This window comes from Poecilia reticulata, chromosome 22 (assembly GCF_904066995.2).
Source record: "Poecilia reticulata chromosome 22, P_reticulata-male-v2, whole genome shotgun sequence".
NCBI classification, from domain to species: domain Eukaryota; kingdom Metazoa; phylum Chordata; class Actinopteri; order Cyprinodontiformes; family Poeciliidae; genus Poecilia; species Poecilia reticulata.
Genome location: NC_088851.1, coordinates 5,341,479 through 5,450,352, shown reverse-complemented (window position 1 = coordinate 5,450,352; position 108,874 = coordinate 5,341,479). Strand labels below are relative to the sequence as shown.

Below are 108,874 nucleotides of genomic sequence, written 5' to 3'. Positions count from 1 at the left end.
CTTGAATTAGATTGAGATGCAGTGTAATAATGGTCTGTTTGTGCTTGGAAAATCTTCGTAAATTAAATTAAAATAATTCTGCATAGAAACGAAAATACAATTCCTCCACCGCAACCTAGGAATCACTGCCAGATATAGAAAAAAACTAATTAAACCTAGTAACTAAAACTAGTTTAATAACTAAACGCAGGTTTAGTCTCCAGGTGACCAGGTTGCTTTGGATAAATGACTTTTTGTTCACTTTTATTTATTTTTTGTCTAATATTAAAATCTCTGATTACCTGAAAGATTTGAGTGGGATAAAAGCAGAAGACAGAATAATAAGGCTACTTGAAATATTGAAAGTAAGTACCATATAATCGCCTTAAAAGAAGTCATTTTCGAAGTGATTTATTTATTTTTCTTTCTTTTTCAAAATTACCTTTGGCCAAAAAAAATAAAATAAAAAATTAGGAAGGTGACAATATGTCAAAATATTGCATAAAATATTGTCTGCGTTTATATATTTTTTTGCTTAAATGGCCAACACCGAGTTTTGGTGTTGAACATGTCACCGGGCTCCTCTTCTCCTCTGTGGCCGGCCGTGTCAGGCATCAACTCGGACGCAGCAGGACGGATCCGTCCGGTCAGACAACCATAGATGGATGTAGCTCTTCAGGGACGCGGAGCTGAAGCGAAGCCGGATTTTTGACACAAGCTGGTAAGACTCAGCAAGCAGCTGTCACTCTGAGTGTTGACGCGTAGATGTAAAATATCTAAACAAAACAATAATTTATACATGATAATAAAATAATGCTACAAGTGGAGTTAAACAGGTTTTATTTCAGCGAGTCAGCCGGTGCATGCTAACAGCTTCTGCTGCTAGCAGCTGCTCAGGGAGTGCCTCACTGACAGCTGACAGCAGCGATGAACGCTGATAAAACTACGCGGTTTTATGTCAATTTTAATATGTAAATATGCAAATATTTTAATTGTTATTGCTAGTTAAAAAGGTAAAAACACGTAACGACTCAATAGGTTTTTGAATTTAACGCGTCTGTAAACAGGCATCTGAATAATTCAGCGTAATTTCCCTTTAATTTCATTTATTCGATTTAATAGCAAATCCAACCAGTTTCCTGGTTCAGTACTGTTAATATTGAGTTTGAACATGTTGTCAATAGGCTGCCACACCCATGGTTGGATTTAATCAGAAATAACAGCGACTATTGAATCTACTTCACATTATTTATTTATATTTTGCTGTTTAACTCCTCACTTGCATAGAGCCACTCAAAAATCACCAGTTTGATGTAAGACACGGTCAGTTTTCACCCAAATACACTAGATGGCATTAAGTCACTCCAAATCTGCACTCCAAATCAAAAAGAACTAAAGTTTATACTCTGGCAGTATTACCAACAGATGACCTACTTTTCTTGTTTAACTTGTATTCTAATGAATACAATATAAATGACTTGTAACACAAATTCAAATTTAATAAATCAAGCACTTGGACAAAATACCTGTGAGATAACCTTGATAAATTACCTGTAAAAGGAGGTAAAAAGCAAAATGAATGATTGAAAATGAATGAGATTGTAAAAAGAGAGTATTAAAAATCAGCTTTTTTGAGATTACATTTCTAACATTAGCTGTTTTTAAAGAAATGGCTTTTTTTTCTATTTAAATTCTGGTCCAAACTAACTGCAGTAAAACTGTTGAATTATCCTCAAAATAAATAAAAATTATGAATATCTTTATTTGGAAGAAGAAGAAGTAAGTCCCACTTACAGGTTTCAATAGAGAGTGTAAACATGTTGGACTGGTCAGATCAGTCTAATATTTTTGTCCTCCATGCAAAAAATACTAACCCGACATGATACCCCGAAACATGGTGGCAGCAGCATCATCCTGTGGGGATGCTTCTCACCGGCTACAATAGAGTGCATGAGATGAGCATTGCACTATACTAGAAAAAGATGCATTGGCCAAATTCTTCTTACAATATAGCGGTATTTGCTATAGATCCATATTTTCCTCACTTCCTTACTTCCGACACTCTCTTGTAACTGTTCACATTTTGGTCATTTGGGCATCTACATCAGCTTGAAAAAGTATTCACACCCCTCGAACATTTGCGTATTTTATCACATTACAACCGCAAACATTTTAATGTGAAAGACCAACACAAAGTGTTAAAAACATTTGTGAAGTAGAAAGAAAATTTTACACCACACTTTTCAGTTTATTTGTTAAAAAACATGTATAATCTTCCCACTTCACAATTGTATGCCACTCTGTGTTGGTCTCATTAAAATTCCAGTGATTTATATGTATTTATGTTTGTGGTTGTAATGTGACAAAATGTGGAAAATTTCAAGGGGTGTGAATACTTTAACAGGCCACTGTATTTACTCAAAAACAGTCTGAAAATATTACATGTAAAGTGCACATTTCTGACACTTTGATCACAATGACAAACAAACATTACATTGCATCCTTTGCACACATCAATAAGGCAGTAACATTACTTTTTACAATAATGTAGTTTAAGTAGCCCAGTCAAAGTTCAAGCCAAAATCCAATTGAGAATCATCGGTAAGGTTTGAACGTTTGTCACTGATGTTCAGATATTTTGCAAAAAAGATCTTTTTCAAAGTGAAGTCCATCGTTGTCATCAGTCTTGAGCGCACACACGTCGTCATAGCGACAAAATCAACCAGCAGTCTGTTTAAAGCTATTGCTGCTGCTGTTCTTTTTTTTCTTATTTTCGTAAAATATAAATTGTTTCACACATACAAATTTCCTGTTATTCAGATAAGGCTCATTATTCTAGTTTTCTTCATTTTTACCTTGACAGTTGCCACTCATGTGTTTCCGGCCAGCAGACGGACTGGTCATAATGTTTCTCCTTAAAGTCACCTCTGTTCCTGCTCGTCAGGCTTGGTGGAGGTGAGACGTGGGGTTTTGCAGAGCTGTCTTTTTTTCTCTCTCTCTGCCCTCATCTCCCATAAGGAGGCAGATCTTTGCCTTAAGCTGTCCACCGGCCGTCTCCTGCTGTGGGAGATGAGGATGCGTCCTCCTCTCCGCTTCCTGCTGAGCCGTAGTGTCCCCCCTCCCCACCCCTATATTTTGGTTCTGCCTTTTGCCAATTTGCATAAAAGGGGTGCAAAGAGACTGCAGGGGTTTGCTTGGTGTCCCTCAATGTCCCGTTGACGTAGAATCCAGCACTTTTTTTTTTCTTCCCCTATGGTTCTCAGTGGCTAACACTTAGCGGTTAGCTTACAGCATTCGCTTCCACAGCAAAAAAGATGACAACAAAGCACACAGAGGGCAGTTGAGTTTAAAAAAAAAAAAAAAGCTCCTGCCTCTGGGTTTGCTTATAAAAGGGAGTTAATCCTGGCTCTGTGATGGGCCACAATATCACCAGGCTTGTTCTGAATGAAATCTGCTTGCAGCGAGCAACGATACAAAGCATCACCTGGGTGCTCAATGCACACTGAAACAGAATCAGATCAAGATAAACTGGTTTACAAGCTCAGTAATGCCTGTTGCCAGTAGTTAAAACTCTGTATTTTCAGGCTAGTTATTGATTTTTTTTAATGTAATTTTTTTGTTGCTTATGCTAGCAAAGAAAGGAAATAGAATTTTAGCAGTGGTTTGTTGAAGACTGCAATGCAGGGAGAACAGAGATATGATGCACTTTTTTTTTTCCTGCATTGAGGATTTATTTTTGTTGGACAGCCATAACTTTGCTAAATGTCCTAGTAGGAAGTGCTCAACTGATCTGTTTTATGCTAGCATGAGTGAATGTCTCTATTTTTTACTACGATTGCGATTACTCTAAAAATTATATATATATAAAAAACAACTACCGTATATATTACTTATTTTTTAGGTAACTGTGATACAGAATTCATAGCACCACAAACAAATGTTGCTCTAAAAATTGCTCCTATTTGAAATAAGCTTCTTCAGTGCGCCACGTATTGAAATAACTATGATTTATATAACAAACAGCATAAAGAGACTTCATTGAATCATATTTTGAAATAACTGATATTTATTGATGCAGGTGGAGAAAATAGTAAAAAATACATTATACTCTGTTTTTTACATTAACTGGAATTAACTGAGAAAATGAGCTCGGCGTTTGCTAATTGCTGCTGCTGCTAGTCTGCAGGAGTGGAGCCATTTTTATTTCATTTTCTTATATCAGGAGGTGTTTATTCACCTTTGAATGGTTGTTATGGGAGATTCAATGATTTCTCAACATACTTGACTGAATCAAAGCAACATTCCCAGTGTGTTTTTTGGTTAGGGAATAACATTATTACACAATGTAAAGTAAAAAAGAAAAAGAAAAGTCAATTTTGAAAATGACTCAATATTTAAGTTCTTTTTACAAGAGTTTAAGGGTGTAGTTTAATTCTGATTAGATTAAATACTCTGTTTACTAATCCAGTTACTCTTAAATAGTTACACTGGATTTTATTTAATATAATAAGATTAGAGGGGGCTGAAAATAAATTCACACCACACTTTTCAAATTTTGTTTACAAAAACCCCAAGAAACAGGCAATTAAAAAAAAAAATCAATTTCCTTGTAAGATCAAAACAAAAAAACACACATGGTTTAAGGTCGTAAACTGACAAAATTATGAATATAAATCATTTTATTTCTAGTTTTTTTTTAACGTTAAACAGCAGGCTTTAGGACCCAGCGACGGTGTCGGGGCCTACCCCCCCCCTCCCTCCTGCAGAAGCCAGTGCAGACACTGACACAGTGCAGTGCAAGCCGCTCAGCTGACGCGTTCACAGCCGAACCAAGCGTGGCTGCTTGGAGTTCTTTTTCTCTTCTCTTTTTTTTTTTTCTGCCCCCATTTTCTTGGCTCGGCCATTTAAATCATCTAAGGGCTGGATCGGCTCGGAAACTTCCTGCTTCCTGGGATGCGGTGAGGGAAGGTGGGATCCTTGCAAGAAGACAGAACAGAAAATAGAGAGAGATGCTCCAGCAGCATCTCTGAATCTGAATCCCCCTCCTCTTTCTCTCTCTCCCCACTACTACCACCACCTCCCGTCTAGCCGATGCTCTCCTTAATTTAATATCCCAGTCCTTCAGTGAAGACAGGCAGTTTTTTTGGGGGGTGACGCTCAGCGACCGGTAAACATGTCACAGACCAGAAGGAGCACATACACCCGGGTGAGTGCGTGGCCGAATATTGAAGTTGTCTGTTTTCACTGTGTCATCTCCTGCTTTCAGCAGATCGGGGGGCTTCTAATCCGTTTCAGCCGTGCCGCTCTCCTCTCCAGCATCAGTTGTCGCCTCTTTGTTTGGCTCAGACGCCCCTCCGGGGTTCAACATTGTTGCTTTTGTTATGACTCAACTCTCTGTCGGTATATGACATAGGCATTTATTTGGGTTAAAAGATTAAAAAAATTTTTTTTATCAGTTCAGATTTTAAAAAACCCCCAACAAAACCACAAAATCCAAGATTCCTGGGAGACTTCCTGTCGGTCATCCGTCTCTGAGTCAGGCTGGCTTCCCTGTCACAAGGAGGGATGACATCAGTGCTTCAACTCAGAAATTTCCTTAAAAAAAAACAAAGAAAAAAGTCAGCTATCTTTACATCCTTCAGATCGGAAAGCAGAGTAGATATCAGGGGTGTCCCGATACAACTTTTTCACTTCCGATATGATACAAATATAAAACTGATGCGACATCAGCGCAAATCAAACAAACATTTGTTACTTATTTTGTAGTGTGGAGTGTTAGAAAATGTTGGGTCCAGTGATATATTGATTTTTTCATGCATATTTGAGAAATTCTTGAATCTCCATGGCAACCAATCAACTGTGCAAAACGCCTGGGTGGACCTAGCTCCGTCTCTGAGATGCAGCTCCTCGTCAGAGCTTCCACCTCACAGAGCAGCCCTGCCCCTGGACTCCGCCTCTCAGCTCCTTCAGACTAGCCAGCAACAATTAGCAAACACCTGGTGGAGCTGAGCATCTGCTGAGCTCATTATAGGAGCTACTTCTCAGTCCAGCACTGGTAAAAACATTTTCAAAGGGTTAATAGAGGAGCGATGCTGCTCCAGAAAGAGCAGGCATTTTTTTAAAGAGACAGAGGCGCAATTTCAAGGCATTAAATTAGGAAGTAAAATTTCTTAAACATCATGTTTGATGTATACAGCATTTCTTATTATTTCAAAGTAACAGAGTTAGTTGATTATGCTATAAATCGATACTTTGAGCCTGGAAAATGTGTAATACTCCCTCTTTAACCAGTGGGTGTGCATGCGGGATGGTAGCGACAGAAATGCAAGATCAAATTAAATCCTGGAGCAGACTAAATCCTGGATCGGAGTGCTTCCATCTGAAATATTTAATGGAGGCCGATATAATCCAATACTCGTTTTTTGACTGATATCTGATATCCATATGGGATAAGGGTAAGCCCTAGTAGACATTAGGTCTTTTTTGTTTTAAATAGTTTTTTCTAAAATAAATAAATTCTGTGTATTGTAATAAAATGGACATTGCAGACGATTCATTTAGAAGTTTTGTTTTTCTAATTTTGTTTGAGGCTTGCTCCCAGTGGGAGGTTGCATTGTAAGAGTATAGTGACACTAAATAATTCAACAGTGCCTGTTCAGGTGCTCTTCCTCCAACACGTGGCTGTCGGGTCGAAACTATAGAACTACTTATTACTGACTGTCGACTTAAATTAACATTTTTTAAGCACAAATATCCTCAAGGTATTCCGTATGAACCTTCAAAAATGGCGCCTTGTGTATCATTTTTCATTCTTTATTGTTAAGAACCGAAACTTTCTGATGTAGTTTCACTGTAACTATTAGTCAGATCTCCAAGTTCTTAACTGTGATCTGGAGGCTTTTTTATGGGATATAACCAGTTAAAATATGCATTTGTATGCTGATTTTAAATTATTTACTAGCTTATGGTTTAGTAATGCTTGCTTTTATGTAAGCAGTTGATGCAGTGCATATCTGAGATTATAGGGCTGCATCGCATCGGGAAAAATGGAATTGCAGTGCTGACTCTAAACTTGCTTTTTCGTCATCCCTACTGCTACCCTAAACTTAAAGCTCGACAAATTTTTTTAGCCTTTTGATGGGTTAAAATAGTTTGACAAATACTTTTCTAGCTACCTGCTCTTTGTGGTTCTAGTTACAGTGAATAGGCCTATTACCATAAATCAATCGATCGCAAATATAAATTAAAAGGAATAATTTCCACTTGCATCATTTATCCTTTTTCTTTTTTTCTCTCTGTTTCTACCAAAATCTGGACGATAAAAGTCTTCAGTCTGGTGCTTTGATCCCAACTGGCCATTTTTTTAAAGGACAATTTTATTTACAGAGACTTCATAATTAATTTTATTTGTTGTTTCTGTTGTTTTGTTTATTTAGTTTGGATATTTCAAAATGTCTTCCCGTTTCAGTGTTAAATCGTCATGAGAAGTTTATTGATATTTGAGAATGCGTTCTTGCATTATTTTGCCATTACCGCAGTATTACCTAATATTGTTGTTTTGAGAGCGTATGTATTGTTTATTTCAATAACTTCTGGGACCATTTATCATCCAGAAGTTTGTTTCCATCTGAGGCATTAAAGTGATTTGGACTGGACAAATTAGTCTTGTTTTTTTGACTGACCTTTATGCTGCTGCTGTTTGTTATGAGTTGCTTCATATGTAGGTTTTCTAGCTGGTTTAACCTTTAAATCAAACGGGCTACACGGACGGTGTGTGTTTACAGTAAGCTCAAGGAGAGGCCGGTCATGTTCCTTTGGAGAGTAATAAAATCTTCTTCTGTGTGTGCCGTTCTGCTGACTCACCATCAGTTCTTGGACATTGCACTGTTAATTGGGTTTTGCAGCATTATTACGTTATAAAATTAGTGAAAGCAAAGATAGGTTTGGTTCAATGTGTGTTTTCCTCTCCATGTACAAGCTCTGCATTAAGAAGTGCCAGAATGATTTTTCATTTCCTTAAAAAAGAAAAAGCAGGATCAGGACAAGAATGTTGTTTGACTTTTTTTTTCACCCAGACATCTGCGGGGGTTAAAGTAAAAGTATAAAAGTTTTCTATTGATGCACAATATATCGGTATCAGTATATTGGTATTGATTCGATATTTATTTGCTTGTGTGACAATAATGGTAGTTAAGCACCGGATTGTGACGTGTTTAACTGAAGCAGAGGAGAAGTGGTGAATTTTTCACTTTGTCAACATTGTAGAGGAATATGTAAATATTGGCTATAACAGCAATATTAATATCGTTATTGGCCCAAATTTTCACATCAGTTTTGTTTATTTATTTACTTTTTTCTGTCTCTCCTCTCAGATTTGGTCAAACCTAACCCTATACCGCATGTATCAACAGTGGTCACTTGTACAGAAATGTGTAAACATTTAGAATTTGTAGATATCTTAAAAAATAGTTGTATGTTATTACTGGACACTTGCTCAAACCTCAAGCGGTATAGTTTTAGCTTCACTTGGTTCAAATTCACTAAAGGAATTCTATGATATAACAATTTTGTCAGAAGGGTTTTTTTATTTAAAAAAAGGAATAAAATGTCTCTTTATTAGCATATTTTATTGCATTTCTAATATTATATAAAACATTTTTTAAAGTTGCTTAATGAAAAATCTGCAGAATGTGCAAAGTTTTTTTTTTTTTTACAATAGTCTGAGAAATGAATTGATTGCTCGTTAGTTGCAGCCCTGGTTTACTTTATATTTGAATGAACTGTAAGTGCATTTCTTATTGTATTTTTAATACCAGCTTTTATCTGCTGTTTCTGCTGCAGCACATGATCTATTTTTGGTGTTCTAAAAAAAAAAAATCAAAGCAGAATCACTCCATTTTCAAAGGCTTTTATAAAAATTTTTTTACACTTATTCATAATCAGGGATGTAAATTTGACAGCCCAGCCTAAAATGACAAGAGAAAACAGCTGGAAGTAACAGAAATAGATTATATTCAGGACCAATGTGAACAGAAAGCTGAAAAGTAAAAAAAAAAACCTGAAAGAGTAATTTGTGAACTCTATGGAGCATAAAAGGACGTAAGTTGTTTTCAGTCACCATCCGTGTTGCGTTTAGGTGAGCTAACCATGGTACTTGTCCCCTGTCCCACCCAGACCACCAGCAGCGGCAGCAGCAGGATGAGCTCGGACGGGGGCGGGCGGCCCGTCAAGGTGGGCTCCTTGGTGGAGGTGATTGGCAAGGGGCAGCGCGGCACGGTGGCCTACATCGGGAACACGCTGTTCGCCTCCGGGAAGTGGGTGGGCGTCATCCTGGACGAACCCAAGGGCAAGAACGATGGCACGGTGCAGGGCAAGCGCTACTTCACTTGCCAGGAGAACTACGGCATTTTCGTCAGGCAGTCACAGGTAATGCAGAAAAACAAAACCACTTTTCGAAGCATCTTTGTGTGGAGTTGAAAATATATGGAAGATGTGCCGCAGAAATTCACCGGTGACCCGGAGCAGGGCTGTTCCTTCCCACCTACAGCTCCTATGTTTGGATGGTTTATGTTTAGTTTCAGGCCCTTACTGTGGGTGGGAACATTTCCCTCTGCAGTAAGACCCTGTTTTCCATTGCTGCAGGTTTGTTTTTATTTGAGTTTGTGGCATATTTTATCTCAAAAGTTTATGTAAAAGGCTCAAATATATACATACACCTCCACTGATATGTGGGGTATTTCAGTGGAGGTATTTTCTGAAATGTAACAGAAAAAACACACACATTAATAAAGTCCTGTCATAACCCTTGCTTTATATTCAACCACTCTACTTGTCAAAATTGCTAAATAATATTTAAATAAGCCGTTTTTTGCATTTTGACACCATGTTTAACCACCACTGATATTTTTAATAGGTTTAAAGCTAAAGCCACTCCAGAATGTGAATGCTTGTCTCTTTTTCCCATTTTAAAACTTGTTTTTGTTTTTACAATCATTGTCCTATAGGAATACCCAGCTATGTCCAGGTTTTAACCAAAATAACCAAACTATTAGAGTAGGGCTGGGCGATAAGGCTGAAAAACGTATAAAACATATCAGTCTGTATCAATAATTATTAATGAGTACTTTGATTTAAATATCTGAAATACAGCCAGACTGGTGGCATGACTGCTCCTCCTTTTTCCACAGTTTTCACTCAATGCCGTTACTTTTTATTTTTGAGGAAAGGTGGTGAAACCTGAAACTGCTTCTGCTGCGCAAGTTACTCAACAAGTTGTTGCTAGGCAACCAAAGAGCGAGTGAGTTAGTCAACGCTGCCCACCTAGCTTAGCTGGCCATGAGACGTTGAGCGGCTAAAGCCTTTCCTCTGCCTACATCTCCCAGAATGCTGTGCGGTTCTGGATCAGAGTTCATCGAAATTTTCAACATTCAATTTATTGATGTTGATCACATCTCCATCGCCAACATCCTTATCTTCTGCTTTCTTTCGAAGCTAAAGTAGCTGAAACTTCAATGCCTGAAATGTAATCAAACTTCTGCCCAACATAAAGTGGTTTAAATGTAACGCCACAGTCCAGGCAGCTCGGCTGTTTGACACATTCAGGGCTTCTTCTTCCCCTTGAACACAAGTTTATCGGTATGCGTGGCTCAGCATGTTTTACATGTGTCTTCCTGTCATCACACAATAATCCAAGGCTGTGATTAAAAAATGCAGATGTGTTTGGTTTGTCTTTATCTCCATCTGACTTTCCAATGTGTTTTCAGAGCCCATCCTGTAGTTAACAGTTGAGCGAAATATTTTAAAGGCCTTTCATTAATTATAAAAAGTCTTCTGTTGTTTTATATCGGTGAAACATGAGGTTGATGAGGGTGTTGGATCCGTCCGCCTCGTTGTAAAGCAGGCTGGTGGTGGAAGTCTGTGAGATTTTGTTTTTTTTTACAGACATGACTGACTGCTTCCTGCTCTCTGACTCTCTATTTCAGATCCAGCTGGTTGACGACGGCGCCGACACCTCTCCGGAGACCCCCGAGCCAACCACCGGCAGGGTCCCCAAACGAGGTGAGCGCTTGCATGTGTGAACCAAGTCGAACACGTTCGCAGAATTTGCTTTTAGTGTTTCCAGAGACTGGTCGGTAAGGTGGCCGACAGATGCATATGGCAAATATGCGCTTAAATGTGACAGTGCTTGATACTCCAAAAACACAAGCTCAAAAAAATAAATAAATACAGCAGAAAAAACATGCAAAGGAAAAATGCTACAATAACAGAAAATAGAAAACCCCATGCCCAACAATCAACAGAAAAAGAAATTCAAAAGAAAGATGCTGCAACTGCAGGCAAATTCTGCAACAACAGGAAATGGAAGCAAAAGAGAAAAAATTACTAATACTTAACGTAACTAAAATGTTATTTCTGTTTCATCTTTCACACACATATAGATTACAAAGTGCTTCACAAAGTCAAAACAATTAAAGCTAAAAACAAAAAACATTAAGCAAAATAGCAAAAACAGCAACAAGCATAAAACGCTGCAAACTCATGCCGCCACACAGGTGTCCTCCAGGCCACTAGGGGGAGTCTGGAGTAGGTAATTTTAGCTACGTCAATACACTGCTGTTCTGTAATATTGTAAAATAATGCGCATTGGAAACAGACATGAACAATAATGCACCTTTTCATCCTCTAATAACATCCCGTCTTCACAGAAGGTCTGGTCACTTATTTTGGTGGCCGACTCCCCCTAGTGGTCTGGAGCTTTTTGTGGGTCGAGTTTGCAGCATTGTTGCTGTTGTTTTTGCTGTTTGCTGCATTTTGCCTTTTACTTTCATTTCCTTTTGATGCAATTTTTTTCTGTGATTGCACACTTTTTTGTTTGCAGCATTTTACTGTTGCATTTGATCTTTTTTGTGTGTTTGTGCTTTTTGTTTTGTTTACACTTACAGGCCACCATGGGTTAGGTATGAAGAAAAAAACGGCACATGACACAGTACTTGTTCTTGAGTGTTTTATATCTTCAAAATGATCAGAAAAAAACAAATTATGGCTTTCTAATATACTTTATAAAACTAATCTTAATAAATAGAAGTATGAAAACGGCTTTCTGCGATGTAAAAACAATGTCTCTAAAGTGTTTAACAGATCCATTGCTAAAGCTTAAAAAAAGGGAAAACATCAGTATACGGGACGTTTAATAGAAGTGTTTCATCTGGAGATGACAGTGCAGTGTAATGTGGTCACAATCTGTTTAAAAGATAACATTTTGTATTGACTTTATAGTCTTTATGACAGGATGTCTCTAAACTTTACAACTTGTAAAGCAGAGTTGTATGATAACGATAGTTGAGTATGTGTCTTTGTTTCTTGGTTTTATCTCTGCAGAAATCCTGGAGTCGTCCAAGTCTGCCAAACTGGTAGGTCAAATGTCATCCACACTGGTTTAAGTTGTGTCCAGTAGAAAACACACTAAAAGTGACTGTGTGTTTCTGTTTACTATAAAAGAAATTCATTTTCAGCATGCTTCAGCACTGATCTGATAACTGCCAGTTTAACCTGTTAAATGATGCTTCGCATTCATGCAGAAACTTAAAAACTTAAAAAAAAAAAAAGAAATCTGAAACCAGTAATGCAGTTTAGCTTCTTTGATGCAGAATCCAGAGTCTAATGTTTGGTCCAGCAGGGGGCGGTATTTCCTTTCAATTAAATCACATCTGATGCTGAATGGGATGTAGATTAGCATGTTTTTAGTGTATGATTTATTCACATGTAGTTTATGTGACATTTTCAGCTCAAACTGTTTTACTGCTTACCTCAGTCTATCAGAAATCTGATGAAAGTTCCCTGAAAAGAGGTGAAACTTTCACAGCTTTGAGATCTCATCTTTAAGTAATAGCTGAAGTAACGCTACAAAAACATTTGTGGTATTTACCACACTTTATTTGCTGTTTTTACTGTGCCTTGCAAAAACTTTTATACTCCATTTTGTCATTTTAAAACCTCAAACTGCGGCTTCTTTTATCAGGATTTCAAATGACAGGCTGACACAAAGCAGCACATGACTGAAGGAGAAGAAAAGTTAGGCAGAGTTTTTCAATTTTCAGTTTCCTACTGCTAACTACCATTCAGTGGAAACAATGTCCTTCAGCAGTCACATATGTGCAAATGGAGCAAAAAGAGTTTAAATGCTCAAGCAAAGCGATAAAAAGATTTTTTTTGTCACAAGAAATGCAGTGGACACGGTAAACATGAGGCACAGGATGCTCTGGTCTATGGAAGCCCATCTCTGCCATGAAAGATAAACAACAGTCCAATTACAAGTTTTAAATTCATAATTTTCAGTTTTAAAGTCATAAATTATGACTTGAATTTAAAGTCGTAACTTTGAGTTTTTGAATCATAATTATGAGATTTAGTCATAATTGAGTTTTAAAGTAATAATTATGAGTTGCAAAGTCATAATTACGGGTTTTAAAGTAATAATTTTGATAAAAGTCTAGTTCCACTGGAAGATTATTTTGCTGAAAACAAGACATTTTCCACATGTTATAAGTAAAACAATACTTTTTTTTACTAAAATTAAGGAATTTTTGACTCAAAACAAGCTTCTATATCTTGCTTAAAAATAACTTCTAAGTTTGTTTTGTCTTATTTCAAGTGAAGTAAGATATTTGCACTATAAACTATTCCAAAAATACTTGGTAACATTTAGTTTGTTTTTGCAGTGTAAAAAGTCTTGTTGTTCCACTTTGCTTTCATCCTCTACTCTGTGTTGGTCTGTCACATAAAATCCAAAAAAAACACATCAAAGTTTGTGATTATGATGAAATGCGATAAAGTTTAATAAATGTTAATACTTTTGTAGGACGCTACATGTGCAACTAATGAGAAAATTAACCAACTAAACGACTTGTAAATCTGTCTACGGTTCTCTGAAGATGACCAAAAATCACCCGAGTTCCCGTCAACCCCTGCATGCTGTTGTCTTTCTCTTGACCTTTAACCTTCAACATCCCCCAATCCCCACTCCTTCCTCTCCCTCCTTGGACAACGCAGCGAGGACTGAAGCCCAAAAAGGTGCAGCATGTTTCCCTAAACTCGGTACTGTTGCAGTGTTCTGGTGATGATAATGGCCGCTGTTGCCGTGGTAGCCGTGGCTCTGAATGGCCTTGCCGCTGCATCATTCCCATGATTCCTCGCAGCTCACCGCTCCGCCGCCCCTGCTGTTCGTAGAGAGGTGCTCTGCTCTCTCTGCGTTTGTATGAGAGAGTCTGTCTTCACCTGAACCGTTCACGCAACCTCACCGGCTCACTCTGCATTCGTTCTGCTCCGTCCGCCACGTTTGCTCCGTCTCTGCACTCTGTGCCTGTCTGCTTCTTGTGCATATTTACTTGTGATGAAAGAAAAATAAAGGAGACTTTATTTTTGATAGACACTTTTAATATTTTCAGACCTTGTAGTATAGGTTTGATTTTAAATTTGTACAGTTTTCATATAGTATTTTTGCATATTTTCATTCATAGTGAATCAAAAACGTTTTGCTAAGCTCAGTTTTTTGCGTATGATCTGTAAATTGGAAGATATTACTACACTAGAAAATCTACTTTCTTTAAAAAAAAATATCTTAAGATAATAATAAATAAAATTATTATCAAGTTAAGTTCAATGTACTGTATTCATATCCTTTAATCTTCCTCACATTTTGTCACATTACAACCACAAGCATTAATTTTCAATTCTTGGCTCAAATTTCTGATTAAATTTAGGTCTGAAGTTTGGCTGGACTTTGACTAGGCCACTCTCGTGAATCTTTTTCAGGTTTTTTTTTATCTTTGTGCTGTGTCTTCTAAAAGAAAAGCACCCCCACAGCATGATGCTGCCATCACCATGTTTCACAGCGGGGATGTCGTGTTCGGGATTTCATAGAGGGCTGAAAAAAAAAATTATTTGGAGAGAAATCAGTTTGATTTGATTGGATGTTTATGATGTGGAATGTTTATGAATTTAATCATGACATGTACAAAATGTCATTTAAAAAAATAAGATCAAAGCTTTTTTCTATTAATTGTTAAAGGAGCTTAAAATAAATTTTTTTTAGCTTTACATCGTGTTATGATGTTAATCCCTCACGAAAACATACCTGGAGTGTTGCTTTGATTCTTTAATGCATGTTTGAGAAAACCTTAAATCTCCATGGCAACCATTCAGCTTTGCAAAACGCCTGGTTGAACCTAGCTCTGCCTTCGAGGACGAAGCTTCTCCTCAGGGCTCCAGTTTACAAGCATCTGCTTCACAGAGCAGCGCTTTCCCTTGAGTCCCCCACCCTGCTAATTGGTCCTTGCTAGTCTGAAGGTGCAAACACTTGGTGGAGCTGCGCATCTTCTGAGCTCATGATACCAGTTCAATGCTGGGAAAAACGTATTTAAAGGATTAATAGAGGGGCCATGTTGTGATGACTTCCTGAAGGCAGAGTTTCAGGAAGTTAAATTAATTCAAGGCGTTAAATTATGAAGTATAATTTAAGTCATATTTCATATATACAATATTTTTTACAACAACTGAAGTTAACATATTTACTTAATAAAGCTATAAAGTGTTTTTAAATGCCTAGAAGACACATAACTCTGCCCCTTTAAAAACATCTGACTACATGGTGGGATTTTTATTATTTCATTATTTTGTTTCATTCATGCAGTCCACAGATTTTTTTTAAATGAGTATTACTGTAGCATCGGGAGCTTGGAGGTAGTTTCAGAATCCTCTCTGAGTTCTTATGTATCAGTGGTATTATTTGTTTCTTTGTAGAAAAAGAAACAGACTTAAAATCAATGGTAGCAAATTTCCTGAACCAGAAACAATTCAGTTCTGCATCGTTGCTCAGTCTTTTAGAAAGTGGATAGTTCAGTGGATGTTGGTGCTGCAAGAGACTAATTAGAGACGTTTGCTGCATATGTGAACAAATTGTCCTGCAGGAGGCGGAAAGCGGAAAGTCACCGATCAGCTTTTCTTTGACCTCCATCAGGATATGTATAACTTCAATAAAATGAGGGATCCAGAAATAACGGGCTGGAAATATTTACTTTAACATACTTTGCAGTTTTAAAAGTCTGATTACATCCTTTATTTGTATTTTTTTTCTGGACTCACTGTGAGATCCACTGTGGCTCGTTAACCGTCGTCCTCTGACTCCTACGCACAGATGCGCCTTCATCGTAGCGAACGGAAAATGTCAGAGTGTGACCCAGGTGAAATGAGACGCCCTCCTGCCTGCAGAGACCTGCGGAGCATAGATTTCCTGTCGGCCTGCTGAATTCGATCATTTCCAGCATCCAGCTGGCTGAACTTTATCATCGCCCAACGACAAACCTCCACTGTTCAATCTGAGGAAAGCTGACATTTCAGAAACATACAAGGCAGTGCTGGACGTATGCATCCTTTTTACAGATGAGGGAAGAAGACGTGTATCTTGTGGACATACACACCCCATACCAGCTGAGGGTGTTTGGTAAAGTGTTGCTAATGCTTCCATGGTGGTAATTGTATACCCTTTCTGTCTTGCACCAAGTGACCTTAGGGCAATATAGCTTTTCTTTCCTGGGGTGGCAGGAACCTGATACATCTGCATCTGAGCTCATCGTTCCTTTCTGCCCTCCAGCCTCTCACTCCATCACTCTGAGAGCATCTCTTGAATCGCAGAGTGGAGAGAAAGCAAATGGCTTACAGAGAAAGACGTTAAATATTTAAACCGAACAGATTTCCCTCGACTGCTCTGTTATGATACACAGAGTTTTTTTTTTCTACGACAGTGCTTTAGGTTCAAAGCTTGCAGCTAATCAGAGTATCAGCCCCAAATTAATCCTCTTACTGCTCTCCAACTTCCTGCTGAGATGTTGGCAGAGAGGAGGAGATTAGTGGAGCTGAGGGAGATATTATGGTAGTTACTCAACTCGTTTTTGGCTGTTAAGGATTCAAATGACCATTTAGATTGTTGATACTACACTGCACCTCGTTTTTCCACAATTGTTGCACGTTCTGGGGTGAAAGTAGGGCTAATAGGTACAAGTGACCTGCCCTTAGATCAAATTAGGGATGCACAATGTCAGAAAAATATACAAATTCAATACTATGCAATACTACCACAAAAATGTATATCAATTGTGGCTGTTAGGACAGTTTGGCCTAATTTCAACTGAGCGGTACAGTATTTAGTCGATGCGCTGCAGTCCCTTCTCCATGGGGGGGGCCATTAAACAGATTTTTCCCAGACAACCTCAGCCAGATTAGCCTCCATTTGCTGGTTCTTCATGGTTCCAACCCAGTTTTCGGAAACAGAGGTGGTACAGAGGTGGTACAAACCAGACATGAGTGTAAGTGATTTGAGACCAGACTGGATTCATTAATTGGCCCATGGAATACGCGACAAGACTGTAGTATCTGGGGATCTGAAAATTGATAATTCCATAATCTAACCTTGAGGTCAAAACCTTTCAGCAATTGCAGATGGGGCAACCTGCAATAAACATTAACACAGAGACATTGTGGAGAAACTGGCTGCCCACGGGTACACGCATAAAATTACATCATCAGAGTGTCAACCGCAGCTCCTGTGTGCTCACGGTCCGTTTATGTTCCTACCCATACTCACACCCACAAAGGGAGGAACTCACCACCAACGTAGATGCACCCAACTTGGCTAGAACCAAACCACACATTAACCGGCTAGAGTGAGACAATGGAGAAGATGCTTACTTTATAACCTGGTGTATTCATGAAAGTGTTTCCACTATCAGTTGGACTCTTACTGGCCAGGCGGAGTAAAACCCAAATGTCTAATAACATACTAGTGCAACAACAAACGTGACATACTAATATATGTCGTGCTTGTCCCAAGCATAAAATTTTTTTCTATGCCTCCATCCAGGGATTGTGTTGTGACACCAGTAGCTCCACCCTAACTGTACCGTACCGATATCCTGTGGAGCTACAGCTGAAGGAGGGCCAGGAACGGTGTGGAGCGGGTTGGTTGTATGAGCCGCTTTTACAGTGGAAGCAGACAAAATAACGTGCCTAACCACACTGGCCCATTCTGTACCACTCAATGGAAACAAGGCTTTATAGTCCATCCAACTGACCAAACGTGTTATGCAGATCATCACTGCACGACACTTAACATACAATATCCTTCCAAATCTTGTCCTTTGTAGTTGCAGTTCGGCACACACTGATGCTGTGATGAAAACTGCGATTGGACATGCTGTCCAAGTCTAGATCAAAGTATATTCATGTGGTGGAATGGCCGAAAGTCCAGACTTGAGTCTGATCCTGAATACAGTTACACACCACCCTGTCCATTACTCCAATTAGAATAATGCTCGTAATGTTTTAGGTAAATGAGTTATAAAAATCAACAATGACGACATTGTGTGGAAACCAACAGGCTCCTAACTGCCTGTAACAAGCTAAATGCCACCAAACCGTCTGAAGGTAAAAGTAAGGAAGGTTTTTTTTTTTTTTTTAAAGGTTAGAGAAAAGTCCTGTCTGGATTTAGAGGCAGACAGAAGTGAAAAGATGGTGCTCACATTCAAGGCTTCACATTGCAACACCCAGTTAGTGCGGAAAGTGAACACCTTTAGGTGGATAGACCTTTTTTCCTTTTTTATTTTACCACCTGTCAAGACTCTGTTACCAGCAACAGGTTGACTTTTTTGGCCTTTTTAAAAATATGATGTTCAAATATATCATCTAAGGAAGATTCAGAAATGTCTTGTGAATAATAATCAGGAGTGACTCCATGCAGCCCATCAGGTGTAACCCCCCCCCACCCCCCCAGCAATCCCCTGTGGTTTTTGTGAACCTTATTTTAATAATCCCATTGGAGGGCCTACCAGTGTTGCTAGGAGACGAGAGGTTTGCATCAGCATTGCTGCTCATTTTTACCACCCCTTACCCCCCCACCTCCACACTTCCATTCACGGCGCCGCCCTCCTCTGTCTCTCAGCCTCTGTCTGTCCCCAGTTGCTGCCTCACCCATCCCTCCCTCCCTCCTTGTCTGTCTCTGGTCGGGGTGGTGATGAGTGGGTGAGCAGCGAGGAGGCAGGGAGGGCACAAAGTGATGTAATGCAGGCGCGCGGCATCGGTCCGGGCTGACAAATCACAATCCGGGAGGGGTGAGGAAGGGGGAGAGAGAGGAGACGGGGCAGGTTAAGGGAGGCAGAAGCATCTCTTGTGTAGCCGGGGCGACAGCGGCGGTGAGAGCACGGAGGAGGCATCAACCAAGGGCTCCGGCTAACGGATTATGAGAGAAACCGAGAAAGAGGACATAAAGGAGGACAACAGCGGGGAGGAAGGGACGGACCAAGGCGGGGAGAGAGGGGGGGGGCCTGGGAATAAAATCGTCACGGCCGTTTGCTCCACTGCAGCTTCCCAGCCTGAGCCGCTGCCTGTCCTGATTGTTCGGCTTCCAGCCTGTCTGTCCTGAACTCTTTTTCTCCGTAGATCTTTACCTGTTTTACCTCCTTCCTCTGTGCGTGATTCTTGGTGACTGTCTCTTGTGTGTGTGTGTGCATTTTCTCCTCCTACAAATATGATGAGACAGACTCCTGCAACCCGGAAGGTACAGAACTTCCTATAATCCTCTTTTTTTTTTTCTGTAGAGATGTCGCCGTTGCTGTCATTGTTGCCGTCATGCTATTATTTTATGAAGATCATGCTTTGAAGTTTTTTCCCTTTTTTTCAGTGACATTGGAGAGTCTTCCTGCTGTGTTCTTATTGTGTAGTACATGGCAGAGTTTTTTTTGTGTTCAAGCATGTGTCTACATCTTTAAAATTATTGTGTTACATTTAGCCTGCAATGAAAACTTTTTATTTTATTCTTTTTCCATCTTATTCAGCAGCTCCGCTTTGCACACGACGTGTTTTTAAATCATATTTCTGTGCTTGTCCTGATAATGTAGTGGTGGCTTTGGATTGGTAGCTCTCACTGGGTATTGGCTGCAGCTGTTTACATTACTCAGGCTCAGTTCATCTGAACGATCCCGCTCTAATCCAATAAGGAGCGATAAAGAGCCGAAGCGATAATGATGCCGAAAGCTATAAGCAGAGTTGGGGGTGGGTTTGTGGAAGGCAAAAAAAAGGCAGAGTTTTTTTTGTGTTCAAGCATGTGTCTACATCTTTAAAATTATTGTGTTACATTTAGCCTGCAATGAAAACTTTTTATTTTATTCTTTTTCCATCTTATTCAGCAGCTCCGCTTTGCACACGACGTGTTTTTAAATCATATTTCTGTGCTTGTCCTGATAATGTAGTGGTGGCTTTGGATTGGTAGCTCTCACTGGGTATTGGCTGCAGCTGTTTACATTACTCAGGCTCAGTTCATCTGAACGATCCCGCTCTAATCCAATAAGGAGCGATAAAGAGCCGAAGCGATAATGATGCCGAAAGCTATAAGCAGAGTTGGGGGTGGGTTTGTGGAAGGCAAAAAAAAGAAAAAAAAAAGATGGAAAGTAAAAAGTAGAAGATAAAAACGGAGGAACTTCATAATGTCTGTGCATGTGCTTTTGTTATATTAAAAGAGGAGAAATGTACCAAGGCTTCCCTCAGGAAACTTGCTAAGCCCGGTGGTTAGATGCCAGGGTCATTCATCCAGCGGCCCGTTGTGTGTTTGAGTTAAAAAATGTTTAAGGTTGACAGGAAATTTGAAAATATCACTTGATAATAATGTATTAAAAGATTGGAAGACTAATACCTGAACACCAACTATAAAGCCTTAAAACATAACATTTTTTAAAAAAGACTTAAATAAATAATTAATACTTAGCCTAGTGGGGGCACAAGTAAAGCCTGGTGGCCCGCCAGGCTTATAAAGCACTCTGTGGAAAACCCTGTGTACGTAAGAAAAATGTAGATTGCAATAATAATTTTAGACTTACAGTATCATAAAAGTATTTGCAACCATTTTTCTGCTTGTGTTGCATTTGAATGTTTCAGACCATGAAACACATTAGGCAGATAATTTGAGCAAATATAAGAGGCAGTTTTTAAATGATAATTTCATGTATTATTAATATTAGAAGGAAAAGACTCTGTACAAACCAACATATGTAATAGGACTGGGAAATAAATCAATATTTATATATATATGTGTGTGTATATTGCAAAAGAATCATGATCAATATCAATAGATAATACGTCTGATAGAATATTCCGAATATTCCCTGAACTCCGATCCAGAACTGCACAGCATTCTGGGAGACGTAGGCAGAGGAAAGGCTTTAGCTGCTCAACCTCTCACAGCTAGCTAAGCAAGGTTGGTGGCATCAGCTATTCACTCACTCTTTGGTTACCTAGCAACAACCTGTTGAGTAACTTGCGCAGCAGCAGTTTCAGGTTTTGCCAACGTGCTTCATAACTTCTTGAAAATAAATTAAAAAATCAACGGCATGGAGTGAAAACTGGATAAAACGGTTTGGCAGTATTTCAGGTATTAAAACAAAAAACGAATCAATACTTATTTATATCGACAATTATTGATATGAAACACTTGGATCGTAAAAAGTTTTTCAGCCATATTGTCCAGACCTACTATCAACCATGCACTATGTAATAAATATTTTCTTCTGTTGTTAAATCATGAGTTAACAGTGATTTTCCAAAATCAAGAAAAAAAAGTTTAGTACCAGTCTGACAACATGAAGTAGGCTGAGAGATCTCAAGAAGCAACATATTAGATATAAGTTGAAAACAGGTGAAAAACAGACTTTTGTCACCTATTATTAGTCTGGTAAGATTACAAAAGACCTTGTAATGGGTTTGGGAACCTAGCAAGCCATAGCCATTATCCACAAACAGTAGAGAAAGATGCCGGCCTATCAAATTACTCCAAAAACACATCAATGACTCATCTGGAGGTCAGAAAGCGCTCATGAATCCACCGTAAGAAATCAACTGGTCAAACATATATGATAGCGTTTCAAGACTTAAGAACTGTAATTCTGGGAAAAGATTCTTTAGACTGATCAGCAAACATCTCTGAAAGGTGAACATTTTGTTAGATCAGGCGGTAGACGTAGTGGTTGCTAACTTGCTGTAACTGATGGAACCAGAATTCCTGATCCATCAGCTCAACGTCTTAGGATCAAACATACTCCAAAGTGGCTATATCACAGCAATTCAGCAGAGAAGAGCAGGCTGAAATTCCCCTGCAGTGATTTAAGACCCATTGCTGGTAAAATATTCACTATTGTTTGCTGGACGTTCTGTGTTTCAGGAAGCTTTTTTGGTTGAAAAGTTTGCTGCGGGCATTCTTCAGATCTCTCTGCGTTCCCCATCGGCCCGTCTCGTGTGGTGTCTCAATCTCGACAAGTGATGTATCGGGATAACAAGCTATTATCTTAGCACGTCTGCATTGTGTACGCAGCACAAAAGATCCAGGCTCAGATGAGATGGATGGAGACACAAAGTGAGCATTGATGTCGACGTGGCTGTACCAGTCACAGTGCGTTGTTGTTCCCGTGGTTTTGGTCATGTGGGTGGAAGACATGAGGTACAACAGACCAGCTAACAGCTGTTATTAAAAAAATAGTCAATAAGATGCATGGGAATAGATTTTACTATCAGAGAAGTAGAGAATATTCTTCTACAGATCAGTCATATCGCTATCATCCACCCTTTTTTCCTTTTTTTTCTGTGATTTCCCAATTACAATGAATTTTGCCTTAAATCTCTAACCCTGGCTGTTTGTTTCCTCCCTTCTTCCCTTCCCTCCTTCTCCTGCCGTTTGACCTTCCGCTGCTTCCTTTACTTTCTCCTCCCTGTGCTTCTCAGACCACGGCCAGAAGGCCCAAGGTGAGCTCAAGTCTTCAACACCGTCAGGCCTCCAGATCCTCTCGGGTGCCATTATTTATGTGGCTGATTGTTGGTTTTACTTCATGCAGCACTGTGTACTTTATGGACATTATTTCTAACCCATTTTACAGATTCAAATAAAAGTAGTTTATTTACATTTTTGCATAATAATAACATAAAGAACGCAATTTAAAATTTTAACATAATTAGTTTTCAGTTGCAGAATTACATTTAAGGCATTAGATTTGTGTTAAATTTAGTAGGTATACATATGGCCTCTTTGGAAACAGCCTTTAACAGTTTCTATGGTTAGCACAGTTAGCATAGCTATGAAAGCAGTCTCCATCCGTGTTCCCTAGAAAACAAGACACATTGTCTCTAGCGTTTTTCTTTTGAATTATCACGGCAACTGTCACAAAACAAAGTTGAAATGATTACAGCGTTCACATTTTAAACAGAAATTAGTATGGTATATTAGCAGTTAGCATGGTTAGCACAGATAGCTTTACTAAAACAGTAGTCTCTGTATGTGTTCGCTGGAAATATAGAAATTTGTTTTTCGCATTTTTGCCTTGAATTGTTTGGTTAGCCGCTGTAAAACAGTCAAAATGAATACAACGCTTACATTTTAAACTGAGTTAGTGTCATTTATTAGCAGTTAGCATGGTTAGCATTACTAAAACAGCAGTTTCTGTTTGTGTTACTTGTAAATAAATTTGTTTCTAGCATTTTTGTCTTGAATTATCAGTGTGGTTGCTGCGAAACAGTCAAAATTATTACAGTGTTCACATATAAAACTGAAATTATCACCGTTATTAGCAGTTAGCATGGTTAGCACAGTTAGCATTACTAAAGCCAAGAGGTTTCCATCGTTTCCACCGGATAAAACTATAAGATTGAAAGCTCAGAAATAAAAAACAGAGCAATTTTACTGCGGACCTTCCAGCCTTCCTGTTATCTGGTGAAAATCTCACTCTCTCTTTTTTTCTCGTGCTCTGTTACAATTACAAGAAGCAATTGTACAGTTTCTTGCTTCTTACATTTCTCTGCTTCTTCTGACTTTATTTTTAACACCTCACTAACACCGAGTCAACATCCGCACCAAAGAGTGTTGGTACCACGACCTGAGTGTGTGTAGCATGCATTCACTGATCAGTCAAGCTAAAAACATATCGGCTGATTCCGATCACAAACTTGGTGCATCTTTAGTTTAATAAGCATGTTGATGCTAACAATTGTTTATAAAGATGAATCAGTGTTCAGTAATATGTTTATGCTTCAGTTATTTCCTGGTTCTGATCATATTTTGTGCATTAATACATGAATACTGACCAGGTCTCTTAATGCCAACGTAAATGATTAAAACCAGGATGATAAAAGCAGTCAAGCCTTCAGAGACCTACAACACTAGAATTCTTTGTAGCAGGTTCATCTAGATGTACTGATGTTTGTTTTTTTCAGTCATCTCTGTTTTATTTATTCATGTGTGTTGTTTACGTATCGTCCTCTGTTCCCCCAGCAACCCAGCCGACCTGCGGGCGGCGGAGGGAAGGGGGCCGCGTCTGGCTCGGCGTCAGCGTCGGCCGGCGAGATGAGCAGCAGCGAGCCCAGCACGCCGGCGCAGACCCCTCTGGCTGCACCGGTCATCCCGACCCTCCACTCTCCTGGAAACCCGCCGGCCCCCATGCCCAGTAAGGTCAGGATCAGCGTCCTGAAACGTTGCTTACAAAGTAGCAAATCATGCAGAGATTTAAAAAGTCATTGTTAAAAGCTTCCGTGCTGAGAGAGAGGAAAAATGACGACCAGCACATGTGACATCTTCTTGCGTTTGGCCCTTTAACTTCCATGTTTTTTAACTCAACTGTCAGTTTGTGTTTGTAATCCTACAGAAACGCTTTAGGATGAAGTTACTTAGATTAGAAGACTCTCGTTTCTGGGAATACATTCTTAATGCTACCAAAATTAAGGGATTTAGGGATTCATGCATGAAGGAATGAAAAGGTGGAAAAAGTAGAGAGGCCTGTTCTCTTCATAAAAACACAAGATTTAATTTAATTAATTGCACATTAATGTGTCGGTTCAGTTTTTTTTAATGGAAATAAAGAATATTCATAAGAACTATTTTGTGTCACACTTAAATGTTTCATATCGTTATACTAAATAGTATCACAAAAAAAGGTTGCTTGAGCAAATACACAATGCAACTTCAAGAAATGACTTTCCACTTTACCTCTTCCCAAAGAGTGGAAGGGGGAAAAAAAAGAACATCTGTTAAAAAAAATCACACAAAAAAGAAAACAGGAGGGTTTTATGATAAAAACAAAAGTTAGAGTAAAAACAAATAATGAAATGAATACAGAAAAAGATAGACAAAATGAAATAAAATGTGACAAAAGCATAAAACATTAAATAAAAACAGAATGAGAAAAATCCAAAATTAGTCAAACAATAAGATTGTAAATAATGTGGAGAATTAAATAATAATTGAAAATAATAAAAACACTAATTTATGTCACACTGTGTGATCAAATAAGTTGGAAATTGTTTTGATCCAATATTTGGCACCTTTTTCTCTATCAAACTATTTAACTATTTATTAATTTCTACATTCATTGTCAACTTTGGCAGGATCAAAATAATAAGTGTGGACAAAAAAAATTCTCCACTGGTTTGTAAGAGGCTCATTGGCATTTATCGTAAATGACTGATGACAATTGTTACTGCCATTTTTTTTGTTTGCAAATGAAATCTTCAATTGAAATCTACTTTTTGTAATTTTTTTATCTGAAATAAATGTAGTTTAATAATTTTAGTAATCATTGATTAACTTCTAACGGTACAGTTGAATCATACAATTCATTTCCTGCACAGTTAAGAAAAAAATGTCCTTTAAGATCATGAAACAACCCCACCATGAGGGGTAACCTGTGTTATTTGTGTCTCACCCCCTCAGGAGGAAGTCGTCATGGAAACAGAGGTGCAGATATCTGGGTTGTTTCTGCACTTGACACTGAACTGTTGTTTTTCTGTCACTAACATTTTAACAAGCTGTCAAAGGTGTGATGGCTTCATATTGAGTGTGCGGCCTTCACAGGGGTGTGTGTCTCTGCATCCTGTGTATCCTCCAAGCGCACATTAAATGATTAATAAGGCATGTGTGCATGCACCATGTCTCCAGAGATATTTTTTTTGCTTCTAACAGAGGCTCAATCAAAGAAAGATCACAAAAGCGACTAGTGTTTCTAATCCGTCCGCGTCCGTGCTGCAGGAGGAGGAGGCCCTGCGCGCTCAGGTGAAGGACCTGGACGAGAAGCTGGAGACGCTGAAGATGAAACGAACGGAGGACAAAGCCAAGCTGAAGGAGCTGGAGAAGCACAAGATCCAGCTGGAGCAGCTGCAGGAGTGGAAGACCAAGATGCAGGAGCAGCAGGCGGAGCTGCAGAAACAACTCAAAGAGGCAAAAAGGGTAAGGAGGCACGTATGGAGGGCCTGGCAGCTGCTGCTGCAGGCCGACTGAATGGTTCCCTCTACATGCAATGCTACGGTGAAATACAGCTCTGGAAGAAATTAAGAGAGAGGTTGTTCCACCAAATATTGATTTCTGAACTCTTGCTGAGCTAAAACATTTAGTATTGTTACTAAATTAATAGATTAGAAGAATCTCATTTCGCATTATTTGAGGTCTGAAAGCACTGCATCTTTTCATTATTTTGACAATTTCTCATTTTCTGCAATTAAATACAAAATGTTTGTTTGGCATTTCGGACATGTTGACAGGAGTTCATAGAATAAAATAACAATGTTCATTTTACTCAAACATAAACCTATAAAAATGTAAAATCAGAGAATGGATCATTTTAAGTGATCTCTTAATTTTTTCCAGAGATGTATAGTCACTTTCCTAAAATATTGACCAGAGTCATTTTTTGCAATTTTTTGTAGAAGAAAATCAACACCTCTTGAGGAAACCCAGGCCTGAATATCTAAGCCAATAAAACGGTCTAAATACACCACAGGTGTCAAACTCAAGGCCCGGGGGCCAAATCTGGCCCGCCGCAGCTTTTTATGTGGCCCTCTGGACTCCAAATTACATCAATAAGTCCTTCCAGTTTTTCACAAATCTGCAAAAATCACACAAAATCAACAAATTTCCAAATTTTTCCTGATTTTACTGCTAATTTTCGCAAAATTGGTCAAAAACGTTGAATCCGTAACCAATACAACGAGTGATAAAGTCACATTTGACATCATACATTAGCGTAAATATTGTAAAAAAATAATGATTACAAATATTTCTTAATATTCACCACACAATCTGTCATTTTGATTGCAAAAATAAACACTAAAATAATCACAAATCCCAGAGGAAGAGCTATTTATTGATATTTTAACAGTTTTATTGGTTTTATCAATAGATTCTGGTGCAACCGGCCCTTTAAGGACATTCAGATTTTTGATTCGGCCCAAAATAAAAATGAGTTTGACACCACTGAAATACACGGTTCAATGTATTTATGTATATATTGTATTATTTCCATTTGTAGGAGGCTAAGGAAGCCATGGAGGCGAAGGAGCGCTACATGGAGGAGATGTCGGACACGGCTGATGCCATCGAGATGGCCACTCTGGACAAGGAGATGGCTGAGGAGCGAGCAGAGTCCTTACAGCTGGAGGTCGACTCCCTGAAGGAGAGAGTGGAGGAGCTCACCATGGACCTGGAGATCCTGAAGCACGAGATTGAGGAAAAAGGTACGGATCATGTCGCCATAGTGACACAATACGTTTCTTTAAGTCGTGTTTAAGCTGAACGCAGACATGTGGCCCAAATTCATGAAGTCATACTTTTCTTTAAAGGAACTGGGATTTATTTTTCTTGTTTTCTTCTGTCTTTGTAAGCAAATTAAATAAAAGTTAAACCAATAAAGGTGGTGAGGAAAGGACAGTGAAAAATTGCCGAACATTTATAAAGCAGTCCGAAGCAGAACAAACTTTATTAGACATGCTGCTAAACAGCACAAACTTTAGTGACTATTAATGAGATTTTGTGTGATAATCCACCTTAAATTACTTCATAGTTAATCAGTGAAAGAAAGATGATGCCTGATCTTTAAAATCTTTTGTAAAAATCTGAAAAGTGTGGTGTGCATTTGTATTCAGTGCCCCTGAGTCAGTGCCACCTGCAGTAACAGCTTGAAACGTCTGGAGGTCTCTCTACTTTGCTGCTCTTAAAAAATTCTTAAGAGTCTTGACCTTTTGTTGGTAAGACTAGATTTTATTTAGGGGTCACGGAGTAAAGTGTGGCTGAATACAAATACATAGTACAATTTCCAGATTTTTACTTGTAATCTTTTTCATTTCACTTCTCAATAATGTGCTACTTTTGTTTTTTTATTTTTTTATTACTTAAAAGCCCAATCAAACGCATTGAACTTTGTAGTTTAATGTGACAGAATGTTTAAAATGTTTCAAGACACCAGATAGTCACAGTCATTGCTAGCTTTGTTTTGGTGTCTGCCTCAGGTTCGGACGGCGCCGCCTCCAGTTATCACGTGAAGCAGCTGGAAGAACAGAACAGCAGGTTAAAGGAAGCTCTGGTCAGGTGAGCGTCTCTCCACCGGAAAACAAAAACCGGGTTTTAATTATTCACAAAAACAGAGTTTATTCTTCCCATTTTACTCTGCAAAAATCCTCCCGTGTTCCTGCTCTGCGTCAGGATGCGTGACCTGTCCGCGTCGGAGAAGCAAGAACATGTGAAGCTGCAGAAGCAGATGGAGAAGAAAAACACGGAGCTCGACTCTCACAGAGGCCAGAAGGAAAAGCTGCAGGAGGAGATGACGGCGGCGGAAAAGACGATAGACGAGCTGAAAGAACAGGTTCGAGAAACTCATTAGGTGCCGAAGGTGGGCGCTGTGTGATTGGTCCAGTTAGTGAGAGCAAATACGTGCTGTCCTTCAGGTGGATGCAGCTTTGGGGGCGGAGGAGATGGTGGAGACTCTGACGGAGAGAAACCTGGATCTAGAGGAGAAAGTCCGGGAGCTGAGAGAGACGGTCACAGACCTGGTGAGGAAACAGCAGCAGCTCAGAGGAAGACCCACTCACTTTCAGGAACAAACGCTGTACTGTTCACGCCGGCTTTCGTGTCAGATTTATGGCACGGAGTTCAAAGCAAATTAAAGTGCTGCTGTTTCCTGATGTATTTAATCTTTAATATGAAATGAGTCAGCAGAAAAACTCATCAATATGCAGAAAGGGTCCCACAGAGTTTAAGTAGCACTCCAGTTGTCCTAGCAGCTATCGCCCGGTCAGAATCAGTGGAGAAGTGAAAGAAACACTCTGGTCCTGACAACTCTGATCATCGGGGTTTTTTTATTATTATTATTGATCACGATGTCTTGTGTAAAAAAATTTTTTATCTTCTGTTGAGAAAAACTTTATGATGCGTGATGTTAAGCAGCATCCTTCCAAATATTCTCATATTTAGAAGGATTGTTGCTCGTAAGTCGCACAATAAAGTTTTCCTCTTTTTTTTACGTTTGAAGTTAAATAAATAAAATCATTGTAGTTTATGAATATCCAAATCTTAAGATTCAAGTATGCCCATCTGTGTAAACAGCAAGATTTTTTTCTTGTAGAAATGCACCGATCAGAATTTGTGGCCAAATATTCTTTTGATTTTATCTCTATGCTTCCTCAGATTTCATATTTGAAAATAGCTAGCTAAGTCTCCTCTCTATCGTACCAACTTCCACAACAAGAGCGTTTTTCTTATCTATCTTGGTAATTGTCTTTGCGCCGCAGGAAGCTATAAATGAGATGAACGATGAGCTGCAGGAGAACGCCAGAGAAACGGAGCTGGAGCTCAGGGAGATGTTGGACTTGGGAGCGGCCAGAGTCCGTGAGGCTGAGAAACGAGTCGAGGCGGCACAGGAAACCGTGGCGGATTACCAGCAGACCATCAAGAAGTACCGAGAGCTGACCGCTCACCTGCAGGTGCACATACACATCTGATCGTGTATGTGCACCTGCACATACACGATCAGCACCTGGTGTTTTCTGAAGTGTATCCGGCTCACTCTTTTGTCACACGCCTTGTATGCACTGAGTATCTGGGATTTGTTGCAGGAGGTGAACAGAGAGCTGACCAGCCAGCAGGAGGCCTCAGCGGAGCTGCAGCAGCAGCCGCCAGCAGAGATGTTTGACTTCAAGATTAAGTTTGCGGAGACAAAAGCTTACGCCAAGGTCAGTTCATTTGGTACGAGCAAGAGGAGGCTACCGGCGACTCCACTTCATACCCGTTCACGTAAAGTGTGGTTGTTCTTTCAGGCCATCGAGATGGAGCTGAGGAAGATGGAGGTGGCTCAGGCCAACAGACACGTGTCTCTGCTGACCTCCTTTATGCCTGAATCCTTCCTTCGACATGGGGGAGACCATGACTGCATCCTGGTCCTGCTGCTCATCCCCAGACTCATTCACAAGGTAGACTGCTCATTGTCAGAGTGCAGCTGAGGCACTTTAGGTAGAGACACATCAAGAACACAGTAGGGACTTCATCACAAATGTTGGAGTGCAAAAGATCTCCAATGGTTTTAAAGGTGTATGAAACGTCTGTTGTGAGATTGTGGTGTTTCTTTGCATGAGTGACAAAGTACGAGCTTTCAGCATATGGCATAGAGAGCCGCCGTAGGGGCCATTATGTATTCAACGCTACACTTATACACGAGAGTATAGGCTACACCTTCCTCAGAAGGGTCTTTAGAGACCCTCTGAGGAAAGTCTGATTTCCTTAGAAAATGGGACAAAGCTTCCTGCCAAAGCTACACCCTAATCTTTCCCACATCATGGTCTCACTGCTGCAAGTTGCCTAACTCATTGCAATGTTTTTGGCTCCATGGCAGCTACAGTATATGCCTGCAACCAGTATGTCTCACAGCAGCTGAGACAAACGCCATGTTCTTACTCCTTGGACATAGAAATTGGTCTGTGTTGAATTTGCCAGGTAACAGGGCTCCCAGCTGGAGAGTGTGCCCACAACTCCAAATTGCATATAAACATTTGCATTCTGGAAGCTGAGGGAAGTTGCTGCTTAGTCAGTCTGGAGCTCAAATGCAAAATATATTTGCCACGCTGTCTCAAGAGAATTGAAACAAGTACTGTCCAGCAAAGTCTTGGACACCCAGGAGAGGGATCTCTAAGCCTGTCAATCTGAATCCAGTGTGTAGGAAGGAGGAACCATATATGTGTGTGTGCTGAAACCATCTCTGTTTGTCCATCTTCAGGCTGAGCTGATCAGCAAACAAGCGCAGGAGAAGTTTGACCTGAATGAAAACTGTGTGGAGCGAGTCGGCCTGAAGGGCGGCGTCGGTGAGCAGCTGAGCTTCGCAGGCGGTCTTGTCTACTCTCTCAGCCTGCTGCAAGCCACTCTCCACAAATACGAGCAGTAAGTTTCACTGCAGAGACGCAGATAGGAGTTTAAAATGGAGCTCACAGTCGGTCCCTCCATCAAACACAGTGAACACCTTTACATTCTTGTTCCCATTATGCTTTTTACGTAACCCTTTGAAATACTGTACATCTGCTGCAACAACCTTCTCCTTGGGTCTGTTTGCCAGAGCTTTGTCTCAGTGCAGCGTAGAGATCTACAAGAAGGTGGGCTCTTTGTACCCAGAGATGAGTGTTCATGAGCGCTCTTTGGATTTCCTCATTGACCTGCTGCACAAAGACCAGCTGGACGAGACGGTCAACGTGGAGCCGCTCACCAAGGCCATAAAATACTATCAGGTGTGCAGCATTATGTTCCACATTGCTAAAAAAGTGTCTCCTTTACCCAATAAGACATTGCAATGCGTCTTTTTCTCATTTTTTTAATATTACTATGTTGACAGGAATATTTGTTTAATATTTTTCATTCATTAGCACTTGTACAGCATCCATCTGGCAGATCAAAGTGAGGACTGCACTATGCAGCTGGCTGATCACATCAGAGTGAGTAAAAACACGACTAATCTGTCAACAGAAACAACTAAAACCACATCCCTCCCTCCCTGTTTTATTATTGCTACACGTTTCCTTTATTTCCTGGAACAGCACTAGAAGTCTGTTAAGGTTTAGGTTAGGATGTTCATCCAATGGCTTGCTCTCATGTGCAGTTCACCCAGAGTGCCTTGGACTGCATGGCAGTGGAGGTGGGCCGCCTGCGGGCGTTCCTGCACACGGGTCAGGAGAAGGCTGACCTGGCTGTGCTGCTGAAGGATTTGGAGACTTCCTGTAGCGACATCAGGCAGTTCTGTAAGAAGATTCGCCGCAGAATGCCAGGAACAGATGCACCCGGCATCCCTGCCGCACTTAACTTCGGACCACAGGTAACCATGGGAACCACGAGTTTTAAACTGCTACTCTGGTCGCCGTCACCGTGTCGGGCACATCAACTCCTAACTTATCAACTTCTTCCATAGTGCAGAGATATTGAGAAGTCATGTTAGGAATGATCAAAAGGCACTAAAATATAAACATCCCCCAGCTGTAATCCAGGATTTCAGGGGCTCATGGCTCTATTTAGATAGAAGCAAGCAGATCGGATAAGATACAGAGGTTTTCAAATTGCTGTTCTCTTTTGACCGATTCTGCCCTGCAGGTGTCCGACACGCTCTCAGACTGCAGAAAACACCTGACCTGGGTGGTGGCGGTGCTGCAGGAAGTGGCTGCTGCTGGAGCTCAGATGATGTCTCCTCTCGGCGAACAGGACGGGCTGGCGGCAGTCAAACTGGAGGATGTGGCGTTCAAGGCTGCAGAACAGGTGACACACCAGTTCCTCTTGTTTTTTCTGGGAGCAAATTGAGCAAACCCACTCAAAGGAAATAACTAGAAGTTGAACTGCAAGCTGTTACAAAAGGACTCAAAGCCCTTTTTGGCAAGTCCAACCCAATTTCACACCATCCTAGTAAATGCTGGCTCTCCCCCAGAGCGAGAAAGACACATACATAATTGTGCTGCAATATTTTTAGCCTCACAACTCCATCAGGGTTTCCCCTAGAAAACTTGCTAAACCCAGTGGTTGAGTGCCAGGTCAGTCATCCAGCGTCCCGCAGTGTTTTTGAGTTAAAAAATGTTTAAAGTTGACAGGAAATTTGAAAATATCACTTGATAATTATGTGTTATTGAAAGATTGGAAGATTAATATCTGAACAATAACTATACAGTCTTAAAAAACGCAAACATTTTAAAACAGACTAAAAAAACATAGCAATGCTAAGCCTGGTGGGGCACAAATAAAGCCTGGTGGCCCACCAGGCTTAAAATACACTGGGGGAAACCCTGACCATAATTATTAGGAAATGCCCAAGACCAATAAGGGTAGATAAAAAGAAAGTACTTGAGAATGTTGTTTTAACTTAGAGGCGTCACATTGCTTTGTAAAGCCTTTTATAAAGAATTATGAACTTATTTCATTCTAAAATCATAATGATTGTCCTGAACTATGTGTCAAAATGTGATTTAATTCAAACTTTACATGTGGATTTGTGTCCAATTAGTCCAAAAAGATCCGAAATCTCAGCGTAAATTCAGAACTTCTGAAAAACTTGAGTGAAAGTCTATCATCTACAGTGTATCAGATATTTTGGTTCATTTTACTTCTTATTTGAAAGGCAGGTTATGTTTTTCATTGATTCATCCAAAAGGCATCCCAAATTCATCCATTCATCTCAGAGCTTAAATGGCACATAAAGAGTTTGTGAATCTATAGATGTCAGAACTATCATAAAACAAGAAGACCCTTATTGGTAAAACTCTTCAAATCTGGTTTTATTATAAGTTCCTACATGCCTTCATTTCTTATAAAGGTTAGTTGTTCTCTGTATAAATACAAGATGTCGCCGGGTTTAATGGCCGACTTGTTGGAAGGAGTTGTATTCTGATGGTGGGTTTAAACCTTATCTTTGCAGATCTATGGATCTCAGGGCGCCAACCCCTACGAGTGTCTGCGACAGTCCTGTAGCATTGTCATAGCAACCATGAATAAAATGGCTACTGCCATGCAGGAGGGGGAGTATGACTCAGACAAGCCCCAAAGCAAGGTAACTGTGAAGGATTTTCTTGGTGTGAAGCTATTGTGCAGATGTGTCTCCGTTGTGAAAACGCCTCAAAGCGGATTGGAAGGGTTTTTATGCGGTGCGTGTTTTCTGAACGCGGAATACTAGTTTTATTTCTGTCTGCCCGTCATCCCACAGAACCCTCCACCGGTGGATCTGCGAGCTGGAGCTCTTCGAGCCGAAATCACAGACGCCGAAGGTCTGGGCCTGAAGCTGGAGGACAGAGAAACGGTCATCAAAGAGCTGAAGAAGTCTCTAAAGATCAAGGTGGAGAAACGTGGCTAAATGTGTTCAACGTCTAATGAAAACATTTATCATGAGCACAAATGGTTTATTGTTCGGGAAGATCGTTCAACTTATAATAATAATAATAATAATACATTTTATTTCAAAGGCGCCTTTCTGGCACTCAAGGACACCGTACAATAATAAAAAAACTGTGACAGAAACAAATAAAATGTAACAAGTAAAAGTAGATAAAAATAAATAAAACAAAACAATGTATCTATATAAAAACTATGTAAAATCAGGCAAACCAATTGTGTCATGTGGAAAAGGCAGATCTAAAAAGGTGTGTTTTGAGTTCGGTTTTAAAATTTGATAATGACTTTATGTTTCTAAGGTATGGTGGTAATGAGTTCCATAGTTGGGGAGCAGAGCGACTGAAAGCTCTGCTCCCCATGGTGGTGAGACGGGCAGAGGGGACAGTGAAATGGATTGAGGAGGATGATCTGAGGGAGCGAGAGGGAATGGCAATATGAATAAGATTTGAAAGATATGGTGGGGAGAGATTGTAAAGGGCCTTGAAAGTGTACAGAAGAATTTTGTAATCTATGCGGAACTTGGTGGGCAGCCAATGGAGTCTTTGCAGGACAGGAGTGATGTGGTGCATGGATGGGGTTTTGGTAATGATACGGGCAGCTGAATTCTGGACCAGTTGGAGCTTATGAAGAGATTTCTGGGTGAGACCAAACAGAAGGGAGTTGCAGTAGTCCAGGCGTGATGTCACAAGACAGTGAACAAGGATGGCAGTGGAATGGGGAGTAAGGGAGGGCGGAGGCGGTTGATGTTGCGTAGGTGAAAATAAGCCGAGCGGGTTATGTTATTAATATGAGACTGGAAAGACAGGTGCTGTCAAGGATGACACCCAGACTCTTTACCTGAGGGGAGGGAGAAACGGGACAGTTATCAATTACAAGACTGAAGCTTTTGATTTTGGCCAGAGTAGATTTGGTACCAATGAGAAGAACCTCTGTTTTATCACTGTTAAGCTGAAGCAGATTTGAGGAGAACCAGGATTTTATTTCAGTCAAGCAGTCAGTAAGCGAAGATGGTGGGAGGTTGGAGGCGGGCTTACTGGAAACATAGAGATGGGTGTCATCCGCATAACAGTGGAATCAATGCATACTTGCGGAAAATATTGCCAAGGGGAAGGAGATAAATAATGAAGAGAGGGGCCCTAAGACAGATCCCTGTGGAACTCCTGATGTGACAGAGGAAGGCTGGGAAGAGAAGGTTTTGATCCGAATGAACTGAGTGCGGCCAGAGAGATATGATTTAAACCAGTTTAGAGGAGTCTGAGTGATGCCAATAGAGGAAAGTCTGTTGAGTAGGGTGGTATGGCAGATAGTGTCAAACGCTGCACTCAAATCAAGTAGGATGAGAATGGACAGCAAGCCGGAGTCAGCTGCCATAAGGAGGTCATTGGTGATTTTAATGAGAGCTGTTTCTGTACTATGGAGGGGACGAAAACCAGACTGAAACAGTTCATACAGGTTATTGTTGGATAAATAAGTGTGAAGTTGGGATGCTACTACCTTCTCAAGAATTTTGGAGATGAAAGGCAAGTTGGAGATAGGACGGAAATTATTCAGATTATAGTGATCAGCACCAGGTTTTTTTAAGATAGGGGTTATGGCAGCATTTTAAATGAAGCAGGAACTGTTCCAGTGGAGAGAGAGGAGTGAATAATGGCAGAGATAAGAGGGAGTATGGATGGGGCACAGGCTTTAACCAGGACTGTGGAAGGGGGTCAAGCAGACAGGTGGACGACTTGGATTGTGTATAAGGGTTGTAATTTCTGATGTTGTTGGGAGCTGGAAGGAAGAGAAGGAGTGGGCTGGAGGAGAAGTTCAAGAGTAGGACAGGGGGAGGGTTGTGAGCTGAGATGCTGGTGGATCTTAAGAATTTTACTGTCAAAAAATGACATGAGGGAATTACAAAAATCAGTTGAACACAATATGAAGGTAGAGAGTCCGGAACTTGAATGATGTTCTTATAAAGTGAGAATATTGACTTGGTGGAGCCTTCATTTGAACAGATTAAACCAGTGTAGTAAAGGATTTGGCTTGAGTGATACAGTCCTTATAATGTATATGTGATTTTTGTAAATGTCTTTATGAACAACTAGTCCAGTTTTCCGGTGGAGCCTCTCAAGTTGCCGTCCTTTGGCCTTCATGAGCCGAAGTTCAGGAGTAAACCAGGGGGCAGAACGAGCAAAGAAACAGATCTGGTTTTTAACGGAGCAAGAGAGTTGAGTATTGAGTGAAGACCAGTGTTGTAATGTGAGACCAGGTCATCAAGGGTGGTTGAATTTAGAGTTGAGTATATATTGTCCATGAGTGAATTGACGCCAAAGGAGAGAGAATTTAAATTAATATCCTTAATGTTACGGAAGGAGATAAGACGGGAAAGCTTAGTGATTGAGAGAGGGAGACAATATTAAATGAGAGGAGGAAATGGTCAGTTATGGCAAGTTCATCAGCTGTACAATCAGAGGGGGAAACACCAGAACAACAGACTAGATCCAGGACATGACCCCTAGAATGAGTGGGACATTGATGAACTGCTGGGAGACCAAAGCTCTGGAGGCAGGATGAAAGTCTTTAGTCAGAGAACTATTGCCATCGTCCATGTGAATATTGAAATCACCCAATACTATGATGTTTGGTGAGAGGGTTGACAGGTGAGTGAGAAGGCAGCAAAGTCATTCAGAAAGTCACTGTTAGTTTTCGGGGGGCGGTAGATGGTTGTGATGATGGTGGGGGTAGGTCAGAGAGCTGACACACAGTTGATTCAAACGAAGAGAAGGTGGGAGCAGACAACGGCGAGACTTTCCACTTCTCGCGGTGAATTATCGCGAGACCTCCTCCCCGGCCGGTGCCACGGGGTTGACAGATGTAAACAAACCCCGGTGGAGTAGAATCATTGAGCTGAGAAAAGTCATCAGGTTGTTGCCAAGTCTCAGTCAAGCATAGAAAGTCAAACTTACGGTCAGTGAGGAGATCCTGGATGAGATGTCCCTTGCCCGTGAGTGAGCGGATGTTAAGCAGACCGAAGTTTACAGAGGGTATCAGACTTTGCAGGAGTGTTAGCTGACCGGGCTAGGCAAGCTAGCACGCTGCGGTCAACAACCCGGTTGGAAGCACGCCGGAGACGACGAGAGGTAGACCAGATGGATTGTATGGGTTTCGACGTGTCCTCTTGGAAGTTCCGACGAGACCCGCGGTGGATGTATTTCCGGCGTGGTAGGAAAGTTGCATCCGAGATGAGTAGTGAAGCAGGGGGAAGTGCAGGTAGATGAAACCGCAGCCGGAGGAGCTCAGCAGCAGAATACTGGATCTGACCTGTAACAGGTTGTTGAAAGAGTGCCAGGAGAGTCCAGAAAAGCACAGCCAGATATTATCCTGCTAGTTGGCATTGTAGAAGAGGAGTCGGCAGCCTGGACAGGTGAGCAGCGACAGGTAAGACTCAGGTAGTAGATGAGAGCAGGAGAGTGGAAGCTAGTCCATGTACACACGCAGTGTTGTCAAAAACGGCGATTTAGCTGAACAGACAAAAGTTAGTCAGCCTGAGTAGTGCAGTCCATTAGGTCACAAGACCATAAACTAAGTTAATCTAACCGGCGAGCAGCGGCAGCAAGTCGCGCCAGCGTTCACTCCAAAACCGGAAACCAATTGAGTTATGACTGCATTGGATTAAAATGTAAGAAAATGTAAGAAAAAATTAGCTTCATTTTCTCATAGTGGCTCAAAAATGAACCAACATGAACTTAAACCAATTAAAATTTCTTCCAAAAAAAAGGATGCATAATATTGAGTTAGTATGTATAATTTTCACTCTGTGTGCTTCAGAAAAAATCCGACAAAATCAAACTTAGGCACTAAATTCTTGTTTGTAAACTTTCACTGAAGTTACGTTTTAAATATTAACTCAATTGTGGGGTAAAGACGACATCAAAGGCATCAATGAATCACCAATTTCATTGAAACCGTTGTAAGTCACCAGGCAGAGACCTGCACCGTCATGACGCTGTGTGACGTTTAGGGAGAAGAGCTGAGTGAGGCGAACATCCGTCTCAGTCTGCTGGAAAAGAAGCTGGACAGCTCGTCCAGACGCCGACGAGCGCGTCGAGAAAATCCAGACCCGGCTGGACGAGGCCCGACCCTGCTGAAGAAGAAGGAGAGTAATTATGGTTTCACAGTGAGAATAAACCCGAGAGCGAGAAGAGGTCTACAGCTTTGCACCGTGTCCCCCTCTGCAGGGAGTTTGAGGAGACCATGGACGCCCTGCAGGCGGACATCGATCAGCTGGAGTCTGAGAAAACGGAGCTGAAGCAGCGAATCAACAGCAGTCGAAGATGACCGCGGACGGACTGAGAGGCAGCAGCCCGTCAGGAATCGCTTCCATGGTCTCAGGAATAGCTGGAGGTGAGTGAGATCAGAAAAAAAACTGCAAAAAAACCCCCAAATCTGTCCTCATTACTGTAACAGCCGTCTCTGTCACAATCTAACACAGTTAATCTGTGAAGTATTTTGATTACAAGCAAGAAATAACATGTTTCTCCTTTCTGATCTTGTTCTTTTACCTTCTGATTGATGTACTTTATTCCTGACTGCATTGGATTAAAATGTAAGAAAAATTAGCTTCATTTTCTCATAGTGGCTCAAAAATGAACCAACATGAACTTAAACCAATTAAAATTTCTTCCAAAAAAAAGGATGCATAATATTGAGTTAGTATGTATAATTTTCACTCTGTGTGCTTCAGAAAAAATCCGACAAAATCAAACTTAGGCACTAAATTCTTGTTTGTAAACTTTCACTGAAGTTACGTTTTAAATATTAACTCAATTGTGGGGTAAAGACGACATCAAAGGCATCAATGAATCACCAATTTCATTGAAACCGTGTAAGTCACCAGGCAGAGACCTGCACCGTCATGACGCTGTGTGACGTTTCAGGGAGAAGAGCTGAGTGAGGCGAACATCCGTCTCAGTCTGCTGGAAAAGAAGCTGGACAGCTCGTCCAAAGACGCCGACGAGCGCGTCGAGAAAATCCAGACCCGGCTGGACGAGGCCCAGACCCTGCTGAAGAAGAAGGAGAAGTAATTATGGTTTCACAAGTGAGATAAACCCCGAGAGCGAGAGAGAGGTCTACAGCTTTGCCACCGTGTCCCCCTCTGCAGGGAGTTTGAGGAGACCATGGACGCCCTGCAGGCGGACATCGATCAGCTGGAGTCTGAGAAAACGGAGCTGAAGCAGCGAATCAACAGCCAGTCGAAGATGACCGCGGACGGACTGAGAGGCAGCAGCCCGTCAGGAATCGCTTCCATGGTCTCAGGAATAGCTGGAGGTGAGTGAGATCAGAAAAAAACTGCAAAAAAAACCCCCAAATCTGTCCTCATTACTGTAACAGCCGTCTCTGTCACAATCTAACACAGTTAATCTGTGAAGTATTTTGATTACAAGCAAGAAATAACATGTTTCTCCTTTCTGATCTTGTTCTTTTACCTTCTGATTGATGTACTTTATTCCTCAGAGGAACTAAAAGGTATCCGTCTGCTTGCATCTGATGTGATTCTGCATGATGTAGAGTTTGTTGTTGTCACAGGGCTGAGTTTCATCAATGTAAAATGCATGTTTTATGTCATTGGGGCTTTAAAGAGCTGAAAGTATTTAAAGTTAAAGTAGATGAAGATTATATATCTACACTGTGTGTATTTCAGCGTTTTTTATTCTTGCTTTACCATTTGCTCTTGGCTATTATAGTTGGATGACATAAACCGCTAATTTTTTGTACATGTACCTTCTTCATTGGTAAATAAATTGCTTATATAGCAAAAGTTAATCCAGATTAACGTAATCACAAAAACCTCATGTCTGCTGTGTTTTAGTCTTAAAACAGACCGATAGCATCATTTGCATGTTGCTGTTAGCATTAATGACGACATGGCAGCAGATATCACTCTGGATCAGAAGGACTGAATGGTTGGTTTAAAAGGTAGAGATGCTGGAAATTAGTTTTTCATTATGTCAACCTTAGTTAGAGGCAAAGTAACATGATTTTCCGCAGAAGTCCAAACCATGTTAAGAGTCCACTAAGACTGCAACTAAATCATAGATGTATTAAATGTAGACCGCTTGTCCTGTCTTTAGCCTGTTTGGGACATGTTTAAGAAAGACTGTCCAGAGAAAAATGGTGTGCACCATCCTGAGGCCAACCAAGAGATTCACTCGTAATTTGACGTAAAACACAGACTGGAATAGAGAAGTCTATACTGTAAATACTAAAGCTTTGCATTTGCTCAAAGTGTGTTTGATTAGAAGCCTTTGAGACGTTTGTGAGGTTCAGTATACAGTGGAAACCTCTAACAAAAATGTTACGACCCCGACTGAGCTGTACACAAAATCGTATTCATCCAATCAGATCGATAGGATAAATTGTTGTTACCATGGAGGTGTGTCGTCGTTTTTATTTCCAAGTTTGAGCTTTAGTTTTTGGAACTAAATTAAGATCTGTGTTTGCATTATGATGAAGTATCTCTTTCAGTTTAGTGTTGGATGGATGTTATATCCAGAAGTATCCTATAAAACATCGGCACAAAGACCTACATACATTCAATGTTAGAACAGCAGCTTTACCTAATTGGCCCATAAGAACCAACAACCAGCATGCATTCAATGTTAAAACTGTGAGATTTGGTTGAACGATTAGGTAAAAATAAGCATCCTAAAGGCAGAGTGAAGCTACCATCCATACCTTCTTCCATGTCACAGCCAGTCTTCCTTTTGTCCTCCTCAGGCAACATGATGGCCGGAGTCGGCCCGGGCTCCGGCGTCCAGGTGATCGACTCCCCCCTGCTGAGTCAGCAGATCGAAGCCCAGCGGCTCTGCATCAAACACCTGAAGAACGAGAACAACCGACTGAAGGTGAGGACGGAACTCTAAGCCGCCCAAAGCGATCCGCACGGCGGCGTCTTTAATCTTCGTGTGTGCGCTCCTCCTCCCGGCAGGCGGAGAAGATGCGCACCCAGCTCGCCTCTCTGCCGCCGCTCAACATAACCAAGCTTCCCTCCAAGGAGGGACGACCTGAAGTGCTCTCCAGCGCCCTCTACCGCAAAACCGACCAGCTCCTCGAGACTTTGCTGCAGATGAGCGCCAACGTCAAGGTGGTGGACATCACTGGAAAATCCCCGGGTCAGTAGAGCGAGTGGAGGAAGTTAGATGACTGGTTTTCTTCTCCTCTCATCAATACTACTGATATTTTCTTTCACTCAGTAGCTGCGTTTCCATTGACCTTAAAATTGTACAAATTGGAATTACAAAAATAAATTAGCTAATTTCGAAAAACGTGTTGTGGCAATAGGATGTTTATCGGCTCTGTCAAAATTCGTATATTTAGCAAAACTGCGATGGAAACACTTTCTTCGCAACACGAGTCGTGATCAACAGACAGATGTTACTACTGGCGGAAAAGATGAAGAAGACGGCAGGAAGTGGTAGGAGGATGATGGCGCAGCATATTTTTTAAAATAACTTATTGCCTGAATAAACTTATTTATGTGTGATATTTAGCTGCATTCCTTATTTAATAGAAACACCACAATTGCAAAATTATGTTTTTTCAGCAATATTGACAAAGTTTTGAGTACATTTTTAATGGAAACGCAGCTACATTGTTGCAACAATCACAAGTTTACAGTGGTGGGTAGTGACTAGCTGCATTTATGAGTACATTTTGAAAAATTTTTTAAGAATAATAATTTTACTACGCCATACTTTTTACTTTTACTTGAATAAAACATCTTGAAGCAGTTCTACTTTTACTTGAGTAAAATGTTTGGCTATGCACGCCAATTTTAAGTTTCAGTGCATTTATTGAGATGTTTTGTGACAGGCCGCTCATTCTTGAATAGACACATGAGCTCATAAAAGGTATTTGTTGTTTATAATCTTTTAATGCTGTTATTCAACCATCAGATTGGTGCAGGGTTCAATTATGTCCAATCGGCTTTCAAGTGTTTCAGGAACTCCTGATTATGAATCCATGTAATTATTAAGTTATTGCACCTTCAACCGATACGCCTCTGGTCAGAGTCTGTCACTTTAAATAGATCCATGTGTCATTATCGCCTGAAATCATCGACTCTACTGAACTGACTGATGTACACAGTTCTTTGTGTGGAAGGAGAGGAACAGGTCGCTAACGTTGTGTTGTCCTACAGTGACACCTAGTGCTCAGCTGCTGGAACAGACGGCACGTCTTCAGTCCCTGAGAGAGACTCTGGACAAACTGAAGGTAAAAAAAACACTCTAAATATTTTTAGGATTAAAAAGAAAAAAATCATCAGTAGTTTCAACCAGCAAATCTTGTTCTCTGCTTCTGCTCAGGGTGAGGTAGCAGAGCATGTCGTCAATCTGCAGCCTGGAGCTCGAGTCTCGTCAGACTTTGCAACGTTCCCTTCAACCTCCTTTGTCAAGGTAGTCAACAAAAACATCAGACTGTTTCCGTTTCCATTACTAATGTGTGCAAAACTTCTGCCAATGTTACAAAAACAAAAACAACACAATTTTGCAATCGTGGCATTTCCATTAAATAAGAAACACAATTAAAATCACAAGTGGATAGGTTTATTCATGCATTAAGTGATTAAAAGTTTACCACTCTTACCACTTGCTGGTAAGAATCTTTTTTGCAAAATATACAAATTTCGATGCAACAGAAAAACCACCTCATCCAGGGAGCACAACTTTATGTTGAAAAATACTCAAAGTGTGGTGATAAAATAAGCCGTATTTTGAAATAAATATGGCGTTTCTACTGAGCAAAATTATTTTCGGAATTCGAATTTGTGCGATTTTTAGATCAACTGAAGTGCAGCTAGAGAACCTGCAGACCTGACCTCTGTATTATTCCGTTTCCAGGCGACCGAAGAGAAGCACTCCGACACGGTGCTGGTGGGTCGAGTCCTGGTGCCGTGTCCCCGCGGTCAGGAGCAGGTCCACCGCCTCGTTCTGTCCCAGTCCCAGCTGCAGAGAGTCCACAGTCTCCTGCAGACCTAAATGTTGCTTGACCCCTGTGACCCTGCCCTCCTCCGCCTGCTGCGGCACCACAAACACGCCACCATCAGTTTCTGCTCCCCCCTCCACCTCCAAACCGAGAGGAATCTACAGCCTTAAGTGGAAGGTTGAATGCTGAAAACGGGGAGGTACCTTCATGTTTGAGATGTTAGCAGCTCTGTTGTTACAAGTGGCATTTTTTATCTCAGCTTACTTGGATTTTATTTATGCAACACCAGGCTCGCTTCTGATGCCGCCCCGTTTTGGTGTCGGCTGTTTTAAATGAGGATGACAGAAATTTTTTTTTACAATTTGACAACTGGAACAATTTCAGGCCATTAGCAATATATCTAATGTTTTTTTTTTCTTTGGAGATATCATCAGCTTGTTCAGTGACTTCCGGGTCATAAAATGAAAAATCCCATTCTCTTCTGATCCGTAAACACACCATTTCTAAGCGCTAAATCATGTTGCAGACAACAATCTCCAGTGTGGAGGTCCCTCCTGAGTGAAGACTAAAAGTTTGTGTTTTTCAGTATTAGCACAAGGTGAGTGAAAATTAATTTGAATCACAGACATGTAAGAGGTTATTTAAAAAGGAAACTGGTTCACCGTGACACGTCTGATGTTCATTCAAACTGCAAGATGGCAAAATATTCAGCAGAGCCAAGTTTACCCCGTCTGTTATGCTGGATTTGGAAATGTTGGGAGCCATTTGGAAATATCAGGATCTCAGCAGGATCTACATTCATTGGCACATACACAGAGACTGGTGTTTTAGTAATGCTAGCCCATGCTAACAGCTAACATACGATGCTGTGACAGGCTAAGCTAATCATTTTGCCTTTATTTTGAAATATCACTATAATCTTTTGTGATCAGACAGCCGTCAGTTCAGCTTTTAATCTAAATTATTAATGATCACTCACGTCAACAAAGCTAGAAAAAAATACTTGTTTTGTATCTACGGACAGAGATTAGGACCATCTAGGGACAAAAAAGGGATTTTGACTTTTTTTTCCTTTGAATTCTGAATTCAAACTAAAGTCAGAATTCTCTTCTGCATGTATCTGACCATAGAGGCTCTCTCTCGTTGTCGGGTCGTAGTGTTACCAGAGATCAGAAATAGGCCTCAGCCTGATGGCCAACGACATCACGTTTGCTCAGTGGTGCGCCTCTATTAAATTTCGGGTTGATTCCATCCTGATGTGTAATCTGATGCATGAAGCCCAGACTCACAAACACCGTATTTACCAAGCTCTTCTCCGCTCCTGTGTGAATCCAGTAAAGCCGTGCAGAATATTAGGAAGCATTGTGCTCAGTTCTTAGCTTGACTATGAGAAGGGAAATTATGAGTTGTAAATGTCATTTTGTGTGTGTGTGTGAACATTAGAATTTGCACAACAGAACAAAGTCTTGCACATGTTTCAGTTACAAGCAGATGGAAGATTTGGTAACACTTTATTTGAAGGGGGGTGAATAAGACTGTCATGACACTGTCATAAATATGACAAAAGACCTGTCATGAACATGAATAAGTCTTCATGAATATTTATGACTGTTGTCATAAAGCGTCATTCGGTAAATTATGACACTTTTAATACAAAGTTTACCATCCATCCATCCATTTTCTGCCGCTTATCCGGGGTCGGGTCGCAGGGGCAGCAGCTTCAGAAAGGAGGCCCAGGCTTCCCTCTCTTCAGCTACTTCTTCCAGCTCCTCAGGGGGAACCCCAAGGCGTTCCCAGTCCAGCCGAGAAATATAGTCCCTCCAGCATGTCCTGGGTCTTCCCCGAGGCATCCTCCCGGTGGGACTTGCCCGGAACACCTCACCAGGGAGGCGTCCAGGAGGCATCCTGACCAGATGCCCGATCCACCTCAACTGGCTCCACTCGACATGGAGGAGCAGTGGCTCTACTCTGAGTCCCTCCCGGATGACCGAGCTTCTCTCTCTAAGGGAGAGCCCAGCCACCCTGCGGAGGAAACCCATTTCAGCCGCTTGTATTCGTGATCTCGTTCTTTCGGTCATGACCCAAAGCTCATGACCATAGATGAGGGTGGGAACGTAGATCGACCGGTAAATCGAGAGCTTCGCTTTTTGGCTCAGCTCTCTCTTCACCACGACGGACCGGTACAGCGCCCGCTTCATGGCAGACGCTGCCCCAATCCGCCTGCCGATCTACCGCTCCCTTCTTCCCTCATTCATGAACAAGATCCCAAGATACTTAAACTCCTTTACTTGAGGCAGGACGACCCCCCTGACCCGGAGAAGGCACTCTACCCTTTTCTGGCTTGAGACCATGGCCTCGGATTTGGAGGCACTGAGCCTCATCCCGGCCGCTTCACACTCGGCCGCGAACTGCTCCAGCGGTTGACATTATTCAAAATGTCTTTGTTATGACAACTTGACATTAACCAAGAAATCATTATTGTTTAAACTTTACCTTTAATAATATAAAGTTACCTAATTTTTAAAGTGCAATCAGAAATACTTTCATAACAAATTTATATCAGTAATGATTTCTTGGTTAATGTCAAGTTGTCATAACAAAGACATTTTGAATAATGTCAACTTTGTATTAAAAGTGTCATAATTTACCGAATGACTCTTTATGACAACAGTCATAAATATTCATGAAGGCTTATTCATGTTCATGACAGGAGTTATGTCATGTTTATGACGGTGTCATGTCAGTCTTATTCACCCCCCTCAAATAAAGTGTTACCGAGAATTTTAGCCATTATTCAAACGTTGGAGGAAAACCTTTGAGACTAAAGAATAACGTCAGTGGACACAGCCTGGCTACCGTCAGGTCGGGTTACGCTTCAGCCTCTGCGAGCAGCACCAGTTTCATCAATGAAAGCCCAGAAATGTTCACGTTCTAAAGACTGCGTCCGAGCCTTAAACCTGCAGCCATCATTCGCCTGCCTTCATTTTTTAAATTTAATTTAACCTTCTTGAAGGAAAACTACGATAATGTCTGCCAAAGAACGTTTCTTTTTTACCACCACGTCTGCCAAGGCTGAATCCGCACTAACATTTTTGCTAATTTATTTTCTGGCTGTTTCTGTTTACACACGACTGTCATTATTAACTTGAACGTTTATGAATTCGTTTAACGGGCATAGTGCATTTGTATGAAAGTATGTTGCGATGTTGTGTGGTGTAGTGAATCTGTAGCTTGTCCAGCTCGTCTCTTTGTCCCGTGTGGTTTCCTGCTGCTGCACAACCGATAACTGATCAATAAATCCTTCAAAGCTAATGTCGGCCTCTGTTGTTTTCACATTCTCAAAACACAAAGAATGTAAAATCACTTTAATTTTAAAAATACCCAAGTTTCTGTTACACATGATAAAAAAATAGGCAGATATTATCTGGAGCACCTTTGTTCTGGTAAAAAAAAATGTGTCTGCTTTGTTCTGTACTGAATGGCTCAAAAGAATTTCACATGACTTATGAAATAAATAACATTTTGGAGCTGTTCCATTTAATCACTGCCAGGCTGTTCGCCTGCCCAGGACTTGGTTCCTCACTCTCTGGAAAAGAAAATGGAAAAAGAAGAAGCAGCATGTTAGTCATTTCCAACATGGAGTCAAAGTGGAACAAATGGTCACAGAAAAGCTGCAGGAAGTCAGATCAGGATGTTTTTGTTCCTGACTGATGGACGGCACCTTGTTGTAGAGCTTGGCGTTCAGCCTGTACGTCTGATACTCGGCCTTCCGCCTTTCCTCCTCTCTCCTGCGACGCACCTCAGGAAGATTCTCATAAATTCTGTTACAGTAAAATTTACAATGTCAGTGTAACAAATTAAAGATGTTAGATTCGTACTCTACACCTTGACAGTGTATTAGGACTGTTGTAGATGGAGGAGGGAGGAAAATATTTCTGCCAAAAAATTAAGACATTTTGAGATTAATCTCAAAAAACATGGAAATTTCAGTTTCAAAAGTCAAAATTTTTGGGACCTTCCAAATGCCATGTTTCTATGTTTTTTGTTTTCCTCTTTAGAAGATTAATCTTGGTTAATACAAAAGTTTCAGTTATCTCTAGCAAATTTTCAAGTTTTCCAACCCAGAAATTTCAGTTTTGGTTGGTTTTTTGGGGGGAAAATGTCTGAAATTAATCTAAAAATTTCTGAGTATTATGTTTTCTCTATTTACAATGACATTTATGCAGCTTAAACATTAAATGCTTACTGTTTGGACCTCTGGATCATCTCTTTCCTTGGTACTGCTCTTCTCAACAGTGCTGTGCCTTCGCAGAGGAAAAACAACTTTAGCTGCTACAGTTACTGTAACTCCTGCAGAGTGACAGTGTGGAGCACTGTCACTCTGCAGCAGAACCCGGTTCTCAAGGTTCTGGATACCTGCGGGTCTTGGGAGCCTCTGTGGTTCTTCTAGCTGGTCGAACAGCAGGTTTCTCGCAGCCTGGATCCTCCTGTCCTCAGCCTGCAGAGCCAGACATCTCACCCTCTGCTTAGACTGAGAGATGAAATCCGGCCGCCGAATCTCCAGAGCCTCCTGCAGGGACGGAGCAATACAATGAAATCTCCCACAATGCTTATGTGTTAAACACTGAACATTTTAACTATAAATATTTTTTTTAAATCCATGTTTCTGAAGATAAAAAAAAACATAAAACTCACTTGCAGGGAGACCCGTGCCAGACCAGAGGACAATATATTTTTTTTAGGATTCAGATTTCGGACTTGTCTCTGTCTGAGCAGCTCTCTCCACGGACGGGTTCTGCTGTACGGCTCAAACCACGCTGTGTTCGACTTCTCCGGCCGGTTCTCCTTCCTCATCTCAGACCTCAGGTTGTCAACCGGGATGAACCACGAAACACCTTAAAACAATTAAACGGGACACAAAATTACTCCCACTTCCTGAATATTTCTATTCTCACATGACAACTACAAACTCATGAGCATTTTAATCTTCAAAATGGAAGAAACTTTAGTTGGTCCGTCTGTCACATGAGGTTGAGTTAGTCGCGTTTTTCAAAGTTTGCGTTAAGCGCGCGCGAGCCGAGAAAGCGCTGTTTCTTATACAAGTCGCCCCCATAAAGGGTTTATATATATATATATATAAATACCAGTGGAGGGGTCCTGACATGAAACAATACCTTAATACAAATCACCAAATTTGAGGTGAAATGATTCGCACGCGATTGGCATCGTGTTTATGGCTCGACACGCGAGGCGACGTCACTCTATTCATTTTCTATCGAGCTGTGCGGTGAGGCGACAACCGCTAGTCTTTCTTCGTCACCAGTGAAATTCGCACACGTGAAATTTGAAGCTCCTACACGTAGACGTCCACACGCGGGTAAGCTATGCGACACAAGAATTTAAAAGCTGTTCAACTTTATCGCGTCCCGTGTGTTGGATTCACCCCGAATGGAGGAAAACTGTCACTTTCGTTGTCGTTTGTCGCTCACCATGTGTCGAGCTAATTAAAAAACGAAAAAAATTCAGAGGTCCATGACAGTCCAGGCGTGGCGACAGCGCGCGAAGCTAACGCGCTGCCTGTTCAGTGAATTAACGAAAAACCTATCTTCAGCCAGGAGCTTTAAGAGCAGACCTACTTTTAGGGTAAGGCTTGGAGGGGCTCCTCTTGCTCTTCTTCTGCTTCTGGTTGCTGTTTGATTTTGGAAGAACTCTCCTTTCTCCTCTTCCTCCCACTGCGCCTGACGAAGACGAGGAGGTCTGCCCACAAGTCCTGGCTTCTGCAGGAGACGGGAACGTAGTCCCAACATCTCTGGTGTTCCGCCGAGTCCCGTTACGAATAATCTCCAGCTCACCTGACGAAGAAGGTAAAATATTACCGACTTTACAAAACATTTGATTATTTTTTAGGGCAGAAATTAATCGACTATTGAAATAATTGTCAACTAATTTAGTAATGTATTAACTGGAGGCTACAGGCAAAAAAAAAAAAAAAAAGCTGTTGGATGAAATAAAAAGAAAAAGATCCTGACTAAGCCAAAACTGCCCAAAAAATCTATACACTTAGCATCTGAGATAAAAAATAAAAAACAACTTTTTTCTGTAAATGTGTTATTTGCGGGATGTGTTAAATACATCGAGACAAATAATGTACAGAATATTGAAGAACCAAGACGAATATATTTTATGCAGTTTTATTAATCTCCCAAAGAAATTCATTCCTATTCCTTCCTACTAAGCCTGTCATGATAACAAATTTTAGTGGATAATAAATCGTCCCAGTAATAATTGTGATAAACAATAACATTGCTGCTTTGAGACCATCTTAAAGTAATATATTGATAATGGCATAATAATGTAAATTCACCCAGTCAAAGACCAATAAACCAAAATTTTATAAAGAGCACTTAACAATGGAACTGGAAGATGTTTTAAATATCTAAAATAAAACACTGTCTTTGTAAACAAAATTAGCCTTCAAAACAATATTAATCATCATATTGGAAATTATTGAGCTCATCTTAATTTATTTATTGACTCCTTCCTTATTCGGACAGCCTTAATTCCTACATTAAAAAGATGTACATAGAAAAAATAAGAAGTTTTCATTTTTTCTCACAGGTAAAAGTTGATCATGGTTGATGACGACTGACCTGCCTGGATGCTTTTGTTGACTGCTCTTACAGCCCTCTTGGCTGTCAGAGGCCTGGAAGGTCTGCGCTGTGGTGAGAACGTGTGTGAGCTGGATGTTTGTGCTGAATCGGCAACAACCTGAGGGCAGGTTTGGAAACACCTTTACATTCAAACAAGTGGAATAATAAATGTTAGCATAAACACGGCCAGATAACTTGTAGAGCAGGGATGGAGACACGGTGTCTCCAGCTTCCTGTCCTCTCAGAGACACGTACCGATTCCTCGGATGGTGTGAGGGTAACCGAGGAGTCAGCCTCCTTTCCTCTCCAGTCTTCCCTCTGTTTGTTGATGGTGCTGTACAGTTTACCGAGTCGAGAGCTGCTGTTCACGTTTCTGACTCTGTCGGCGCCGAAGGCCCTGACGAGTCGGGCCGTATCCACGGTGGAAGTGGTCGACAGGCTATCTGGCTGATCCCTGTCTGCTGAAGAGGATGGGTGGTTCAGTTGGGTTGGATGTTCCGCCTCTCCTCCCCCCACTTCCCATCCCCTATCAGTCACTCCGCCGTGTTCGCTCCATTTAATCTCCTTTCGTTCTTTTCTCGGTGTCCTTCCAGGAAAGTAACTACTCCGCTCTTCCTGGCTCTCGGCTGCCTGAGCAGCCTGCGTGCGGTGAATCACGCGAGACAGACGCTCCAGTCGCTCCAACAGGGAAACGTCTTTATCGCTGGTGGGGCGCGCCTCGTCCTTGGTCCACTGATCACAGAACTTCTGCCACAAGTGGTCCAGGGTGCTAGCGCCCTGTCGGAGGGCCGGTGGAGGACATTCTCGCTCTCTGGTCTCGGTGTGGACTGTTTCTAAGTGTGCTGGATGAAACCTGTCATGAGCCAGCTCCATTGGTTTGTTCTGGGGGAAGTGGATCGGGCTGGTACCCTGATCCCTACTGGAGGGTTTGAGGTTGATTGAAGGCGCTCTGGTAAAGGTGGATGATTCCTGGGAAGATGGTTTCACACCCTGAATCAGAGCTGGAGACCCTCGGTCTGCTGCTGCAGGAGCATCTACTGTTCATAAAGAAGATATGGAGAGATTATTATTACAGGGTGAGTGGATGGATGGGAGGAAGGAGGGAAGAAGAAATAAGGAAGGGAGTGATGGAACATGAAGGAAAGATGAAACAAGGTAGAGAAAGGAAGGAAGGAACAAAAGAAGTGAGGTAGAAAGAGACAAGGGAGGAAGAATGAAATGTGAGAGGGAGTGAGTGAGGGAGGACTGACGGAGAGTGAGGAAGGATGAAACTATGGAGGGAGGGAAGGAGAAAGGAAAGTTGAAATAAGGAAGGGAGGGACAGAGGGTTTGAACAAGGAAGGAAATGAAGAAAAGATAGATGAAGGAATGATGGATGAATGAGAGAGAGCAATGACAAAACAGGGAAGGGAGTGATGATGGTTAGTATTTACTAACTATTTACAAAGTGACTACATTAAGATGTCTTTCCATGAGAGCAGTAACCATCATGTCTCCTGCCCAGCGTCACATCTCATGTCCTCGGTGTGTTCAGCTCACCTGTGTGTGTGGGGTCTGCCATTGTGACGGCAGCTGTTCTCAGCCTCTTGCTGTAGATACCCTCCTGATGTCTGAACGCGATTCCGCGGTCCATTCTGGGGTCCTGATCGCCGAGGACTTCGCTGCTGAAGGTGGGAGGCACAGCGTCGTCTGACCCTGGGGGGGAATTTACCAGTGGTTGCTTACATCACAACGAGAGCCAATCGAATTGGACAAAGACAAAAAGCTGCTGGGGAAGCAACTGAATATTCCCAGCCAGCATCCAGTCTGCCCCACCTCCACCTCTCTACTCAGGTTGCAGCTCTGCCTTTGTCTAACTCAGCCCCTGAACATGAATAATGGACGTGCTGAGCGGTGTGTGTGTTACAGCAAACCCCCTGCTCTCCTTTAACAGACAGTTAGAACATGAGAGGAGCTGATACGATATCAATACAAGTCATACATACCATTCTAACTTAATTTGTAGTGTGAAACAAAAGACTTGATCAAGTGATAATACTCAGACAGAGAACAATAATCAACATCAAGAGGTATGAGAACAACTGACCCATTTATTATTATCCAACGGGTCAGAGGGATACAAGCATTGCTGGATAGAAACGCTGTATCAGACTAAATGCTGGTTCGAGACATGGCGGCAAAGTTCTAGGCAGTATGAATATTTCTGCGCCGTACCTGTGTGAGAGCTCTCCATGGTGGTGTTGGTCCGGTTGGTGGAGCAAACATCAGCTTCCATCTGAGGGACGTAGAAGAGCTCCTCACTGCCGCGAGGTTTGTAAGGCAGCAGCACAGCTACTGGTGGAAGGAAGACGAGTGACGGCACATGAATTGTTATTGCCACAGTAAAAAAAAAAAAAAAAGTGGTAATAAAGTATGAAACTCAAAGAAAACCCTCTTTAAAACACTTCACTATGAGCCTACCAGGTGTTTCAGCAGGATAAGAACTCGCTGGTGTGATGCCCTTTCCCCGAGGATCAATGGTGGAAACGTCTGTCCTGTCAGCCACCGGCTTCCTGCCATCGTACCATTCTGCTGGACTCGACGACCCGACTCCTTCATCTGGACTGCTGGCGGTCAAAGAGGAGTCCCTCAGGGTGGCGGTGGCGGCACCAGAACCAGGACAGTGGGCAGTGGAGGCCAAAATATTTTTAGGCAACAGAGTGAAATGACTTGTCCTGAATCCCTGCCCGACGGCCAGAAAAGAACTAGACTGGACATTTGTCCCCACATCCTGTTTATCTACAGCCTGCATGGCAGTGTGGGGAGGTTCCTCACCCTGGCCTCCCACTGTGTCTCGCCTCTTTCTGGTACTTTCGTCATGCGCAGATGGTGGTTCTCTTGTAATCTGGACCAAAGGAACCGTCTCAGATTCATCCAGACTGGTTGAAAGACACTTGCTGGATGATGACGTTCCGGTGGAAAGCTCTGCCAGGTGGAGGGGGTCTAAGGCTGGGCTGAGAGCAAAAGTGGAAGTGGGGGTCAAAATGGAAGGTGAGGAGGTCACAGAGTTCCTTTGGGTGGGTATGCTGATGGATGGAAGGGTCTGGGGTGTTTTTGTAGGGAGTGTTACTCCTTCCCTGGCAGCGATCGCACAAACTCTGGCTTCTAGATCGAGGTGAAGGTTGCTCTGTAGCGTCGTGTGAGGGTCTGGGTAGACGGCTAGCTGCTTGTTAGCAATGCTGAGGGTAGGAAATATTTCGGCAGGTTTAGGGGGATTGGTCTCTCTATGGACCTGAACACTGGAGGCCATGCTGCTGCTCTCTGTATCTGTGCTCCCTTGGCTCTGGAAGAAAGGGGGAAAAAAACAAGAAAGTTTTTAAAGACCTGCAAAGAACAAGAAGAGCCCACAAAAACATTTTTCCACAGCAAACATGGGCAAACTTCGGCTTAGAAAAAAAGCATTCACACTCCGAAATATTTTCACATTACGTCACTTTGCAGTAGGGCGGGGCGAATTTTTTCAATTAATCAAATTTTCTGTTTGTCTTGGGTTTCCAGATTGTCATGAGTGGCGATATGGACTTAAAAGTTTTATGATATTTTAAGGTACTTTTGTGATGACGACAAAAGTGACGATAATATGATGGAATTTTAAAAGTTGAAGGAATACAAACATTTTAGCCATTCACTTTGCATTAATTAAACCTAAAGAACCCCAGAAAAATCTGTACATAGCAACTCTAGAACAGGGAAAATGTTTATTTTTCAATTTCTGGCACACTTTGCAAGAAGTTGTAAACACGTGGGTTACCTTGAGCATCTACACTCTTCAGAGATGAAAGGCATAAAATGACATAAAAATGACAAATATAAAAACAACTATTTGTTCCATTTTGTAATACAACTACAAATTTCTGATTCTTTTAAAGTGTATCAACGATTATTACTTTGAGAGGGTTTCTCAGCAGAAGCTGTTTCTTGATTTCTTCAATGTGCCGTCTATCTTCTACATCCAACAGCAGCAGGTCACGCTGCTGTTCCAAAACCTTTGACTTCATCCACTCTGAAATATGAGAAAATAAATACATGTGGGATTAACATAGTCTGAAAAGAAAGTAGCCAGTGAAATGAGCAGTTCCAACTAAAGAATGAATGTAAAGGAGCAAGACAGTTTTACACTTTAATTTGGTTAGAGATGTACCAATCAGAACTTGGTAGTGATTTGTATCACTACCTGTTGTATCGGCAACAGTCGATGTCTCTTCGTACCTGTATGTTTTGGAGACTAAACGTTTAACTAAATGCAAGCATCTCCAACAGCAACTGCCTTACAGGGAAGAGCTTTTTGACCCTTCTCTTTGGTTTGGTTTAATTGAACAAAAACAAAAAGACGACGGGATGTGAATCTTTTACCTCTGGCCTTGCCCTCTTCCTGATCTGTGACGCTGGGCGTGCTCGACGTCATGGTGGCTGAAGATTCATTCTGCAGTAGTTTGGCCACTCTGATTGCCAGTGAGCTCTCACTGCTGCTGTCGCTCATCACTCCCTGGTCAGTGTCCTCGCAAACGGGAAAGGAAGAGCGACTCTCTGCACCAGGATCACTAGATATAATCTTTTCTTCTTCTTCTTCTTCAAGAGCTGCGTTGAACTGAGTTGTACTTGCGGCTGTTGACGGCTGTGTCTGTATTTTATCTGGAGGTGCTGCGCTGCATCCTTCCGGCTCTGTCCGCCGGGCTTGTGTGGATGGACTATTGGGTTGCTCGGATGACATCAAACTCTCTAGCCCAGTGGAGCTTTGGTTTTGTTTCTCTGATGTAAGTATGGAGTCCGAGGAAGACTTGGCCCATGGTGGAGAGGAATGAGACTTTAGGTCTCCTCCAGTGAAGGTAGAGATAGAGGAAGAGAACGAGGAGTTCTGCAACTGGCTGGTTGATGTGTTTGGTGGCCTGAAAATGTCTTTATCAGAGAAGAGAAGGGTTGCATTAGGTCCCGACGAAGACGTGGAAGACGGCGTAGATATCATGTCCTCTGCTTGAGAGAGTAGTTTACGGATCTTTGACAATGCCTTTGTGCTAACAAAGGAATTCTCCGCATCTTGATCCGTATTATCGCAGCTCCGGACAGATGACTTTGTATCTGAATCAGAGACATTCACAGCGATGGACTTGAAATCCTGCTTGCTGTTTTGGATCAGGACAGAGGAGTGGGAGCGTTCACCGGGCCCGGAGCAGGAGGCCGGTCTGTTCTCCCTCCGAGTGGCTTCTGTGTCGGACGGAGGAGAGGCCTTCACTCTGACCTGCTCTGATGGCGAGGAAACCAGACCAAGACTGTCCATGCTGAGAGAGATGGATAAACTGGAGTCCACCGACAGAATGCTGGACATGGAGAACTCTCCTTTATGGGGACTGCTACCTGAGTACGAGATAAAAATTATTAGTTATTAATAATTGATGTATTAATTAAGATTTTTGTGCCTATTTTGAACTTACAAAAAAAAAGAACCACAAACAAAAAAATGACAGACACATGGTTCCAACACAGTTTTTAAGTGAATATTACATAATTTTCCATAGTTCTCTTTCCTTTTAGCTCAGTTTAAAAAAAGTTTCTTGATGAATTTAGTTTGTAAATGTGACAGCTAAAGACATGAGAAGTTGGAATGATGGATGGATCTGAATGGAAGATTGCGGAGTGTAAGAAAAAATTAATGAATACTATATATGAACAGATGGATGGATGGACTGATTATTGAAGCCAAATACCAATTATCTCTTTTTCATATTTTTCCAGACTTGAAAAATGCCTAAATCAAATGTCATACTCTTCCGTGTTGCTTCATGGCGTGGCATTCCTTAATGCTTGCAGAACTAAAAACAGACCAGAACTTTAAAATTTCAAGGAAGTCTCATGTTTAAAATGTGGATCTTATTTGATCACTCTATTAGCTGCAGCTGTTAAAACATTACATTTGCTGACAAGTATTTCCACCAAGTTGCCTGTCATACAGAGAAGGTCATTATAAGGTTTGTTACCCTCTGAGGGTTGGGTGCTCTTTGAAGGAGTTCCAGAAGATCCTTTAATAGTACAGAGGTCAGTGGGAGAGAACTCCGGTTCTCTGATGGGCCCTCTAGGTGCAAACGGAGTCAGGATTTTTGACGGAGTTTGGTCGATACCTAGGTTTTGAAGATACAACTAATAGAAAAAACGCGAGAGAACTTATCAGATAATTATGTTCACATAAATATTAAACTGACTAATCTGTTATCTAAAATACATTGACTTCAAACAAACAAACAAACAAACAAAAATCCAAGCAATTTACCGGAATTCGTTCGTCAATGTTGAGCTCTTTAGACCCTGGAGGAGGTGGTGACATTGCTGAATGTTTAAAAGTCCAGTAGGGAGCATAATTATCAAGCTCAAGGCTGACGACAGAAGAGGTTCCGACAGAAGGTCCTACTTTAATTTCTGTGTAGCTATCTTGGGAACTTGAGAGTTCAGAGACGTCACTGAAGCGACCAAGGCTTTCGAAACGTGAGGGTTGAGTGGCGGTACTGGGTGGAGGAAGAGTGTCCTTCAGGCCCTGAGTTGTCTTATTTTCTGGAGCAGTGTTGATCAGCTGGTGCTTGTCAGCGACCACAACAACTGTACCAAGGGACGAGGGGGACTGTGATCTGCCGAAGGGAGAGGCAGAAGGTGGCGTAGCAGATCCCTTATTCTCTAAGCCACTAGGAGCTCCGCCTACTGCCTCTCCTCGTCTGGGAGAAGAACCTCCTGAAGGTGTAGAGGAAGAGATCTGTGTAGCATCCTGGTTGGTGGAAGGCTGCTGGATAAGGGTGTTGGTTCCTGCCTCCTCACCTTTCTTAGGAGGAACTCCCGAAAGTCTGTGCAATGCTAGGCCTTCTAATGACGGGGTCCTCTTTGAGCTTTCTTTTGTCTTCCAGGCGTCAACTTTCTGCAGATAGTTGAGAATCGGGAGGGAATGGACTTTGTGAGAGGCCTCCTGAGGATCTTCTGTGTCTGGGAGACGGCCATCAGCTGAGTGTGCACCCATCATTGATGGGTACAAGGTATCTATGTTAGATTCTATAGCTGAAAGATGTGCAAGTTTAGTCTTAACATCAAGTTTCGGTGGAACAAAGAAAACGCCTGGTGTAGATTGAGACTGTGGAAGGAAACCAAGGTAGGAGCCTTCACTTCCTGTTTGGTTCTGTAAAGACCATAGGTCTCTGTCTCTGTGAACCCATTCCGAACCCGCTGAAAATGGCTTCCCACTCCGTTTGCCTTGTGATTCTTTGAGATAAGGTGTGATCATCTCACGAGTTGGTGTCAGACCCTTTGGTTGCTTGTGTGCCTCAAAGTTGCTGAGTTTCCGTACCTCAGACTGCAGCTCTTTGTGCAACTCTTCGCTGCTATCATCAGGCTGAGTCGAGCGGGAACCAGTAGTGATGTTACTGATTTCTTTGTGATTTTTCTGCTGTTGGGAAGGACTGGCTTCACCTGGTGGACCTTGTCTTTCAAACATGTTGTCTTCTGTTTGTCTCAGCTGATCTGGACAAAAGCCAGTGCTTTTCATAGATGTCAGGGATTCAGAAGAAACAGAGCTGCTACTGCTGCTTTGCATGCCAACCTGTCTCTGGTCGGCTTGAGGATCCTGCATAGAAATGTCTTTATGTAGAAATATAGTTTCATCTTTATGAATTCCAACTTTATTCCTGTCTGTCAAGTTGTATACTGTTTCCAACTTAGTCTCTATGCTATCTCCGCTTGATAGTTTTCTTTGTGTGTCATGCTGAGACGGGGAGAAGTTGCTGCTTGCTCCTTCATCAGAAAGGAGGGTTCCCTGAGACAAAGGATGCTGGGAAAGTGAGCTCTGCTCAGAGGAATTGGTGGTGCCGTCATGGATAAGAAAACGGAGCCTCTCTGATACCATAGAAACATCAGGAAAAGCCCTGGCGAGAAGAATGCATATGATTATCCTTCCACTAAGAGTACCAGTATTACCATGCCTTGTTAATGTATCTAGTCACCTTGAACCTTTTTCTACTTTTTGTGTCATGTTACAACTAAGGATGCACTGATACATTAACCAGCCAATAAATCGGCCCGATATCCTTAATTTTGGGAAATCTGAGATTAGCCATATGAAACTGATTATATCCACCAATCTTTTCGTCCTCAGCAAAGATCAGAAAATCATCCATTGTCCCCTTTTCCTCTGGTGTGATAGAGGACTGACTGACAGACCCACCCACCAGGTCACGTCTGCAGTTAACAAAAGTCATTCGGCTGTTGTCAACTTAGCATCTTTATCTCCATACTTATCAACTTTTCGGACAAAAACGAAATAAATAGAAAATCGGCACTGACTAATATAGTAATCATCAGGCTTTTTAAAAATCGGTAATCATCCAGGAAACTGCAGTTGGTGCACCCATAGTTACAACCACAGCTTTCAGTTACAATAACAAATTTTGCTGAACGACAAATTGTTCCATAAATCCTTGCGATGAACAATAATATTACCGCTTTTCTTTCAATAATCTTGACACTACCTACTAATGTTATTACTACTTAATTACTAGTTAGGGGAGCTCTGGATTGCCTTATGATGAAGTAGAATTTATGTATGGGTGTTAACGTTAAAGAGGACAGAATCCACTTGACAATGATGTGACACCTTGTTAGTCTATTACATAAAAGACCAATAAAATTCATTGAGTTTTGTGGTTTTCCTGTAACAAAATGCAAAAAATGCATGTTTCAAGTGACTTTTTTGTAGAAAGGTATACCCACAGAACAGTCATGATCTAATAACTGAACAGCATTTTCTGCAATAGTTTTGTATAGTATATTATTATTCCTATGTTATTTTGTTAACCTTTTTTTATATATTATTTTTATTTCTTTTGTGAGAACGTTTATATCTGATGCTCCTGTTGCACCTGACTTTTCCCCTTTGCTGGATAATAAAGACTATTCTATTTACTCAGTGTTTCTTACCTTAGGGGAGCAAATTCTGGATCACCTTGCTGGAAGAAAGAGTATTCAGTGACGCTGTGCTCAAGTCCTGGGATTAGAGGCAGCAGTGACAGAGCAGGAGACAGATGACTGTCCTGAAATTCTGATGAAATACAAGTTTCTGAATGTTACACATTTGAACCAGAAGCAGGAATATCTAAATACTTATACATAAATATAAAGCACTACTGTCAGAACAAAGTCCTTCTTGGCTAGAGAATATTGTTTTTTATACCAGTTTATTTTTTTAAAAATCAATACAGCACCAATTAATTAAATCAATCCTTTAGCCGTTTTATTTTCTAGTTTATGTTATTTTGTTATATGTAGGGAAATATACCTAGCTGAAAAACTTTTTTCTGTGACAGTTGAAGCTCTTGAACATCTGTTTTTATTTTAAGCTGACTATTATCCTGTTGGACAATACTTTGACTTTGGGCTTCTGGTGGGCCTGTTTGTCCATCTGGACCAATTGTATCTTCATCTCCTAGTTGAGTCGTCGTCAAGATCTAAAACACGCACACAAAGCAAGATAAGTTTTATTTCACTGGTCATGAAATGATCTTCAAACAGTTAAAGGTTGAACTCCTTCAAACTCAATTGCAACTGTTGTGCTTTACAACCTTTAGTGGAATCTAATCAAAAGCTGCAACATATTTACATGGCCAAAAGTTTTGAGAATGACACAAATATATTTTCACATGATCTGCTCCCTCTGGTTTTCATGTGTGTATGTCAGATGTTTTATCACATACAGAAAGAAATACATTAGCAATCATATTATGAGCAACAAAAGCTTTTATTGACAGAATGAGTTAATGCAGCAAGTCAATATTTGCAGTGTTGACCCCTCTTCTTCAGGACCTCTGCAATTCTCCCTGGCATGCTCTCAATCAACTTCTGGACCAAATCCTGACTGATAGCAGTCCATTCTTAGACAATCAACGCTTGCATTTTGTCAGAATTCCTAGGTTTTTGTTTGTTCACCCGTCTCTTGATGATTGACCACAAGTTTTCAATGGGATTAAGATCTGGGGAGTTTCCAGGCCATTGACCCAAAATCTCTCTATCTCTTTGCTTTATGGCAAGGCACTCCATCATGCTGGAAAAGGCATTGTTCATCACCAAGTTGCTCTTGGAGGACATTCTGGTACAATTCTTTATTCATGGCTGTGTTTTTAGGCAAGACTGTGAGAGAGCTGACTCCCTTGGCTGAGAAGCAACCCCACATATGAATGGTTTCAGGATGCTTTACAGTTGGCATGAGACAAGGCTGGTGGTAGCGCTCACCTCGTCTTCTCCGAACAAGCTGTTTTCCAGATGTCTCAAACAATCGGAAAGGGGATTCATCAGAAAAAATGACTTTACCCCAGTCCCCAGCAGTCCACTCCCTGTACCTTTTGCAGAATATCAGTCTGTCACTGATGTTTTTCCTGGAGAGAAGTGGCTTCTTTGCTGCCCTCCTTGAGACCAGGCCTTGCTCCAAGAGTCTCCGTCTCACAGTGCGTGCAGATGCACTCACACCTGCCTGCTGCCATTCCTGAGCAAGCTCTGCACTGCTGGTAGCCTGATCCCACAGCTGAAACACTTTTAAGAGACGGTCCTGGCGCTTGCTGGTCTTTCTTTGCCCCTCTGGAGCCTTTTTGGCAACAATGGAACCTCTCTCCTTGAAGTTCTTGATGATGCGATAGATTGTTGACTGAGGTGCAATCTTTGTAGCTGTGATACTCTTCCCTGTTAGGCCATTTTTGTGCAGTGCAATTATGAGTGCACGTGTTTCTTTAGAGATAACCATGGTTCACAGAAGAGAAACAATGATGCCAAGCACCAGCCTCTTTTTAAAGTGTCCAGTGGTGTCATTCTTACTTAATCATGACAGATTGATCTCCAGCCATGTCCTCATCAACACCCACACCTGTGTTAATGGAGCAATCACTGAAACGACGTTAACTTTTAAGGCTGCAATGAAGTTGAAATGTGTTTTGGGGGATAAAGTTCATTTTCTAGGCAAATATTGACTTTGCAATTAATTGCTGTTAAGCTGATCACACTTTAAAACATTCTGGAGTACATGCAAATTGCCATTATAAAAACTGAAGCAGTAGACTTTGTAAATATTAACATTTGAATCATTCTCAAAACTTTTGGCCATGACTGTACTGTTCCTGCTGATCTGCTTAACTTCTTGTGCCTCTTGTGATGTCATCAACCCACACAGGAAAGAATTTGCAATTGTTTTATTTTAATCCACTTAAAAATTAAATAAAAATTCCAGAAGTTGTGCTTTTCAGTCTGTGTACATTTGTTATGAAAATGTAAGCAAGAAAAATCACCACTGGATAAATCGACTTGAGTCTGAGTTAACATAACCACTGAAAGATGTGTTATACTACAGCCAGTGTATCTGGAATCGTTAAAGCAAAGCGATAAATAAGCCAGACTAATGGCTAGTTAAGCTTCAGTAAATATAAATTAACACGCAACGGCTTATCCAAGTTTCCTCATATTAAAATAGAGTGAGCTCAGTAAACAGGTCAGCTGCGTTAGCATTAGTATGCCAGTTAGCTCAATGCCTAGCAGCAGTTAGCTATGTAACCGTTAACTGGCACTTCCGGGTTGCTGGTAACACGAAGACGCAACAAAGAGCGGTACAGTAATTATTTTATCTAGCGTGGTTAAGGCAGACGTTATATAAATTACCTGTTGCGGTTCCATGTTGTTTTGATTGTTGATGATGACAGTCCGACACGCTGAGCGCGCTTCCTCTACGTCGTTACCTAGGAGCGTTGCTAGGAACGGTCAAAAATACCCCGGAAATAGAAAATTTGAATGGCAGACAGGAAAAGAGCGATATCACCATACTGCTCTCGAAAACAGGTAGACAGTGTAAAACGGGGTAACTTATGGAGGATAAATGCCCCAAATTTAACAAATATATTAATATTACAAAGTTATTCATAGACTAATGCCTCTTTATCCAAACTGATGCTATTAAAAATAGACTTAACTTCTCATTCTCAAAGAAAAATGCCTATGTCCAAGACATACATTGTGTAATTATTTTAGTGTCCCTCAGTATAATGCAAATTATTTATTTATTCATTTAACTGTATGTATTTTGTTATAACTTTCACATACCACTGAAAAAGCATAATACTCACTCATCAAACAAGACTTTAAACCGTGGGCAGATTTAAAAGAAATCTTTAAGAAATGTTGAGTAAAAGGTGTTAAATATGTGTCGACATAAGGATAAAAATAGGCTGTTTTTCTGTTACGTTATTGTTCAAATAAAACAATAGCTGTATCACTAATGTAGCTGTAAAAGCATTTATTTAACATTCTCAGAAGATTATATTGAAGAATATTTGTTCTCTACAGGGCAAATTTCTTTCCAGATGATGGCAGTGTCGTTCGCCAATGATAGTAGTTGAGTACGTTTTCGTCGAAGAAGAAGACGAAGAACAGGACGCCGTGGACGCTGAAGGCTTCGCCACTGTACACGAGCCAAAACTTCCAACAGGGATAACAGCAACTCAGCAGCACTAAACCTGGCGACAACTAGTGCGTCGTAGAGAAATACTGGATCAGAGATACTGGAAATAAACGGAAGCCATGCCAAGAAAGAAAGAGCTGGTTCGAGGTGAGAATGGAGCAGTTTATTTCATCATATCTTGAGTTTCATTTACCCGGAATTGGAATTGGGTCAGCTTGTTAGCTTACCAGCTACTGTAGTTTTACTAAAGACTTTTAAGTTCAGCAAAACGGGACGGCTTCCGTTCTGTCGGTGCGAACCGCGAGTGTAATCGAAGCTGTTGTATGCATGTGTGAACGTGTGTTGGTCAAGAGTGTAATTTTTTTCCATCTTATGTGAACTTTGACGTCATAATTTTCCTTACCTGCCAGGTGGGCCTTCAGTACCCAGAATTCGCCAAGACTCGAGACTAATGCGCACCCACGTGAGTATGAATCGAGACTTTTAATAAAATGTTGGTGTTTTCCCAAACCTGCAGCTCAACTCTTTTTAAACAAGCTGACATGTTGGCATCACATCAAATTAAACTTCATAAAAACTTCATAAGAGGTAGATGGACTCTTACCTGAACAGATTTAAATAAACTCCTGGGTTTATATGTCAGCTCAGAACTTTTGTGAGATTCTCACAGTTTGATTTAAGATGCTCCAGCTAGACAACCAGAGATTAAAAATGTGTTTGTTTTTGTGTAATCAACAGGAAAACCACAGAATTGTTGTGAAAGTATAGCATAGCTGTTATACTTCTATTTTTTTTTTTTTTTGTATTTCAAATGTTAGGTAATGGTCAGCTGGTCAGACCTCAGAAAATTAGAAATGGGTATCGTTCAGGATAAGGTGGATTGTTGCATCGCTCTGTGTTAAGACCTCTTCTTAAAATATATGTTTTTTCTTTTAAGTAAACAGTGATTGATTAAAATATGTGTTATACATTGTTGAGAAAAATTTAATATTCTTGGTGTTTAATACAGTTAATCTTACCACATGTGAAAATAGTGGATTGTGCAGGATTAGTTTGTATAACATCTTACAGCGCCTGCAGGAGAGGAGAGACTGTGTTATCAGGGAGGAACCATGCCATAAATTAACTCTGGCACACAGGCCGTGTCTCAAATGAGCAGGCAGCGAAGAGACATCTCAAGTCATCTCCCACAGAGAAACGCTAAAACTTAAGGAAAACAGACTAATACTTTTAATAATTGCAATTTAATTAGTAGAATACCATTTAGTTAAAGTTAGCATGACTTGAGCTAGTCTAATTTGTAGTTGTATATTAACAGCACTGGTAGTGTCTAAATCAGGCAAAATTTGTAACACTAAGTGAGCCAAACATATAATCAAAACTAGTATAACATTAATTAGAAAATGTCTAGAATGAATGTGTTTCTATTGAAAATGCTCAGGTATATTCTATAAGTGTTTTAATTCTTAAAATCTGCGCTTTGATCTAAGAGGATGGAGAAGTTCTGAACCACTTTGTGTTCCAGGCGTAATGTCAATTTAAAATTACTGCACTGATCTGTATTTGTAGGAATTGACCAAAAAAAATAGAAGCTTTGTTCCAACCAGGAATTAGGAATAACATCACATTTCAAACTGGCATGAGACGAGCTTGCTTTAAAATGACCTTTGGTCTCCCTTGTCTAGATAGAGAAGCCCTGAAATTAAACAGGTCTCAGAAAGTAATAAAATTGCTTCGAACTTCTCAACTTTGTAATTTGAAACTGGCCACAGCCATACAATACTAGGAGAAAAACACGCCTTAATTGCATAATTACATAAATTAAAAACAGGGAAGCACTTTTGAGACAAAACTCTACACCCCAGAGGAATGATTCCGATTTGCCATTTGCAGCCGCATGGCAATCTCCAAAAAACAAGTTTTTTTGCCTTTCTTCTGTCTTTCTGTTTTTCTATTGTTCTACTTCCATCAGGTAATTAATGTGTGTTTAAAGTGTCTGTGCTGTGCATGTGAATTTATACTTTTAACTTTTGGAATAAACTCTGAAAACTTGGAGCGCTGATCGTTTTTGACTGTGTGGCTTTTATTTCTACACATGGCGTCACTGAATCCGGGAGGACAAGAGAATACAACGAGCCAGAAGTTAATTATTTTATTCTCTACAACATCATCTGTGCAAGAAATGTAAAATAAAACTCAACTAGTTTACATGTAAACTTGTTTTTTGAAGCTGACTGGCAGTGTGCAGCAACGTGTGGGGGTAAAATCTAAACTACTGACAAATTGAACTGGATTGTTTTACCTAGACTGAACAAAGAGTTTGAGTCATTTCTTAGCTCTGCAGTGAATGCAGCAGGATATTCAGCTGTGCCATCATTTATCTTGTGTCCTGCACTTATTGAAATCTTACTTGTTTCCAAAGTATCAATATTTCTTTTTGCTAAGATATTTATTCTATTTCTTGCCCATGTCTTGTTATTTATCCTTTAACCACCGTGGCTGTAAATGGTCCTAATTTGCTGATCTTGTCTTCTTTTAAGGAATCAATAGTGGATTTCATGAGTGGGCGCAGGACTTCCTTACTAGAGGCATTGACTCAACCCTTTATCTGTAAGACATTTTCTGATTTAGGCATTTCACACAAGTCTTCTTTATTCACTCATTTACATCAGCTTCAACATTCATGCTCATTCTGACTGAAAGGAGCATGTTGTTGTTGTAGTAGTAGTAGGAGGAGGAGGTTGGAGGATGATGGTGCTGCGACGTGTATTGTAACGTGAATAGACATATTCACGTGTGATGTTAATTGCGCTTCTTATTAAACACCACAACTGTGGAATTGTGTTTTTCATATTGGCACAAGATCAACAAAGTTTTGAGCACATTTGTTATGGAAATGCAGCTACTGAACTAGGACACTCCAAACTAGGACAAAACATTTATATGGCGATGAAAGACAATTGTTCTCACTTTGTTTTTGTTTAAAAACAACTTCAAAATTCTTCAATTTTAAAAATCTTCCCCGCCCCCCCCCCCCCCCCCAAGAAATGTAGATGTAATGGACTTTTAAGACATTTTATGAAACGGATGGAAACTTTATTGATCCTATGGTCTTTATTTAAATCTGTTTGTTCTAACTTTCAGCAGCCTTACAGTATGCTCAGGTCTTAGAGGATGATCTCATATATTCAGACGACGACGACGATGATTATTATGATGACGATGATGATTATCATCCACGTTATGCTGCGAGCAAACCTTTGGAACCACATCCACAGATAAAACAGCTCACAGACGAGGTAATGCGCCCAGTTTCATTTATTGGGAAGTGAAATCAATACTTGCCTGAATGATGTCCCTCTGTTGGTGATGGAATGGGAAATATGACTTGCGCAGTTGAACTTTGATATTTTTAATACCGTATTGGAAATAAATTTCTTGAGATATGTCAAGTTCTTTTTATGAGGAATGAATTTGTAGCATCTGCTCTACATGATCTCCCCAGGAGGCAGATAAAATTGCTAAGGAATTGATAGAAGAGGAAGATCGGCGTAAAGAGAAAACTGAAAGGAACAAACGTAAAAAAAAGGTGAGCTTGTGTAATACCCACCGAGACTATACTGTCTTATTGTCATCTAACGGCCGCTCATCGCACACGTCTGTATTTTGTTACAGCGCAAAAAAGAAAAGAAACGACTTGAAAAGGAAAGCGCGCTTAAAGAAAATTTACCTGTGAGTAAAAATGATACTCGTCTCACTAAATTGGAGTAGAATTGAAAAGTTTATTTATTTCAGCAATTTAAAATTCTGATTTTTTTTTTTTTATTATACATGAGCAGTTGTGTGCAAATTCTTGTTTTTCAGGACTAATACAGATGATATCATTACAACCTGACTAACTTATCCAGAGGAAGCATTTTGATATGATTCATAACTTATAGCAGGTTATGTGTCCATGTCAGAAGAGTCCAAAGTGGTTCCAAATACAATATCTACAGTTTACTGTATGTTTACCTGACATCAACATATGAAAAATAACATTAGAACAAGGAAGCTTGTGTATGAAGAAGAGGTCTCACTTTGGCACAATTTGTGTCTGGTGTGTTTTTACCCAAATCATCCTTATTCTTCATGCAGTTAACCTGCTAAAGTAGTCAGAAACTGTGTTCAGGTCAATCCTATAAATGTATATTATTCACAAAGTAGCTTTGTAAATGTACAGTAGCTAGTTAATGCTCACCTTTGCATAAAATCAATTAAGTACTTTTAGTACAAAATAGCTCCTTTTGCCTGAATGAAGATGCTTTAAACCTTCCTATAGCTTGTTTTTTATTGTTGACTGTCTATCATGTTCCATAGATAGACAGATTGATATTGGTTAGCTACCGCTAACTCACTGCTAAATTTGAGTTTGTGAAACCTGCAGAATCCTTGTTAAGCACCGACTCCATGCCTCCTCAATCTCTTGAATTGGCTTCTTTTTTCACAATCCTCTCAAGGTTGCAATTATCCCTGCAATCGTTGCACTTTTTGCTACTGCATCTCTTCCTTTCACTAAACTTTCCAGTATGTTTGAATGCATTGTTTTGTGAACTCCCAGTTTCTTGTAAATGGTTTTTGGCAGCTTATCCTCATCTTGGGGAGTGCTAGTGACAGTTTGCTCCACAACTATCTACTCGGCTGTTTTCCCTATAATTATTTAAGTCATTTTATTATTAGTCTTAACTCATATTTACATTTTCTAAGTGATTGAATTTAAGGTTCTCATCAGCTGGAAACCAAGTCAATTAAAATGAACTGAAGCAACTGCACACAGAGTGAAAATATGTGTCTGTGTATAATGAGTTTCTTTTTGAATCAAATTACTGAAATAAGAAAAGTTTTTGATGAAGGTCTAATTTATCGAGCTATACCCTGCATCTTCTGAAAAAATGCAATTCCAACCAGAAATGGCTCGCTGATTTACGATTTAATTTCAGGAGAACAACGAGGAAAAGTTAGAGAAGTTAGAGTCTTTAGCGAATGAGGAACAAACTTGTATAATTGATGATAATTCAGAGGAAAACAAGCCTCCTGAATCCGATGAATCGCAAACGGCAACCAAGGACCCCAGATGTGTTGAGCTCGCTGGAAAAGATATTGTGAAGATAAATACTACAGAAGATAAGCAACAAAATGTTTGTAAAAGCTTTTTTTTTTTTTTTAAGGCAAACATTTGTGATGATAAATTCTTGCAGTCTGTAAAATTTGACTGCACTGTGCTACTCTTTACAGGACTTGAATTTAAATAATTTAAATGCTGCACCTACTAAATTGGTCCCTGAAGAGGAGAAGAGTAATCTGAAGTCTAAAAAGGAAAAAAAGAAGGAAAAAAGCAAAGTCGCTGAGGTTCAGCAGCAGGACAACAAAAACATCCATGTTGCCGAGAAACCTGAAGTTCAGGTGAAAAGCCAACCTGAAACCAACAACGAGGTATAATACAGAAAAAAAATGTATTTCTCTGAACAGAGCTTCACCTTTATACAATCTATTTGATGGGATCCATTGCAATGAGGTCTCTGGATAATTTCTGCTCCTGTTTCAGCAGAAACCGTCTGGACCCTTGACCGAGGAGCTAGCGAAAAGAAGCGTAGAGCTGGCCAGTAAGTAAATTTTCCTTGTTTTAAATTTCTTCATTCAAATTTTCCCATGAAATAAAAAGAACAAAAAAAACCAAAACTGAACTCCCGACCTGACCTCTGCTTCGCCGCAGGTATGGGGAACCGCTTGGCCGCGTCCGGACAGTACGACATGGCAGTGTCGTGTTTTACGGACGCCATTAAATACAACCCAAAGGAATTCAAGTAGGAACATGAGCTTGAATTTGGCTTTTGTTTTCAAGAGAACCACAGGATCACCGGACGTAAGATGAGCTTTAAACTACCCTCTGTGTGTTTCAGGTTGTTTGGAAATCGCTCTCTGTGTTATGAAAGGCTTGAGCAGTACGAAAACGCCCTGAGGGACGCCGACCTGGCGCTCTCCATGCAGCCCAAATGGATAAAGGGTTTGTTCCGGAAAGGGAAAGCCCTCTGCGGCCTCAAGGTAAAACAAGGCGCATCTCCTAGCATTTGGTAGCATCTCTTGTTTTATTCCATTACAATATATATTTCTTATAAGTCAAGTTACTTGACATTAACTCCCATCTCGTTTGCGTTTATTGAAACGATTGTGATCAATATATTTATACATTTAGCATTTCAGAGGAAAGCATCTTTGTAAATATGTTTTACCTAAAATTCCTCAGGTTGTAGCTTTAGCTCTTTCTGGTTCAGATTCACTAAAGGAAAGCTGTCCTGGAATTTAATTCTTCTTGTTTATTTGCATCTTTTGGTATATTTTCTATTAATAATCTGTAGAACCAATTTTTCTGTAGTGCTAATTTTGTTTTTCTTCAATTAATCATCAGGAAATTTGTCAGGATAATCAGTTACTAGAACATTAGTCAGCTAATGCTTTATGTTTTGTTGTGACTCCTTCAGAGATACTATGAAGCCTCCCTGATCTACAAGGACGTGTTGACGCTGGAGAGCTCGAGTGTTGAAGCTGCACAGGAGCTGAAACGAGCGCAGACGCTGCACCTTATGGTGGGTGCTAATATCTATATGCTGTATTCAAACCAGTTAAGCTTTTTTTTTTTCTTACAAGTCTGAGAATAATAAAGAAAGGACTACGTACCACAGGTAAACAAAAAAAAACTTCCTGTCGCCTTTTTCGCGCCAGGTTGTTGATCATGTAACTTGAGTGAAGTGAAAAAGTGTTTCCATCACAGTTTTGTGAAATACCTCAATTTTGATACGGACGGAGAAAACCCCACCTCATTCTAGCACTGAAACTTCTTCAAAATGTATTTTCGAGACCAAAAGTTGCGCTGTTATTTGGCCAGTGGAAACGCAGCTGGTGTGTCCACAGTGAGTCGCATTTAGGAAGCTGTGTGTACTTTTATTACCTCAGGAAATGGGTTTCTCCTGGGCTCAAAGCACTGAGGCCCTCAAAGCTCACCCGACCCTCGAGGAAGCCATGGAAACTCTGTTCGCCGGGAACAGAAGCAAAGACCCTGGAGGTAACGTTTCCAAAAAATAAAAATAAAATAAAAAAACACAGAGCAGTTTGCAGCTGCTCCACACTGTTTGCTCTCCTTCTCCTCCTCCAGGGGCTCGAGCCATCTGGGACAAATTCAAGCAGCCGTTGCGTCAGGACGACAACAATGAGGACGAAGAGGAGGAGGACAACGATGACGGAGAGTGGACCGTCCTGCAAACAGCCCGTCCACGAATGCAGCAAGTCAAAGATATCGACTGTCTGGGCCAAATCAGATCCAAATCCCAGTCGCCGACTCCTCGCTCCAGGAGTTCAGCCAAACCGTAAGCGACCGATCGCGTTTGAGACGTTGGTTTCTCTTTGTCCTTTTTTGTTTGTTTTCCGTTCTGTGTTTCAGAAATGAGCTTTTGATTTAAGATGAATAAGCGTGTGTTTCTCTCTAAGAGAGCTGTTTTCAGTTTGGGTGGGAACCCTGGGTCCTGCCATGACGTATCCAAAACTCCATGAGCTTTTCAGCAGGTGAGTTCTGACTTACAGGCCTGTGACCGTAACATGTTGCTCGTCCCAGAAGTTATTGCGATAAACGGTAATGTTTGGAGACAGTTTTCAAATAATATAATGGTAACGATATAATCATGCAAGAACACATTCTTTAAGTTCTAATGAAGATTTAACAGTGGAACTGGAAGATATATGAAATATCTAAAATGGAAGAAAAAAAAAGAACATCACATAAAATGAATTATGAAGTCTCTGAAGTTGAGACCAAAGCTTTTGTCCCGTTTTTGGTAGAAAGAGAGAAAATATAAATTGATTAATCATGCAAATGAAAATTACTGAGCTCGTTGATTGATATTTCTTATTGTGATGAATAGTAATTCATTCATCACTCTGAATCCCCGACCGTTTACTCTGTTGAAGCAGAATAAACTTCTGTAAAATAACACTGACCCCTCCGCATGAAATCCTGAGTTTACTTATACCAAACTTTAAATGCAAAAATCTGAAATCTTCTTTTTGAAATAAAACAAAATGGAGGTTAAAATATTTATTTTCTTTTTTTTCTCCTTTTATTGCCCTAGAAAAATGATTTGCACCAATTTAAACTTGCATGTTATTGTCGGTGTTTGTTTGTCAGAGTGGGGACGGTGTACAGCATCAAGATGCTGCTGGAGCTGCAGTGTGCGTTTGTCAACTACACCCGAAAGGAAGACTGCGAGAGAGCCATCCAGTGTATCAACGTACGTATTTGTTTACTCCATGTCGTCATGGTGAAATGTGGAGCTGACATTTCAAAACTTGAAGCCTCTCTGCAACAAGAGGAGCCAGGACTTGAAGTCTTTTAGATGATTTTTATGCTTTCATTACTATTTTATTTGACTATGTAAAAAAAACAATACCTGCAGCATAATGTCAAATTAATTTTTTTTCATAATCTTCCATCTATTATAATTTATATGTGTAATCAATACATATAACAACTAAACCCATATTTAATATCAGCCATCAGTATATTTCTATTTAATTTTAATGACAGTGGATGAACAATCATTATTTCACTGAAATACGAAACGATCATCGATAACAAAAACACCATCCGTAATTGACTAATGTATGTTATAACCAGCAGTAATCATTATATTTATGATCATTTGAACAGTTTTATGTAATAATTAAAGTTCAATGGTCAAATTGAACTTTAAAAATAAAAGCAAAAGTTTTTTCTTAGTTCTGAATAAGAAACAAAATGATTTTCCCCCTTAACTTACACATTTTTTCATTGGTGTTAAATAATTTTTGAATGTTTTCTGTTAATTTATTTTTGCTTTTTAAAGGATTGGAGCTGTCTGTAGGTTCACTACTTCAATTAATTTTTATAAAATTTTTCAAATGGTGTTTTCATTTTATTCTGAATATCCCACCTTATGGATTATTCTTATTGCTTTTTTTTCTCTTTCTGCAGAGCTGGTGCTTTCACCCTGCAGCTGAGATAATAATACACAGAGGCAGTGATTGCATTTGTCTTTGTTGGATGAGGCGGTTTCTGTTTGTTTCTGCTCCTGTGGGAAGAGCTGCCTTTGATTCTGAAGGGGGTTTAAAAAAATCTGCAAGAAAAGTCAGTGATTTGCCACAAGTCATAAGATTCCCATATCTTGTCTGCTGGGTTCAGCCAGGAAGTAAATGTCCCAAAACACAACATATTTTACAAGTCTTATAAAATGACTTACAATCTCTTCCGGGTGTGTTTGGATTTGTGATCCTTTCTTCACTAAGAAAAACGTGTTGGTGTTTTTTTGAGAAAAGCATAAGTCAGTTTTTACAACTTGTCACCTCCAGGCCATAAAACCTTGAGGTAACAAGTGACCCTAAAATTAGCACAGCTTTCCAGTCTGAAAGATAACAATAAATAAAAAAAGTGTGCAGAACACTTAGGATGCTAGGTATATTGGCATCAAACTTCTGAAGATTTGGTCCTGTAAAACCTCATTCTTTAATGTACTGTAAATCAGTCATAATATGTACACTGCAGTCTCTGAGCATATTTATTTATAAGGCATCATACCAGCCCTACTTTAATCCAACTCCAGTTTGTTTGTCTAGAAGGTTCGGTTCATTTGGGGACGTGTGAATGCGATTTATGACACAAATTCTGGTCTGTCTATAAACCTCAGTTCAGTTGAAGTGAATTCTGGCGCTGTTCAAACAGCGGACTATAGCGCAGTGCATTCTGGGTAACCAAAACCAAAACAAACACACGTGTCTGGCGCTAGCAGGAGTCTTTTACCAAAGTGAAATCCTACCACTGCTAAAACTTGATGGCACTCCACTTTTGAGGTTTTCGTGTCGTTTCCCTCACTGGTTCTTGGTGCAGCGCCGCCACAGGCGAGGAGGGGAACAACTTTGTGAAAGGGTTTGGTTCATTAGTGCAGTGTGAAAGCTGACAGTCTATCGGACTCTCAGGTGTTGAACCCTTACATGTGGGTGAAAACTCAACCCAAGATACAGATGACGTTCGAGATGAGATCCATTTTTGTTTCCTTTTCAGGGAATGGTAGTGGAAGGCGCTCCGTTGACTGTTCGATATCCGTTTAAGGGCCACACCGGAGAGACGGAGTCCTACCAGCGTCTTAGGTAAGAGCACTGCTCTCTTTCTTCAAGCGGCAATAAAAGCTCTACCTTTATTAATGTATAGATTGAGGTTGAGAGAGAATAATTTTTTTTAAAACAGTGCGTACAAGAAGGAGTGCTTTTTCTGGCGGACGACGGGCTGCACGAGGGATGACTGCACCTTCAGACACATCCCAGAGCACAAGAACATCGACAGAGACAAGTTCACCAGCAGACTGGGTCTCGCATCACACGCAGGGAATTAAAAATCAGTAAAAAGCAACATGTAGAGCTTTCGCACAGGGTTTTTGATTCAAGTGGATAAAAACACACTAAAAAGAGCTTACGAAACTTAAGAAAAGTGTTCCTGTCCTTTGCATGCGTACAAACACGTATATAACTGCGTAACATTTACTGTATTGTCAAATGAACGTGCCTTTTTTTTAACTGTACTTTAAACGTGCCTCTAGCTCTGATGCTTACCTGGCGGTCGGAAAATGTGTGGAAGACTTAAGTTTTGCAGTTTTAAAAATGCTCCTGAAGAGATTTCTCTGGTTGAGTTCTAAGCCACCACTAGGTGGCAGTGTTATATTTTAACCCTTGTAGGGGGGTTGGACCTATTTGCTTTAATTTTTAAGGCTGCGGTTCTGCATAGTTGTTTCATGTTATGCCTATGCCTATTGTTTTTCTTAACTTATGTTTCTGGGACTTTGGGTCGGTCTATGCTGTGCGTGCGTACATGTGTGTGTGTGTGTGTGTGCGTGCGTGCGTGCGTGCGTGCGTGCGCCCAGACCATCAATGGTTTGGTTTATGACCATTAAAGTTTTCCTGTTCCCAGAGTGTTGGAGCGTCTGTTTTGATAAAACAATGGCTGCTGCTGATTCTATGTTTGTGTTGGGCTCAGAGTATTGATGCCAAACAGGAAAATGGAAGGTTTATTTCATTTTGAATTATTTTGTGTCACAGAGAATGTGTTCAGCTCTTGATTCTTTCTTTCTTAAATTCCAGTCCCTGTGACTGAGTGTCACATTTGCTGATTTGGGGTCATATTTTAGAAGGTTACTTCTTGCAGAAGCCCCATTTGTTCATCGTTTGATTCACTCAGGTTAAAGTTCTCTTTCGGATCAATGGTTAAAAACAAATGTTTGATGTGGGAACAAATAAGCAAGTCTGGTTTATGATTAAAAACAAGGCGGTGGGGTGGGAGGGTACAAAGTGTTACACAAAGTATTCATACCCCATATTCATAAATGTTTGAATTCTTTGTTAGATCAGTATTGCAAAAAGGAAAGAGATGACGACTTAAAACCTGAAAGAAAATCAGAAAAGTGTGGCTTGCATTTAAATTCAGCCCTCCTTAATTGACATAAATGATACTTTGTGGAAACACCTTAAGCTCTAACTACAGCTCAATACTTTCAATAAAAATCATGTTTTTAAATGTTTCTCAATCTCTTTAGCTCTGAACTTTGACTGGGCCATGCCAACAGGTGAAAATGCTAAACGTTCCTCTGTAGTGCATGCTTCATGGTTGTCCTAGAAGGTGAACCTCATGTTTTTTGCAATATCTAACAGGATTTTTTTTTTCATATTTCTTTCCTATTTTAATATTGCCACCTTTCTAAAATAATGGCCTAAGATTTATTTGTTTATTTTATTTTGTCTAAAACATTTTTGGGGAAAAAGGCAAAAACTGACAACTTGTGTCAGTTGGGACCAGTATCACATAGCAGTGAACCAATTGCAATTTTTGGCCGATCACTAGGCCTGTCGCGATAAACGATAAATCAATTAATCGGACGATAAAAAAACCTATCGAGACCATTTTAATTATCGTCTTTATCGTCTCTTCCTGCCTTTTTTTCTTTCTGTTGATGACGCTGAATGAAAAAGGCTCAGCACCCGGTGCTCTCCACTGACCCTTCCTCATTTCCTTAGTCTAATGTCCATCGCACACGACAAGAGTTGTCGGCCCATTTTCAAACCCTGAGAGACACATTTAGCCGACAGAAATCCTAGGTATAACGGTTCGATCGGGTTCGTCGTGCCGTGTGGTGTCGTAGCCACATGTCCACATAATAACGGCTGCAAGTCCAGTTAACTAATTTTAAAATCAGGCATTAATCAATGTTTTTACTAGAATCTACCTGTGATGCATGTGGCTATAGAGTCAGCGTAAAGTCGTAGCTGAATGAAAATAATTATAACCTATTTATGTTACGTTAACGAAGAACAGCTGAAAACCTACCGGGTTCATCAACTGCGGTAGCAATTTGGCTCCAGTTAAATGAGATCATTGGGGAAGATCGACTTCACATATAAGTATCGGCCTATCTCCTGAAATCTGGGCGGATTGATCAGCCTGACGATTTATCGGTGCACCCAAAATGTTTTGCAACGTTTTTTTTGGGTGTCTTTATGGGACCCAAAACTGTCCCAAAAATATCTATTTATTGCTCAAACAGGGCTGGATATGTTTAAAGAACAAGGTTTGAGTTGCTTAGCTGTGAAAAATGCTTCTCCTTGACCTTTCATGCAGACCAGCTGTTTTCCTGCGCATTAATTGGCATACCTTACAAAGCCCTTTTGATCTGAGCCCGTGAAAGGCCTGCGATACTAATACCTTGAACTCCCGTTGAACCCGTAGGCATCACCTTCACGTTGGATTGATGCGGTCAAAATGTTTCAAAATCTATCCCTGTTTACTCCTGTCCGCGCTCGCTGCCTTGTCCCCTCCCTCCCCCCGTGAGCGAGCCGTTTGAATGCAAGCGAGAGGTCAGGGTTCACCAAGTGGCTGGAATCAACATGCCAGCTCCCTGGACGAAGCCCAACCCTCTGAACTAAAAGCAAACAGAGAAAATGAAGTGCATCTTGTTAAAAGACTGTTTGGTTTGGAGGGCTTTTAACTGATTTCCCCCTCCCGACGAGAGCAAAGGGGAACGTCGTAACGGAGCTGAACCAGCACACATGGCAGCCTCCTCTCCCACTCTTTGCTTTGTGATATATGGCTTTGCAGCAAAATCCTCCACACTCCCCCTCAGGAGAACATTTCAGATGCAGTAATTCAATGCGCAGCTTTTAGTTCAGGGATAGCTGATCTGATTATTATTGTAATTTTCTACTCTCTTCTGTTGGTAAATAAAGTCGCTGTGTTTTTTTAGGGAATTTATAGAAGAAACGTTGTGCTCTCGCAGGCCTCTCGAACCTGACGACCTCCCCAACAGGCCTTCTGCTGTTTGCTTGTCCTCTTTGAAGGAATGATAATACAAACACCAGTCTGTGGATTTTGGAGAAATGCACCAAGACCTGAAAAATGATTCTCCATGCATTTTTCAATAAGCTCTTGCAAAAAGTCTGGTTTTCACAAGTGACGCAGATAAAGCCAAGGTTATTTGACAGTAGTTGATTCTCTCTTATTGTTTAGTGTGTAGCTTCAACTGTTTAATATTGCAAGAAGGTGGATTGTAATTAAAATCTGATGATATGGACTAAGTTGCGTTTAAAACACCCAGCTGTGGTATTAATCCCTAAAACAATATCCAAGAGTATTGCTAGTCAAGTCGATTGCTCAAATTTCAATTTGTAAAATGATTTGTCCAGTAAAGATTAAATCAGAAGAAACATTGTGACCTGTAGCTTTGAGACTTGACAAACCAGCATCCATGACGAATTTAGAAGTGCTTTGTCACAACTCCAGTCTGCCTCTAATTCACCTCTTGTGACTAAAGCTTTCTCAAAGCAGTAAAATTTTGGCTGCATCCTAATTTAATTTCTTCTTGCGTTCCAGCAGCTAATACATTCCGCACAACAACAACCATGTCATTTCAAACCTTAAGGGTGTTTCCGCACCTGATCATCTGGTAGATTGTAACATTGTTTATGTTTCACTTTAAAGGTTTTGAAAAACTTGTTTACCTCCTCGCCTGTGGTGGCGCTGCAGCAAGAACTACTGCAGTTGCCCTCAGTTGCTCTGAGGGCAACTTCCTTCATAACAAGATGTAAACAAAAATGGAGTAGTGTCAGATTTTAGCAGTTGTGGGATTTCTCTTTTGTCTTTGTCAAAAAGCAACAAGCCATTTCTCCCGCTAAGTGCTAGACACTTGGAGTTTGGTTGTATTTACCCAGTTGTTTTGGTTTTATTTACCCAGAATGCCCTGCGCTGTAGTCTGCTTCCTGCTTTTGGAGCGGTGTCTCCGGTCCGCTTCGCGTTCACTTCAGCAGAAGTGCTGGGTTTGTAGGCGGACAAGAGTTCGCTGTACTGCTGGGTAAGAACTGTTTTTGAATCCCCTTCTTTCCAGTTTGTTTTTCGCTTATTACATCATTTCATCATGTTCCAGGACAATTTTTTTTCCCCAATGTAATGACTGTTTTTTGAAAAATGGCATCGAGTTCACCTACATTTGTGCTTCGACAATAATTACAGCAGCAACGACAGCAAATGTTCGCTCCATTTCACTGCCAACGCCCGTTTTTCAGCTTATTCCTGATGAAAAAGTTTTTTTATTTTTGTAAAGGAAATTCATATCACTACTGTCCGCATTTAAATGAAACGCACATTCACGGAACACAATTCGAAGCGCCACTCCTCTAATTCCCCCGGTGATTAACACAAAAGCGCATTCTTTTCTTGAAGCGTCGGATTTCCAAGAACTCTTTGAAACCGATGCCTGATGCACCAATTTACGAGGAGGAGATCAGAGCGCGGCAGCGATTGGCACCGGCTGGGTGAAAATGTCTGAACTTTTATTTGAAGGATCTGAATGTGATTTACACGACTTAAGAAAGCATGTAAATTTGGAGCCGACCGTGTGATCTTTTAGATTTATGTATTTTATTTTCTTGCGGCCTATTTTTGTCGCTCTCATCAGCTTGATTACTTGCAACTCTTGTCTGATTCCTTTTGTTGCACTGTGAAATGAATACAGTGTCTGTCACAATGAGAAATTGACCTGCCGTTTAATCTGGAGCCCTTAACAAGTTGCAATAGCCCGAACCCAATTAGGGAATTGATTGCTTGCTTTCATTCCCCTCATTTGCATCAGGATCATATGGAGAAGATAAATTAGCATCTTAGCCTTTTGTCCATGCTGCCATTTAAGCTTGTGGAGTATTTATTACTATGAAATAGGCAGAGGGGGTAAAAAAAAAAAAAGTCTTTGTCCCTCCATGACAAAACCTTTGCTGATAATGTGATGTTAAACAGCCACACAAAGAAAAGCCCTCACTCTGCCGTGGTCACTTGATGAATCATTTAAAAGACAATGTGGGCATTGAAGCCTGGTTTCTAAGCTGCTCTATACTTAACAGCCATGGCAAAAAAGAAAAAAAAAACTGTATATGAATGTTTAAACATCATGTTTGGTTTCCTTTCTTTGCATCATACTGAAACTTAACTAATGATGATTTATGAATCCAAAACCAACAAAGCAACCCCCCTCCCCTCCCCTCCCACTCTCTCACTCAAGCAGCAACCCTACTTGAGAGAGTTTTTTGGTGTCTTTTGTCTCTGCTGTGCTAATGTTGGCTAATGGAGCTTTAAGAGTCTGGTGAATTGAAACTTCCAGCTCATGGGATATTTTCATTTAATGCTCCAATTCTTTTAATTTGACATTTCATCTGTTCATCTTGAGTCTAATTTAGTCTGAGTGATGTCTGAACAGTTCACGCCTCCTGGTCTTTTTCACCTTTTTATCTGGTTACAAGCAGAACTTCCAGGTGTTTTACCAGGATTTTCTCTTGACAGTCCAGCATAAAGTAAATGACTGTGAAATGGAAATAATAATAAAAAAACGCATGATTTAAATAAATATATATATTAAAAATGTGGTATGCATTTTTCTCCATTCTTCCCGACTCAATATTGTTGAACCATTTTCTCTGCACGTCTTTTTAGGATATACACTTATCACTTTTTCACAGATGCTGATATTTTGTATCCTTTTTGTTTTGGTGAAAAATTGGCATAAATTCAGTCAGATTGGATGGTCTGAACTTTAACTGGACCATTCCACTGTTCCCCTCACTGCATGTTTAGCCATTGTGAAGGGTGGTCAGTAATTATTAAAAAAATAATGAAAATCTACTGTTCCCTGTCCCTGCTGAAGAAAAAAAGTCTTCTGCTAACAAACATGGCGATGGTGCGTTCAGTGTTTAGTCCAGAAAGGTTAGTTTTTGTCTCATTTGACTAAAAGCGTTTGACTTGTTCTCACAGAGAAAAGTTTAAGCGGTGTGAATACTTAACGACGGTTGACGTAGAGAACGGTTTTCGGTAATGGCTTAGCTAGCATAACACTTGTTTATTTTATACACTCACTGCTTCTTTCATAGCACAGCATCCATAATGCCCTTTCGTTCTTTATTCCTCTGAATAAAATATTCAAGTGTTCATGCTTAAAGTCTTCGATTATTGATGTGGCATAACGACCGTCATTTTCATCTCCCTCAGACTTTCAGAGGGACAAATCCTGTTATCACTTTGTATTCGGTCTTTGTCAGCGACTGAGAAATGTCCTGTATGTGTGGGGGGGAAAGCTATCTAGCATAAATATGGCGCGTAAACGAAGCAGGTCGTCGAGCTTTTACAGATAGCCGCTGCTCTGTGTGTTGGGAACCTGGGCATGCCTTGACGTGCGTTTCCTTCAAGTATTTACACATCTCAGCGCGGCGGGAAAATACGTGGCTTTGTGTGTAATCATTTAAAGCTCAGGTCAGGCTGTATTTCACCCAGCTATCGACCCCGGTACGTGAAGGTAGCATGCTCGAGGGCATGAAAAATGTCACAGCCTGTAAATCCTCTCATTGTTGCCTCAAGGAGCCTGACTTCCAATAATTGATGCCCACTTCCATTCATCACCTGCTCTCATTCTTCGCTAGTGCCACTTCCCACACTGACCTCCTTCACACAGCGGCCAGAGCCTGTTTTGTCGTTTTGTGTCGTTCATCATTTCTCAGAAAAGCCTCGGTTTAACCCGCGCAACGCCGAGCAAAAATGGTGATTTACAACAGGAGACACTTGAAATAAAACTTTAGCTTCCAGGCTTCACCAGACTGCTCACATCCTGAGTAATAGAAAACCTGCTTCCTTTAATGAAGATAATACAGAACCTCGGCTTATATATATATATATATATATATATATATATATGTGTGTGTGTTTATTTCTGTTAGTAGAGGAAATACAAAATAATAATTTTCAAAATATTAAATTTAAGTGAAATAAAGCTGAGCCAATCTGACGCTGTGTGTAAACAATTGCCTCTAAACCTAATAACTGGCTGTTCCGTACATACGTCTGCTAATGACTTTTTCAGGAGTAGTGCACCGCTTGCAGTTTTCTGGCCGATCACCAATCTTTAAGGACGTTTTCGCACCTCATAGTTCAAATATCTTGGTTCGTTTGGGGACCAAAATCACAAAATGTGTACATTTTCAGCTTCACTTTCTCACTGCTTCATGTCAAATGAACCAGTTACTCGTTTAGCACTCTTTTGCATCTCTTCTTTGCTAAAATATTCAGTTTAGTTATTCAGTGTTTGAGCATGAATCACCTGCTTGTGGTCATGTGCTAACATCTCAATTGGATTTAAGTCCAAGCTTTGACTAGACCACTCCAAAACCCTCTTTTTTTGCCATTCAGAGAGGAATTTCATGGTGTGCTTTGGTTTGTTATCCTGAAGCAAAACCCAAATAAACATCCAGTTAATGTCACAAACTGATGGTCGGATTCATGGTTCCATCAATCACAGCGATTTAGTCGAGTAGTAATGCGTTCATAGACCATCACACCTCCACTGTGTTTTTCTGAAATGCTGTGACTTTTTAGATGTACATACAAGGTGCACATACTCATAAAACGTTCCACTTTTTTTCTCAGTCCAGAAAACATTATCTAAAAAGTCTTGGAGATCATCTGGATGTTTTTTTGACAAATGACCAACTATCGTTTGTGTTTGGAGTTATCTTTCCATCTTTTCCGGAGTTTTCACTTCAGAAACTCTCCCTTGGAGTCAATCCTGTGCTCTGAGAGTAATTTTGGTAAACTGGTCTCTCATGGGAAAGTTCATCACACTTAAATCTGTTTCTTCATTTTTAGTCAGTGGCTTAGAAATGGAACTGTAACACTTTCCGGACTGCCAAATGTAAATGACTTTTATAGTTTTAGAGCATAGTGTTTGGCCTTTTAAGATCCTACTTCATGTTGCCAAACAGTTTCTTTTTAATTGATTTCTTTTTTCAACACATCTGCTTGTAATCAAGCTTTGCTTTGACAAGCAAAACTGACTGGACTCATCTTTAAAAAAAAAAAAAGGTTTTATCACAGCTGATTCACTATTTAAAGACGGGGAAGATACCGCAATACCGAAAAGATGAGGTAAAGCAGAAAATGGAAAATCGGAAAGAAAAACCCCCAAAATCATTACGTTTGTAGGTTCGACGTTTTGATCTAATCAAATCAGCGTTTATTGCTCAGACGATTTGAACTGAGCAAGTTTCCTCCTTGTATGAACAAGACGAGACAAACAAGATGGCTTGATGTGCGGTATTTACAGCCCATTTAAAAAGCACTGAGGAGCCTGTTTATCTCCCTCCTGGTTATGAGGTCTGCGAGGTAACCAGGATGTCTGGGACGATTTAAGACTTCCTCATGCCTTGCCTGCTTGTTCTGCCCGTTCAGGAGTGCTGCAGTGAATCCATCCACTCCTCCCGCTGTAATGAACCTCCCTGGGGGGGGGTTGCGCTCCACAGTGAAGACGCCTTAGTACCAGAGCGATTCATTACCTCGGAAATGTGAGCTTTTGTTCCGTTTTCAGCAGATCCCCATTAATCTTGAGCTGCCTCCTGGCATGCAGACCAGGTAGTGCTAAGGTAATTACAGTTAATCATCATTCAGACGTGCACACGGACCGCCGGCTCCTCGGTGGCTTCCACGCAGGGCCAACTCGACCCACTTTATGTTGTTTCCCCACTTTTTTAAAAACTTTCTTTTTTTTTTGTAATGAAAATCCACCTCCAAGTTGCATAATGAAGAAGCTTTATTTCAATAACCAAATTGCAAGTGTTCTGGCAGGTGCGTCCACCAAAACTACGGGCTCCAGTTGTCCAGCCGCTTCTCTTCAGCAAACTAATAAACAGCCCAGCTGCTTCTTACCAGCTTCTTCCACACATTTAGCCTATCCAGCTGTCGCTGCTGCCTGGTTCCTGGAGTCGGCCGTTCACCTGCCATTTATGATTGTGATTAATGGAGAGATTATAGGAAGGGTGTTTGTTTTTTTGTTTTTTTTAAGCAGCAACAAGCCATCTGTTTCTACACTCGGAGACAAGCAGGTACGCATGACATTGTCTTCATCAAACCCACAAAAACTGCAAATAAATGATCAGCTCTGATCGATTATATCATGTTGGTGTGTAGTTTTATGGAAGAGATGAATAAAAACTGCTATAATTCAGAATAAAATGAAAAGGTCCACAGTTTATAACATTTTATTGCAGATGCCAACGATGAGAATCAAGCAGAGTTGCTTAGGAAGGCAAATGCCTGGTTTGTGAGACGGCTTAAGTTGACATTTTGCGAGTATAATTGCAAGAAAGTAGTTCAAACTCCTAAAAGTAGTAGTTGAAATGAGATTCTATTAAAAAGATAGAATCGGTTACATTATATATTACCTAAACTTGTTTGGTAGCTAAGATCCAGATTAGCTGTCAGAAGCTAACGGCTACACTGAGAGAACTAGCCAAGCACAGAACAAAGGTGTCAATGTTGGCACAAGTTGAGTCTGAAAATTGTCATGTACGAACATTATTGCATGATCTTTAAAGGGATTAGTCAAAAGCGTCTGTTTTCTTTTTTAACAAAGAACATTGACACAAGAGACGGTGCCCCAACAATAATCTTCCTGTGTGAAACACTTACTGGGAAAGGAACATTTAAAGGGTTTCAAATTTGAGTAACTGATATAAACCAGAGTGTGTAAAAAGTACAAATATTCTAGTTGTTAAAATTAACACTGTATTAATGGTTTTAACTCTGTCTTACCTGTGCTATTAACGGTACGTGTTTCACACTAAAAAAACCTTTACGCACAAACTCCTACTGCTGTTTTCTAATAGTCAGTTTCACTATATAAAACAGTCAAATGAAAACATGACTGTTACAGTTTAATAAAATACTGTGGGATTCACCTTAACTACTGCAACGTTTCTATAAATGTGAGCTATTTTGAAAAAGCTGAGGTTAGCTTTGATCTTTTCTTCTCTAAGGCTAGCCGTTAGCTTCAGCCTCCGAACTGACTGATCTGGATTCATGCTAAAAATTTGTCTTTTAAGATGGCTACTGAAAAGCTCCGGTTCTACTTTGTCACCCTAAGAAGAAAAGAGTCTATAGTGGTTGAATTTGTTAGCTCAATCATCAGCCCCAGACTGAAAGGACAAACTTGTACAAACGCGGTGGAGCTGTAGTGAAGGATTTGTTAGAAACAGCCTGACAAAAACATAAAACTGTGCTTCTAAATTAAATGTTTGTCTTTGAGTTCTCTCTTCGGGTTTTCTCTCTCTCTCTCTCTCTCTGTCTTGGTGTGATGTGTACAGCGCAAATCACAGCATCGGTTTGTTTGACACAGAATAATATCTGATAGGCCACAGCTAATCCTCTGGCATCGCCTCTATTTTGAGCCCTGTTCAGTATTGAAACGGTAAATCTCTTCTGTTTGTAATACACTCATTATTTGATGGTAAGCTTGATAGCAGAGAAAGTAAATTATTTGCGCTCAGGCACTGTTGACCTGTTATTTTCTTTCTGCTATTTTTAAAGCTGCATCTCTGTTTCTCAAAGGAGCCTTAGAGTTGCCACCAGTAACAACGCGTCGTCTGCTTTTCTGTTTGTTGAGATATGTTCTCTTTATTTTTATTCCCTACAGAAATTACTCCTGGTCCACTGCTTCTTTCACAAAATACTTCAAGGTGGGATTAATGGACCGTCTTGCCATTGATGCGTTGAAGGTTGACGTCAAGTCTGAGTGCAGAAACAGCTGAATTGCATAGGGTGAGGACAAATCAGCTTTGCAGGTTGAGGGAAAATGATTCAACATGTAAACGACGTGAGAAGGTGTGATATATACATAATTTAAATGTAAAGGGTTACATTTAACAAAGAACATAGATTTGGGTAACTCTATATTTACCCAACAATAGAGTTGCTATACTGAGCTAATCTGTCATTACTGTTTTGAAGACAATGGTATGAAGAGACTTCCAATGTAGGTTTTCTACTAGCCTAGCCATTGTGTTCCTGTGCTATTCCGCTCGATTCAAATCTCGCTTAGCAGACTGTCGGGGCTTTCTCCCGTTGACTTGGATTTTCTCCGGTAGAATTTCAACTGGGCCAATCAGCAACCAGAAGAAGTTGTGAACGATGATGTTGATTTTCTGGGTGTTTTAGAGAATTGTAGTCGGCCTGTAGTTTTAGCTACGGCAGTGGAAGAGATGAACAAAGCCGTTCAGTCCGTGTTGCCCACATTTCCACATGTTGAATTAGCATTAACATTCCCCTTGTTTGGCTCGGCACTTCTCACTGTTTACAGTGCAGGCAATTTCTGGTGAGCTTCATAGCATAGAACTAGCGCATTACATACGTCACATGTTAGCGATTGGGTAAAATTTAAAACTTCAACAGAGTCTACGCCTCCAAGAAACAATCGTTTCTCGATAGCCAAGTTGGCAAACTTGGTTAATTAGTTTTTACCAAGCTAGTTTTTACTAGCCTGGTTCTTTATAAAAATAAATGTCCGACACATTGTGTAAAAAAATGTATATTGTACACATTGGATCAGTTTCAGAAAACTTTTCATCCATGTGAACCCGCACAAAACCGACATTGTGCGCTGTTTTAAACATGCCAAACCCATAGGGGGCAGTGTAGTGCAAAGCTACCTGTCAAAACCACCCATGGCTTCCTGCTAAAAATGGTACCATGAGGGATCATCTCTATGGACAGATATGTAAGTTGAACTACTTTTAAAAAGCAAATTAGAATAGGAAGTTATTAAAACATGAGACGAATCATGATGAAGTAAGTGTGTGAACATAACAATGCCTTATTTGTTGCAGGCCATAATGCACTGGACCCAAAAATCTCCAATGTTTACTCGCAAACACAAATATGAAGTTTTCTCAGATATCCACTTAATTTGGAGTTTTTTCTAAATAAAATTTTTTAATGATATTAAACAGTCTTTGTGGATGAAAGTACAAAATGCATAAAAATATATTTGTTTTCCCAAACGTTTGAACTCGACTTTTAATACATAACCATGACCAATCGGATTCATATCACAAACTGGATTTCATTGCACTGTAACATACCTACATCTGACTTTCTGATTAAATTGTAGCAACCTGAATTGAGTTGATTTGAATCTGCACCAAACAGCACATTTTAAACAACTGAATATGAACTGGAACGTCTCTGTGAATCGGCTCGACATAAATCAACCAAACCGAATCGGATTATTGATCACAGTAAGCCCGGTTACGCTGGTGGAACGGCAGCATTGTGATTCTAACTGAGGAAAGACATTATCATATCGCAGCCAAATGCTCTTTTTCCTCCCGTTAGACTCGGGGAGTAGCTGTCAGTTTTTAGAAGAGGCTTGTGTTTTTCCTCCATTTTACAGCTAAAGTCTCTCTACTGTGCACTCTCCCCCAAAGAACAACCAGTCAGCCATCTGTTAAAAAAAAAAAATCTGTGAAGATTTCCTGATCAGCTCACCGTTGCATATTTCTCTACAGAGCAGCTGACGGGTTCTGAGGGTATTGATTACCATTTTATTGTCGAGCCCAGACTGGAATCGGTTTGTGGCTGTTTGAAATTTAAATGAAGGTAAACATGGTGCTTATGAGGCTGCAGCAGCAAATCTGACTGGCCTCCTTCACATTTACACCCAATCCAGGCTTGTTGTTGATAAAGAATCAAATCCGGTGAGACGTGACATTTTGAGTGAAGTGGCCGGACGTCCCACGATAAATGGGGGTTAAAAGCTTTTCTCGGGTTTGCTTCACACCTCTTAGCCAGCAGTACATCGCATTTACAGGAGCAGGAAGCAGATAATCTACCTCTGTTGTTCTTTAATGTCACAAATATGAAGAAAGAAGCAAAAAAAAGAACCATGAACACACTGGAACACAGAAACATACGGGCAACACAGAGAGACAAGTTAACCTAGACGTGTTTTTGGACTGTGGGAACAGATTGGAGTACATGGACACGAACACTTTATGCAGAAAAATATCTTTTTTTTTTTTTTTTACAACAAATTACGCTTCATGTGAAATTATTGTTTTATTTTAAATGATTTGTGTTTCTGAAGTGTGTGCTGTTGACCTCTTGGCTGGTTCACCTTAGTTAAAGAGACGTGGGTCTCAGTGTTTGTTTTTTCTTCTTTTTTTTTAACCTGGTTAAAGATTACTACTACTAATGAAAAAAAAAAATCATAAATATTTCAGATTTTAATACCAATACCAAATTGTGAAATTGAAGTAAAATGATATTCAGCTGAAAGACAGTTATCTCTGATGATGAGCAAACAGCAAACTTTAATTCAAGGAAAATTACAAAATCTAAAAAATGTTTTCGCCATGTTTTCTGGTATTTTAGCAAATAGAAATAATTTCTCTAATTCTAACTAAGCTAAAACAAGAGAAGTTTGGGCAAATTTAACTTCAGACAGAAAAAAAATCGCGTTTGTGTCTTTTTATTCAGTGTATGTAAATATCTGGTTTCAACTGTATTCTGAGTCTTTGTGTGTTTTGTAACGTCATAAAAGCAAACAATGTTTCCAAGGTTCAGATGTACTAATTTCTGTCCGTTTCAATTGAAATTGTTTTTCAGATAAGCTATAAAAAAACCAGCAGTAGCAGCAGCTTTATTTGTTATGGTGGTAAAATGTCATTTTGATTGATGATTACGTAACACTGCTCTTAGAAGGAAACCTGAGATGGGGTCGTACCTTTGTGGCCCCCTTCCCCCGTAACTACAACACACCTGTCCCTTTGTGTAACACTTTGACCACACACACACGCGCACACACACACACAGAAACTGGACAAAAAAAAAACTCCCCCCAGAGGTTTCTGCCCAGTCATTTGGCACATTTTTGATGTTGAATCAAAAAAGACAAAATGAGAGAACGTGGGGGGGGGAAGCAAAGGGAGCAATCTGGGCTTCCCAATCCTGTGAAAGGCTCTCTTTGTTGAACACTCCTCTCTGAACACACACACATGCCTCTCTGTATGCACCCTTCCCACCCCCTTCTCTCTCTGCCTCCCAAAGGCTGGGTGGATTTTTCATTAAACGCTATCAGAAATGTGACTGCTCCTATTCATGGCTTGATGGAGGGTCTGGCTGTGCGGCTGCAGGATGACAGGAATCCAGGTTGTAGTGAAGCTCTGGGACCTGACGGAGAGGAATAAACAAATAAAAGCTGCGTTGCCTGTTTGCTTTAGCCTTTCCTCCTTATATTATTATTTCCAAATGAAGAAAGAGCTGCTGCAACATCATAATTATTTTCTGACAAATGCTTTTATTTATTCTTTAAAAAAAAAAAAAAAAAAAAGAGTATCCTTGAAATGAGATTATGCTAAGAGTCTTTGAGCAGTTATTATCTTACCAGTAGTAGATAGCTCTTTTGGCATCTTTATCACTTATATATCAATAACTGATATACAAGTGGTATAAAAAATTTAAAGTATGCTGTTATTGATTGCATGCATTTTGATTTCTACACCAGTAAATGTGATGGGAAATATATGTTCCTTCCTCAGTTTATGTTTCTCACAGAGAGATCATCTGTGACGCACTGCCCTCTACATCCATTTCCAGTGTAAATAATCCCGGACTATTATAACTTTTTTTATTTTTTTAACCTGAAGCAATTTTTGTTTTGTTTTTCTTACATGCAAGCCACTGTTGGTGATTTGAAAATATGTCAGTCTTGTATTGTTATTTTTGTGTTATTCTTTTTAAGTCTCTTTATCGTTTTCCTCAATAAGCACGAGCAAACAACTTCATGTAGCATTTTGCTAAATCGAAACGTGTAAATACATTTGACTCTGATGTTGTACCTGTAATAATTGCTAATTTAACAGCAGTAGGATTAACTGTTCATTTTCAGTTGTATTTTTTCAAATTTTTAAATATTTTTTTTGTATTTGTTTAATTCTTTGCGTTAACACCATGAGACAATGTGGTGTTTTATACTCAGAGTTTTTATAGATGTCCATGCCTAATTACTACTCCTAACTTCTGTAACAGTTGGGTATTGCATATGTTCCAGACACACAGTTCTATTTTATAGCATAATTAAGTAACTGTTGCCTTCAGTTGTTATGAAAATGCTGTACAAATAAAAAAAAATGCCTTAAAAGAAAGGCCTTACCCTGACTTTGAAATTTTATGCTTTGAAATTGACGTCTGTCTCTTTAAGAAGGTCCTACTCTTTCCGACACGTTATCACGACAGCGTTCCTCCACGATGCGTTGTAAATCCAAAGCTTACAGCAGCTTTTAATATAGGGTTCATATGATGACCTCAGTAGGTGCTCAGTTCCACCCGGTGTTTGCTAATTGCTGCTGGCTAGTCTGAAGGAGCTGAGTTGAGGAAACGGGAGAGCTCCTCTCACATTGGAGGAGGAGCTTTGGGTGAACAAGCGGTGCTTTGTATGAGGAAGTGTTCAGGCATCCTGAATGGGAGATTCATTATTTCATAAAACATGCATGAAAGAATCAAAGTTATGTTATTTTGATGAGGGAACAACATTATAATATATGAAGCTCAAAAAAGTTGATTTGACATAACACCCCCAACTTTAACAGAACCTCACTTTGAAAATGTTGAACTGTCCCTTTAAGGCCTTTGCAGTGAAAGGAGAAAACGAGGTCACATTGTTGCATCCAACAGCAGCTCAGTGGTTTCCTCAAAGTAAGGCCTCCTTGTCCTCATTTTTCTAAAGTGCTTGAAAGGTCAACAGCACTCTGCCTACACCAAGCATGTTGTATCGTCGTCTCCCCCCCGGTAAACCTGGAGCCTACACACCTTCCTGCTTTTAATTTCTCTTAAAAGAGAAAAGATGAACCTCTGCCATTGTTACAGGCTGGTCAATTCCGTCACGGGACAAAAGGACGACAGCAGGGTCGGGAGGGAAAACACAAACAATGATTTCCGCAACAGCACTTTAATCCCCCCAGCGTTAAGAACTGACAAAAGGCCAGGAGGTTTTTCCACCAATGGACCGAGAATCTGAAGATTCAGGTTGAAGAAAAGCAGAGAGGGGAGGGAATCTTTTGTGTTTAAGGGGAAAAAAAAGGTCCTTTATCTGCTTTTGAAGTCAGTGAGACCTGCCAGCCCGTCTTTGTAAGCAGCCCCCATGTCCCACAGCAAACCACCACCTCACTTTCATCTGCCCGTCATCTTAGGGGGCAATTAATGCCATTCAGGTCTGCCCACTACACACACACACACACACAGAGAAAGAGGGAGGGACATGGTGGGAAGACTCGTCTGCTCGTTGGAGCCGGTGCTTGACGGCAGTTTAGTGTAGCCTCATTTGGAAAGCAAGAGGAAGCAGCGTTTCTCAATTTGTTATAAACTTTCTCTGCTGTTTCTTATAAACGAGTGACAAAGCCGGTTGCTTTGGCGACTCCAGGGCAGAAGGCGCTCCTCAAACAATCCTCACTTTTCATGAAGCGTATAGATTTTTAAAAGTACTACTCATACAGCAATGAGACCATCCTGTAAACAGAGGCGCAGCCGAGGGGGGCTGAGGCCCTGACTTAGAAAAAAATAAATTATATGTATATATATATATATATAATAGCTGTCAAAGTTAATGTATTAACACATGCAATTAATCTAAAAGTTTAACAAATTAATAAAATATAGTGCAGATTAATCACATTAAATTTCAACATTTATCTGCGTGATATCAAAAAGATTTAAATATACCTGGACTGCCATAGTTGATGTGTTAATGCATGCAATTAGTCTAAAACCTTTCTTTTGCATTAATACATAATCCAGATTAATCGGGTCACCTAACAGCCTCTCTCCCAAGGAGAATTACCTGGATCACAGCAGCGCATCACACCGTCTTGTACTGCGGTCAACAATGCAGAGTCGCAAAGGCGCATGCAAAGATGAGCGAGGAGAGTCAGACATGAGAACTCAGTGGTAAATTTCACTTTTTTACGTTTAGATAAAACGAAGGTGGTAGGCAGCCAAACCTAAGCACAACCAGCTCAGTGTTAACATTTCTGAATTACGTTTGAAACCAAATGAATGTTCAGTTCGAGACAATAAAACATTTTCTTAAAACATTAAGTGTAGTGATTAATTATGATTAATCACTACGCTTGAGAGTGATTCATCTGATTCAATATAGAGCAAAATCGGTGATTTTGATTGTAAAAAAAAACATTTCCCAAAATAGCGTAAATAATGAAAATAATGTGATAAATTACAGCTGGACAAGCTGTATACTTCTTCATACTCGTTTTCAGACTCATAATCACTGATGTGATGTGTCTTCAAGAAATTTATTATGTACTTTGTGTTTGTTTTACACTGCCGGTGAAAGGTTTGTCTGAAATAAATTACTAAATTACAAAAAATTACAAAAATTATTAATCCTGGGGCGTCTGAGTATGAAAAGATGTTCAATATAACTTAGCTTAAAGAAATGCAAATACAGCTATTTCTTCTTTTTTTTTTTTTACAGTTTGCTTATTGGTTTTATCAATACATTCTGACAAAAACCATTTGAGAACATCAGTGATCCTGATAAGTGATCCATAAGAAGGCCCCCAAATCAATCGTAGTAACTTTCAGGGCTCAAAGTTACTACAGTTCACTAAAACTAATGAAACAACAAAAACTGAAATTGAGAAAACATTTACATTAACTGAAATAAATAAAAACAATCAATGGGGAACTACATTGTGGGTTTGTAAAACTAAAACATACTGAAGTTATGGATATAATATCCTTCATTTTAGTGTTTATGAATATTAACCTTTCAAAAGGATGTGAAATATTTTTTTTTTCTTGCCATACAAGCAGTTTACGTCAGCTGTCGGCAAATCAAGGCACATTATTCAACAATAACTGAATACATTTTTTGAAAAATGATGTCTGTTGAGTATTCATTAGCCAATCAATGTATGGATAAACACTATGCAACATTTTAACCACTTTGAATTCTGCACCTAAAAATTAACCAAAGTATGAAAGAACTAAAACTACCACTGCAACTAACAAGAACTAAACTAGAACAAAAAGATATTTAACTACTAATAGAAACTAGCAAACCCATCCAGAAAACTAACTGAATTAGACAAAAACAAAAAGTCGCAACAAAATAAAACTATAATGAAAAACACTAAGCTGTGAAAGCCCTGCCCACGGCCCTAGAAAGTCGCCCGTCCGGCCCTGTTGATTTGGCTTCTGTTTACAGTGAAGCGCTGCGGAAAGCAGCCAGGCTGGTTCTTTATGAATATTTCACTGCTTGGAATGACGGCGCTGTGAGGAAGGTGTGTGATTGTGGCGCTTACTGATAACTCTAACTCATGACCGGGTGAGGAGCAGCTCAGGTTTTAGCGCTTGACCTTTTCGCTCTTGGCTGTGGTTCCTTTTTTACCCCTAGGGGACTCCCTGCTGTTCCTCCTCTAATACAGTGGCTCAGGCGCTGGCGTCTGGGAAGAAAAGAAAGGCAGGGGAAATAAGGCCTCCATTTGCATTACGTAATTTCATGCATTATTCAGCGCTTCGGAGAATCATTTCACCTAGACAACTCCTCAGAGGGCGGCGGGGAGATAACTGTTAGTGACAGGACCGGCTCATGAAATGCAGAGCGACTTGAACCGTGCAATCTGCAGATATTACCCCGAGTATGAGTAGGAAATAGACACCGTCGCATCTACACACACACACACACACACACACACACACACACACACACACACACACACACACACACACACACACACACACACACAAACTGGAAAGCAGGATCTGGTCAAAGCTTTTATGCTTTTTTTTTTTTTTTTGTCCCCCCTGGAATACGAGGATACACGGCTTTACAGTAGAAGTGTTTTATGGTACCACTGATTGGTCGTGTTATTTCAGAGCATAAAAGCATAAATACAGAAGATTGAGAAAAAAATAATCTAAGAGTTGATCTGCATCTTTCCATTGTAGATATGAAACCATAGAGAGGCGTCCTACACACACAATTCATGTCAACATTTTATACATAAACTGAATTCTCATTCCTTTTAAAGTCTGGTTTTAGAATGAATGAATGAATGAATGAATGAATGAATGAATGAATGAATGAATGAGCAAATTGATGAACGTACGGATGGATGGATGAGTAGGAGGGGCAAATGGATGGATGGAAAAGCAATAGATCAATAAATCACATGATACATTAAAATGAGTTCAATAATTTCCATTTGCATGACTTATTGTTTTTCTCTTTTCTCTCTTTCTGCCAAAAACTGGATGATGAAAGTTTTCAGTCTGGTGTTTTGGTCTCAACTGGCCCCTTTTTCTGAAAGACTATTTTGTTTACAGACTTCATAATTCGTTTCATTTGTTGTTTCTGTTGTTTTTGTTTAGTTATTTTGGGTATTTAAAATGTCTGCCAGTCCTACTTTACATTCTGATAAACAATTAAAAGTTTAAAGTTCTTTGACAATGTGTTCTGGGATTAGTTTGCGGTTATCATTACTTGAAAACGATCTCAAAACGACAATATTATTATTTGTCGCGATAACTTCTGGGACAATTTATCGTCCAGCGAAAATGTGTCATTGTGACAGCCTAAAAAATATGTTCTGCACACTGTTTCTCCATCCATATCCAGACCATTAATGAAATATTTTTAGAAGCCATGAGAGAGGCGATGACGTCACGTTCAGACGCGGTCGGATAATGAAGGTCTCTTCCGCTCTCCCGCTTGCCGTAGCCTTGTCAAACCGGAGAGCGGCGAAGGATTTTGTGTCATAATCCATCTCTTTTAATGAGCCACTTTCGTCTGAAAGCAAAGAAGAAGAAAAATTCTCAGAAGCTGCAAGTCTATCACAAGGCAAAGGGAAAAGCTGACAGCCCAATTAGTTCAATCAAACAGCCCCGGCAGCACAAACAGTGCGATCCGTCGCAGTGTGCAACCGGACATTGTTTCCATATAGTTGTGCTTTGGGAGCCACGGAGCTCCGCAGCACACAGAGCCCTCATCTTCTAATCAGAGACAATGGAGTGTGTTTCATTAAGCCAGATAATGGTGTGTGCATTTCATTACCATAGATAACTAGGAATATTTAGATGAGGGATGAGGTGCTCATAGAGCCCCTCTTGGTAGTCATGGTAACCTTGATCTTGGCAAACAAAAGAGTCGGGAAGAATTGTTTGCTAGCAGACTGAGAGAGGAAGCGGCGAGCCGAACGCGGGCCCAGGCCAGAGCAGTCAGGTTGAAACGTCTCTCTGCTGCATCCTCCAAAAAAAAAAAAATTACAAATTAGAGACTCAGGTGACCGACGCGATCCTCCTTTGTTCTAAGAGTATGAATATTCCCATCTCTCTCTCTCTCTCTGTAGGACACCCTGGATAATCACATGCTAATGCAACCGTGGGCCAAATAATAAACTTAATCACCCGAATGTGGAAATGAGTGCGCAATAAGAAAGCCTATCCATCCATCTTGGCCCGCTTCTGTGAATATTACAATCCCCCAGTGGCCCTCACCCGCTCACGCTGCCAGTCACAACCTGCATTATTCACTCTGAAATTTAAATGAAGATGCTCTCCGACGATAAGGCGAGCCTGCTGGCCCAAATCAGAAATCAGCCCCTATTGCTGACCTTGACCCCAGGAGATGGTTTTCATTCATCCCGTTCTGGAGCTGTCAGTCTGAGGGTGAGACGCCCGGGATTACCGCGGCTGGTTCTGGCTCCGTTTCCATTCACCCATGTAATCGTGCAATTTGCCATTTTGAAAAATAAATTTGTGTGTAATAGAAACACTAAAGTTTTGGGGAAACTTTTTTTTTTTTTTTTTGATGAAATGTTTTGGCGCTAGGACGAGGTGAAGTTTCGAAACAGATTTATTTTTACAAAACTACAATGGAAACACTTTTTTCACATCACACGAGTCACATATCAACAAACGAAGAAGATGATGACGACAGGAAGTGGTGGGAGGATGAAGGTGCAGCATATTTTTATTGACTTATCGTGTGAACAAACTAAATTAAATCGCATGGTTTTCATTGCGTTTCTTATTTAATAGAAATACTGCAATTAGTAACGTAAACACAGCTTTTACCCTAGCCAACTAGCTAGTAGCTGCTACCAGCTAGCACCCTCTTCTAACTGTTAGCTGTGTTTCACCTAGTAACTGTAACAAAAATAAATTTAATTGATAGAAACAGGTTCATTTTGAAACAACTCAACATGTTTTTGGTGAACAAACTTATTCACGTGTGATTTTTATTGCGTTTCTTAATGCAAACACCACAATGATGAAATTCTGTTTTGTCAACATTAGCAAAGTTTTGCGCAGTTATCAACGTCAGTAGGAGGTCATTTGTTTTTGTCCTCATGTAACATTAATCTCCCCCAAATAGATTCAAGTCTATCATAATTAGTTGTTCTGCATGACCTTTCTCTACTAGCATTGCTAAAAAAAAAACATACAACAGATGAAGCAAAAGAAGGAGAAAATACCTCTTCATGACCGACACATGGACTTCAGCCATTATGTGAAAGCAGATAGGGCTCCATATGGGCCGTCGAGTTCTTTTCACCCAAATTCTTCACAATGACAGGAATGCAGCGCTGCTGTCAGACATCCGACTGTCTTCTAAAAAGTGCTTTTAAACATTTATCCACAGTGGGCTCAGATTAGTAGAGAGCATGGAGTTTGCACTCACTAACTCGCTGCTTCATTTTCATCTTCACTCATCAATAATTCAGGAATCTCAAAACTACAATTTTTTTTTTTTTTTATAGCAAATATAACATTTTGGCTTGTGCTCAGACAGATACCAATCTACAGGGACCTCAAACAAAGCTTGCTTTGTGTGAGCAGTGCACATGTCCATCTTTTAATAAGGCTCCTCTGCAAGGTGTTCCATAATAAAATACTCAGGGTTTTCCTTCAACATGCAGCTGAATATTGAAAACTCCTCTTATACTGTTAGGTATTTTTAAAAACAAGAAAACTTCACATGATGTTAATTTATTTGCAGTTTGAAAAACAATAAGAGCAGAGAAAAGACCAACCACACTGCAAAAACAGAAATGGTAGCATTTATGCCAATTAAAAATGATGGGACTTTAAATTGGCAAGCAAGAGAGGCTTGCCAATTTAAAGTCTAACAACTAAAACAAAACACATTTTAGACCAAAAATTTCACACTAGAAATTTCTAGTGCAAAGATCTTAGTATAATTGAAATAGACAAAATTAACAGGTAGCAGAAATACTCTGCTACCTGTTAGCAGAGTAACAGACAGACTCTGGTAGCAGAGTCTGTCGTGAATGCTAAGACTAGTTAGCATAGCCACCGCTTACAGCAGATAAATGGTTTCCCTGTAACAGTAAATTGTTTCTCCTCCATTATCACATTGAGCAGCGAGTATACAAGAATGATTGACAGCACTAAGTTCCTCCTCCTGGCTCTGATTGGTTGTTTTTGTTTTGAAGCGGTGCATTTCTTCAGATGGTAGGAGTTGGACAAGATCAGTCTGGTCACTGATTATCTGTCTCATATTGTACTGTCTCTACATGGTGACAGTTTTAACAAATATGTAAAAAGAAAACCTGTTTTTATAATAATTACACACTGCAAATTATTTTACTTATGGGAAATAATCTACCAATTGAACTGGTGCTTTCTTAAAAATCAGTCTTACTAAATTATTTACTTAAAACAGGCTTCTACATCTTGTTGAAAAAATACATGTAAGTTAGTTTTTTCTTATTTGAAGTGTACTGAAACATTTGGACTGAAAACTAGACCAAAAACTCTTTATGAGATGTTGTGTTTTTGCAGTGCGGTGACAAAAGGGCACAACGGCGACGACGCCCCTGAAAATCTGAGCTTGTGAGTTTTCTAGGAAGCAGACTCCGGTCTTGGCCTGGAGTAACTGGATCAGGCTGTTTTGGCTCGACAGGCTGCACCTCTCTCAGGGTGGCCCATCTGGCCAGCGCCCAGGTTGCGGCGCCAGCCACCAGCTCCTCTGTGCAGGGACCCATCTGCAGTCCTGCGTGGGTATCGACCATTTCACCGCCAGGCCTGTCCCGATCTGCACATGGGTCCACTGCTCTGCATACGCGCTGCAGATGGGACGGTGTGTCAACTAATAGCAGCAAAACCATCTCTGGTTTGAACTTGCCTGCAGTACAGATGGGCAGAATTTACAGTAACTTAATGAATGACTTAATCAGGTTTCAGCTTCGCTATTTTAAGCTGAGATAAAACATGGTCGGGACAGAAAAAAAAAATCTAATATTCATTCATTTTTCTATATTTTTTTACTTAGCTAAACTAAAAGTCCTGGTTCACAATTAAACATAAGCATTTAATTTCTTTTACAATTATTGGCAGCAAGTTTGTCTTTTTTTCATGTATGTTTTTTTAGTCTTCAATTCAATTCAAAAATACTTTATTGACCCCAAAGGGAAATTAAATGTTCATATTAATTCATATTACCGTAATTCAAGATTCACAAATAACCCCAAACTAAACTTTACAGAATCTCTCATTGAATGTTCAAAAATATTTCTGTTGCTTAAAAACTTGAATTGTCCATATTTTTTTTACAGTATATCTCCTGGTATAGCCATAAACATTGACACAAAATAGAAAATATAGGAAAATTACCTGGAAAAAGTCTTAACAGAAAGTTTTTGTTAAGACAATATTTACCCACTTTTTTTTACAATACAGTTATGATTTGATCTAACCATAAGAAGATATGTTTTAGATACTATTTATGGCAGCAGGGTTGGAATATATCTGGATATGGAAAGCTGGGTGAGAGGTTTTTATGTCCAAAATGTCAAATTGCATAATTTTATGGTGAATGGAAATGCTAATTAAAAAAAAAACTCTTGTTTGCTGATAAAATGTTGTGGTGCTGGGTGAGGTGTTTTTTGTTTGTTTTTGTTTTTATTAGTTTATTTCACAAAACTGCCACAGAAAAACTTTTTTCCGCGTCACACGAGTCACATGATCAACAGCCGGATGTTGCCTCTGGCATAAACCATGAAGAAGAAGACAACAAGGAGCAGTAGGCAGCACCTACTGCTGCACATGAACAAACTTATTTGTGTAATTTCAGTTTTGTCTTTAAATGGAAACACTGCACTTGTGAATTTGCGTTTTTTTTCCCCCCTACGCTTTGACAAAGTTTTGCTCACATTTGTAATGCATGCGAATCTTTTGTTGACCTTCTATATACTGAACTTAATTTGAGCTCTACACAGCTGCACATGGTGTATATTAACGAGCTGGAGCTGCAACAATATGCCAGAATCATAAAATGTATGCAGAAAGCAGCGTTGTTTTAGTCAGCGTAGTTTCCACTGGGCTAAAACCCCACAAGTGGACTTCAAACGACTCCCCGTCCACTCGCCTGGCTGCACAGTTTAAAAGCTCGACATGGTGTGCGGGGACAATGGCGGCTCTCGAAAGCACTGCGGTAATCGGGGCCGATGGAATTTTCCCTGCATCATTAAAAAGGGATTGGTGTGTTCGCTGCGTTCATGGGAAGCGCCGTTAGTTAACCCAACAAAGGTGCTCCGGCTGTGGACCCCCTGAGATGAAGGGCATCCCGGGAGTTCAGCGAATCCACCTCTAATCCTCCATGCTCCATTGTACAGATATACTCTAAGCCCTTTGACTACTTCCAGCTCTAATCTGGGCAGATTTAGGTGAGTTAAACAAGTTTCTGATCCCGGGGCCCAGCAGTTCCCCTCCTCTGTTCTGGTGACAAGTTCAGTTACAGGAGCTGCCAGCAGCCCAGATTTCAGCCCAATGTTTGCAAAAGAGGTTTTCCTACGAGTTACAATGCAAGCCACAAACCTGGTGGGTTTTTGAGTCAAAAGAAAATTTGGGGGAGATTGTGACATTTGAAGGAGAGTCAGTAAAACTGTCACAGTCAGTCAACTCTTTATTTACAGCTTAGGGTGTTTATCATACACAACAAGGGAATGATAAAGTTGAAAACAGGAGGCAATACAAATAATAAAAACAGAAAAACAAGGCTAAACATTGAAAAAAAACAGAACTATAGGAAAGGCTATCATGTTGATGGAGAGACATTAGACGTATGCTTAAAGTTCTAAAAAATGCATCAATTTTGGGTGAAAATTGGTGCAAAAGTTCTTTAATCACACGAATACAACAAAAGAAATTAACATGGTTAATTAAACTATTAACTGTCAATTACAACAAATTGATTGAATTGAATGTCAAGAGAAAAAAATAAATTAAACTAGTACTTTCATGTTACCTACCAGACATGAACAATTAGATGCAAACATACCACTTATTATAAGTGCAACAAAAGCATCAACTTAACATTAAGTCACATTGGGGGAAAAAAAATCGGAACTTTAATTCATTAAAATGAAACAAAAAGCCCGTCTTGACTCTCCGTTTTCTGAGGTCATTTTCCCCCCCTCTGCGTTTACGTTGCATTGACCTGTGGAGATTTGCCCCCCTGGGTTGGGGGCAGTTATTTTTTCATTCAACAGTACTCTGCAAAAAAAAACCCCCAAACATTTCACCTCTTCCGCCTCACTCAGCTCCTCCAGACTAGCGGTAGCAGCAACCCGGAGGAACGGCGAGGAAGTACTTCTCTGTGCAAGACTTGAAAGAACGGGTTGTAAACGGCGTAATGGAGAAGCATTGTTGTGATGAAGGTTGAGTGCCGGAAAGAGCAGGAGCTTCTTAAAGAGATGTGACCCAATTTCAAGGCATTGGGTTGCGAAATCAATTGTTTTTACATCATATTTGAGCTATACAAAATTTTTATAACAATATATTAAGAAGCACCTTAAAACCAAATCAAAACACACAAGAGAAGACTAAAGAACCCAAATGTGATTCTTTTTGTTTATACTTTGTCTCCAGTTGCGATTGGTGAATCATAACTGGATCTGTGATGAACCGTTTTGGGGCGATGGTGGCGACGGTTGTAAGAATTTGTCCTGCAATCGATGGGTTCAATCCCAGCTTGGTTTGCCTCTGTCGTCGTGTCCTTGGGGAAGACACTCGACCCACCTCGTGTGCTGTGACCCCACTATCGGCGTGTGAAGCGCTTTGGAGTCCTCTGGACTTGATAAACAAAGACAGGCCATTTAATGTTAAGGAACCATCCTGATTTGCCACACAGCTCTTTGTTAGTCTATTTGCACAAATAGTAGCAAAACACATTCAAAAAGACTATCCAGCTGGAAGAAAACAGGATTACTGACATGTTGCCTCAACCTCTATTGACAGAGTTTAAACGTGTAAAAGAGAAATCCTCGGCTCTGGGCTCCGATTCTATTCAGTCAATCGCACTTCAACCATGTCAAGAGGTTATTAAGTATATGTGGGTGAATACATGAATGTCTGGCTGTTTTGTGTGGTGGGGGGTGAGTGGGTGGAGCTTCGGCGTAAGTAATAGCAGGCTGCATTCAGCGAGCCGGTGGTCATGACAAAGCACTTGACAGGCCTGAAAAACACCCCCTAATTTGGAGCTGACCTCGGCTTGTTTAGCATTCCGGTGACGACGACACGCGTCAGGCGTTCGGTTGACTCTGAGAGTGAGTGTGTGTGCGTGTGTGTGTGTGTGTGTGTGTGTGTGTGTGTGTGTGTGTGTGTGTGTGTGTGTGTGTGTGTGTGTGTGCAGATGGACGACCGTTGGGGATGCCCTCTGATATTCTCAAGAGAGGGAGCCGGAGGTCAGGGATCAAAGCTCCAGCCGCTCCGTCGCCCCGGCGATACGTCTGGAGACGTCCGGAGGTCCGGGATGAACTTGAAGTCGGCATTATGCAGTGGTTGTTGCAATTAATGCGGTGTTTATCAGAGTACCAAGCCGTTGTAGCTTGCACCATGAAGCAGTGCAGCTGGCACGTGCTCCTAACACACATACACACACACGCACACACACACACACACACGAATGTGGACAGGTCTTTTAATTAAGGGATTGGTTAATTTTCTATTCAACTCGACAGTGATGAATGAGGAAGCTGAGCCGGCCCATCTTGCCCACGGCTTGCCGGGCCAGACAGCGCTGCCGCCTGGGAGGCCTCTGGGTACCATCGCCAAATTTACAAATGGAGACTTTGTTTTTTAACCCTTCGGATGCTAGCATCTCTGCATTTACTGGAGGAAGTGTGCTAGATGTGAGCTTGGCACTCTGCAGCAGCCTGTGTGGAGGCCAGATGGTGCCGACAAGTAAACACAGAGAGACAATGGCCACTTTTTAACGTGAACAAAGCAAGGATTGTTTCTGCTGTTTGGCAACAGTTGAGATTAGCTCTTATCTTGGCTCCGCTTATCATGCCTTCTCTTGGTGTTTTTAAGTCACTCAAAAACTCCTAAAATGAATTTCTTATGGTTATGAGTTAATTTATAAATGTGTTAAAGTTTTGCTATATTTAAAAAGCACAAAAGTACTAAGATGTAACACACCATACGCCTGGCTCTGCTGTCTCTGTCATGCTAGGCTTAGGGCAGCTGGAGGAAAAACTCACCACTTTTCCTCTCTTTCTTCTCCTACTACGCTACAATTTAATGAATTAAGATGTAATAGTGCTGCTCACAGATAACTTGCCTGCTAGAACACCTTGAAAATCTTTGCTTATTTCTTGGATTTACAATTCATTTTAAAATGTTTTTAAAGGAATTTCATCCAAAAGATCAACAAGTAGAAAGCAGAGCCCATATTTAAAGATTTCACGAATAAAAATTTACAAAGTGTGCCTTGCAGATAGTCCAGCAAAATGTTAGGTGTGTTTCTAGGTGTGTGAACAGAATATATAAGTTTGTGGTTGTAAACATTGTTTTAAAAACTTGCTCCTATTGTTGCTACTTTAAAGATAAAAACTGTGTTCTTTCACTGCGTCTGGAATTAATTTTCTCTACTCCGCTTTATTTTCCTTTATTAACCTTTAGGGGTAATTTATCAAGTTCCCCAAAACTGCAAACACACTCTGTTCTCTTTATCAGCAGAGGTAGTCACCTTTTAAACTGTTTTTTGTTTGCGCCAATGCGGCTAGTTTATTGCCTCGAGTCTAGTGGCAGAAAAAAAAAAACATTCAGCTGCTTCTGTCCCGTTTTCAGCTTGTTGACACTTTCCATTCAACTCTTCGGCGTACGGCTAAATACTTTCCATTTTTGTTATCCGTACCTTCTTTGTTGTCGCTGAACAATTTTTTATTTATTTATTTATTTTTCTGCATTTCCAGTCATGACGGCCTCCCTGAAGCAGCAGAGCTGCGGCCGCCCCCACTATGCAATTTATCCATTGTGATATGGCAGCCATTCATCTTTTAAATGCTCTCTCATGATTTCCTCTGTGAGCGCAGAGCCGGCGGTGACCTTGAAAACGGTCCATGTGGCATATTCTGAAGAAAATGTATTCGTACACAGCCGCCAGCATGATTTCCTTCAAGACTCTTCTAGACTGGCTGTGAGCTTGAATGTAAGGAAACTCGTTTGCAGGTATGCTAATTTTAGATGCTAATTTTAGACGACGCTCGTCTTTGCTAAAATTTCAGCATGAATTTCGGTGAAATATTCCTACTTTGTGGAATTTTGTGAAATTTGTGACAACAACAACAAATAAAATGTCTTTTTTAAATTTTGAATCTACATTTTAAAAATTTAAACGTTTCAGCACTTTTCCCCTGTCCCGTAGCCTTCAGGTCAATTATCAAACTCCCCCCCTTTATATTCCCCCTTTTTCCTTTTTTTGTTATGTTTTGTGAGCCTGTCTAACCGGGCCTTGTCTGACTGACAAACACAGATGTGGCCCGCTCCGTTTCAATGCATATTAATGAAGTTAAATGTTCCGCTGTAGAGATGAGACAATGGGGCCAGAGGAGGGCTGGCTGTGCGCACAAAGCCATGTACTCTGATGCTTTACGTGGAATGACTCATCCATAAGTGAAAGAGGAATAGTTGAATAGATTGTGTATATATTTAACATTTCTGTGTGCTAAATTTTTCAGAATGTTCCCTTGTGATGCTGTGTGGACACTTCTTTTAATTCAGTATTTTTCTTGAATTATCCAAATCATCTCTCATCGGTGTTAGATGGCACAGTTAGTCTTATTTTGGCACTGATATTCTAATATTTTGTTCAAAATCAAATACTTCTTAGAAACTGCAAAACAGACAACCAGAGTTACAAGCTAATTCTCCCATTGCCTCTTCCGCCCTCATACAGGTTTCACACAGGAGGATAATTGGTGCTCCGCTGCCTCCAACTTCAATTTCTTGTGTAAATAATCATCAGCTTTTTGTGTAAATAACTGTTTAATGGAAATTTCATGACCTTTGAAAGGTTAATGAAACAGCTTTTGCATAATGCTGTTGAGATTAGAGTTGTGTAAAGTAGAGGTGGGTAGAAACCACTTTACATTTAAACAGTTACATTTACTTGAGTATCTTTTCAGACACAAAAAAAGTTTTCTTAGTAATTTTGTTATGTTGTGCTCTTACTTTACTTAAGTAGTATTCTCAGCATGTAGTTTACTTGAGTAGTTTACTTGAGTAAAATTTCCAGATGCTCTGTAATAACTTCACTGAATAAAAATAAATTTATTTCAATTAAATAACAGTCCACCAGATGCAGACAGATTATGGTAAAGTGAGACATCTTGTTTGTACACACAAGCTTTGTGTTCATATTTTCTATCTGCTGAGCCTGCTGTGCTATTTGGAGGATAAGTGGATTTACAGTAAACACCACATTTTGTCATTGAAAGTACTTTATCCTGTTCACTCTCTCAAGAAACAGAATTTGCTCATAATTTTATATTTTTTTACATCTGACAACATTTTAATATGCCAAGTCCGATTTTATGATCAGCTGCTCATACTTTTTAAACGTGTACTTTTTTAATACTAAAGCTGGGCAGATCGATCCAAGACATTGATAATATTGATACCCTATTGATATCAGTATTGGATCAATATACTGTGATAAGACTGATACTTTAGTTACAAATTTCCTCTTGAAATGCTGTTTTTCATTATTGTAGTTTATCAACATTACCTCAAAAAATTGTTTTTTTTTTTTTTGATTTTCTCTCAAATTATAACTTTTCCACTTTGTTTACTTGGGGAAAAAATGTACACATTTGTTTCATTTCTCTATTATCACGTTAATATGTTTGTTAAAATATTTTGTTGACATAAACTTTGTCCAGATTCTGTCTTAAAGCAATTCAGGGGTAAAAACTACAAAAACACCTAAAGGTCAAAAGTGTGATGATAGGCTATATCAAAATAAAAAATAATAAGAAGTATCGGTATCAGTATCAGTATCAGTATCGGCAATATTGGTATTGTATTAACTTAGTATCAAATCGATACCAAAATATGCAGCATCCCACATCAAATATTTTTGAACTATTGAGTACTTTTTACTTTCACTTGAGTATAAATGTGTTGATGCAGAAATGCTTTTCTTGAACTGTCCCTTTAAGTTAAATTCAGTTAATAAAAAAAATAGCAGATTTCCACTGCTTACAGGGGAGATAACACATAGAGGGAAGTTTTCAGTAGGATTGTTACAGAGTGGTTGGTGTGTTGTGGACCCTCCTATGGGGGCCACAGAGTAAATCAGCCTGATCTAAGCCACGCCTCCATGCTTTATTCCGGGGAGTTTATCAGCGCCTTCACGCTCAAAGCTCAGCAATCCAGACTCAACAAGAGAGCAGAGAGGAGGAGGAAGAAGAAGAAGCGCCTTGCAGGCTCCTCATGCTCACAAAAGCAGCATCCCAACTGTTTCTTCTCTCCTGTGGACATTATTAAAACCCCGCAGCTCCGACAGGATGGACTTCTTGGACATGCGCTCACCTTATGACTACACGTTTAATTTCTGGAACGACTACCTCGGGTTGTCTACTCTTGTCGCCAAAAACAAGATCAACAGCCCGATCTGCAACCCGAACTCCATCACCGAGTCTCTGAAAGCGACTCTGGGTTTGGAGGACGACTCCCCGGTTTGCTCCTGCCTGGTCGGCCAGGCCAGAGACGCGGACGGAGCCCTGGACAGCTGCTGCTGCTGCTGCTGCGGGGCGCCCGCGGGCTCCCCGCCGATCTCCATCTACGACCTGAAGGAGCGCATCTCTCTCCTCAGACCGTACGAGCAGCTGGGGGGCGGCGAGTCGCCCTCACACGGTGGGGGCTTCGCCGCCTTCGACCTGTTCTCCGCCGAGCGACGGCGCAAGCAGACTCAGAGGGGCAAGCCGGAGCCGAAGGTGTGCGTCTTCTGCCGGAATAACGGCGCCCCGGAGGAGGTCTACGGTACCCACATCCTGAAGACGGCGGACGGGCGGGTCTTGTGCCCGATCCTCCGGGCGTACACCTGCCCTCTCTGCAGCGCCAACGGCGACAACGCGCACACCATCAAGTACTGCCCGCTTTCCAAGGACCAGGCGGGCCAGAGGGTCCCCAAGGGGGCCAGAGCGTTCGGCAAAAGACTGAAGATATTTTAAGCAAGAGCAGGAAACAAAAAAGAAGAAGAAGCTGAAGTTGCACTGGAGTTGACAGACAACGACTCGAAGAGAATATCTTTTCTATGTTTGCTCTGAAATGCTTTGGTCTATATATTGTAACTGTATGAGCACATAGTTTACACCCGGACGCATTGTGCGTCATAGTCACCCCCTCCCCTTCCCCTCCCCCAGCACTCTAAAGATAAGAACCAAAGTACTGTCCAGCTCGACCTGTGAATGACCACTTCCATGCTGCCATGTGAAGTCGAAACAGACGGCCCTGTGCATGCGTCCAGCTCAAACGGAAGTGAATATGCAGCTCTCTCTCTTTTTTAGGTGAATGTCTGTCGTCCTCCGGTCTGTGGACGCGAGTCTGATGCAAACACTTCCTTACATTCAGCACATATTTTCCTGAGATAAACTCGTTTCTTTTCTACCAAAGGAATACACTTTTATATCGAAACTTATACCGCGAAGTGATTTTTCTGGACTGTTTATATTGTTGGATGTCTTATATTCTATGTGGGTTGCAGTGATTACAAATTTAAGCTAATTGTTCAATAGAGGGGGGAAAAATTAACATGACATTCAATTTTGCCTCCTTTACGTTCAAGAATAATTAAAGAAAAAATGTTTTTTTTTAATGTGGGAAAAAATGTGGATTCTTGTAAATGTATAAATAATTTTAGAGATGAAAAGCTTGACATTCCAAAGTCTTTAAGTGTCAATAGAAACGTTTTATGTACTTATTTTTACCTGATGTATCACTGGGGATTATATTCACTGTTAAAACTTCTGAATAAACACGTGATTTGCAGATAAGTTTGACTACATGACACTTTGACTGTAACCAGCCGAGCACTTTTTACAGAGGTCAAACATAAAGAGAGCATCTACAATGAGCTCACTTTATAAACACAAGTCTGCCCCCTAGTGGTCAAAGCCTTCAACAGCATCATTGCTACAGATGAAGATGTTTGAAAAGCCTTAAAATAGATTCATTTTTAATGCAATAATATGTTCTCACACACAAAAACTTTGAAAAATCTAACCTTTAATTTGAGTATGTTTGTTTATTGGAAAACAAATCATACGTTCATAAACAAATGGTTTTATCCAGTTGTTTATTACCACATAGTCCAAAACTCAAATAGCCCAACGATTTGCCATCCAAATATTAAAAGTAAATGTAACCAAATATATATTTTTTTATTTGGAATATTTTTTCCTGCTTTTTTTAAACTTGTGGGTGCACATTTGATTAAACTCATAGCCGTGTTTATTTCAGCAATTAGGCTCGACAGTGACTCATGTTTATTTTGTAAATGGTGGAATATAAACTTCGCGGGAAAAGATATTCAAGTTCAAAGCAACTTGACGTTTTATTTTCATTAAAAAAAATTTTTTTCTTGCGGAATTTTAAAAAAATTTAACTGCTCAATAATAATCTAAAAATGCAATGTAGTCAGATTTTTGTGAAACATGGATCTGGATAGAATTTTTTTTCTTTTTTGGTTGATGATTTTTCAGGCTAGAAGACTTTTTTTAGTCTAAGCTCAGCAACAAGAAGGGTCATAGGTCAAGAGTTCTTATAAAAGGGTAATACTCATTACTTTTACTGGAAAGCTGCAGGCATCCTGTTGAAAATGAGACTTTGTCTTTTAGTAGTTTTATTAGGTTTTACCCATTTTAGTTCACATTAAACTGTCTTTGTTTATGGTTCTATAAAGTACATAGATAAAAGAAAGTTAATAACTTAGGTTATTTGTTACATAAATTGCGCAAAGATAATCATTAAGCTCCTTTTATCAACTTAAAAATTGTGCAAAACTTGTAAAAAAGAAAAAGAAAAAGTGGTATCAAAGTTAACTCCAGAATCTTAAATGGAAAAAATAGACAAATTTACATAACCTATCAGTAACCTGCTTCCAAATTTGTCATGCAACATCCTATGATGAACTAGTTAAAAACAACTCAGTTTAGTATTTGTATGCATAATCCAACTAACAATATCAAACTTTCACATATTTACTTAACTTTACTTTGCACACAAAGTTTTCCTGAGTAGCTTATCAGCTAAAAAAACAACTGGAAAGTCTTTACTGCTCTCTCACGATCCACCTGCACTCAATCTCTACACTGTGCTGTTTCTGGAAAGTGCCAGAATATTTAGGATTTAATCAGTTCCTGTTAATTGTAATAGTCAATTGGGCCAGCTAATAATGGCACAGAGCAGCTTTTCATGTACATTTCTAGTGTTTTGTGAGACTGCTCTTGCCCAGACGCTGCTGGAAGTTTGTGATTCTGTCTACTACAAAATTTAGATGTGTGCATAAATCTGGATAATAAATGAGAAAATGATCTGTTCCACCTGACATTTTTTATTTTAGGGAGATTTTATTTGTAAAAAAACAAACAAACAAAAAAACACATTGTCAATCTATATCAACTGCCTGTGCTAGCAGGCAATTTTTAAAGGAGTCTGTCCAGTTCAACAGATAAAGTCATGCTGTGGGGTTGATGGGTCTACAAATTATCGACTAAAAGTGGCTGAAATGCATTATGAGTTCTTTAGATTTTGATGTGTTTTTATCCACAGTTAAACATCACTTTGTGTTGCTCTATCAACTAAAATTACACAAAACATTTGTGGTTTTAATGAAATCTAAAAAAAATTCAAGGGGTGTATAAATGTTTGTACATCACTGAGGTTCTGCTACATTACATCGCCACGTTTCCCTTTAAATACACAACTCATAAGTTGTTGGATTCTTTTTGAGTTCAAAAGGATGAAAAAAAAGTCAAAAAGAGGTTTTATTGGAACATTTCTAACAACTTTATACAACAATACCCTTTTTCCTGAACCACAAGACCGAATTGTTGCCACAGTACCGCAGCACAAGTCTTGTATAATGGCGCCACCTGCTGGCTCATTAGTTATTAAAACATTAGTACCTGTCAGGCTTAGAAAATTTACAATACGACGTTCTGAAAATTACACTTTGTGGCTTTTCTCTAATATATTAAGTTTCAAGTTCTTACTCAGTTGATTTTTGGTGAACTTTATTTATTAAAACCTGCACTGATAAATGATTTTCCCGTTCAACGTCAAGAGGTCAGTGCTTTGCTGAGCAACACAACAAAGACAGAGCGGCTTTGACAACATGTTGAGGCAACGTTCATCAGTCTGGACATGCAGACCGATAAACCTGTGAACCCTTATAGAGGATCCTAGCTGTTCACTGCTTCTCCGTCAACAAACAATGATTTATGCGTTCACTTTGACTCTTTGGTAAATGAATAAACAGCAGGGGGAGTTCTGTGTGTCAGCAGGTACAGCTTGCACTTTCTTCATCAGTCGTGCCTCCCACGCGCTGCTGGAGTCAGGACAACTGAAGAGCATCAATGACTCATCAGTTTGCAACCTAATTAGATCAAATGGATATATCTGGACACCCGGGAAACAAACGACATAAAAGCAACATGAAAGGGCATTTGCAGCAATGTAGACACCAACAAAGTTAGAGACCATGTAAACAGAAAAGAAGTTATCCGAGGCTTAAAAAAAGAATTGGGTTCTCTCTTCTAACAACACATTTAAAGACGAGGCAGAATATGTATTAAAAAGTCAAAAGTCAACTGTTGTAAGAAAACAGTTACATGTAAGTAATTTTCCAAAAGCGTTCCTGCTTTGCTGTCTCGTTTCATCTTCCATGTATCTACTGTCTGAGATATTCATCAAACCCTGTTGCAAGGAAATAAAACAAGATAAAGTCCTCTTAAAGACTGAATAAATGTGGATCTGCCTAACAACATCGACTTGAATTTTCTGAATTACATGCAAAACGCTATGCGTGATGGAATCTCCCTCAACACACCATCTCCATGTCACTCCATGGGGGTCACAGCATCATGTTGTTGGAATACTTTTCTTAAATTCCAGCGGTGCGCTGTTTGCTGTTTTCTGTTTTCTGGCTGATCACCAATCTTTAAAAAACATGACCCGACAATTCAGTTTTTCCAAAAACAATTTTTTTTTTCGTCCAAAAAGTCCCTAAATATGAATGAGTTGGCAACAGTGGTATGACTATGTCAGGCCTCTGTCATGGCACAACAATGGCTGGTTTACAGACATTTGTTAAAGTAGATAAGAGCGGTAGAAAGAAGTAAGATCAGTTTCACATGTAAGCATTGGCCAATCTGCCAGAAAATCTGGAAATTGGGGCCAATTCATCAGCGTTTATTGGTGTACCAATTTATAGGTGTACCAGTGTTAAATTCTGACAGTAACATAAAGTTTAATGGAAGATTGATTGAGATAATTACAGAACTAACTGGAAGAAAACCTGTTAGAAAACCTGACTGAGTTGAAAACCTTTCTGACTGCACAATCCTTGAAACATGGTGGTGGCAGTATTATCTTGTGAGGTTATTTTGGCTAAGTTCAGATAGCTTCTGAACTTAGCCAACTTAGTTCATCTTCCCATCATCGATGAGAAGATGAACATAAATTAATAGACGGCAACACAGAAGGAAATCATGCAAAATACTTGAGATTGAGCCAGACAAAAACCC

At 40.3% G+C, this 108,874-nt stretch overlaps 3 protein-coding genes and 1 pseudogene across 11 annotated transcripts; 3 read left to right on the top strand and 1 right to left on the bottom strand.

Moving 5' to 3' along the window:
- The first annotated feature begins 5,024 nt into the window (after nt 1-5,024).
- On the top strand, nt 5,025-46,504 carry dctn1b (dynactin 1b). 2 transcript variants are annotated; one of them, XM_008398831.3, is made up of 31 exons: nt 5,025-5,185; nt 9,154-9,405; nt 10,962-11,037; nt 12,358-12,389; nt 14,029-14,073; nt 19,568-19,585; nt 22,795-22,815; nt 24,335-24,511; nt 26,084-26,281; nt 27,360-27,564; nt 28,336-28,414; nt 28,529-28,688; nt 28,771-28,875; nt 29,614-29,805; nt 29,938-30,054; nt 30,139-30,291; nt 31,092-31,252; nt 31,425-31,593; nt 31,729-31,797; nt 31,962-32,174; nt 32,447-32,608; nt 33,756-33,887; nt 34,041-34,169; nt 39,145-39,287; nt 39,369-39,535; nt 39,722-39,733; nt 40,985-41,112; nt 41,196-41,379; nt 42,408-42,481; nt 42,574-42,663; nt 43,108-46,504. In XM_008398831.3, the coding sequence occupies exons 1-31, from the start codon at nt 5,153-5,155 to the stop codon at nt 43,243-43,245; spliced, it is 3,834 nt and encodes a 1,277-aa protein (XP_008397053.1). In that variant the 5' UTR covers nt 5,025-5,152; the 3' UTR covers nt 43,246-46,504. The 2 variants fall into 2 exon arrangements, with proteins under 2 accessions (XP_008397053.1, XP_008397056.1); XM_008398834.3 differs by having other exon boundaries at nt 5,027-5,185; nt 14,029-14,049.
- Nucleotides 46,505-46,542: 38 nt separating this feature from the next.
- Nucleotides 46,543-61,633, bottom strand: alms1 (ALMS1 centrosome and basal body associated protein). Of its 4 annotated transcripts, none has more exons than XM_008398823.2 (18): nt 61,543-61,633; nt 59,183-59,351; nt 58,825-58,945; nt 56,144-57,773; nt 55,854-56,013; nt 54,235-55,233; nt 53,769-53,884; nt 52,303-53,164; nt 52,057-52,176; nt 51,382-51,537; nt 50,098-50,879; nt 49,843-49,960; nt 48,829-49,044; nt 47,888-48,087; nt 47,609-47,762; nt 47,439-47,496; nt 46,914-47,013; nt 46,543-46,778 (listed from the first exon to the last, which is right to left on the bottom strand). In XM_008398823.2, exons 1-18 carry the CDS (start codon nt 61,555-61,557, stop codon nt 46,734-46,736), a joined length of 6,021 nt encoding a protein of 2,006 aa, XP_008397045.2. In that variant the 5' UTR covers nt 61,558-61,633; the 3' UTR covers nt 46,543-46,733. The 4 variants fall into 4 exon arrangements, with proteins under 4 accessions (XP_008397045.2, XP_017158046.2, XP_017158045.2 ...); XM_017302557.2 differs by having other exon boundaries at nt 50,098-50,876; XM_017302556.2 differs by having other exon boundaries at nt 52,057-52,173.
- si:dkey-33c12.4 (uncharacterized) lies at nt 61,386-73,363 on the top strand. Of its 5 annotated transcripts, none has more exons than XM_017302559.2 (19): nt 61,386-61,490; nt 62,224-62,485; nt 62,749-62,801; nt 64,879-64,948; nt 65,483-65,637; nt 65,844-65,927; nt 66,014-66,070; nt 67,318-67,515; nt 67,613-67,810; nt 67,923-67,980; nt 68,091-68,181; nt 68,278-68,419; nt 68,857-68,961; nt 69,329-69,437; nt 69,528-69,738; nt 69,860-69,934; nt 70,554-70,656; nt 72,462-72,547; nt 72,645-73,363. In XM_017302559.2, the coding sequence occupies exons 2-19, from the start codon at nt 62,458-62,460 to the stop codon at nt 72,787-72,789; spliced, it is 1,968 nt and encodes a 655-aa protein (XP_017158048.1). In that variant the 5' UTR covers nt 61,386-61,490; nt 62,224-62,457; the 3' UTR covers nt 72,790-73,363. The 5 variants fall into 5 exon arrangements, with proteins under 5 accessions (XP_017158048.1, XP_008397049.1, XP_008397048.1 ...); XM_008398827.2 differs by lacking the exon at nt 61,386-61,490 and adding an exon at nt 61,592-61,719 and having other exon boundaries at nt 65,486-65,637; XM_008398826.2 differs by lacking the exon at nt 61,386-61,490 and adding an exon at nt 61,592-61,719 and having other exon boundaries at nt 67,926-67,980.
- A 30,095-nt stretch (nt 73,364-103,458) lies between these two features.
- On the top strand, nt 103,459-104,437 carry LOC103458187 (nanos homolog 1 pseudogene; annotated as a pseudogene).
- Nucleotides 104,438-108,874: the final 4,437 nt, after the last annotated feature.

Coding starts and splice junctions, on each gene's coding strand:
- si:dkey-33c12.4 (XM_017302559.2), top strand. CDS start 62,458: ATGCCAAGAAAGAAAGAGCTGGTTCGAG. Junction 66,071..67,317: donor CGCTTAAAGAAAATTTACCT/GTGAGTAAAAAT, acceptor ATTTAATTTCAG/GAGAACAACGAGGAAAAGTT. Junction 69,739..69,859: donor TCCAGGAGTTCAGCCAAACC/GTAAGCGACCGA, acceptor TTTCTCTCTAAG/AGAGCTGTTTTCAGTTTGGG.
- alms1 (XM_008398823.2), bottom strand. Junction 53,165..53,768: donor TGCTGAGAAACCCTCTCAAA/GTAATAATCGTT, acceptor CCTTTCTTCCAG/AGCCAAGGGAGCACAGATAC. Junction 49,045..49,842: donor CAACAAAAGCATCCAGGCAG/GTCAGTCGTCAT, acceptor CTTCTTCGTCAG/GTGAGCTGGAGATTATTCGT.
- dctn1b (XM_008398831.3), top strand. CDS start 5,153: ATGTCACAGACCAGAAGGAGCACATACACCCGG. Junction 28,876..29,613: donor GAGAGACGGTCACAGACCTG/GTGAGGAAACAG, acceptor TTTGCGCCGCAG/GAAGCTATAAATGAGATGAA. Junction 31,798..31,961: donor AGCTGGCTGATCACATCAGA/GTGAGTAAAAAC, acceptor TCTCATGTGCAG/TTCACCCAGAGTGCCTTGGA.